General features: G+C 37.1%; 6 protein-coding genes, 3 long non-coding RNA genes and 4 pseudogenes across 18 annotated transcripts; 5 read left to right on the top strand and 8 right to left on the bottom strand.

The window, feature by feature from the left end:
- Window positions 1-37,069: 37,069 nt before the first annotated feature.
- LOC147480942 (uncharacterized) lies at window positions 37,070-38,130 on the bottom strand. Its single transcript, XM_086578790.1, has 2 exons — window positions 37,198-38,130; window positions 37,070-37,141 (listed from the first exon to the last, which is right to left on the bottom strand). Exons 1-2 carry the CDS (start codon window positions 38,128-38,130, stop codon window positions 37,070-37,072), a joined length of 1,005 nt encoding a protein of 334 aa, XP_086434916.1.
- An 8,395-nt stretch (window positions 38,131-46,525) lies between these two features.
- Window positions 46,526-46,951, bottom strand: LOC147480941 (uncharacterized). The gene has a single exon (XM_086578789.1). The coding sequence runs from the start codon at window positions 46,949-46,951 to the stop codon at window positions 46,526-46,528; it is 426 nt and encodes a 141-aa protein (XP_086434915.1).
- Window positions 46,952-49,879: 2,928 nt separating this feature from the next.
- On the bottom strand, window positions 49,880-50,672 carry LOC147480940 (uncharacterized). The gene is made up of 2 exons (XR_015204103.1): window positions 50,453-50,672; window positions 49,880-50,103 (listed from the first exon to the last, which is right to left on the bottom strand). It is a non-coding gene; the product is annotated as an uncharacterized LOC147480940 (long non-coding RNA).
- Window positions 50,673-55,067: 4,395 nt separating this feature from the next.
- Window positions 55,068-70,989, bottom strand: LOC147480938 (uncharacterized). 4 transcript variants are annotated; one of them, XR_015204101.1, is made up of 5 exons: window positions 70,771-70,989; window positions 70,599-70,670; window positions 70,423-70,496; window positions 69,947-70,021; window positions 55,068-55,095 (listed from the first exon to the last, which is right to left on the bottom strand). It is a non-coding gene; the product is annotated as an uncharacterized LOC147480938 (long non-coding RNA). The 4 variants fall into 4 exon arrangements; XR_015204102.1 differs by lacking the exon at window positions 55,068-55,095 and adding an exon at window positions 55,850-55,868; XR_015204099.1 differs by lacking the exon at window positions 55,068-55,095 and adding an exon at window positions 64,299-65,702.
- Window positions 60,466-69,415, top strand: LOC147480939 (C2 and GRAM domain-containing protein At1g03370-like; annotated as a pseudogene). The gene is made up of 9 exons (XR_015204098.1): window positions 60,466-61,148; window positions 64,349-65,605; window positions 66,101-66,286; window positions 66,474-66,757; window positions 66,845-66,962; window positions 67,181-67,442; window positions 67,975-68,143; window positions 68,283-68,555; window positions 68,655-69,415. The product of XR_015204098.1 is annotated as a C2 and GRAM domain-containing protein At1g03370-like (transcript).
- A 13,359-nt stretch (window positions 70,990-84,348) lies between the features above and the next one.
- On the bottom strand, window positions 84,349-85,233 carry LOC147480937 (uncharacterized). The gene has a single exon (XM_086578788.1). The coding sequence runs from the start codon at window positions 85,231-85,233 to the stop codon at window positions 84,349-84,351; it is 885 nt and encodes a 294-aa protein (XP_086434914.1).
- Window positions 85,234-88,126: 2,893 nt separating this feature from the next.
- Window positions 88,127-88,705, bottom strand: LOC147480936 (uncharacterized). Its single transcript, XM_086578787.1, has one exon. The coding sequence runs from the start codon at window positions 88,703-88,705 to the stop codon at window positions 88,127-88,129; it is 579 nt and encodes a 192-aa protein (XP_086434913.1).
- Window positions 88,706-89,940: 1,235 nt separating this feature from the next.
- LOC147480935 (snRNA-activating protein complex subunit-like) lies at window positions 89,941-91,827 on the top strand. 3 transcript variants are annotated; one of them, XM_086581040.1, is made up of 3 exons: window positions 89,941-90,131; window positions 90,269-91,021; window positions 91,187-91,827. In XM_086581040.1, the coding sequence occupies exons 2-3, from the start codon at window positions 90,530-90,532 to the stop codon at window positions 91,772-91,774; spliced, it is 1,080 nt and encodes a 359-aa protein (XP_086437166.1). In that variant the 5' UTR covers window positions 89,941-90,131; window positions 90,269-90,529; the 3' UTR covers window positions 91,775-91,827. The 3 variants fall into 3 exon arrangements, with proteins under 3 accessions (XP_086437166.1, XP_086437164.1, XP_086437165.1); XM_086581038.1 differs by having other exon boundaries at window positions 90,269-91,827; XM_086581039.1 differs by having other exon boundaries at window positions 90,263-91,827.
- Window positions 91,828-91,839: 12 nt separating this feature from the next.
- LOC147480934 (uncharacterized) lies at window positions 91,840-105,411 on the top strand (annotated as a pseudogene). The gene is made up of 17 exons (XR_015205451.1): window positions 91,840-92,149; window positions 92,246-92,442; window positions 94,267-94,457; window positions 94,501-94,705; window positions 96,254-96,391; window positions 96,472-96,661; window positions 97,978-98,123; window positions 98,425-98,601; window positions 98,891-99,101; window positions 99,133-99,156; window positions 99,319-99,482; window positions 99,562-99,648; window positions 100,209-100,537; window positions 102,484-102,565; window positions 102,718-102,857; window positions 103,398-103,662; window positions 104,598-105,411. The product of XR_015205451.1 is annotated as an uncharacterized LOC147480934 (transcript).
- Window positions 105,412-107,676: 2,265 nt separating this feature from the next.
- On the top strand, window positions 107,677-109,150 carry LOC147480933 (uncharacterized; annotated as a pseudogene). Its single transcript, XR_015205032.1, has 2 exons — window positions 107,677-108,868; window positions 108,951-109,150. The product of XR_015205032.1 is annotated as an uncharacterized LOC147480933 (transcript).
- LOC147480932 (uncharacterized) lies at window positions 108,581-109,756 on the bottom strand. The gene is made up of 3 exons (XR_015205033.1): window positions 109,673-109,756; window positions 108,752-108,849; window positions 108,581-108,661 (listed from the first exon to the last, which is right to left on the bottom strand). It is a non-coding gene; the product is annotated as an uncharacterized LOC147480932 (long non-coding RNA).
- Window positions 109,757-109,821: 65 nt separating this feature from the next.
- LOC147480931 (urease accessory protein D-like) lies at window positions 109,822-112,988 on the bottom strand (the record flags this gene model as incomplete). The annotated part of the gene is made up of 8 exons (XM_086578786.1): window positions 112,840-112,988; window positions 112,698-112,763; window positions 112,529-112,603; window positions 112,371-112,432; window positions 111,845-112,007; window positions 110,801-110,883; window positions 110,455-110,611; window positions 109,822-109,851 (listed from the first exon to the last, which is right to left on the bottom strand). Coding segments are annotated over exons 1-8 (735 nt in total), but the record flags the coding sequence as incomplete, so codon positions are not given.
- A 2,847-nt stretch (window positions 112,989-115,835) lies between these two features.
- On the top strand, window positions 115,836-127,031 carry LOC147480930 (C2 and GRAM domain-containing protein At1g03370-like; annotated as a pseudogene). The gene is made up of 9 exons (XR_015204382.1): window positions 115,836-118,657; window positions 121,965-123,220; window positions 123,718-123,903; window positions 124,091-124,374; window positions 124,462-124,579; window positions 124,798-125,060; window positions 125,593-125,761; window positions 125,898-126,171; window positions 126,271-127,031. The product of XR_015204382.1 is annotated as a C2 and GRAM domain-containing protein At1g03370-like (transcript).
- The last annotated feature ends 5,424 nt before the right edge of the window (window positions 127,032-132,455 follow it).

Here is a 132,455-nt window from a genome sequence, read left to right as displayed (position 1 = left end):
AATGAAAATGCAAATAACTTTATCTCAACTGAAAATCTATATCACCTCAAAGGAAAACAAAGCCTATCTTGAAATGCGACGCTAACGCAAACCACAAGCAGCAACCAACCTTCTTCAACATGAAACCTGTCAAGACTTATCAACAATGTTCATTTAATGAACACACCCGATAAGCAAACATGCAAATCGGGTCAGCATTATAAAAATGCTGGTGTGAGTAGCTCTAAAATATAACATATAATTATACATATATATACACCATCCATACGGCAGTTAGTTCCTCTACCGAGGCGCCTTAACTTTCAACGACTAATACAACATCCTTAAGTATAATAATTAAGGCAGGTAGTTCCTCCACTGAGGCGCCTTAACTTTCCACTAACCACACAACAAACTATACACATAATAAATAAGACATGTAGTTCCTCCATCGAGGCGCCTTAGGTTCTAACTAAACAAATAACCAACATATTACCATAATTATATTATTTAAGGCTTTCTTTGCGTGTCCCTAAAATCACGTCGTATCTATGTCTTACCTAGTTTCTCTGGCTACCACAATCGCTTCCCAACGCCGAACATGTACATCCACATGCCTCCCCTTACATAATGAACCACTCCGGTGCGAATTAACTACCCCGAAAGGGATGCCGCGACACCGTAACCCTCACACGAAAGTCATTATGCAAGTACTGCCACTATTCGGCATAAAATATCGCGCGTCTCGTTCTATTTTGCGAACGGAATAATTAAGCCACTATTCGGCTACGCTAGAAGGGCCATTCAGCTTTACTGAAACACCCAGAAGGGCCAATCATATTACTTACGCCCGAAGGCCATTCATATTCACTGAAACGCCAGAAGGGCCAATCACATTACTTACGCCCGAAGGCCATTCAGATTCACTGAAATGCTAGAAGGGCCAATCACATTACTTACGCCTGAAGGCCATTCAGATTCACTGAAACGCCAGAAGGGCCAATCATATCACATACGCCCACACAGGGCAAATCACATGAGTTGTGGTAGTCAGGTTCTAGGATTTTCGTTACGTAATTTATTCAGGTGTCATACATTAATGACTCATAATAATTCCACTATATCACGTGCAGGTCAAATACCTTATTGCACTAAGCCACAATATTTAGAAATATCTCAATTATATCACATAACCACTTTCATTCTTTCACGTGCCAATATATTATTGCACTAAGACATAATCCCGTGGGAAAATATCCACACATACTATACTACCTCATAGATAAAATAATAGAGTGTCTATACATTTATTTCTCCAAAACTATTGCCTTTAATATATATATCCCAACATATTATATAATGTCATAATATCAACGTCAAATCTTAATTAGATAATGACAACCAAATTCATACAAGCTTCCACAGCATTTTAGCATTTGATTTGTCTATACAATTTACAACATAAAATGTAGCACAATTAAACAGTCCACAGTCCACAATCAAAACTCATATATATATATATATATATATATATATGTTTTATACACTACTCACGTCAAATCTTAATTAGATAATGACAAACAACGTTATATAATGTTCGACAACATTTTATTACTACATTTGTCCATATTCTTAAATATGATAAAAACTAGAAAAAGTCAACATTCCACAGTCAACGGTCAAAGGTCAAAGTCAACTGTCAAAGTCAAAGTCAAAGTCAAAATCAACACATCATGGTCGAAGTCAACGGTCAAGTCAAAGTCAACTGTCAAAGTCACAATCAAAGTCAATACATCATGGTCGAAGTCAAACTGTCGTTTCTATGTTCAACAGGTGCGTGGTCATAGCCATGGTTCATGGCTAAAGGCAAAGGTGCATGGCTCATGGGCTCATGACTAAGGTAATGGTTCGGACCCAATTGGCAGAGCCTATGACTCAACCAAAGATTTAAATAAAGTTAGCCTGATCCAACGTCAAAGCCAAACCAGAGACCGACCCAACAATAGATTTAGCCCAATTAGAAATGTCTAAAGGGAACAGATCCACTTAAAACCAAAATGACCCAGCCCACAAAATAAAAGAAAACCGGCCCATGTATACCAAAAACTAGAACTGGCCCCATCCAAAAAATAGAACCGGCCCAACTTAAAAGATTTGGATTGGCCCAAACTCAAAAGATTTAAAATCGGCCCAAAACAGAAAATAGAAATGAATATGGCCCAACAATCACCTAAGGCCCAAGCCCAAATCGGCTACTGTTCATCTTCTCCAGGCTTCTCTTCCTCCACCACCAGCCACCAAATCGCGCCGGCCACCCACTCTTCACTTCATCAAACCGATTTTACTCCTTATCAAAAACCAAACACCTTTAATTAAAGCAAAAACCGAAAATCATAACATCAAAACTCTTCCTAAATCTAGATTTGAAATACTTCCCGCCGCCATTAATGGAGCTTCGACAGCTCCCATCTACCGCCCTCACCCACTCAAACCCCACTAACCAACATCACAACACATCACCACAAAACACAACAACCAATTTAAACAAAAAAAACAGCCCAACCACCGGCGCCATTAACGCCTCCAAGCTTTGGTAGCACCGTAAACCAACCACTCGATCCCCCTTTCCTAACCACAATTCAATCAATAACAACCCAACAAAAACAACACAACAACAAAGGTAAGTTGAAGAAAATAGTATGAGCTCGCGCCTCCATTAACCCCTGTTCCGAGCTTCAACAGTCCAACCCCAATTTTCAATCCCCACGCCCAACCAACACACCACATACAAAACAAAATAAAAGTTCAAACAGCATGCCGAGACAACTTCTTTGTCTCGCGCCGCCATTGGCGACTTCTTCAGAGTTCCAACAGTTCGGACAGTTCAAATAAAATTTCCAGAGTTTCAAATCTAAATAACACACAGATTTCAACCGAAAAGAAACCGACAGTAACGAGACTTTAATAAAAAATTCTATAAAATATCTACTCACCATAATGAACAGCTCGACGAAATTCCTCCGAGTCCGAGTCGTCGCGCTCCACGCTCTAGCAAACAGGTTTCTAGCTCTGCCTCCATTTTTATTATTTTTTATTCTCCAAGAACCCTATTCTCTATAACAATGTGATTATATACTTGGGTCTGAAACCCAAGTCCAATATAGACTCGGGCCCAGAAACCAGGCCCACATATCCAAATCCAATCCAGCGAATTTTTAAATAAATAATTTAATTAATAAATAAATAAATATGTATTTTAAATACGGGACGTTACATATTGCAAAGGGTTGATGGGAAACGAGTTCCGCTGAAGTGGGACAAGATCAAGGTAAACAAATCCAACACATTATTGTCTTTTTCTTTAAAAAGTATATGTTTACATATGTTGTGAGTCTATATGTTAGGGCCCATATCAACCAGGTGGCACAGAGTGTGGGTATTATACAATGAAGTTTATGAGGGAAATAGTAGAAGCTTGTTCAACTCGATCATTTGAAAATAAGGTATTCGAAAGTTTTGACAAACACTTTATTTGGCTCAATGACTTCGCCTTATTGTTATATAGTAACTCCACATGTTGTGCTTTGACTTATCCAGATAACAAATTTAGAACTAAAGGAGACATACACGCAAGATGAACTTGACGGTGTTCGACTCGATATTATTCAGTTCATCCAGGAAAATGGGGTGTTTCAAATGGGTTTAATGAGGATGAGTTTTAGCTATGTTCGGACCCCTCCAGTTTAATTTATGAGTCTTACCTTTTTAATTTATGAAAAGGAATTTGAAGTTTGTTTTCTTAGTGCACTCAAAAAATTAATGGAAGTTTTTTTATTTATTATTATTATCTTTTTTTGCAATGTTTGATAGTTTATTGTAGATTTTGGAATTTGTTAGGAAGATGGAAATGTTGTATGTAGGCAGGCTGTGTAAATTTTGTTATGCAGGTTCGATTTTTAAGTGGAAGACTGTTACTAGCATTATTATTAATATATATATATATACCATGGTTTGGCATAAACCGTAGTGTTTAGTATATACCACGGTATTATAACATGTACACTAATATAAACCACGGTTTCAATAGCTTATATGCCACGGTTATATTGACAACCGTGGTATATAATGGGCATTACAAACCACGGTTCTTTGAAAAACCGTGGTATCCGTTAAACATATATACCACAGTTTTGCTATTATTATATACCATACCACCTATTGTCACGGTTGTATAACAGTGGTAAATATATTTATACCACACTTAAAAACAGTGGTATAAGTGTCATTCTGTAGTAGTGTTTTTCATAATTCTTTATGATGAATTTGCGAGTTGTCTTCCGATTTGTCAATCCTTTATCCTTCGGGGCAGAAGGTGATGGGAATGAGAAGGTTCAAATTATTATAAAAAGTCTGTGGAATGCAACCGGAAAGAAAGTTGTTCTCATCCCTTGCAACCCAGGGTAAGGATATTGATTGGTTGTACACGACTTCAAATGTTTTTAAATTGTTAATTTCTTTTTGCTTGCTAAGTAAAAAGTTATATTAAGTAAATTTAATGACGAGAGTAGTTTCTTTTTGCTTGCTAATTTAAAAAGTATATCAAGGACAAGCCAAGTAATGACTTATAGGCTTGGATCTGGGTGAAGCAAGAAGAACTGAAAGTCATACCCCAAACATTAAGAATGTACTAGTCTTAAACAATAACCATGTTTAGTGAGGATTGTTGATCAAAATTTTGTCACTAGCAGCACCATGACACCATCCCTTATCATCTACTACGCTTAAACAATAACTATGTACTATGGTTGTTGTATAGTGTTAAGTTTTTATTTCTTCTTTGCTTGATTTTCATTAACTTAACATGTTATCTTGATCTTTTACTCACTTAGATGACAAATGTAGCCCTTAAAGATACATATACACAAGATGAGCTTTATGTTGTTCGACTTCATATTATCAAGTTCATCCACCCACCCAATTTAGGTTCGAGCCGGCTGAGGATGACGTTATGTCTTAGTGGATGTTTGGAAACCCACCGTCCCACCCACCCACCCAATTTAGGTTTGGACTATGTTCTTTTTCCCCCTAAACCTTAACTTATGCATTTAACCTAACTAGCTAGGAACACATGTATATATATAAAATCTTACCATTTGTTTATTGTTGCAGGTGAATGCTCAAGAGATGACAATTCTTGCACAAACTGAATAACTAGTTATTAGCGTAATCAATATTAGGTTATTATTTTGATTTGTACGAGGTGGAACGAGTAGATTTGAAATGTCCTTTTCTTATTGTACTCAGAATAATTTGAAATATTGAAATATTAGTTTACAATGGAATTTCATGTTTGGTAGACGTCTAAATTAGTATCTTTTTTATTACTTGCGCCATGTTTTTCTTTTAAGTTGGATGTGGAATGTTATATCACAAGTATGCAATGAACAAGATGGAAATTGGGTTCAAAATCTGTTTTGCAGGTTTATTAGTCAGGTAGGGATTTGATTATTAAATTAAATGTGGTTTCATTTTATTTTATTTTTTTCAAAAAAAACATATATATATATATATATATATATATATATATATACATTGCAACTTATACCCTTCAGGAAGTTATTATACCACGTTTTCTTTAAAAACCGTGGTAAATATGGATAACTTATACCACGGTTCTACTAGGATTATTAGTCACGGTGGCTATAACCACGGTTTGAAAACCATGGTTAAAACCCTTTTACCACTGTTAAAAACAGTGGTATATCAGCTTTTCTGTAGTAGTGGGGACTGAACAACACCAATCCCTTATTAAAAGAAAAACTAACTAATTGGTTAAAAATGTAAAATGGACCCTACTGACGTCACTACTAATGAGAACATCAACTAGCTTCATCTGTTCAATTTGAACCGTTACGATGGAATTAATCAAGGGCCTAAAAAATGAGTTAAACTTGAGTCTAAAAAAGACATGAGTCCCCAAAACTGGACCCTTATTGGGTTTGAAAACAAGGTGCTTGAGAAAATAAATCACATAGAGACCACTGGGGCAAGAATATTATTTGCATATATATATATATATATATATATATATATATATATATACCATATATATCTACTTTAGTTCATTTTAGAATAAGTACGTAAGTAAAACTTCAACTACAAAATGAATTTAAACCTATTTTTTTGTGGATATGATATACTTAATATTAAGATCATCTCTACAAAATTTCAGCTCATTTGGAAACCCCTAACATTGGCAAAAAAACAATTACAAAAATTCAACATTTTATGGTATAAACGTATGAAACGTCGGTTTAATATTATATATATATATATATATATATATATATATATATATATATATATATATATATATATATATATAATATATATATATATATATATATATATATATTGATTTATAAAAGTATGAAAAACTGGGCAACTCTTGATTATAGTCTGCTGGTCTAAAAATCAAAACAAAACTGGCAACTCTAATTATAGTCGATCTGTTCGTCTAAAGATCAAAACAACTAGTTTTTTTTACTTTTATAAACTAAAAAAATCTAAAATAGGGTAATGGGTAACCCATTCGAGTAAGAAAAGATAAAATTAAAGCTTTGCTACTACACTCATTTTCTTACATAAACTCTGTAGATAAAATAGTCACCACCTACATTGTTCTCTCCAATCCTCTAAAGATTTGCGACATTGAAGGTAATTCATTTAACGTTTGGACCTTTTTGTTTGCATTTTCTTCAAAGTTTCAATTTTGAAATTCACAACCAAAACTTCTTAACTGTTTATTTTATTCTCCGAATGTTGTTGAAAAAGCACGAGATCTGCACATTTGCTTCACTGATCGATTTATATGCTTTATGCTCGCTATGTATTAATTAACATCATTTGTAGACATTAGCTTCTTTCAACCGTACCAGTTTAATGGATTTCATTTTATATTTTGTATATTTTGTTCTTGTAAACATAGCAATATCAAAAAGTTAAAGCAAGACAAACTTGGGGTTCCTAAAATGAGGAAATTCAAGGAAAGTATAGTTGAGTAACTTTGGTTGGAAAAGAATTAACCTGGGTATTAAGCTAAAGTTCTTTGAGAATTGAAACTGGTGTATGCATGTTTTTCTTGGGTTAATTAGACTTTTTTCTTCATATATGTTTTATTAGTTTGTGTTCAATGCGAGATGTGATGTTGTTATCTTCTTCATGAAATTGGTTAGGTTTTAGGTTGTGTTTGAAGGTATTTGGAAACACCATTCTAACTAATTTATCCCCACTATTACGACCTAAATTTCTTCAAGTCTTTACTGTGTTTCCTCCCCTTCTCCTCCAACCTCTCTCCCTTTTAGGGTTTTCCCTACTTTATTGATAGTGGTGACAACACAATATCCGTTCATCCTCTTATTTGGAATGTAGCGAAAGTACTCTTTAGAATATCTTGAAATTATGTCAGTATGTTATATTTAAGAAATTATATTGGAATTAATGAAAGTGGATTATGTCACTATTTTTGCATTTAGGATTCCTACTTTGTTTGGTTGATTAATGAAATATTAGTTGCATTGAGGAAGAAAACTCATAATGAGATGATAAATGGGGTAAAGTTTAGTTGGTCACGGTCAAAAATTTGAAAAAAAAAAAAAAACCGTTAGACAAATTAGACAAATTAGACGGTAGAAAACCCCAAATAACAAAAGGTACTCAATTGATACAAATCGAAAGTTCGGAGTACTAATAAGCCAAAAAAAAATGCAAGTACCATTTAGTAAGGTTTTGGAAAGTATAGGGGTATTAAAATGTCATTAACTCGAAATAAATATATGGTAAAGGCTCCATCTATCCTTTCTCCCCTTTTTCCTATTTGTTATATTTGCGTCTTTTTTCCTATTTGTTATATTCGCGTGCCCCCTAGTTTTGTTGTGGCTGCACTGTAGAGTAGGCCAAGGTAAAACTATTTTACACTTTATTTGACTATTCCATGTAATGATTACTGCAATCATAAATTTCTAAATGTTATTGCATTGTCGTTCCACTGTGGTTGGCTGTCATGCTTCATTGTATAGCATACAATTCTAATCTTCATTCTTAAAGCAAACTACTAATCTATTGTACTGGGTCTGAGGATGACCATCAATCGGAGCCCACGTAATATGCCAAGCCTATGGACAACTAATGTCTGCCCTAGTTTTGTTTCAGACCGGCGTACATACCATACCTAATCCAGGGACAACCAATATTTGCCCCTATTCTGATTCCGTTCCATGCTCAGTTTGGGGACATGTGTAATCTTAACAAATACGTTCACCAATAAATGAATCTACACTATTTGGTTGCCCTTATGTGATAATTACACTGCAATTGGTTGCCCCTGGCCATGTAATTTTGAATGTAATAATGTCATGTCCTTTCCTGTGACCTTTAAATATTTTGTGGCCTTTTCATTTTTTAGGCGGGCTCAAACACCGTGCCCAAGACTTGCGCCCTTTGCATTTTTTGAAGTGGCCTAAATGGTGCATCCAAGACTTGCAACCTTTTCATTTTTGATCTGGCGATTATGCTATGCGCGTCGGGGACTTCGCCCAAGTCTTTGATTTGGACCGGCGTATCATGCCAAGTCGAGGGACAACTATTATCGGCCCCCGAGTATTTGATTTATACTGGCATACCATGCCACGTCCAGGGACCTCCGCCCCCAAGTTTTTTATTAGGACCGGCATACCATGCCAAGTCCAGGGACAACTATTATCTGCCCGAAGTTTTGATTCAGACTAGCGTAGCATGCCGCATCCGAGAACCTCCGCCCCCAATTATTGTGCCCACTCTCCATGGTAGACATAAACTTGTATTAAGCTAAAACTCATTTATCATAGTGTGATAAGAGGTAATGGTAATGCAATTCAAGATAGAGGAAGAAGCAAGCACTAAATTTTTGAAGGTTGTTAAAGATAAGTCATTAATTAGATGCAAATTAAAAGGTTCCCAAAGCGTCTAAACTTAACCATTTTGTTTGTCCATATAGCAGATAAATGATCTCAGATAGGGATGTTTTTACTTGATGAGAAACATATAGTTGCAACATATTTTAGTGTTACTAGAAACATCTATTCTAAGCAACTGAAGAGATAACATAAGTTAATTAAGCTAGCCTTAGTTCGGTCAATTTAAATCCGCAATGGAACACATAATTGCATAATATAATAGGTCAAAAACATATTTCTCACCTTGTTTACCAAACTCATGTCTAACAAATTCATGTTTGATTACTCATCATTATATTAATAGCTACCACTACATTTTGCAGATTACCAAGTACGTGTTCAATGAAATGTATGTGAGTAAAATTTATACAAATTAGAACTTGAGTATTGAAATAAAATAGTACAAACACAAACTTGGATTTCTACCGCATGTATTGAAAATTCTCGATTTCTTTTTAGCAGTACAATCTATTTAGGATGTTAATTTTCTACATACACAGTCTCAAATACGATTTGTTCAACCAATTTTGGTGTCCCTATTTCCAAATAAGAAAGTAATGAAACAATCTATATTCCATCTGGTTTGATACGTTCAACTAAAAATCTATATGAAAATTATTTCACTATATGATATTAAATGCCAGAAAACTAAAATATAGTAGGATCTAAAAAAGTAACCCATTAGATATTGTAAAGTCACTTACCATCACAGTAGCAACTATAAAATAGCTATACTAAACATTGGCAAATGTAGATTATATGGGCTATGGATATTCAGGCAACCAACCATATATGAACATAAGGATAGCCCAATATGTATGTCTTGCCAAACATGGACAATTAAGAATTTTGTTTTTCAACATATCCCACTTGATTTCAAGACTCATTTTAAAGAAACTGTTTAATTAGTCCAACACAAAAGATTTATATCTTTGTTGATATTGTGTAACAATTTTAAAAGATAAGAGCTAATTACCTGATATTTCTTGAATATGGAACCAAGTGATGAAATGATCATCTATATTCTAAGTTATAATTCATGACAAATCCGATATATTTGCATTATTATTAGTGCAATAAAATGAAGAAAACACGATGAAAATGATACTCAAGGGAATGAAGAACAAGATTTATGAATTGTGAAATAGAGAAGGAATATGGACTAACCTTGTGTGCATGAGTATGTTGTGCTTCGTTTGAGTACCTGATGAACAAATTTTCAAACAATCCAACTGCAATGATAGTGAAAAGAACTACAGGAAACCATCTTTTTGCATCCATAACAAAGTATCTCTCTCCTGCATCTCTAGTTTAGTGAGCAATCCATCCTTCACAAACAACCAAATGACCAGTCGCTCTATCAAATCAAGTTGAAAAAGGCGAGAAACAACCAAAACCACTGTTTCAACAAGAGAAACAAAAGGTTTGGAGGATTTTCTAAGTCATATACAAAGCAATAATTTTACATATGAATAATTGGTGAACTTTAAAAAGAAACTTATCTTGTTAATTCGAGCCATCCTCCAATGGTAGTCTTCATCCCAACAGATCTATATACCACCACGTGGTCGTGGGTTCGATCCCGGCAAGACGACACCAATTGTTACGACCTAAATTTCTCTCAATCTTTACCGTGTTTCCTCCCCTTCTCCTCCAACCTCTCTCACTTTTAGGGTTTTCCCTCCTTTATTGATAGTGGTGACAATGCAGTATCCGTTCATCCCTTGATTCCAATCCTCATCCATCCGCTCTACTCTACCCACATGTCACCTCGCCCACCCAACTAATCCATTGCTTTTCCCTTTTTTCCTGTACACCCGCATGACTTGCTTATTATCTTACATTGCACCATTGGGCTCAATGGACCTAAATGATGTTATAACACCCACCACCACTTGTTTATATCTTGAATTGGGGCTTGAAGATGCTAAATATTATTTTTTATTAACAACTTACAAAGTGGGTGGTTTGATTTTTAATTTTTGTTATGTTTGTAACCATCAACAATAAATAACTGAATAGTTAAGTTAGTAGCTAGTTTTTATGATCATTTGTAGTGTTTCATATACTTTACCCAAAATTGCGTTCATTTTTTTTTAATAATATATAAATGCTTTAAACTTTTGTTAGTTATAATTGAGGCGTGTTTATAGTTTCTTCCTTACTAAATAATAATCGAGAAAATAAAAAATAAGTTATTTCCTCTTTATCTCAGGAAAAATGTAAGGAAAAGGTGTGCAAAAAATGTCCAGAATAGCGTCGGGAAATATTGGGAGCTACGCTGAATCTATTTAGTGCAAACAACATTGCAGTGTTATAGTTTCAATTTAAAAATATTAAATGCCACTAAGTTACCAATTTCTTTAACCTATTATAAATACGGTTTTGTAGGGTAGGTGAAGGGTTCCCTACTGTATTTTGAATTTGAAGAAGTCACTAGCTTTTAGATTGTCATTTATGTTCTTATCAAAATCAATGTTTTTGTAGGTTATTACTAGGCTTATGAAAAAAGACGGAGCTTCTGAAAGATATGAAGGATATGATGTGGATTCTATTATTGATCACTACAAATATGCCTAATGATTTACTTCTTTTACCGATTAAATATGATGAGTATATTCATATAAAAATACATAACTAACAATCAAACAACTAAGAGGTCGAAAAAATTGGATCCATCTTCACATATATATACTTTGCTGTCATAATAACTCGTATAAGTCAAATAACATACTTCACACGTAATTTGTTGAATAACATACTTCACATCATCACGTATTTTTTTAAAGTATGTACAATTTAAGTTGTTCTTTCTTTAATTTGTTTCTATAGGTTTTCGATTAAATTTTCGAATCACTACTATAGAAAAAATGGTTTTAAATTATAAATAGTTCATATGATGTTAAGTTGGTCATGATGTGTTTCAACTTTTATTGAACTTCAATTTATTTGTTTAGTTAAAAGTTATTATTTGATCGAAGGTTGTGTTTTTGAAAATTTAAGCATACAATAAAACAAATGGACTACTTGTGAATTAAGATCATAATAAGCGCGCCCAGAAAAAAAAAGTTCTTAATTCGATCATATGAGACTTTAAACATGGAGATCATATGAGATTTATTTAGGAATACTTTTCCATATCATCATATATGTATTAAACAATCTTTTCTTTTTCTCCTTGTTTTTCCCACGTGCAATTAGATATTTACTTATTTAGATATCCAGCCTAGACATTTTTACATCAAAAGCATCGGACAAAATCACATAATTAAATCTTTTGTCAGAGTATGGCTAGGATTGACTCTCACGCCTCCAGAGATTGATTGATCAATCTTCAAAACGATAGGCAAAATTAATAACTAAGTTATTTTGTTGGAAATAAATAATTTGTTTGTATTTGTGATTTAATAATTCTTTGCCAACTTTTAAGGAATCATACTTATTGTGATTTATTTGACAAATAATTTTAAAGAGTCTTTGTGATTTATTGCATTACTAGGTATTACTCGTGCCTTCAGCACGGAGAGTTTTGCATTTGAATGCCAATGTTTTTTGCTAATCTCATGTTCGATCAACCTTAAATATTCCTATTTCAAATCTAAATAGTTTTGTTACTTTTTTTTGTTAGTTATAATATATAACCTTAAATATTCCTATTTCACATCTAAATAGTTTTGCTACCTTTGTTTTTGTTAGTTATAATATATTCTTACACAATTGGGTTCAAGTTCTTCAGATGGATGACATGCATGTCAAGTTTCTCCAACCGCTTTTTCATATATTATGAGCCATAGTGGTTCCCCTTCCCTTCGTTTATTTAGGCAACTCCATTCCATTTTTTTATCCAACAATGAATATATCGGCCCCTTTCCTAAGTCCTTACAACAATAACTTTGAAAACAATATTTTCAAGTTAATGCTTCTAATGTAATCTCATTCCTCACTTGACAGACTCTCTGAACACCAGAAAAGAAAACAATTATCACTCTAAAATACAACAACTAAGTAGTTTGTTCAAAGACAAAAAAAAAATCAACTTTACATACTAAACCGACTATTTAAAATTAACAAATAATATTTAGAATTCATACACCCTTGTAGATACATTTATACATTTATATAGTTGTGCCAATTGTACGCCAATAAAATCCAAGACTTACAAACAAAACAATTGAAGAAATGAGAAAGTGAACAAACTTTACAATAATAAGGGAAAAAAAAAGAGAACGCAAGCGAGACTAAACTGATATAATCTTTTGCGTATAAGGGATGATCTTCAAAGGAAATCAGAGAGTTCCCCTCCCTCCCAACCGCTAAATAAGGAAAATCGTAGTCCCTTTCTTTATTAGCAAGATAAGAACACGTAGACAAAACTCAATATCAAAAGGAGAGTAAAAAGTGAATACTTTTGGTTGTGCGTATTTATCTGCATTTAAAAATTGTAAATGTACCAAGTGAACATCTCTTTACATATATTTCAGAAACATCTCTCTACTTCAAATTACATACCAAATGTTGACTATACGAAACAAATAACAAAAGCTACAACATGAAACACTTAAGGTAGAATGTAATGATGATAACATATAATTGACCTTAACCACTTCGTGCTTCTTTCCCCATTGTACACCTAAGATAGTCAAATAAGATTAGGGGTTTTCTGCAGATAACCATAGTAACAACATGCATAGCTTAGAGTGGACATTTTGTATGATGGGGAAATTCCATAACTGCAGTGGACATCACTCCCTTTAGGCTCTATTGGATGGCATTCTGTCGGCGAAACGATGGAGTTTATCTCCTCTACTTGCACAACCCACCCAACAAGCTTCAAAAGACGATTTAAGTTACTCATCCCACTTGGAAAGCTTCACTCACTAAGATGTTAGATAGGCAAGTACGCAAAAGAGTCATGGACAATGGGAGCCCTATTCAAGTCTCCAAAGCTCAATGAACAAATCACTGATCACATCAATTATTACTTGCAAGAGTTAGTGAGCAAGAAAAAAGATGATCAGTTTATTTACATCAAGAAAATAATAACTTGTTATGAAGGTGCTTATTATGTTGTTTGTGGCATTAATCTTGGCATTAAAAAAAACATGAGTTAAAGTGACCCATTACCATAAAACTCTATTCATACTGATTTCAGTAGAAATTGTACAAATTGTATAGAAGGATATTTTGTTGTTTGATACACTCACCCGAAGGTAGAACATCACGCAACTAACAAATTCTATATGGATATTCAAAATAAGATGACCAAAAAATAAAAACAATTTCGCACTTTGTTATTCAAAAAACTACTATTAAGTTAAATATCAATTAGCAAAAAACTACTATTAAGTGCACGACTGAAACTTCCCATTAGATTGATTGATACAGAAACAACATTATATGTGTACTGTTAATATCAAACATACCAACAATCAGAGTAATATAACTTAGTGAAGTCTAGTAAGTAGTATACTTTTGTTTGTATGGATAAATTATCAAAGTTTATATAAGCCTATTTAAATGTCATCAACAAATGATTCAACTTTAAATGCAATTCAACTTAAAGAAGAATAACAAAATAATTTAACTACATGGCGTGTGGTGACAGAATCATCAAACATATGCAACAAAATATTCTTCATGGGGATAGATGTTAATTTGTCAAACACTGTTCACCATAAAGGTTTGTTACAAAAATAAACCCTATAAAAATAGTAACTAATTATTTCCCTAATCAACATAACCAACAAAGTTATGTATTCAGAAATATAACATATAAGACCACAATCAAATTGAATAAAATGGTAGCATGACTTACCAATTCGATTTAAGAGCATCGACATAGAGTGAGATTGGGATATGTTTTTCTGCTCAACATAAAGTTTGCACTGCTAAGAGCATTCCTATTAAATTAAGAGCACTTTGGTCTTGAGATGTATGGTCTAACACACGCCTTCTTTGAGCATTCCATCTATTTTAAAAATTAAAGCTTGGTTAAGCACTATAATATGGATAATATGGATGTAGAAAAACAACTTCTTACACTTGGACATGTCATGGACATGAAAACATTCAGCTACCTCCCTTTTCTATTAAACACATGCATGCACGTTATAGCATTAAAATGACAGTACAAATCAGAAAAATCATAAGCCGGAGCAAAATCACCTTTATTTCCTTAGTTCTTTGAGTGCCCCATATTACGATTACCCTATCAGTTAGCAACATCCAGCCGGCCACCATTGGTGTAGCAATGGAGTAAGTCCCGGTCTTTATAGTATTGTAGGTGTAGCTAATTAAAAAAACCCATAGGGGGGTAGCCTAGAGTCACCATCTTTCTATTCCATAGTGTCGTCAACTGCTATAGTGTTGAGTGTTGTTTGAGGTAGCTCTTTAGCTGCAGATACCTACTAACATAAGTGAGCCTTAGGATGATGGATTATTGGCACCATTGAGGTGCTCACAGATGAATCGAGCTGCCTGGGCTAATACGATGGATTAGCCTCTTCAATATATATATATATATATATATATATATATATATTGAAGATGGTGTTTGAGGTAGCTCTTTAGTCAGGCTAAACATAAGTGATGGATGATGGATTATTGCCCATTCTTCAATATATATATATATATATGGATTATATATATATATATATATATATATATATATATATATATATATATATATAGGGGGTTGTGGCAAAAGATTGAATTCCACACTCCAAAACGGCAGAGTGAGGTTGGGGATCATCCAATGCTTTTACTTAATAGACTCATGACAAAAAAATGTTGGTCATGAGTTTCATCATTTAATAAACCCGTCTAAACCACTGAACAACTACCGAAATTAAATATCATGACAAAAAAAAAAGAGTAAACAAAGAAAAAGAATATCAGCCTCTTTTATATGCATGCAAAATAGCACTACCATACAAAATTACATCTATTACATGTGAAGTATCTTTGCTTTTTTGTTTGTGGCCTCCAAAAGCATATAGTTTTTAAAATTTGAGCTTACCTCCATCACCATCTTAAATACAATTGTGATATCAAGATACTCCATTTCATAGTAAGTCATTGAATGGGTCACGTAAAAGTTTGTAATCCAACATACCATTATTTGTAGCACAAACCATTTAACTCCTAGAAGTTTAAACAATTTTTTTGGTTCCATGAGAGTTGAATCTCCCATTGAAAATAATTAGGCCATGGACTTATCTAACCTTTGATAAACAACAAGTAATATCTCTCAGGTACACACAATGAATACAACACAATTATAGTCAGCACAACAAGCATGCAGTCATCCTTACCGAGTATTTGATGCACAAAATGACATAGTCATCAAAATCTTCCAATCCCCTTCCATTGGAAACCTGCAATTCTAAAAAATATATCAAAGCTAGACCTATTGCCAACGAATACAATTGAAGCTTTGAATCACATAAATTGACACACATGGCAGTAACAAAGTAGTTAACAAAGATTCTAAAATCTTACACACCTCTCTAGCTAAGAAATGTGAGAGTATAGAAAGAACAAATTAGTTACCCTTTTAGTTTTCCCCACCGAAAACAAATCCGTCCCCTTACTTTCTATCAGTTTGTTCCTCTACATAGGCGCTATCAAGGACTTGGTGAGGTTGCATCGTGTCGTACCTGTTAGAAAACGAAATGTCCACGTACATGAACTACCAACAAAAAATATTTGTCTGCAAAGTCATATTAGCAAAAGAAGTTACAGGAAATGAAACAAATAAAGAGCAAAATGTAAAGAATAATGTGGCATGGATTTAGCAAACATTAAGATGGAGCAAGAGGGAGGCAGGAAGAATTAGTACAGATGAAATCATATCTCCTTTTTGGGAATGGATACAGATGAACTCCTTTCGGCATTAATGGTGACGGATGGTGAACTCCATTTGTAATTTGGCAATGCACATATAAAAGTACAGTAGTCAGTACTTGATTTCTTAGCTTCTCATTATGCGAAAAAAAAACACAGTTGATTTCTTAGCTTCTCATTATGCGGTAAAGTTTATGTATTGGTTCTCTCGGATTATGAATGACCTATTACAACTCCTCTGATTTCAACGTACAACAACAATATGTGGCAAATATATAGTAAGAACAAATAGTTGTTTAATTGCTCGAGTGCTCCCAAACTCCTACTCAATGTTACAAACTATCTCAAAAGGGATTAAACTTCCAAGCTTTTGTTTAGTCTGCAATTTGCTCCCATACTTCATTATTTTATTAAAAACTAACCAACAAAGCGTATACACTATATGCCCAAAAAAAAGATGCATCCATTACTGGAAACTAATAAGCTATAATTACTTGGAACTAAAAAGGTTTTGCACCCTTCAACATACTTCATAAAAAAATGGAGAATTGTCCCACTGCAGTTAACATATAATACACCTTCCTGATTACCCACAAACTTCAATTCACGTATACCTCCCTTAGCCAAACCCATTGAGTAGCCATGTCTACACCTAATTCAATCAATTCATATATATATATATATACCCAAACTTCAAATTGTTTTGTAAGAACCAAATTTGGCACAATGAAATTGGATCTGGCGGGCACCTGGACATTGTACTTTCAACAAATCAAGTGTTTTGGTATAGATTACCAGAAATATCCAGGCCAGAGGTCAAAAGTAAACAAAAATGTAGAAAATTTGGAAAAATATAAGTATCAAAAGTAAACAAAAGGCCTAACACATTGGAACAATAAATTTTTCTTTATGTCAAAGAAGGCAATAAGGCAATAAGTAAGAATAAAATGGTTGCCATAGCTTCTCATATACCTCTGAAGTGAGGGAAAAGAGCTATCAAATTGAGGTCGCTCAATCTTATTAGTCTACAAAAAAAAAAAAAAATCAGCGTTAAACCAAATTTATGGTGCGATTCAAAATAAGAACCTGCTTGACTTGATTGATTGGAATTATAAAATGGAACTTTTAGTACAAAAAATGAAGCTTAATATGGTATTAGTAAGGTCATTGGTAGCACTGAATGGACATAAAAAAAACATGAACAAAATGGCGTTGCTAGATTACCCGAGACGTTGCTAGATTTGAGAGGGAGAATAGATGCATGATTGCCGTCACCGACGATTGAAGAGCATTTTCTCAAAACCTTTGAACAAACACCAATAACAGACGTCAGTAAAGCACGCAAACTAAATTTGCTATCGAGGCAATTAAGAAAATACACAAAAATTTGCACCTACGACTAAAAACAATAGACAGAGGATTATAATAAATACCTTGAAGGGAACCCCAAACAAAATGAAGTAGAAACAATGAGAAAGATATAGCAAATAAAAGTAGATTGATCAGGGACAACGTTAAAAACCAGATTGATGTGATGACACAACCTTCCTTTCATTTGAGGAGTAGAACAAACAAAAAAACAGTAACAATTTATAGAGGTGGATAAAATACAAAAACAGGGAGGAGGTGAAGAGGCCCACTACTTTCAATGTGTTTTTTTAATGGAGGAGTTACACAAAAATTAAGTAAAGGAGATGAATGTAGGATAGCCATTTATTCTAAAGACGTGGAGACGTTTTTTTTTAGGAGGGGGAGAATGGTTGGTTTGGTTTATAAGGATTAGATTTTTTTAATTACAACCTTAAAAGCTCATTAAGGTCTTAAACCAAAGAGAATTAATTAGAGGGTGGAAGTGTATTTGAAAAATAACTATAGGTATTCCAAACATAATAATTCAATTAATTTACAAACCATTTAATTCATGATAACTCTTAATTCATTTTTAATTCATTTATAGAGCATTTACTTCATTAAATACATCTTTTAAGTTTCAATGAGAATTAGCTTCAAAAAGGTTTCAAAACGATCTAAACCATTCATCTGCCTCTATCAAACTCAAATCCCCACCCGATCCCGACCACGTACTCTTTGTCTACCCATTTTGTTTTATTATAATAGACATTGGTAAGAATAGAGATGCTTCCACATCAATGGTTGAACATGAAACTACCGTGTGCAATTAAGAAAGATTTCCATAAATTTCTCAACCTAATATGAAACAAGCACCGTCACTCACATGCCTAATTAGGCAGAAAAAACAACAGTGCTAATCACTTTTTAACACAACTAATTATACGCTAATGATTCAAATAAGAAAACATGTCACATACATAATATTTGTAAGCAGGGTATATGAAGGACTCACTTTCCTTGTTGTTGGGCTTGTGATGGATGGTTATGTCTCAAATCACTGTATAACTTGTCTCGAGCCTCTAATCAAGTTTTTTTTTTTACGCTTCTCCAGTTTTGAAATTCTTGATTGATGAAAGCTAAGTAACATCCCAAAAATAAATACGTACACAAATAATATAATGTTAAAGTAAATAGATTATTGCGTTGCCACTGAAAAATATGGAATCACTCTATTATTACATGGATAATGACTAATAAACTCCATAATTCACTGAAAGACATCAATAGAAAATGAGCATTAGAACTATAACTGGAACCTAATATAAAGGTCTAGAAATAAGACATAAAACAATTACGAAAGATCAAAGATAGAGAATACAAAGGAGATGATACTGTTGTTTCCGTGTTAGCAACAGAGCTTTTGTTGATTTTTCAGTAATATAAGAATCTATGTACTGGTAAGTGATGCTTCTTCACATTTTCAGTTGGACGGATCATTCTTCACATTTTCAGTTGGACGGATCATTTGACTACACGGAAGAGAGATTTTGCAGAGACAGAGAAAATAGTGATACTGAGAGAGAGACCGGGAGGTGTAATAAACCTTTTATATACCTTTGAGAACATGAAAGTCATTATATTTCGGGCGCAAATTGAGGAGATTAACATTATTTCAGACCGTCTATGGAGTGTTATTTTTCTCAGGTCATTTGAGGTTTGAGAGTTACTACAAATAACAGCCCATCCACCCAAAGCCCCTCTCTTTTTTTTTTTATTTTTTTAGGAATTAAATGAATATGGTCAATTGGTCATCACTAAGTCCTCCATACGTTTCTATTTTAATGGGGCAAATACACCCTCTCTTTTTATATTTAAGGAATGTACTCTATATTTAATTAATTAGTCCGGACCATTTTTATTACAAAACATTTAATTCATTAAGTAACCTTTTAAATGTCGTTTGAGGTTTCAAAATGTTCTAAGCCATACACGTGTTTATGCAAATCCCCACGCACATCTAACTCAGATCCCTATGCGATTCCGACCACCCTTTGTCTATCCATTATGTTTTATTATAATAGATTGGAGATTATCAAATGAAAGAGTATGCATGGCCCAAGACTTTTAAGAGCAAATACAAATGGTCTGGGTTAGAGGTGGTAAAGAAGAAAAGAAGTAATCATTGTTCTTATTTCTGAAGAGGGGTCAAAAGGAATATGGATGTATAAAAGAAGGATTCATATGGAAATTAGGGGATTATTCACCAATAACAACATTTATATTTAATACTGTTAGTTATTCTTCATGAACAAACTTGTATGTCCCAACAAGGTAGTATTACCTCCTATAACAAATCATGGGCATATTGTTGTTAGTTAGCTTAGGGCATCTCCAATGGAGAGTGTTATATACACCTCCGCATAAGTTCCACATAGGTGCCACTAGGATTTTATAACACCTCTTACACACTAATAGTTTCCACACCCAAAATGGTATGCAAAGCAACAAAGCTTATGAGTTTGTAAAAAAAAAAAAAAAAAAAAGAAAAAAAAAAAAAACGATGGTCAAAGTCCGTTGCAAATTGGTTTAACTAAAAAAGAAATAAAATGCACGTCACTTGGAGTTACGTCCGTGGTTAACTAAAACTTACACAGCTAATAAATGACGGTCTTTGCCCGTCGCAGATGCTACAAATAAAACCAACGTGAGTTTATGTGACGTCCAATTTTTTTTTTAGTTGGGACGTTAGTACAAGTGGCACCCGAGATGTTTATTAACTAATACCGGATGGGAAATTCCCCACTCCCTTTATTAACTATTAGCTTATCACCTGGGATTTACACCCCCATTAGAAACATGTTTTTGACATTTGGAATGTAAACTTTACGTACACTTTAAACAATTTACACCCCCAATTGGACATGCCTTTATAGACCCACAAAAAACATAACTGGAATCAAAATAGGCTTAAAAAGTTGTTTCCTTCGCTTGTTGTCAGTAGTATTAGTGCTAATAGTGCTAAAAAAATAATTTGTGGTCATGTAATACTAAAAACATTATTAGTGTGAAATCTGTTTAGAAAGTTTTAGTGGGTGATGATCAAACTGTCGAAAAGATTTGAAAGTGGAACAGTGGCAGATAGTATTCACTTGCTTGTATAGAAAGTACTAGATTTTGGACCCGGGCATACGCCCGACCACTTTTAGTTATTTTGCATGATAGGATGATTTTTTTTTTAATCTAATTTCATTTCAAAATTTTAGACTTTGTAGTCTCTAAGCAATTTATTATTGTATACATTATATATTACGGATGTTAGAGAAGACCCACATGGCCGGACTACTATTTTAGATATCACAAAAATTGAATTTTTTTCCCATCAAAGAAAAAGGTGAAACTATCATCAAGTCAAGCATATACATATCCATCCAATGAAGAACACCTTTAGCAATGACAAATTTTAAACCGATTCATAAAAACTCATTGTAAAACAGTTAACATAGGTATAGTCCTCCTCATAATTGCCTTTTTCAAAAAAAGTTTTTACACTCTCTAATAGCTAAAGTACCAAAGCCATACAATGTGAAAAACTTTCTTATAATGGACTATAGCGATAAGAAAATTTAACTTATAAAATTTATCACTGATACTTGCAAGAAAAACGGGATAGGGAGTATTCATAAGAAATAATGCATGATAATGAGCTTATTGTTGAGTAACCAGGACGGCTCAACCATATAGCGAAATATGCAGTTGCTTAGGGTCCCGAATATATTTCAACCACTATTGCCCTAGCTTTTCCTTTATTTTTTTTTAACCGTTAGCTAACAATAATACTCCCTCGTCTTCTCCACATTTCCCTCACCCTTCTCCAACAAAAAAAAAAACTCCTCGCCTATCCATAACTAATAAAAGTTTTTCACCTAATCCTCTCCTAACAAATATAATCTTACCTCTATCATCTCTCCTTGCCTCATTTAGTTTTTCTCTATAATCCCTTATTCTTTCTACTTTTTTGGTGTATAATTCTTCTTCTCTTTATATAATTCTATTCTCTGTTTAATAAATCTATTGAAGTTTGTTAGTTTAAGAATACTATTCAAGCAAGAAAAAGGAAAATGTTGTGATCAATTTTTTACTCTAATTGGTATCTTATAATTTGATATTTCGAACTTTAGTATTAATAATAGAGAGCCTCTTATTTGAACTTTCCTTAGGGCCCCCAATTGTTTTGAGTTGCCCCTGAGAGTAACTAAGTTAACAACTTTGCAGCTTTAAGATAGCATCAGTGGTCTTAGTTTTAAAAGTGTTAGTAATTTCATAAGCATTTTCTCCAAGCCATATACAATATCTTCCCCTGCATTTGATCTGATGAGTGACTCCCCTACATATGCTGCCACACCATTATGTATATTATATTACACTGACATAAATCATTTTCAAAATTAAGTTGCTACTTCAATTCTAATTAAGAGACATATAACCATATTTGATGTTCAAAGTCTCTCATAACCCATAACCTGCCCTGTGCCAATCCACCAAAGTTCTTTTCAATTTTTTTTTTCTTTTTGTCACACTAAAGATTCCTTAGATATCAATACACCATAAGTAGTCTTTTGTTTCAAACTTGTGAATAGGGTTTTTAGTACATATCTTCTCTTTCTGAATTTGAAACATGACATTGAAAGCCTTGAGCTCTACTTTAGACATTGAATTTGTGTAGTTTTACACGCTTGCTATGTGTCTTTTGATAGGTGGTAGATGCGAACAGATTTTTGAATGTGTGCCCCAGTGAAGACGCAGTCAATAAAGATGGACAATTTCCAGTAGAGAAAAAAAAGGAAGATAACCATTTTAGAAGAGATACGAATGGTGATTTCTTTATCATTTTATCATATTTTGCATTAAATATTGGATTGAATTTGTTTGTACGTGGAAGTTAACGGTAACTCAACCAACATGATCTTCAGCAATATTAAGTTTGATGGTAGTGAAAAGCTTAACAACAACCCCTCATCGAAATCTCATCTTATTGTAGAAGCTTCCAAATCTTCCCTTAAGTTTCTAGCTGGATATGTCCACCGGAAGCATTGTCACCAAATTCAGCATTTTTTTGAAAAAAACACATTTAAAACCCGAGATATTGGCAAGGCGTCTTGTTCCAGTTTAAAACCCGAGTTTTTTAAAAAAAACACGTTTAAAACGCTTTTTAAACTTAAAAACCGTTTAAAACCCGAGATTTTGAAAATCTCCCGTTTAAAACTTTTTTTTTTAAATGTTTAATTTAAAAGAAAACACGCGAGAAGAAAAACGGGTTTTGGAGTTTACCTTTTTGAAGAGTAGGCTAACGATTGACTTATTGAGACATTTTTATTTTGCTTTGAACTATTAATAATTGAAAATTTTAAAGTTATTAACTTATTTGTAGTACTTGATTATGCCATTATGGTTGGTAATTAGTAGTATCTTATTTAGAGTCGTGTTTTGGTACTAAATCTAAAACTTCTAGCATTTGGATGAGTAATTATAATTTGATACTTTCATGTATTTGATTGAGTTTTCTTTCATTTGTATTATTTTTATTTTTATTTTATGTGCCTATTTTTTTTTCCACTCTTATAAAAAATCAAACTCCTTATCTATTATATTATTTATCATCGGTTTTTACCGTTTCTTTTACGTATTATACGTTTTAAATCCGGTTTACCGTTTTAAACCCATTTTTATGCCCTACATTTTTTTATGTTTTTTTTTTCCATTTTTTTTCCGATACATTCCGTTTAAAACACTAACTAAGTTTTTTTTTAAGTACACCGTTTTAAACTCGTACCGTACTTGGTGACAATGACCGGAAGTTGCACTGACTATAACGGGTTCTTGGGTTTCAAGTTTCAACCCTTTAAATAATAGTTCAATGCTAAAGATAGTTCCGATATACATATGCATATTGCTATTATTATGTTTTCTTGATTATGCTTTTTTTGTCCCCTTGTAAGTCCTTTTACTTTTGTGTGCTGGGACTAAACTTTTGCAGATTCTTTTGATATAGACATAAAAATAAAATACAAAAGGTTATTAAAACTTTTCCATAAGAAGTTATGATGAACAATTTTCAATGATGTAGGATCTTGATGATCAGACCTGCTGGAGCAATTTAGTTGAAGGACAATGGCCTTGCACCTTGGACGAGTGTAGGAGCTGGATGTATGTAAGTTTTTTCATGCTAGCACAAACAATATCTCAGTTACTAAGGGGGTGTTTGAATCTTATTTATTTATTGTTAAAAAGTGTTTATTAGTGAAAAAAATATTTTTTGAAAAAATAAATGCGTTTGGTCTCTATTTAAAAAAAATAGTTTTTCATCCAAAAAATACTTTTTGGTCCCAAAAACTAGTTTTATTATAATTAGGTAAAACTTGTTTTTCAAGTTAAAATACTATTTTTCTTTAAGGGAAACACTTTGGGCTTTGGGCGCTCAAGGTAAATGAATTGCCCGATGTTTAGACTTTAGTACTTTATGCCGGATATGCCAAAATATATCGAGAAATATATTGTGAAATTTGATTTGATAAAATAGCTTTTAAAAAAAATCACAACCAAACATGTTTATTCAAAAACTGTTTTTAGAATAAATATTTTTTCATAAAAATGTTTTTTAAGAAAAAATGATTTTTTGAAAAAATGAGACCCAAACACCCACTAAAGCTCTATGATGATGACTCATCCACCATTTTTACTTTAAGTTTAGAGCCTATTACCCTTCTACTGCTATTGGGACAACTATTTTGGGGTTAATGGATAAGTAGGCTTTTGCAATGGGGAGGCCTACCTATTTGCAAATAGAATTCTGCTACCTATTAGTTTTGTTCCCCTGCTTTTGAAACTTTTTCTACTATACTTGATGAACTCAAAACCTCAAGCCTGTCTTTAACTATCACATTTTTCTCATAGTACGTGTTTCATGTATCTCGGTCTTTCTTCCATTTCCTTTTTCGTTGACTGCAATATTTAACTTTGTTTTTTGGATCCACACTACGTCAAAATGGGAAATATAGGACACGGGCTACACTTGAGGAAGGACGGTTAGTAACAGTTGTATTACTATTGACGGCCCAAGAAGTGAAAGGGATGGCCCACCACAGTCTTAATAATCATGGACGGCTTCAATCAGTCGATCATTTTCGCTCCAAAATTTTTATCCCCAAAACACTTGTTTTCCTCTCTCCCCGCCTCTATTTCATTTTAGGGGGAACTTAAAATTTCACTCCTCTTATCTTAATTCTTTTGTTCAACAAAAGGAATTAATCATTTTGCTTTGGTGTTGGATAAAACTTTTAGCTGGGATATTGATCTTTCTCTTTTTATTAAAATTTTTCAAACTTAAATATTTATGATTATTTTGGCTTTCCTCTTCATCTTCCTCAACTGAATCGTTTTTTTTTTAGACAAAGACAGAAATGTGGAGTTACAACATTTGAAGCTTGTAACTAGTTGTTTGTGACTCTCCACATAGTTAAAACTCGTAAGTATCAAGCTATTTGGTAATTTTATTTGTGTTACTTATTTCACTCTATACGGTAGGAAATGATGAAGTTTGTATCTTTAAATGTTGAAGCTTGTTTTTTTTTTTTGGAGTTACAACAGGTCAAAGTGCTTGCAAATCATTCAACAAATTTCTTAAACCATTTTCACTCAACTATAGAAGGTAAAATCATATAGTGGGTTTCCTAATTTTTGTCTTTACTTTTTATTGTCAAGTGAAATATTCATGGGTCATATGTTTTTGTCCATGTCTGTGTTTGTGCTTTATGATTATTGTAGCTGGTTTAGAGAATTGAATAGTATTGCTTTGTTCAGGCTTTCGCTTTAACGGACATGTTTGAAGGCAGCTTATATATAGTGTCTTGAACAACCTGTTCTTGGACAGCTTATTTACGACAATGTATAAGCTTATATACGACAATATATAAGTTGCGCATGACATTGTACGTATAAGTCCATCCACAACTGAAGTACACACTTGCAGAGAGAATTATATGTTTTTAATATATCAACACACCATCCTTGAATTAGAAATTATTCATAGTGATAGAAAAGTAATTAAATTTGGTTGTTTGCACATGTGGCAACTTGGGGCAACTTGGGCAGCTAGTATGGAGTGGCACTTGATAAAACAAATCAAGCTCTATATTTGACCCCCAAAATGGAGTGTAGTGAGTTGTCAACTTGATATAGAGTATGGGTTGGTGTGGAAAATTTGATCTGCCCACTCTACACGTGGGACAATAGAGTAGCATTGAAGATGCTCTGAGGTATCATTGAATGCCTAGTTAAAACTTAGGATTCAATCTCATTTGTTCTCTTTGTGAGATTGCCAGAAAAGGATTTGACCACCCTGACTTGTTTGAATCGTCTAATGGTTCAGTGAACATGTGAGGCGACTACATCTGTGAACTAAACACACAATTAAATTTGTAGGGCGTGGTTTAGATTATAGACAAACTATAGAAGTACAAAGTATAGATTGACTATATATAAAGTTCCAACCCCTTGCAAAATTTTATTCCATACTAATCATAGTTTATGTTAATTTGTTAATCGGGTATGGTACTTGGTAGTTAAATGTGTATGTGTCATTCTTGCTTTAGAAAACTGATTTTGAGCTAACGGAACTTGACTGTAAAACTTGTTTTTATCTGGTGTATGTCTTTTATATTTGTTCTAATCAAAGTATTGTACTTGAATGTGTGAATTCTTCTATTTATGTGTTGTCCTAGCTTCGTTTTAGATGTTTGTGTGTTTCACCTTGTTCATTGACCTGTTTACTGCTCATGTTTGAGACTATTTTATTTATTTTTTCTTGTTGTTTATCTGCATTTTGGATGTGATTAATGTGAAATCTAGTATTTGTATAAGTTATCTAATTATCTAGGACTAATTGTGAAGTAATAAGAGAATTGAACGTTTGTTGTTTTAGCATGTTAATATTTGCTTGTGAATATTTATAAGATGCTTTTAGACTTAGTCCAAGATATATACATCGTGGTTTCATTCATTCCCTTTGGAAAACGCTACTAGGGTAGTAGGGTAGTCATCTTAAGGAACCAAAATAATATTCAACCTTGATTGGTAGAAGAAACCTTCAGGGTGTAAGGAAAACTCAACATTACAACTCCAGTCAACCTATTATGGTTGTGAACTACAAAGAGATAGCTCAAAGAGAGAAAAAAGCTCGTGAGACAACTGATGCAAACTATGTGACCGTCATAGAACGACTTGATGAAGAGTCTAGTGCTCGAAAGAAACTTGAGGAAGAAGTAGAAATAATGCGGCAAGAATCTTCTACTAGGGGCAGTTCATCTCAAGCAAATTATATATTATTTGTACTGCTAGCTTAATTTTGTCATAATTGCTTAACAAAAGTGGACATTGGATATAGCTATCTTATAAAATAGCTTGTATTGTATGTGTATAGTCTTGGATATAGATATTATGTGATATGAGGCTACTAGGATTGGGAATGAATACAAAGGCATGTGACTACTTTAGTAGGTCATTTGAAACAAGGCATAGTTCTCTGGTATGTGTAGATGGGTTAGGCAACAGATATGGAGTTAGTTTCTAACCAAATGTTTAGCCAGTTCTTAGCTTGTGACTATGCCCAGACCTTGAGTGTAGATTCCTTTAAGATAATTCATCTCTGAAAATTAAGCCGAGTCCAGCACTGCCTAGTTTTCTCGAAAGGAGAACCATCGCAGTATACCTTGATTGTGTCATTGTCAGTGGGATCCAAGTGACTTGTTTGATGGTAGTGGCTGGTTTGGGTCTACATTCAATACCAAGATGATGAAGAATGACAAGATCATGAACTAAATTGTTCTTGGTACCTTGACTTTGATCTGCATATAGCCAAGAACTAAATGTGCTCGATCTCTGTCACCTCCATTATCTAACAATAACTTACATAAGCAATTTTATTGCATAACTAGTCATAAATTTGATATTAAAAAATGGGGACCAGTCAATCCGAGTAGCAATTTTAGTAAATAGGTTAGAAGGTAGATTTATAGAACTACTAAGTAAGGTTGGTAAAAACTAAGGCATTGGAAGAAAATTAAATATTTTTTGCTCTTGTGTATACTCCTCTTGCTCTTGTGTATATGTGCATCTCCGCTGCTGCTTCTAGCTAGCTGCACTCTCTTTTTTCTTTTTCTTTGGACTTCAAGGCTTTATTTTGTGGGCTAAAAAATAGAAAAAGGGGGAAGTAGGGTTATTTTGTGGGCTTTATTAGTTTGGTACTCAAGTGATCTGGCACTTGTCAATCCTTCGTTTATGGGTGTATTTGAAATATGTAGGGTTAGATGGTTTTGTTGAGGTTGTTCTGGTAATGTGGAGATGTATGTATGTTAGTTGCATTGTATAAGTCATGTATTAAGGTTTCTGGGATGTTTGTATATTTTATAGTTTTCTTCTTATTCAAGGATTAGTTACTTAACTTAACTAGCATTGGTCGAGATGGTTAAGTAGCCGGTTCTATGAATCAATATATCTTTTAGTAGTTGAATTTATGACTGAGGTATGAGGTTTTATATTTGGTTTGGATGTATTCTTATTAAATTTTCAGGTTATGACAGGTTTTATATTTATGAAATGTTGAAAATACTGAGGGGACTCTGTCGAATTTTTTCTAGGAAAGTCACGTATATTAGGTATATAGTTGCTTGAGATTTGGGGCGTTACAGAGGTGGTGTCATGACTCATGACATGATTATGTTGTTCTATGGGACATGTTGTAAGATTGTTATCTGTCTTAGTTGTTCTTTCTTTCTTTCTTTCTTTATGTTTTTTATTGTGTGGGGATGTGACCATGTGCCGTTTGGATTAAGTTAGGAATTAATAATAATATATCTTGCACGTTTTTACGCATAAAATACTTTGCGGCGTGTGTATCATTGTATTGAATATTGATTGTATATTTGTCCTTAGAGAGTTATTGTGTTATCTTAATGTATGTAGCAGCCAATGCGATGTCCACCAGTTCGTGAAGAGTCACATGTAGACCTTCCTCCATCCGCTAGTTGTCTAGTGAGAAGTTTCGTAACAAAAAGGGTGGTAGAACTTGGACAAGTCTATACCGATATGGCATCATCTGCAGCTTCCTATAACATCCACAATGATAAGATACTTGACTACGATAGTCCGCTTTATGATAGAGATGGAACGCTAGGAGATGTCGAGCCTGGTGATATCATCAATTGGTCAAGGTTGTATGTACTTATTTCTTGATTAAGCCCCTTGAAGCTCCTGCCATAGAAATGAGTTTATTTGGTGCTTTTTTGTTACTTTTGAGACGTCAAATACATAGGATAATGTTACACCTCACTCTACTCACACTCTCTTTCTCTAGGTCTAGCCTCTCTTTTCACAATGAATCCTCCCCTTTTCTCTCTCTCTTTTTCTTTCTCTTTATACTCCTCTCTTCTTTCCCCCTAGCCATCCATCTGTCCCTTGATCTCGCGGCACGCCTTCTTCCACGTGTAGGGTTGCCGTACAGTAATTTCAATTCCACAGACCGATCATGTGCACCACCCCTCCGCAATATATATTACTTCGGGTTCATCTCACCGTTGATATATCACATCCTAGATCCTACCACTACAGATGCCCCCTCTCGAGGCCGCAATACTCAGGTGATCGGGGGTTGAGAGTCCCCTCACTCTCATTCTTCGATGGTCACGGTCCACGTCACCCCCTCTATACCACTGGGCCACGCATGTTCAGCACGCGCAAGGGGTCAGTGCCCCTTCGATTTCTGTGTATCCATGTGTCACTTTTTGGCTGGTCCTTTTGGTGTCTCCTCGATTTTAGCACCTCCAAATTACGGTTTTACCCCTCCCCTTATAAAAGTCCGCTCAAACTTCCTTCTCTCTCATTCAAACTCTTCTTCTCACGTTCTGCTTCCTATCTGCTCCTCCCCTTACCTTCGTTTCTCCGATTGGTGGTTGTTGCTCTTTGTGCTTGTTCCACTGCTTTTGCTCCAGCACTGGACTAATTTTTTAGCATTTACAGGTTGGTTTTCTTCTCAAGCTCTCTCTCTCTTACACTATTTTCTTTTGTTACACTGTTTCTATTTCTCTTCCCCCTTTTAAAACTATCCATCTTCTTTTTCGGCCTCTCTTTCTGATGTCAGACTCCGATTCCGGCCACTCTTACACCTCTCCTTCTAATACGGTGGCCTCACTCCCTCCCCTTGATCCATCCGAGGCCCCTTCCACCTTAGGGCAGCAATTTGCTCTTCCTCCCCCACCTCCTCGTAGTCATAGACCTAATTTAGAGGTGGTCAAGGCCACTTATGGCATCCTCGCTAATGTCATCCTGGAACACGAGCCTGACCTCACCTACTTTCCACACTTAGTCCCTTACAAAATGGGGTGTCTTGTAGCCACGGTCGGGCAGATCGTCGCTGGCCTTCGCTCCTGCCTTGTCAAAGTATCGGTAATTTTTGGCGAGTCATGTACGCCGCGAACCACTACAATAGCTCCGGTGTGCCCAAAATAACATGTCGCGATATGGTCACTCATTACTATATAAAAAGAAGCACCAAAGATGTAAGTGTAGGTTATCATTCCTTTTGTGTCCGTCCTAAGAAAATGTCGTTTATCCTTCGCGTCACCTCTTCGGACAAGACGTGGCACCACTATCTGCTGTACATATCTGGAAACTTTCTGTCCGCGGATCTTCCGGCCCCCTGACTTGACTCTTAATCATCTCACCTTTCTGCCCAGTGGTGAGTCTCCCTTACATCTTTCCCCTTGTATGAGCAATTCGTTATATGAACCCTAATGTTATGTTTTCCTTTCTCTTTTAGGTTGGAGACCGGATTCAAAATTGCGCATTTATGTTGACGTGAACTCTACCATCTTCCAGAAGCTCCACGATTTAGGACCTTCTCAAGCTGCGGTACTTGGAGTTGACCCCAACACTTGCACTCCGTTGCTATAGGACCCTCAACTGCAAACCATCGGTGCTTATAGTGCCCCCTTTTACCGTCCACCCCCTCCTAAAGAACGCAAACCTCGGGCTTCTCCTCCAACACAATGGCCCCACACCAGAAAACACCACCCACTCCCCGCTAATACTCGCAGACCTGCACATCCCACTCCTCCTTCCCCATCTGCCCGCCCGCTTCTTGATCCTATCAGTCTCTGGTTACTTGGGAGGACCAATACCTTTCCCCGCACTCTCCTACCACGGACTCCCCCTGCTCAGATATGAACGTCTCCAAGAGGAAGTTGTTTGACAGCGACTCAGATAATGATGCGGTGACTGAAGTCATTCCTACCGCACCCTCGATCCACTTCTCTATCTGGACCACTTCTCAAGCGTCCGTGGACCTCTGCGTCTGATGAACCAGTCTCAACTGTCAATGCTCCCCTTCCCACCACTCCTGCTCCTCCTGCTCGCCATACGTAGTGGCCTGGAAAAGAGACCGCGGAATCCCCCACTGCTTTCCGCCCCATGTTCAAGGTCCGCAGCCGTACCGTCAATGTTAATGACTCGGCCTTGGAGAATCCGGTAGTGGCCTCCGCTCTGTTCTATAGGTCCCACCTTCCCAAGGACATGGCATATGCATAAGAGGGCACATTTGATCAACACCGGACCTCCTTCTACACTGGCTAGGAGAAGGTGCTCTTCACTCTCGTCTTTCTCTTTGTTTTTATTTTCACCCTAAGTTGTGTTTAACCCCTCTCTTCTTCTTAGGTGAGCCTGGATATCTCTTACATGATCCGCGACCTGTTCGGCGCTAGATCCAAGGTGGAATCACTTGAGGCGGAAGTCGCTCACCTAGAGACACCGGCGAAGACCTCGCCACCGAGGACACGGAGGCGCCCCGGATAAGGTCAAGGCTCAGGATGAGCTCAAGTCTACTGAGGCTTCCCACCAGGCATACATGGACAAGGTCAATGATCACCTAAGCCATCAATGAGAGACACTCTTTTCAGCAGATACCGGGCCATGGCCACCCTCTCAAAAAAGACAAGGACGCGCATCGCGGCTCCAAAGAGCATGAGAGTCGGACATGGATAAACTTCAAGAGTTCTTTAAATCCCTGGCAGACAAACGGGTGGCTAAAAAGATCAAGGAAGAACATGACCGCCTTATCAAAGAGGGTCATCTGCTTCCTGAACAGCCTGCCCACGTTGATGGATCCGCGGTTGCACTAATCCCCGAGGATCCCGGCCCACCCTCACGAGGCCTCGACCCAAAACTCTTCTCGACAATGTGGTCGAGGCTATTGAAACAAATTGGATGTGGTTATCGAAGAAGCCGCGGATGCCGTGATTTCTGAAAGTGTTTAAATGTTGCACCTCTTGTATTTTTGATCCATTTTGCTACTATGTATTCCCTGGTAACCTTGTCGTATTTCGCTACTATGTGTTTAAGAAGTGTCAAGTTTTTTACCTTCCCTTATGCCGCTGTCTTTCCTTTGTGCTTAACTCTTTTGATGAAAAAATTAAATTCACTTGCGATACTTTTGGATATGTTGTTTTATGGGCTCGAGCTAAGGCCATTGTATATTGTTCTCTTTGCTTTGGGGGGGCCTTTATGCTCCACTCGAACCCTCATGTCAGCGAAAGGGGCAACTCACCTTGTCCCTAGTTCGCTTCAGACCTCACGTCCGAGGAGGGACAACTCGTCTTGCCCCATTTGGTGATTGGACCTCTTGTCCGCGAATGAGGCAACTCATCTTGCCCCGATTCGATCTGGACCTCACGTCCGTGAAGGGCTCATCCCCCTCACAGTCTCTATTCTGATGCTAAATCAAAACTCAGAGCAACATTGCTCTCTCAAAAGTGTCATGGTATTATATATTTATAAATAGCTCAAGTCTCTGGTGACAGACTCGTATTACATTCAATTATGAAACTTTTTCAACAGTCTCACATTCCAAGGCCTCTCTATTAACTTTCCTTCCATGGTTTGTAATTTGTAGGTGCCTGTCCCTCCAACGTCCACCACATCATAGGATCCCTCCCAATTCGGACCCAATTTCCCATCGTTTGCTTTCTTGGTATTGGGGGTCACTCTGCGAAGCACTAAATCCCCAACTTGGAATCGTCATGGCTTAACCCTCTTGTTGTACTGCCTTTGGAGGCGCCGGTGATACTCTTCCAAAATTTTTATCGCTGCGGGAATCCCTTCTTTCTTCAGCCAAATTCAAGTCCCTGGACAATATGCCCTAATTCAACCCTTCTCCGACAGCCCTTGTTCGGGTCGTAGCCACCACCATTTCTGATGGTATCACTGCCTCTACGCCATATGCTAACGAGAATGGAGTCTTCCTGGTGGTTGTCCGTGGTGTAGTTCGGTAAGCCCATAACATATTGTTCAACTCATCGGCCCATGCCCCCTTCTTATCTTCCAGCTTCTTCTTGAGATTGTTTAGTATGATTTTGTTGGAAGATTCAGCCTGTCAATTACCCTCGGGGTTGTAGGGGCTCGAGAATCCCTGTTTCACATGATAGGCTTGTAAAAATCCTTCACCTTGGACCCTGTGAATTGGGTTCCGTTATCCGTGATGATAACATACGGCAACCCAAACCGGCATATGATGTTCTCCCACAGGAACTTGACCACTTGCTCCTCCTTCACCTACTGCAATGGTACGGCCTTAATCCACTTTGTGAAATAGTCGGTGGCCGCCAACATGAGCCTCCTCTTGCCGCTAGCCATGGGCAGTGGACCTACTATATCTAGGGCCCACATCACGAACGACCATGGGCTAGACACATTATGCAGCGGCTCGGCCGGAGCGAATATCAATTGGGCGAACCTCTGACATTTCTCACATTTCTTAGCAAATTCTATAGCATCTCTCTTCATGTGAGGCCAAAAGTAACCCTGTGTTAATAGCCGATGTGCTGTGGTCCTTCCCGCTGAGTGACTACTGCAATTAATCTCCCCCATGCAACTCCGCTAGCACCTCTTGTGCCAGCCTCGGCCCTAGACATTTCAGTAAAACCCTACCTTTTCTGAAGTTTGTTCTAACCTTCCAAAGAGTTTCATTCTTCTCAATCACATTTCTTGTCCAATCACATCTTGTCCAGACAAAAAGTGTTTGATAGGCTCCATCCATCCCCAGTCCTCTTCTGCGGTATGCAACACCTCTATAGGTTCCTCAGTACTTGGTCTGACCAACCTCCCTACTTTGATCGTTCTCTCCTCTGATCCCGGCATGGCTGCGGCTACATAAGCCAGGGCATCTGCATGCCAATTCTCCCTGCGATTCAAATGTACAAATCTGACCTTTGTGAACTTCGCAGCCCACATATGCAAGACTTCCAAATACTTTGCCATTGAGGACACCTAGCTGCAAATCTGCCGTTCGCCTGGCACACCACCAGATTTGAGTCTGAATATATCGTAAGTTCCTTCACACCCAAACCCTCAGCCATCCTCAAACCCGCTATTACCACCTCATACTCCGACTCATTATTAGATGCTGCGAATCCCAGCTTCATGGTTTGTTCTATTATGTTATTTTCCGACGTAACTAGCACCACCCCAATTCTGCTGTCTGCATCTATCGCAGATCCATACGTGAACACTCTCCATCCGTTCCTCTCATCCCATGGATTTAAGAGATCCTGTTCCACTTCTTGTTCGGGTTCCAGGACCATCTCTTCCCCCCACATGGGATCCTCGGCTGAGAACTCCGCCAAGAACTCCGCTACTGCCTGAGCTTTCTCCGCTGTCCTGATCTGATATTGGATTTCATATGAACTTAACATCACGACCCATTTCACCATTCTTCTGGACTTTTCGGCCTTCAGGGATTGTTTGAGGGGCAAATTTGTCACCACCACCACCACATGAGCTTCGAAATATGGTTTCAACTTCAAGGCTGAGAATATTAACGCCAAAGCATACTTCTCCACTCGATTGTACCTCGTCTCAGCATCTAACAAAGTTTTGCTCTGGAAATACACTGGTTTTTCCATCTTATCCACAACACGAACGAGGACCGAGCTGATCACGTACTCCGTAACCTCCAAATACAAATACAGTTTCTCTCCTATTTCGGGCTGCGACAACAATGGGGCCTCACCAAGATACCTCTTTAATTCCTGAAATGTCTTCTCACATTCCGATGTCCATGCCAAATCCGTGGTGTTTCTTAACAACCGATACAGCGGCCTACACTTATCGGACGATTTTGAAATGAATCTATTTAGTGCCGCGACCTTTCCTGCCAGTTGTTGTACTTCCTTAATAGTATGAGGTGAGGGCATTTCCACCATGGACCTTATCTGTTCAGGATTAGCCTCTATCCCCCACTGAGTAACAATATAACTTAGAAATTTCCCCGTGGTCACTCCAAACGTGCACTTCTCCGGATTGAGTTTCAAATTGTGTGCTCACAGTATACCGAATGTCTCCCTTAGACCTTCCAAGTGCTCTTCCTCTGACATACTCTTTTCCACCATATCATCTATGTATATCTCGATTCCCTTTCAAATTTTGTTCTCGAACATTTTCTCCCCCAACCGTTGGAAGGTTGCCCCTGCGTTTTTTTAACTCAAATGGCATTCTCGTATAGCAGTAGGTACCCACCTTCCACCACGAAGGACGTCTTTTCCTGGTCTGGTCCATACATCGCCACCTGATCGTATCCCATAGAGGCATCCATAAACGAAAACATTTTGTATCCCGCGGTTCTATCCACTAGCTCATCTACTCACGGCATAGGATAACTATCTTTAGGACATTCCAAGTTGACATCTGTAAAATCAACACATATTCAAACCTTGCCATTTTTCTTCGGTACCACGACAACATTAGACAACCAGTCCGTGAACTCCACTTCTCTGATGATTCCCGCTCCTTTCAACCTGGCAACCTCCTCACGAATCCCCTCCGCGTACTTCGGCCTCACACTTCTCATCTTCTGTCTTACTGGTTTTGCACCTTCCCTCATATGCATACGGTGGCACGCAAAACTGGGATCCGACCCTGTGATATCCTCTATTCCCCACGCAAAAACATCCCTGTTCTCTAACAAACACTGTATCAACTTGCTCTTCCACTCCTCAGGCAAATTGGACCCTACCGACGTAAATTTCTTTTCTTCTCCCACCCCCAGATTCACTACCTATACCTCGTCCAGGGTCTTTGGTCCCATTATTACCTCCGTCTCTCCTTCCACGGCAGCGCACTGTGATTGCTATGCTTGCCTCTTCCTAGGATTACACGATTCTCCTCCAGATCCGTGGACCATCCTCTTAACTGTATTCTGATGGCTATTCTTAGAAGCCACTTGATCACCGCGGACTTCATACATTCCCGTTGAAGTGGGGAATCAAATTACCTGATAATAGGTTGATGGCACCGCTTTCATCTCATGGATCCACCTCCTTCCCAGAATCGCATTGTATTGGGAGTTAGAATCTACCACCATAAATCGAGAGAAAACCGTCACCGACCCTGTCGTCATGGGTAGCAAAAGCTCTCCCATAGGCTCGGACACTCCCATTAAACCCATACAAGTTGGACCGCGAAGCTTTAAGCTTCCCCGTCAATTCTCATTTCATCTAAAGCTCTCCTAAACGAGCAAGTCCACTGCACTGCCACTATCAATCAACACCATTTTGACCATCTAATTGCCCATCGCCACAGTAATGACCAACGCATCCTCATAGGGAGTATCAACAGCTCGAAGGTCCGCGCTGGAAAATACAATCCTATCTCCTCCGTCCGTTGACCCTGAATTGGATTGCGGACCTCTTGACTCATTGATCTGTTGTATATTTACAATTCTTCTCACCTTTATCTCTATGAGCGTTATGACTCAGAACTTCTCTGCTGAAAATAACATTAATAGTTCCCAATATCCTCCCTCAAGCTGGCCCCAGCTCCTCATTTGGGGCCCCGGCTACAAATTCTCTCATCATTCCCTTCTCTACCAACCTCTAAATTGAACCAACCATTTCAATGCATAACAATCATTAGTCTCATGATTGTGTACCTGGTGGTACGCACAGTACGGCTTGTTCGGCATCTCGATCGACGTATTTCGCGGTTCCTCATATTCCTGGACGTTCTTGATCAGCGGCAATATCTCACTCAATGGCCTGTTCAAAGGCGTATGTTCGAGCTCGCGGTATGGCTTTCTTTCCCTTTGTTCCCTCCGCTCTCCCTCTCTACTCCTTTTCGGGCGCGATGAATATCCGCGATACCCTCCATTGCCTCTATCCAACGACTCCGTCTTTCTGCGATCCCCTTCCTTTTCCACAGATGACACTGCCTTCGCTGACCTTTTAGAATCCTTCTGCATTGTGTCTTCATATCTAATGTACTTTTCTACCCGCAGATACAACTCGTGCAAGGTCGCAATCTCATTCTTTGCAACGGATTGATTGACCCCCGTTCCAGGCCACAGACCTCTTTCGAATGCTATCACTGTCGTTCTTTCATCCAAGTTCTCCACCTTCAATGTCTCGGCCTTGAAGCGACATAGATAATCCCTTACCGATTCCGTAGACCTTTGCCTGACATTGAACAAGGTCGCGATGTCCACAACCCACCTCTTTTGATGTATAAAGTGGTCTATAAACGCCTGCTCCAACTCTTGGAAATTAGTTATACTCCTCGAAGGCAACCTATAATACCATTCCGATGCTCCCCCTTTAAAGCTAGATGGGAACATCATGCACCACAACCCATCATACCGCGCTTCTTGCCAGAGAGGCATTTGTTGCCTAAAATGATGAATGTGATCTGCTGGGTCTCCCTTATCGTCGTACCTTTCAAACCTTGGCTGGTTAAACCATTTCGGCACCTCCGAAGCCCATATCGCATCCGCCAGCGGATTGCGATTCAGACCAGCCACCACCTGACTAGCCGCGCCCATTTGGGTTTTTGCCTTTTGCAGATTCGCCTCCCGATTGTTGTTTATCATTTCCTGAACTTGCTCTATTGTAAGACATGCTACTGGATTCTCGACGAGGTCCGACCCCTCCTCTTCGTTGTCGGACTCCTCACTCGCTTATGCTCTCCCTTCCTCCTTTGCCATTTCTCTTTCTTTTTTTAGTGCATCATTCTCCTCTCTCAATCTCGCGATCTCTTCCTGCATTAGTCGTGTCTCCTCCGAGGCCGACCCCGCGGATGTCTCCTCTCTTTGATCTCCCTCTTCATTACTTACAACTTCCACCTCCAACTCCTGCGCCACTGCCTTTCGCGGTCGGCCTACTCCTCTCTTTCCTATTGTAGCCATTTCCACGTTGTTTTGCTCTCTCCCCACAGACGGCGCCAAATGTTACACCTCACTCTACTCACACTCTCTTTCTCTAGGTCTAGCTTCTCTTTTCACAATGAATCCTCCCCTTTTCTCTCTCTCTTTCTTTCTGCTTTATACTCCTCTCTTCTTTCCCCCTAGCCATCCATCTGTCCCTTGATCTCGCAGCACGCCTTCCTCCACGTGTAGGATTGTCGTACAGTAACTTCGATTCCACAGACCGATCCTATGCACCACCCCTCCGTAGTATATATTACTTTGGGTTCATCTCACCGTTGATATATCACATCCCAGATCATACCACTATAGATAACTATGGTCTTGTAAAGGAAGGAAGTATAGATGTGGTGCTATGGAACTTATGTACGTAAGGCTGTCACTTTAGAGATTAAACACCTACTAGCTAGATCTCTATTTTTTTGCTATCAAGCTTTTGTAAATTTCAACTTATGTATCTATGGAAGTTTTTGGGAAAATGAATATGTTGTGAAGTTGTTTTATATGTGATTTTTTGCCGCAGGTATACTTATCAGGTTTGTTTAGAAATATTTTGAAAAACAAATTTTTAATTTTAAAAAAAAAACAAAATTATAGAAAAGGACAGCCACTAACAGTTGTTTCCCAAGTTTTAAATATCTTTTCCTGCAAATAAAAAATACAGTCAACAGGAGTTTAGCATTATGTATATTTTCATCAATAAGTATTCAGGGTGGTATGTATCGATACACATGACACATACATGAAAGAAGAAGAAAGAGAAGAACACTAAATTGAAGGGTTAGTTAGTGTGTTACCACCACTAGATCTAGATGAGCCAATTAGGGATCCCCCCTAGATGGGCAATTAGGGTCCCCCAAAATACACAAAAAAAAATACGGTGACAAATAAAAATACAAATCAACAGAGTTTAGCATTATGTATATTTTCATCAATAAGTATTCAGGGTGGTATGTATCGATACACATGAGACATACATGAAAGAAGAAGAAAGAAAATAACACTAAATTGAAGGGTTAGTTAGTGTGTTACCCCCACTAGATCTAGATGAGCCAATTAGGATTCCCCCCTAGAATGGGCAAATTAGGGTCCCCCAAAATTACACACAAAAAACACGGTGACAAATAAAAATATAGTCAACGGGAGTTTAGCATTATGTATATTTTCATCAATAAGTATTCAAGGTGGTATGTATCGATACACATGACACATACATGAAAAAGAAGAAAAAGAAAAGAACACTAAATTGAAGGGTTAGTTAGTGTGTTATCCCCACTAGATCTAGATGAGCCAATTATGATTGTGTAAAATGGGAAATTAGAGTCCCCCAAAATACACACAAAAAAAAAAATTGTGACAAATAAAAATACAAATTCCGAAGTTTAGCATTATGTATATTTTCATCAATAAGTATTCAAGGTGGTATGTATCGATACACATGACACATACATGAAAAAGAAGAAATAGAACAACACTAAATTGAAGGGTTAGTTAGTGTGTTACTTTCCCTTCTAGATGAGGCAAATAGGATTCACACCTCACACACACACACCACTAGATGGGCAATTAGGGTCCTCCCAAAATACACAAAAAAAAATACGTGACAAATAAAAAATCCAGTCAACAGAGTTTAGCATTATGTATATTTTCATCAATAAGTTTCTTTTATACACATGACACATACATGAAAGAAGAAGAAAGAGAAGAACACTAAATTGAAGGGTTAGTTAGTGTTACCCCTACTAGATCTAGATGAGCCAATAAAAAATACATCCGTTCCAGAGTTTAGCATTATGTATATTTTCATCAATAAGTTTCATTCAGGTGGTATGTATTGATACACATGACACATACATGAAAGAAGAAGAAATTCCAAGAACACTAAATTGAAGGGTTAGTTAGTGTGTTTACCCCCCACTAGATCTAGATGAGCCAATTAGGATTCCCAACCCCACTAAATGGGCAATTAGGGTCCCCCGAAAATACACACCTAAAATACCATTGACAAATAAAAAATACAAAGCAATTAAGTTTAGCATTATGTATATTTTCATCAATAATATTCAAGGTGGTATGTATCGATACACATGACACATACATGAAAAAGAAGAAAGAGAACAACACTAAATTGAAGGGGTTAGTTAGTGTGTTACCCCAAATCTAGATGAAATTAGGATTCTCCCCACTAGATGGGGCAATTAGGGTCCTCCCAAAATACACACAAAAAAAAAACACAACCAAATAAAAAATACAGTCAACAGGAGTTTAGCATTATGTATATTTTCATCAATAAGTATTGATTGGTGGTATACACATGACACATACATGAAAGAAGAAGAAAGAGAATAACACTAAATTGAAGTTTAGTTAGTGTGTTTCCCACACACAACACAATTAGGGTTGTTTAAAATTCACACAAAAAAACACGGTGACAAATAAAAATACTTTCAACAGGAGTTTAGCATTATGTATATTTTCATCAATAAGTATTCAGGGTGGTATGTATCGATACACATGACACATACATGAAAGAAGAAGAAAGAGAAGAACACTAAATTGAAGGGGTTCATTCCTCCCAACTAAATGGGCAATTAGGGTCCCCCTCTTACACAAAAAAAAATACTGACAAATAAAAATCCACCCCAGCATTATGTATATTTTCATCAATAAGTATTCAAGGTGGTATGTATCCTTACATGACACATACATGAAAAAAAAAAAAGAAAGAGAACAACACTAAATTGAAGGGTTAGTTAGTGTGTTACCCCCAACTAGATCTAGATGAGCCAATTAGGATTCTCCCCTCTAGATTTCTCTTAGGGTCCTCCCAAAATACACACAAAAAAAAAAAACGTGACAAATAAAAAATACTTTAATAGAGTTTAGCATTATGTATATTTTCATCAATAAGTATTCTGGTGGTATACACATGACACATACATGAAAGAAGAAGAAAGAGAATAACACTAAATTGAAGTGTTAGTTAGTGTGTTTCCTCCCCAAATTAGGGTCCCCCCAAAATACACACAAAACACACAAAAATAGGGTCCCCCAAAATATATACACAAAAAAAATGGTATATATTACACATCAACGAAGGTTCAACATTATATATATTTTCATATATCAGTATCCCGTGGTGGTATGTACCACTATAGATAACATGGTCATGTAAAAGAAGAAAGAGAAGAACACTAAATTGAATATGGAACTTAGTGTGTTACCCCCCCCCACTAGATCTAGATGAGCCAATTAAACACCCCTAGCTAGATGGGCAATTTTTGTCCTAAAATACACACAAAAAAAATGTAAAATTCAAAATGTATCTATGGAAGTTTTTGGGAAAATGAATATTTTGTCAATAAGTTGTTTTATATGTGATTTTTTTGCATGACACATACATGAAAGAAGAAGAAATATTTTGAAAAATTGAATTTTTTATTTTAAAAAAACTAAGAAATTATAGAAAAGGATTTACCACTAAATGGGCAATTAAAAATACCAAATTTAGCAAAATTCCCAAAAATTTAAATAAAAAAACACACATGACAAATAAAAAAAACAACACTAAATTGGAGTTTAGCATTATGTATATTTTCATCAATAAGTATTCAGGGTGGTATGTATCGATACACATGACACATACATGAAAGAAGAAGAAAGAGAAGAACACTAAATTGAAGGGTTAGTTAGTGTGTTACCACCACTAGATCTAGATGACCCAATTAGGATCCCCCCCCCCCCCCTAGATGGGCAATTAAGGTCCCCCAAAAATACACACAAAAAAAACACGGTGACAAATAAAAAATACAGTCAACAGGAGTTTAGAATTATGTATATTTTCATCAATAAGTATTCAGGGTGGTATGTATCGATACACATGACACATACATGAAAGAAGAAGAAAGAGAAGAACACTAAATTGAAGGGTTAGTTAGTGTGTTACCCCCACTAGATCTAGATGAGCCAATTAGGATTCCCCCCTAAATGGGCAATTAGGGTCCCCCCCCCAAAATACACACAAAAAAAAATACAGTGACAAATAAAAAATACAGTCAACAGGAGTTTAGCATTATGTGTATTTTCATCAATAAGTATTCAGGGTGGTATGTATCGATACACATGACACATACATGAAAAAAGAAGAAAGAGAACAACAGAACAACACTAAATTTAGAAGGGTTATTAGTTTTACCCCCACTAGATCTAGATGAGCCAATTAGGATTCCCACTAGATGGGCAATTAGGCTCCTCCCAAAATACACACAAAAAAAACACGGTGATAAATAAAAAATACAGTCAACAGGAGTTTAGCATTATGTATATTTTCATCAATAAGTATTCAGGGTGGTATACACATGACACATACATGAAAGAAGAAGAAAGAGAAGAACACTAAATTGAAGGGTTAGTTAGTGTGTTACCCCACTAGATCTAGATGAGTTTAGCATTAGGATATTTTCATCCCACTAGATGGGCAATTAGGGTCCCCAAAATACACACAAAAAAACCCACAGTGACAAATAAAAAAAAAGTCAATAGGAGTTTAGCATTATGTATATTTTCATATTTTTCATCAAGGTCAATAAGTATTCAAGGGTGGTATGTATCGATACACATGACACATACAAGAAACATGACACATACATGAAAGAAGAAGAAAGAGAAGAACACTAAATTGAAGGGTTAGTTAGTGTGTTACCCCTACTAGATCTAGATGAGCCAATTAGGATTCCCCCCACTAGATCAAAATGAGCCAATTAAGATTCCCCCCCCCCCCCCCTAGATGGGCAATTTAGGGTCCCCCAAAATACACACAAAAAAAGAGTTATTAAGACCCTAATTTCCCATCTAGTAGGGGGGTAATAACAAAATGAAAAGATTGCCAAGGATTGCCATACTGGATATATTGCTTCGTACCCGGAATGGCCGGTGAATTGGAGCTTCCATCATCATAGTGCGGGAAAGGAATCACAAAGCCAACTCTGATCCTCTGTTCAGCTACTTGGAATAGTATCCAAAAAAAAAAAAGCTGCTTTGAAAGTTTGAATATGACATGCGGGAATAGAGCTAGAATCATATGCAATCATGTCAGCAAACGTCCGTTAAAACAAAATTGTATAAATCTTGGATAGATGAGTACGAATTACTACTATTGAAGGTCGTGCAGACAGCTACTTCATCCTAGGTAGATTGTGGTTGTCCGCTACATTCAGATTTTTATAAAAACGGAGGAAGCTGATGATGATGTCACATCCCATCAATACAACCTGTGCAAGTTTAGATACGAGTCTATTCTTCGAGTGGCAGAATGCTTTCTCTTATCAATAAAAAGAAACAACTCATGCGCTGAGGCTTGTGCTACAGATTTACAAAGCTCGTACGGAATTGTAACTAGAGTAATTCCCGTTATATGTACCATTGAAAGAGGAGATACTTAAATATACCTGTTGATTTAAGATGATTGGTTTGATTGGTTTTATCTTGGAGTACCTTGGTTTGATTGGTTTCCAAGTATTGAAAGGAATTAACACGTCTTGAAAGGAGTTGCTACAGGTCATCAAGAAAGTCAATTCACTTGGTCTCTTGGGACACGCTCAGAGATTGGCAGAGATTTGAGTCGAAAGTTTTAGCACCAAAAAAGGATGCTCAGCTCATCCCTGTTGTTCCTGACATTTTTTTTCAAGAATCTTAGCTAGATATATATAAAATTTTCAAATCTTTGGGGTGTGTCGCCAGTTCCATACTACCATCCTTGGGTTGATTGATATGTCAGTAGAGAATGACAAAATTATTTCCGCATGTTACTTTTCATTAATGAACTGAGGAATGAAACGATTTCTACCATCCACGAACGCCATTTACTTCCTTCTTCCAATTTTGCCTTCATTAGAACATATTGAGCATATGTTTCGTCATATTGAAAATAAGAGATCCACTACATTGGTGACATCCATATTTCGGGATTTTAATAGATGATGTTACAAATCATTTTAGTTTACTTGACAACAAAGTTAAGCCTTGAACTTTTTAAAATCGACTAACTAACCACACTCAGCTCGATCACAAGATAACAAAACCAAGTGACTACATCAAACCGAGCTTACTCTCCCTAACTCAAAATATAACAAAACCCAAGCCTTAAATAAAAGAAAGTGTAGTGACTAGAAGATGGGAGAATTCATGGATGTACTAGTTTGCAATTAGCTTTGCACATGTATTTGCAGTCATAAGAGCAAGATCCACCACAATGAAATGGACACTCCAATTTCATGCCCCTACAACGTCCTTTGCTTAAACAGTGAGCATATTCCTCTAGTTTAAACACACCTTTGTTGTTGCTATGACCTTCTCTTTTCCTGTGCTTGTTATGATGATGATGATGATGATGATGATGCGTTCTCTTTCTTCTACCTCCTCCACCACAACCCCAACCCCAAACAACTCCACCCCCACCCCCACCACCACTTCCACCTCCACTGCCACCTATACCCCATCCCCACCCCCAACCATAACCACCTCCTCCTCCACCTCCACCTCCACCTCCACCGCCACCACCACCACCACCTCCTTGTCTCCCTCTTTTATGTTCATTATGTCTTCTTTCCATTTCATTTACACCATTAGATCCTCCTTCAGTACTATCTTTGTTCAATAGAACCACACTATGCGAAGATTCATCACCATCTTTCTCGCTTAAACTATGAACCCACCATGGATATAATAAACATGCAGAAACAAAGAGCAAAAACCTTAAAGGTCTTACTAATGTAAGTCATATCTAAATTTCCGAAGTGAAAGCACTCGTAGGGGAGAGACTCACCTAGCTCTTCTTATATAGTTATATCTATGTTTTAAATTTACTTAGAAGTGAATGTTTAGTACTTAGAAGCATGGCCATTTGGGGACTTTAATTGTTTAACTAAAAAGGAGACAGTTTAAGCTTTTAGCCAACCCGATTCTGAACACTTGAAAGCTGCAAAAAGAGATGGAATGAGAGGTGCCTTGCTTGGGGCTTATTTTGTCCCTACATATGCACTTGCAGCCCACCAAATCAAGCACGTTGTGCACTCAATAACAATAACCGACTCTCAGCCCACTTATCCTCACGCTTGTACATTTCTTGATTTCAGCATTGGGGATTCGTGATTTCAAATGGAATTTCGGAATTCCGTAGAATACTTCAGTTTTTGAAGATATCGAAATAACTATATTAAAGTCGAAAAATGTAAATCTCAAATTTTGGTCGGAATTCTTGATGGAATTTTGGTTTTCGGAACTTTCGGAATTGCGACAACTCCGAAATCCTGAACTCTCCGCCACAAGCCTATATCATGATTGCACCAGCAATCCAACCCAAAAATAGGTTGCCTTGAGGTGGAATCCAGGGACGATCAATGTGGAGACCCAAAATTTAGCCCAATGGCATTTTGTATTATCGTCTTCGTTTTTACGCAAGCAGCCATGGGCCTACTACAACACTTGGTTGGGCCTACTATGGGCCTGACATGCCCCCAATCAAGTGAAACTTACGGAGGTTAGAAATATGTAACATGTACGCGCACCAACCAAATGGTAGTGTCTGTTTCTTCAAACAATAGATAAATCAGGGAGTGACTCTCAAGGACAAAACTGCCGAAAAAGTAATTCTCAAGGATATTTTTTTTTTCATAACTCACAAGGACCGGGTAGATAAAAGGTCAAGTATATCCTTGACGCGAAATAAAAAACGGATCGGGTAGATGAAATGTCTAGTATACTCCTGACGCGAAATAATTAACGGCCCGGCCCAGACGAAACGACCCGGTGTATTTAGTATGAACATTGAATGTTCATAGTCCTTTAGGTATAAACATTCGATGTTCATAGTCATTGGGTATGAACATTGATTGGGTATGAACATTTAATGTTCATAGTCCTTTTTTTTTGCTAAAGGTAATTGTATTAATAAAATAAAGATTACAAAGTACAAAAAATCGGATAGGATTGATAGTAACCACTATCTCACAGCTGTTAAGCTCAGTTTACAAATCTATAGTATGTGGCGTTCAGATCCTCAATTCTATGCAAAGAATGGCGGCTTGCCATCCCACCACTTCTTCTCTCCCTTAACCAGGTTAGTTGCTTCTTTGGAACAAATGTCCACGCCAAAATTAACCTCCCACCAGGTGTTAGTCACTATTATCCAGTCCGCTAGCCCTTTCACTTTGTCCCAAGTTGCCCGAACACACCAATGGACCTGATCCTTCTGAAAAGATTTTACTGCCGCAGTAGAGTTGGATTCCACCCAGATTAGTTTCCATCCCAATTCCACCACTTTTGCGATGCCCTCCACTATCGCAAAACTCTCAGCTATAAAATTTGTTGCAATACCCAGACCTCTGATATATGCGCCAATAACATTACCATTGCTATCTCTAAGGAGCGTGCCCCAACCTGAGTTTCTGGAATTACCTCTAGAGCAACCGTCAGCATTCACTTTTATCATGTTTGTTGGCAGAGCCACCCAATAACATTCAAAAGTGCGTGGAGCCTTCCTTAACTTGGCGGTAGCTGTCAAGCCTTCAAGACTGCCAAGTCTCTAGTAGTGTTGTTTTTGGGATTCTTCGATCGATCATAAGCTCTCTTAACTGCTCCATGGACTTGGTACATGACGAAACTGATGCTCGACTTCTTGCTGCCATACATGACTCCATTTCTATTCCTCCAAATCGCGACCAAGCAAGAAATAGAAACTGCTTTCCACAAATCCTATAAGAGAAGGCTGTCATTTCTGCACTTTATGAACATCTCTTCCCGATTAGCAATCCTCCTATGATGATGCATCTTGTGCGCTATGAGTTCCCAGCATCTCTGCGCAAAGCTACACTCAAATAAAATGTGATCTTGTGTTTCCTCTGCCACCGTACATATACAATAGCGAGAGGCCATCTTGAAGTTCTTCCCCCTTAATTTCTCGTCAGTATGCATGGCACCGTGGAGAATTTTCCATCCTGTCCCAAGAGTCCTTGGCAGCACCTCTGCTGACCAAAGAAACTTTGCCCACGGCAGCACATTCGCCCTTTTTCTAATCGCGTCATAAGCCGATCCCACTATGAACAAGCCATCAGTGGATTGACGCCACACTCTGCTGTCCTCTCTCTACTGGTCTGGGGTCTCCAATTTGCTGATATCCACCCTAGGTTACATAAAATCTATTTCATAGTTTCAGAGAAAGTCCACTGATTCCCCTGAATGCAAGCGCTGAGTGGAGCTTTGAGTTTATGTAGGAGCCTTTTATCCTGGATAGAGTTACCAATGATAACGTCACCTATCCAGTTATCCCTCCATAAACTGATACTCTCTCCCTTACCAATGATCCACCCTTGATGAGTATCCATCTCTCTTAGAGCCCATTGTATCCCGGTCCACACTGTATAACTCTTTTGGCTAGCCCAGCCACCTGCTTTGTTTCTGTATTTTCCGTTCATAAACTCTGACCATTCGATAGTCCTTTGGGTATGAACATTCGATGTTCATAGTCCTTGGGTATGAACATTGATTGGGTATGAACATTGAATAATCATAGTCCTTTTGGTATGAACATTCAATGTTCATACATCAATATATTGTATAAACATTCACCTATTTGAATATGAACAATCATTGCCTTTTGAGATTTAGATTGGTTGCCCCATTTTTAACAGTGTTTTCTTCTTTTCCAATGATAGTATCCTTTATCAATGTCAACAAAATCTACTTCAATGTTCACTAAACAATTTTCTATATGTCTGTGGAATATTGTGATGGAATATTGAGGTTTGGTTGCCAAAAAAAACGGTGTGTTGAATTTGATTCTTGATATTGATTTTGTAGTGACCGTGAGCAGAGCAAAAAAAAGTTTATAATTTCAATGAGAAAGATGAGGTTATGTTTCTAAAGGTCTGTGTGGTGTGGAGGAGAAGTAGTGAAGTTTAAAGTTGGTTTTTGGGATATTTTCAGATTGTGTGAGAAAACTCAGAAAAAAGGTTAACAAGTCATTTTGGCTCTCTATCCCTTTAAAAGTAGTGTTAAAGTTAATAAAGTAGAGCTAAAGTCAACAAAATAGAACTAAAGTCAACATATTTTACTCTCTATCATTATTTTTCTATGTATATATACAAATGATTTTACTCTCTATCTCTATTTTACTCTCTATATAAAGAGGAAATTAATGATATAGAGTAAAATCTGTTGACTTTAGCTCTACTTTTAGAAAGGAAAGATGGTCCTACCCTCAAAAATGGGCAGGACGCTAGCAATCCTCTTTCTTATTTACTGGAATAATATGTTGCCCAATTGCATCTTTCAAAATGTGAAATTTTTTAAAAAGCAAAATGGTGCTCAAATGCTCACTGGATGATCCATTCAAACAGATCTAAATGGCTAAATTAAAACGAAGAGCTACATAAGAACGTCATGAAACAAGAGTACACATATTTTTCCCCGCATATGATGGATTGCAAGTGGTAGTTTTCATTTGTTTAGGAGGATGTAACTTAAATTTGATGAACTTCGATCATTTTCTTAGCTCAAAGATGACCGGTTAGCATGAATGATCTCTTTTATATTGAAGAGATAATTAACTACTGAGCACCTAAAGTTACTGAAGCATCATGGAACCTTATTTTTTTTTAGTGAAGCATCATGGAACTGAATTTGAAACATCGTCACTATTGAGCGTAAAAGTTTCTTATGGATAAAAGATGTGAACAACAACTTTATATCATTCACTCGAGAATACACCCAAGATGATAATAGTTTTTCATGGGGAAAGAGTCACTTAGAAAGTTAGAAGGCCTTCTTTGAGTAGAAAGCAAGTAAACAAAAAGTCCCCTTTTTGTTGTTCTTCACCCCAAGCAAGAATATATATACAAATACCAAACCAACATAAATGAAAATAAAATGCAGTCCTCCAAAAGCTCCCTAGTACACACTTTAACACACTAACATTGTTAATGAACCCTTTTAAGTGCCCAATGTGAGCTTAATGGAACTACTTTATTCGTCTTCTTTATCCTCATTTTTTTTTTTTTTTTTTGCTTAAATCTATATATCGAAGCAAGGCTTCGGATATAACAAGAGGACTCTTGTTCAAACCGTTGTTTAAGTTGGGGCGGGTAGAAGAACCCTTTATTTGGTCATTATGGTTTTACTGTGGAAAGCCGGTGTTAGTTCCATGGAGCATAGAAGAAACCGCATGAAGCTATTATTTGCTTTTTTTTTCTTTCCATTACAAATACAACCTTCACTCAATGTGGTAAGCTTCTCGAATCATCCACCAAGTTCTAAATTTACTTTGAGATGACTGGACTACTACATATGCTCCTAGTTTTCAGAGTTTAGAGCATCTTTATTCTGTAGAAGTATCTAACTAATCTAAGCAATGACCTCTACATCCCATAACCATCCTATTTTGTTGTCAGGAACAAATGTCAAAACTCATTATTCCAAGATTATTAATCAGTATCTAGAGTATGTACTACACCGCTTCCCTCACATTCGAGCACTCTCAACACCAAACCATCACTCCACATGGCACCTATTTATACCGGTTGATAAGACCACACTCTCAATGGTAGAGGCATTCGTCATCAGAGAGTGTTGGTGAAGTTCGAGTACCTGAAAAAACACTCAGACACAATGACATATTCTCTAGAGAAGAAGAGATGACCAAAAACTCCAAGTTCTCTTAACATACTAAAACCAAAGCACAAAAGTATTTAGTTATTAGATTAGCAATATGTGTTCGGATGTCGAAGAAGCATTACTCCATGAATTGAGAACTTCACCTACTTCCATATATAATTTTTAGCCAAGTCAAGAATTTAAACTTGTCCTTGCTAACTTGTTTTTAAACATGCTAAATATATTCTGAGCAGAGGCAAGAGTATCAAAGCCACTTAAGTCCCTTGCCCATCCCAAGTATATATCTAGCTCAAGAAGCTCAATCACTAAAAGCACATATTACCTTAAAAAGGGGAGACACTTGGAAATGGATCCAACCACAGATTTTACCAACACACAACCATATGTAAGTTCACCTTTCACTCTACCTCCTTTCGATTCACTAGCCCCACTTCCTTTGCCCCAAAATACTCCATATTGCGAGAACCCACCCTCTATACCACAGCCACCTACACAGATACCAACTCCTATGATCTACACAACCCCACCACCCCCACCAACAACCTCCTATTATACGCACCCATCGCCCCCCCCAAAACCCACCTCCAAGCCCAACTTTTGATGTACCCAAAATTTCACCGAGTGCTCACTCACCACCACCAAATCCACCAGAGTACGGACCTAGCCCACCTTCCTTCTCTCCAGAGACTCCAGGTACCCCTGAGTATGTCCCCACTCCTCCGGATTACTATGTTCCAGGTCCACCAGAGACTGTACCAAGCACACTGGACATGAGCCCAAATTTCACCAATTTATATCCCAAGCCCGTCTAGTTTCACACCAAGTCCACCAGAAACTGGTACCCCAGGATATGTACCCAGCCCCCCAATATACATTCCAAGTCCATCTGGATACACACCAAGTCCAGTGTTTCAACCACCAGTCATTTATCCTCCTCCTTCTGTGCCACCCCCTCCATATAAAGGACCTCATTATGCCCTTTGGTGTGTTGTTAAGCCTTCTGTGCCTGATCCAATCATCCAAGAAGCCATGAATTATGCTTGTGGGTCTGGAGCAAATTGTGAGTCGATTCAGCCAAGTGGTTCATGCTACCAACCTGATACATTGTATGCCCACGCTTCCTATGCTTTCAATAGCTATTGGCGGAGGGGGCGAAGGTGGCGGGAGGGGCGATGTGATTTTGGAAGTACAGCATCTTTGGTTCTGATGGACCCAAGTAAGTTACTCACAACTAATCACAAACCGTGAATTAAACAAATAAAATCTGAATACTAACTCTTTGACCTCTCTTGTGCTAGGTTTTACGACGGGTGCAATTTTATCTACTACCTTGTAAATAATATCAAGTTGTTTCCATACAATCACATTCCGTGAGGAGAAGACTCTAGTTTTTCCATTTATACATTCTATTCAGATTTTTTTTAGCTTAAACATAAGTTTTGCAAGCAATGGTCCAAAATTATTTCAATTAGTGGAACCACTTTCGAGTTTAGAACTTACCGATTTGTCCATTTGTCTCACCTGATGCAAATGCTTTTAAGAATTTACAACCAACCGGTAGTTCTCTACCCATTATAGAAACTACTAAAACTAGTATGCTTTAAAAAAAAAGAGGGACTATGAATATCTCTTCATTCCATTGTCATGGGAACACATAAAACATCGATAGCGGTCTAACATCCGATAGCGTGTCTATGGGAAAAGATGTTGTCTCAGAGTTCTCAAATAACATACAGAGCATAAGAGATGGCAGGGACTGTTAGAGACTTAGAGGTGTTATTAGAGTGTGACAGGGCAATATTGTCTTTACACACTCTAATAACACCTAAAACAGAAACATGTAAAGACAATATTGTCCTGGCACAGTCTAATAACACCTCTAACAGGGACAATTTATCCTAAAAGTGATCAATATCAATGTAAATACTAAAACTTTTTCTATTTGTTGTTGTACATAGGGGGGAAAAAAGAAATTAGGAAAAAAATTATGGGATATGTTAAAATCCATTATGATGAGATCACTTACAATCTGTGGGTTACACCATTCTTCCATTCACTTGTATACATAAAACCTTATTCTGGAATTACGTCAGTGATATGGTGATGCCCCTGCGGGGGGCTCCATGTTTGGTCAACCAAAGGTGCGAGAAACCTATACACTGACTCAGTTGTAATTGCTGATATTCGAACGACAACACCTATTCCCTAAGAACCATAACAATGTACAAATTGAATTTAGAATTGTAAAAATCACATGAAAGAAGATACTAATGTTTCAGTGTCAAATGCAAAAGCTAAATTTGGAGTTACATCTTGACTATCAAAGGAAGTAAATAATAGGTACACCCCCTACAAAAGAGGCGTAATCTGACCACACATTTTGATAAGATCCGAATCGATCAAAACAATAAGGAAGAATGGGCATCCCTTCAAATGTGACCTACATTAGGCAGCCACTTCAAGTTATCAGCTTGCTGTTCTACATGATGCGCCAGAGGTATATATATATATATTTTTATCGGTAAAGTATAGTGTATATATATACTGAAAAGAAAAAGATGAGATATAACACGGACACGCCGATACGTATCCGACACGGATTATTTTAGAAATATGGCGTGTCCATGTAACATAGGACCTATAGTACAAGCTACAAAATACTAAAAAGAAAAAACATAGAAAAAAAATCCTATCAACAAACTCATAATGGACTCCCATCTCCCATCTACTTGATAACTTGACAAGTAACTAATATAGTACATGTTTATTGAATCCATCAAAGAAGAGATCTAGCGAAAAGTACCTTAGGACCAAATGCACTACAAGATGCAATCATGTCGGGTTTGGTCTGTCCAAAACTCTTTCTTTTTTTGCATCCCAATGTAGGAGTGTACAACTGCTCATACATCATTCTCTTCACATGTTCTTTAACTTGGATTTGAACTTCCTTCAGCTTTGGCCTAAATAGAAACAAACATGAAAAGTTGATACTTCATCTTAAACTTAGTAAAAGACGCGAGCATTTTCATTTCAAAAAAAAAACAAACAAACAAACAAAAAAATGGAGAGATTAGCTATTCCCTATGGTAAATATATAAAACACTTAGATATGATTGTTATATTTTGTATAGAAGATGTAATGAGGAAAGCCTACCCTAGCGATTTGACCATTGCAATGACTTGATAACCCCGCAGATACGGCTTTCGAAATACCGGTGATGCTCCCATCCTCTAGTAGCACCTCGCTTATCAAATAATGCAATTTCTTCATTAACTCCACTAGTTCTCAAAAATAAGAACGAGTCTTGAATTTTTACAAAGAACCAAATCATGGTAGATTTTCACAAATAGTGGGATACTATCAAAAGCATATCTACCTTATTCATTAGCCGAGCAAACACCGAGTATCTCAGACAGGTTAGACGCGTTTTAAGTTCGAAAAGAAAGAAAGTTAAGAACAAAGTTAAGGTCTCCATCGGTTGAATTGGACGATTAGCCCATAAGTGGTCGAAGTTTGGGGTCCATGGGTCGCATGTACAAGGTCACTCTTTAATTCTTTATCTAATAGCTTAACCATTTTCAGTTTTAAGGAGCAAATTGAAGAAGCATGTCCTCAGCTAGATAGTCATGATACACAATATAGAATTTCCAAAATGCCTATACTCTATTAACTTTGTTTGTGTAAAACCAAACTTATGGATTGCATCCGCAAGTACTTAAATTTTTTGAAATGCAAAGCAAGGTGATGAACTCGCAAAGCTTACAATAGGCTTCGATCTTTTAGATTTTAATGCCTCGCTTAATGGTCTACTAAATCATGCATGTCGTCCATGGTTACAGGACCTCGAAGGCTCTAAATAAACCAAACGAGATAAAGATGTCTAAATGTTGATCATGGTAGGAAAGAAACTTTAATCAAACACACAAAATATCCATACACATAACATATTGGCTGACACATCCAGTGGATCTCTATAGTACATACGCCCTATGGTCTCAATCAGACATTTTTTGTTTCTACCATACACAGACTTTGACTGCATCTGAACCACAATATGATAGAATAGGATAAAAAGAAGGTGCAGAAAATCTAGCAGTTTTGCTTTACTCAAGAAACACTATATATAAGTACGTAACACCAGTTATAAGCATATTGAATGTTTTGTTGCTAACGGTCCACAGAGGTAAGGGAAATAGAAGTGTTACCGAATCAAGAAATAAAGGCTGGTCCTCTAGGAAGATGTGGTTGGTGCTCTTATAAAGTTTGAAATCCCAACTTTCTCCAATTTCATGACGCCCACTAGTAATCCAATCCACAATGACCACGCTTGAATTGGAAGCCAATCCAACACTTGTTTTTGAGAATACCGGCAGTTGAGAAACACGCCACCGGTCCGAACAACGACTAAAAGAGCATTGCTTCCAATTACGCCCTCTTGCATGGCGTGAAAGTCGCCACTATTATTACCCACTATCATGTAAATGTAATACTACTCAAAAATTCAAGATGACCTTTTTGCTATGAACCAATTATACAACACAAATTGTATTCTCGTTTGATTTATTTATAATGTTAGTCATTTCTACTAATTAACAATGACAAATATATACCAAAGATTTCATATAAGAATATCAAAAGGTTATCATGGCAATCCATTACTTTCGATATGAAATTACAACTCAACACCATTTTCATTCCTTCATTTAACATAAGCAAGAAAGAATCACCAAGTCATTTGATTCACCTCCAAGTTTTGTTCGAAAGCACTTGAATCCCACGACTTGTAAACCTCAGAAAATAGATAAAACCGAGATAAGTTGATTGAAAAAACGATAAAAGCGGATATGGGCACAAAATGAAATGAGATAAAGATAAGATATTGATGAACCTTAGTTGAAGATCGAGTTGTAAAACTGTGAGTGCAATCATCTCCAACCTGTTAAACCACAAGAAATAATATCTCCCTACATAAAAAAAAAACATCATTTAATCCTTAATAATAAAAAAAGAATCCTTTTTTAACTAAATTAAGAGGAGGGGTGTAGAGTAGGGGGCATACAGAAACAATGCCACCACCATAAGTAAGACTGTATATCCAAACTGCATCAGTTTTATTAGAGCCCACCTAAAAACCCATCCAGCAAAAGTACATTAATTAGAATGAATGTGCCATGTTAAAGAGAAGATGACTGGTGGCAAACCTTGTTGGGTATGATTAGTTTCAGAGGATACTTGGAAAAGCTTTGTGTTACACTTGACTTTCCTCTTACTTTTTCTACCACCACAAAACCTGTCTCCATCTTTTTTCCAACTCATTACTTCAACAAATCAAACAATAGGCGGTTGTGCCAAGTCTTTCAGAAACCGTCACGAAGTCCATTGTTGATTTCCGATAAGTACGATGGTAAATTAGTCAGACCCAACTTGACTCAAGAGTCTATTGGCACCCATTTAGTAAATAAATGTAATTTTAAAGAGTTAAAGCTAATTAATACCTGTTTCTCAATTTTCAACAGTTCATCCAAAAGACGTTGCAACAAATATTCGGCCTCATCATCAAACGTTGTTATCAACTTTTTGCATGTTGAATCTTCTATTTCAAATTGGACTTTGTACCGCGATAGAATGTAATTACTTTAGTCTCTATGATAATATTTGTAATTTATTTAATAATATTTGTTTCAATACCTTTTTGTTGGTTCTTTCATTGAAATAGAACAATAGTCACACCACCATTCTGGATATTTTGCGAAACAAATCTTTATTGGAAACTGTATTCTCTTCAAACTAAAAGGCCAGTTCGTGCACTTATAAACTGTATTCTCTTCAAACTAAGAGTCATGGGATTCGTCATGAGCAGACTGTTCCCAAGACTCTGTAACACAATGGTATAGCCGAGAGGAAGAATCTTACCATTGTAGAGAGGATGAGATGCATGTTGTCTCACTCTAAGTTACCTAGAAGTTACTAGGTAGAAGCAATGCGCACAGCTGTACATGTGATTAACCTATCGCGCCCAAGCCTCCTCGAATAGTGATTATCCGCAGAGATATGGTCGACGAGATGTTGATTATGGATACTTGAGGGTATTTGGGTGCAGGGCATTTGTTCATATTTCCACGGATGAGAGATCCAAGCTTGATGACAAAGCTAAGCAGTGCATTTTTTTGGGTTATGGGGATGAGAAGTTTGGCTACAAACTTTATGATCCGATTAATAAGAAAGTAATCCAAAGTCGAGATGTTGTGTTCTTGGAAAACCAAACCATAGCAAACTTTGATGATGGTGAGAAGCTAGAAGTTTTCACTAATAATCTTGTTGATTTAGAACCAGAAGTTCCTACTGTGGAACGTGCAGAAGGCATTGAGAATGCAGAGAACCATGAGTTTGAAGCTCAGGATGATGATCTTTTTGCTCATGATGGGATATAACCTATTGATATAGAAGATGCAGATGAAGTGCATGAACCACTACCTGAGCAAGCAGAAGTGCATCCTCCTAAGCCACAAGAAGATGGGGTAAAAAGGTCTGACAGAGAGAGATTAGCTTCAACCAGATATCCACCACATACGTATGTTTTACTATCTGATGGTGGAGAACCTATGTGCTATCAAGATGCTCTTGAAGGTATAGACAAAGAGAACTGGTTGAAGGCCATGCATGATGAGATTGATTTTTTGCATAAGAATCACACTTATGACTTAGTTGAGAAACCAAAAAGAAGAAAAATTCTTAAGAATAAGTGGATCTACAAAATCAAGTATGAGCCACCCAAGGCACAACGCTCACCTAGTTGTGAAGGGATTCGGTCAAAAGAAGGGTATTGACTTTGATGAAATTTTCTCTCCTGTAGTTAAGATGACTTCTATCAAGGTGGTATTGGGTCTGACCGCAAGTATGAACCTAGAGATTGAAAGCAACTAGATGTCAAGACAACCTTTCTTCATGGAGACCTTGAAAAAATGCCTACATGGACCAGCAAGAGGGGTTTGAGGTCAAAAGCAAGGAACACCTAATATGCAAGCTGATAAAGAGTTTGTATAGGTTGAAGTAGGTACCGAGACAGTGGTACATAAAGTTTGATTCTTTTATGGTGAAGCATGGCTACATGAAGTCTGCTTCCGATCATTGTGTGTTTGTTCAGAAATTTCCAGATGGGGATTTTATAGTGCTCTTGTTGTATGTGGATGATATGTTGATAGTTGGCCAAAATATCAACAAGATATCCATGCTGAAGAAAGACTTGAGTAAGTCTTTTGAGATGAAGGATTTTGGTCAAACAAAACAGATAATTGGTATGCGGATTACTCGTGATAGAAAGAGTGGGAAGTTGTGGCTTTCTCAAGAAAGCTACATTAAGAAGGTCTTGAAGAGATTCAATATGGATCAAAGCGAAGCCGGTCGGTTAATCCGCTTGTCCGCTTGGCCAATTCCGTATGACCAAAGATATATGTCCAAAGGGTGAGCATGAAAGCGAGTCAAATGGAAAAAATTCTTTATGCATCCACAAATGGGCGCTTTTAATGTATGCAATGGTGCGCGCATAAGACCGGATATTGCTTTCGCCATTGGTGTTGTGTCGATTTCTGCCAAATCCGGGTAAAGAGCATTAGGAAGGTGTTAAGTGAATATTGAGATATCTCAAGGGCACTTCCAAAGCATGTTTGTGTTTTGGTGGAAGTAAGACCTTGCTTGAAGGTGACACTGATGCAGACATAGCAGGTGATGTTGACTCTATGAAGTCCACCTCTGGTTATCTGCTTACTTTTGCGGGGGAGCGCTTTTTGCAATCTAAGTTGCAAAAAGTGTGTTGCCTCTCCACTATAGAAGCCAAGTATATTGCGGCAACCGAAAGGTTGCAAATAGATGTTATGGATGAAAAGGTTCTTTGATGAATTAGGGCTAAAGCAGAAACAATTTGTAGTTCTATGTGACAGTCAGAGCGCCATCCATTTGAGCAAGGATCCGAGTTTTCATTCTAGATCCAAACACATACACGTGCGTTTTCATGCATTGGATTTGAGAAGTTCTCGAAGACAAGCGTTTGTATTTTGAGAAGATCCATACCGACAAGAACAGGTCGGATATGATGACCAAAGTCTTACCGAAAGGTAAGCTAGTTTGATGTTTGTTATGCTACCGCCGGAATGGTAGCAAACTCCTCCTGTTGATTTAGGAATGCATGGAGGTGCCCCACTCACTGTTCGGGAGGGGAAGATTGTTGGAGTTATCTTTCACATGAGATGAGAAAGAAGCTGGAGGTGCCCCACTCACTGTTATCTTTCATATGAATGCAAACCATCAGTTTATTTTACAAATAATTTAGAAGATAACAATTATTATAAAAATTGATTCCTAACCTTTTTTTCTTTTTTTCTTGAATAGTCTTATCACAAACTTGAAATTTCAATAATTTAAACAAAGAATTGCACAAGAGACAGAAAGAGAAGAAGCAGAATTCTACACCAAATAAAACAATATAAAAAAAACCAAATAAGGCAAAAGAATGATAGAGATAAGATTGAAGTGTTGGTTTCAATGCTTCATATTTGATTATTTGTTATAAGGTGATGAAGAACTTTAATTAGTTATGGAGGTGTGTGCTTTTTTGTTGGAGAAAACGAAAACATGAGGGAAACAAAGGGGTTTAACGTGATTTTCTAGTTTCCAATGTAAAATTGTTTATCTAATGGACTAAAATAAATTAAAAACAATAATGAGATTTTTTTTTTTTGCTAATAAAACAATAGTTGGTTGTGGGCAAGAATATATTGGTTGCCTTTTTGAGGGCGTGGGACCCAAGCGATTATCAAGTATTTTGCTATATGGTAGAGTCGGTCCTAGGGAGTCTAACTTTCCAGTTTCCATAAAGAAGCTTCCACCGAGAATCTGTAGAACTAAGTGAACAGAATATTTTCATATGTTTACCAAAGAAAAAACAGGGAATGACTCTCCAAGACGGTCGTAAGAAAAAGAGTAACTCTCATAACCATTTTTTGTTTAATCACTCACAAGGACGGGTAGATGAAATGTTAAGTATATCTTTGACCAAATTAAAACGGCTCGAGTAGATGAAAAGTCAAGTATACCCTTGGCGCGAAATAATAAACGGCCCAGCCCAATCGAAGCGGCTCGATGTATATAGTATAAACAGTGATTATTCATACCTATTTGGGATATGAACAATCAATGTTCGTACATCAACATAAGCTATGAATAATCATTGTTCATACCACAAACATAGTGTACGATCAGTAATAACACCTATTAGAGTATGAACAATCATTTCATACTTATTTGGATTGTTTATACATTAATATGAGTTATGAACACTCATTGTTCATACGTATTTGGGCAATCACGGTTCATACCTCAACATAACGTATGATCAGTAAGAATACCTATTGGATTATTAACAATCATTGTTCATACCTATTTAATCTGGGGTATAAACAATCAATATTTATACCTTAACATAATGTATGATCAGTAAAAACACCTATTGGAGTATGATTGTTCATACCTCAACATGAGATATAAACAATTATTGTTCATACCTGGAGTATGAACAATCATTGTTCAATTCATACATTAATATATTGTATAAAGTACGTTAACTTATTTTGGTAATTGTTCATACATCAACATAATGTAACTTATTTTGGTAATTGTTCATACATCAACATAATGTATGAACACCGCATAGCAAAAAATAGAAAAGATAAAATCGAAAAATATTTATTTCAAATCCGGGCTATTTGTCCTTACGAAGTTATTTAAATTGTCTTTAAGAGTAGGGGTGTGCATAAATTAGCCCGAATCGATAGAAACGACCGATCGAATCGGGTCGGTTTTGGATCGCTTTACGTTTATTAGTCGGTTTGGTTCGGTTAAATACATGTGAAAACCGATAGAGTTGGTTTGGTGGTCGGTTTAGTTCCAAACCCGACCCGAACCAACCCGCCATATATAATATATATTAAAATATATATAGTTAATTGATTTAATTTAAAAATATGTGAAAACCGATCGGTTTTGTCAGGTTAATATTGGTTAAACCGTAACTCAATTGGTTCAGTTTGGCTGGAAATTAGTTCGGTTCAGTTACAAAAATATAAAATCGATAGAGTCGGTTCGGTTTAATTCCAAACCCGACCCGAATCGTACACACCCTACTTGAGAGTGATAAAAAAATACGTTTGATTTTCACTCGAAAATGGCCTCGGGAGTCGGGACCAATTTCCGCTATAAAAAAATACGTTTGATTTTCACTCGAAAATGGCCTCGGGACCAATTTTTCGATCGATGGAGAGTTGACAAAGTGGCTCTACCAGTTTGTAGGAAATTCTATGCACGTCATTGCCATTGTTGACTAACACGCTGCAGCCTTTGTCACAATGAAAACGATTATCTCATTTCATTTCACTTTAACACCAAATTAATTTAACCCATTAAACTAGTCTTAAGTCTTAACCCCAAAAAAGAAAAAGCAAAATAAGTCAAACCCAAAGAAAAGAACAAACACATTTGATTTTTAGTTGAAGCTACAAAAACTCCATTTCCTATTTTCCCACAAATTTTTTTTCCAAAATCTAAAAACATTCCCTTTTTAAGCTATCCTATATTCACAGAATCTACTTTCCTAAAAAGCAACTTGACTTTCCAATCCAAAAAAAGAAAAATGAAGTTATTGTTAAGAGTAATACAAGGAAGAAACTTAAGAGCAATGGATTTAAACGGGTCAAGTGATCCGTACGTTAAAGTACAACTTGGAAAACAAAAGTAGTTAAAAAGGAGTTAAACCCAACATGGTCTGAGGATTTCAGTTTAAAAGTTGAAGATTTAATTGAAGATCTTCTTGTAACTGTTTTAGATGAAGATAAGTATTTTAATGATGATTTTATAGGCCAACTTAAAGTTCCTGTTTCGAAAGTCTTTGATGTTGACAATAATAGTCTTGGTATGACTTGGTTTACTTTGCTTCCTAAGAATAACAAGTCCAAGACTAAAGATTGTGGTTAGTACATTTTCTTGATTTTTGTTTTTTTCATTTGTAGTTGAATGTATTGAAATTTTAGGATTTGTAATGTTCTGATAAATTTAGTATGTGGTAAAAAGAAGAGATGGAAGCTTTGTAGTTTAGTTATGCATGTCTTTAATGTGCAATGCTTATTGGATTTGATGCAATGTGTGACAATGTGTATTTCATTTTACGAAATTTTAGTTGATTTTAGTGGGAAATTTTCCCGTGATAATCTTGTAGTAGCCATATTCGGGGATGTATCATCATAAGTCTTGGGCCAAGAGATAAGGCCCGCACCATAGTGTGTATATAGGCCCCAAAATATGGGCCCAGGGACCAAACTATTGCCCCATGAGTAACCCTAAGAGATAAAAAGGAGAGGAGAGAGAGGGAAGAGAAAGGGGGGGGAGAAAAGAAAGAGGAGAGAGTGGAACTGAACTACGGCGCTTGATCCCGAAATGGGTGCGTGTAGGCAACCTAATTGGTGCAGCCGATTTCAAATATAGCTCTCATACTAGTGGGATGATGGTTCATGGTATTGTGTTGTAACAAATGGCGCCAACCAGGGAACGGGTTTCATGATCAACTTAGTGGTAAAGAGAGAATGATATGTTGGTGCGTGGATGGGGCTAAGATGCTAGGCATTACCGCTAATACCCAGCGTTCCGCAAGAATACAAGAAAAAAGGTGTCACCTTTGGTTAGTTGACAAGAGGAAAATGTATATTTTGGCTACCCGTTAGGGCGATCTTTGGAGAGTGGATAGTGCTCCAAAGAGAGGAAAAGAAAAATCATTTGTGCATCCGGAGACTTCGAAGCTCGTTCCCCAACTCATGAACTATTGCATCTGCGCGCACCCAGATAGAGATTCAAGCTTCGAACACCCAAAGCCAAACAAAGAAAAATCAATTTGTTACTTGATCGATAACGTGTTCTTGATAGTAGGCAAGATGGAAGTATTAGCAGATCTCACGCCATTCAACAACGTTGTATCAAAGCTGTTTCGGACAAGATGGCACACCATCAATGTTATCTTCATGGGCCGAAATCTTACAACTCCACGACCTTCAGTGGTAACAACAGAGAATGCGGGGAAGCCAAGCTTTGAACGATTTACACTTTCAGGTTATGCTTTGTCCACATGTCTTAATGGATGAGTTAACCCAATCTGTACACAATAATACAGATTGGTACCCACAAAACATGAAATGAGATTTTTCTGTTTGGGGAGTGAATTGAAATATTTAGAAAGACGGGATTCTGTTTAACTTTTGGTGGAAATGGTTACTTACGGCCGGTTTATGTCGGGAGGAGTTAAGTGGGGATAGTGAAAATGTGTTGGAGTGTGATTACTTCGATGACTCTAATGGGGAGATGCCCACAAAGAGGCGGTGTGAAAGTGTTAATGAGGATTCTGTTTTGTATAGAAGAAATGGATAAGCTCAACTGATGTTGGTGATTAAATAATAAGAAGTGAACTAAAAGCTTATCTCGATTCAAACCGATGACAGCAGTGGGTGTTGGCAGCCATAGGGAGATTCCGAATTTTTCGATATTGATGTCTTACAGATTTTGTCTTTAGAGAACAATCCATTGAACATGACCGAGGGATGGTTGCTACCTATCGCATTACGTAATTCAATTCAGCGCATCGAATTTGACGTTGTCGGGTTGTGGTCCGGTTGGAGCAATACCAGATTTCTTGGGGACCATGTCTTCTCTGTCAGTTTTGCAATTGGCTGATAACAGGCTCTCTCGGAATTCCAGCAAGTTTTAAGCAGTCTCAGTTGCAGATTTTATGGTTAAATGATCAGATTGGGAACGGTTTATTCGGTCCAATAGACGTAATTACCTCGATGACCTCTGTGTCACTATTATGGCTACATGGAAACCAGTTCACAGGTACCATTCCGGTAGGTATTGAGCACTGCCTTTTCTAACGGTGCTCAATCTTAACAAGAACAGACTTGTGGGTCAAATTCCGAAAGCTTAAATAAGATGACACTTCTAAAGAAGTCGGATTTGAGCAATAACAACCTCATGGGTGCAGTACCAAATTTATTTGGTAATTTCCTTTGCGAGCAATCGACTATGTCAATCTACTCACGGGGTTCCATACATGTGCCCCGCAAGTTACTACATATATAAATTTTTCTTGGAACTGAACTACCCCCGGAGATATGTTTCTTCCCCGGAAGGTAATGATTTGTGTGTAGGTTCCCGGTTGGGATAGCCCGCAATTCAGTTCAAAAGTTTTGATTCTCAGATCTGCCGATAATAAGCTTAATGGTACTAGTAATGGGATTGTTTGTTTAGATAGAAGGAATATTGTTTTATTATTGAATCCGACTACTCGAGAGTTTAAGGTGGTGCGATTTGGAGAGGAGTTTGACTTTGATTGTCATCAGAATAGTGGATTTGGGTATGATGGTGCTAATGATGATTACGTGTTGGTGAAGTTTATCAATGGTAATGGATGTGAATCTAGTATTAATGTTTACTCGGTGAACAACACTTCTTGCTCCGCGATTTCGAATGTTCCTTATAGGATTACTGATGATGTCCTGAGGAGAAGAAGACTACGTACAGTCACAGGACAATGTGGATATCTAGAGTTCAAAGAAAGAGACAAGGAAGTTTGAGGACTTCCGGTCCGCCGTCGTCATCATCGCCCGAACCCGGTAAGGGGGGCAATTAGTAGTAGCCATATTGGGGATGTATCACATAAGTTTGAAGTCTTGGGGGCCAAAGAGATAAGGCCCGGACCATAGTGTGTATAGGGCCCAAAATATGGGCCCAGGACCAAACTATTGCCCCATGAGTAACCCTAAGAGATAAAAAGGAGAGGAGAGAGAGGGAAGAGAAAGGGGGGGGGGGGGAATGGAGGCAAGAGGGAGAGAGAAAGTGAACTACGGCGGCTTGATCCCGAAATGGGTACGTAGGCAACCTAATTGGTGCAGCCGATTTCAAATATAGCTCTCATACTAGTGGGATGATGGTTCGCGGTATTGTGTTGTAACAGATACTCTAGCACTTCCCCCTACAAATGAAAAGTTCTTGGAAAATCAAACACATCAATAATCTATTCTAATTCAAGTTATGCTTTTCATATTTTGAATTTCTCTGTCTTTGTTGCTTGGTTTGCTTTTCATACACAAATTGACAATTGGACTTTCGTTTCCCTCCTTTTCTTAGGTGAGGTTCTTCTTGATGTATCATTGTCCAAAAACAATTCTTTTCTAGGGGATACATTGTTCTCTAATGATGACCATGCATCACATATGGAGAGTAATGAAGACCTTACAAGTGAATCATCATCTGTACAGTCTTTAAATAGCCCCTCAAGATTGTCTTTCAGCGCCACTTCAAAATCATCTTCTGCAATGGAAATGGAAGAAAAACCATCTCCGAATATTTTTCCTCGTCTCATTCAGATATTTCTTAAAAATGGAGAAACAGCTTGCAGTACCAGTAAAAGTGTTACGGCCTCAGAGACAAAAATATCCGATTCTGAAGTTCATGAGAATAGTTTCGAGGATCAGCCCTCCAATCAGTCCTCATATGGAAGTTTTGGTGAATTTATAAGAACCTTGGAAATGAGAGACCAAGGAGGGGAAATTCCAAGCAATTTACCAGGAGTACTTCTAGATAGATCTTATGTGGTTGCCCCATCTGATCTCAACTCTCTTCTCTTTTCACCTGATTCAAGTTTCACAAAATCTTTGGCTGAACTGCAAGGAACTACAGAACTGCAAGAGGGACCTTGGACATTTGAGAATGGAGGGGACAGGTTGAAAAGAGTGGTAACTTTCGTGAAGGCTGCTACCAAAATAGTCAAGGCAGTGAGAGCCACTGAGGAGCAAACATATTTGAAAGCTGACGGGAATGTATTTGCAGTTTTAGTAAGTGTCAGTACACCAGATATTATCTATGGGAACACCTTCAAGGTAGAATTGCTCTATTGTATAGCACCAGGACCTGAAGTGCCAACAGGAGAGCAATCATCACGGTTGGTTATCTCATGGCGGATGAATTTTCTTCAGACCACAATGATGAAAGGTATGATAGAAGGTGGAGTTAGGCAAGGTCTCAAAGGAAATTTCGAGCAGTTTGAAGATCTGTTGTCTGACAATGTTAAACCAGTCGATATGAAAGAATTTGGATCCAACAAAGAGCAGGTCTTGGCTTCTTTGCAGCTGGAGCCACAGTCAGACTGGAAGCTGGCTACTCAGTATTTATTGAACTTTACTGTGGTTTCCACTATTCTCGTGGGTCTGTATGTTCTTATCCACATCTTATTAGCCATGCCTAGCATGATCCAAGGTCTTGAGTTTGATGGACTAGACTTGCCAGATTCAATTGGTGAAGTGGTTGTGTGTGGGATTCTGGTTCTACAAGGTGAACGGGATTTGGGGATGATAATACGTTTCATGCAGGCCAGAAACCAGAAAGGTACCTCCTATTTAAGAACTTCTTAACTCTTGTCGTACTTGGTGTTGTGTCATTGTTTGTCTTACACTAACTCGAGCGTGGTTATGTCATCTTCTAACTGGTAGGAAATATCATGGTTTTCAATCAGTACATCAGAACATGTTACAAGCTTACAGTATATAAGTAAAAGCGTCTCACTTAACAGTATTACGCAGCATTATAGCTCAACTCTAAGATAGTAATTTTATTTCTTTAGACGAGGGTATATTCACTATATTGTTACCAATCACAAAAAAGAAAAAAAGATGATATTTGATTTTAATTCCACCTATGGACCTTGAAATCTTTATCCGATTCATTTGGTGATCACTCGAGTCCCATGCTTAGGATTCAGCAGATCTATGACTTGCAGCAATCTCTGCCAAAACATAATCTGTACAAATTTTCTCTTTAATTTATTATTTTGTGAGAATATGTATAGGCTGACTCATCCATGTTATAAAATTACTACTTTAGGCACTACGGATCATGGAGTGAAAGCGCAAGGGGATGGATGGTTGTTAACTGTTGCTCTGATTGAGGGAAGTAGCTTAGCAGCCGTTGATGCAACTGGTTTCTCAGATCCTTATGTGGTCTTTACTTGCAATGGGAAAACAAGAACGAGCTCTATCAAATTCCAGAAAGCTGGCCCTCAATGGAATGGTAAACTCACTTTTCTTGAATATTCACTTTCTACTTTCTAGTATCAGTGTCCTCTCAAGGCCTACCAGTGAGCTTAAAATTGGACCTAACTTCATGCAGTAGTGAAACAACTTGTTTACTGGGTCCAAATTCTTTTTACAAATGCTTCATGCACTGATGCTGCAACAGAACACTTTTCAACCTGCAGAAATTTTTGAATTTGATGCAATGGATGATCCTCCATCTGTTTTGGAAATAGAGGTATTTGATTTTGATGGACCTTTTGATGAGGCTATAACTCTGGGACATGCCGAAGTCAACTTTCTAAAGTCTAATTTGTCTGATCTGGCGGATATATGGATCCCTCTTCAAGGAAAATTAGCTCAGGCATGTCGCTCTAAGTTGCACTTGAGAATTTTCTTGAACAATACAAGAGGTAATAATGTTGTTAAAGAGTACTTGGCGAAAATGGAGAAGGAGGTTGGTAAGAAGGTGAGTTGCTTTCCTGGTTAGGAGTTGTATCTGTTGCTCTAGTTGTCTTTTCCTGTGCTTACTACTAATTCCCGAAATTATATGTAGATAAATATAAGATCACCGCAAACTAATTCAGCATTCCAGAAAGTGTTTGGGCTTCCCCCGGAAGAATTTCTCATCAATGACTTTACTTGTCACCTGAAGCGCAAGTTGCCATTGCAGGTATTGTACAATAAACTATCTAGTTTGTTGACTTCCTAAACTCTCAAAAGAGGGGAGTTTCCATGCTTCAACATATTCATTTACCCTGCACTTGGTTCATCCTTGCTTGTCCTGCAGGTGGGTCATCCTCTGTGCAATTAGTTATGGACCTTATGGTCCATTTTGTTATGGCAGGCTATGTCCTGTTGCCTTATCCATTTACCGTTGATTCTTTGCAAGGTCGCCTCTTTTTGTCCGCAAGAATCATGGGGTTTCATACGAACATGTTTGGAAATATAACAAAAATTTTCTTTTTATGGGAGGACATTGAAGACATTCAAGTGCTTCCACCTACTCTGGCATCTATGGGTAGTCCATCCATCATCATTATTCTCCGTCCTGGAAGAGGTATGGATGCAAGGCATGGTGCCAAAACACATGATCAAGAAGGCAGGCTGAAGTTCCACTTCCAATCTTTCGTGTCTTTCAATGTGGCTAATAGGTACTTAATAACCTGACTCTGCTTACTTTGACTTTTGATCATATAAATTCTATGAAAAAGTACAAAAATGAGTAGATATGCATGGAAAGTTGCATCTTTTAAACAAACTTTTGGGGAAATAATCCATTCACCCAGATGCTCCCGAAGGGCTGGAAATATAGCAAAGACAGAAGACTGGCGATGGTGTTGGAGCATCGTCAGATTAAGGTGGACGGTCCAGATTTTTTTAATAGACAAATCTATTAAACTCCCTTCCTTCCGGGTGAATTTCTGGAGCATCTCTGAGGTGCACGGTCCAGATTTTCTTTAATAGACAAATTCACCCGGGGTGTGGTTGGTGAATTTCTTTTTCAAGTGTGTAAAAACGAAAAACTAAAGATGGTCAGTCTTGCTCTTGTATTAGGGGTCAGCCAAACCCCCCTCTTGTAATGTACTAAATGTATATTCGGGAGTGTTTATGGGGGAAAAAAAAAGTCTTGCTCTTGTACAATGTGGTTTTGAGTGAAGAAGATAAATATGCTACTTCACGCAGGACAATTTTGGCACTATGGAAGGCAATATCGTTAACTCCCGAGCAAAAGGTTCAAATAGTTGAAGAAGAATCTGAAGAAAAAAGAGTCCAAACTGAAGAGAGCGGAGCTTTTCTGGGACTGGAAGATGCCACCATGTCAGAGGTTTATTCGTCTCATCTCTCCATTCCTGTAACCTCTCTCTCTCATTTGCAATGTGCATGTCCAGTGTAGGGGGCTTTATTAGAGCATCCAGTTACTCTCTTCGACACAGACCTTTTACCCCTGTAAGTATTGACCTTGGTATTGTAATATTTTACTGCATTCTCAGGTGAAATTCTTCATGGAATTGTTTAGTGGAGGCTATATAGAGCGGAAGGTCATGGAGCGAGTGGGCTGCCTTGAGTATTCGCATACCTCATGGGAATTGGTAAAATCTGATATGTACCAGAGACAAATTTGTTACAAGTTTGCCAGGCAGATTTCGAGCTATGGAGGAGAAGTAACGAGTACTCAGCAAAAATACCCTTCCTCTAATAACAATGGATGGGTGGTTGAAGAGGTCATGACCCTCAACGGTGTCCCTTTAGCAGATCATTTCACTGTATGACAACTCCTGTTACTATTGATTCGTACCTTCCTATTGTGCTTTTATCGTTTCTTCCTTTTGTAATTCAATTATTTGTTTTGAAACTCCTTGCAGCTTCAGATAAGGTATCAAGTTGAACATCTCCCTTCAAGACCAAAATCATGTAATGTCCAGGCTTATTTTGGAATTACTTGGCTCAAAAGCACCCGGCATCAGAAAAGGGTCACAAAGAATATTCAATCCAATCTGACTGTTCGCTTGAAGTCAATTTACGGTCTACTTGAGAAGGAATATGTACCAGGAAAGTAAATAGTATGTTCATTCTGAATAGAATTTTGAGAATCACCTTCTAGATAGATGTTCGGATGATTGCATTCCTTCCGTGCATAACACAGACTTACTGAGATCAAAGAAGGTTTTTGTGATTCCACAATGATGATAGAAAATTAGTAACCCAACATTCCTCTTGAATACGACGGACATGACTGTTGCATGGCTGATGCCCGAAGACTGAGAGCTGTCTAAAGATGGTGTTAGTTGATTGATTAGCTGATTTATGGGAGCTCAAGTTTCAATCTTTCTATTGACACATGCATACAGTGCTTGTTGGTTCAATTTGATTCAGACAATCTGACGCTTCTGAACCTCTAACAAGAAGGGAGTTACTAGTAGTCAATGCTCATGGGATCAAGAAGTCGTAATTTGGTCATTCCTAGCCTCCTAGGTGAGCTGTGTTGTATGATGTAGATCAAATGATCAATTTGTACTTTATTTTGTTATTTATTAATTTTTAAATTTAGATGTCTGTATATAGAACATTTTGTATTATTCAAGTAATTTGCAAATAAGAAAATGTCTGAATGTAGTTTTATATATTTGGTGGGCGTGTTTCCTCTTAAACCAGAGTATCAACTGATAAACAACAGAGAAGAAACATCATGGAAATACTGACTAGTTGTTCTTTTTCTCTTTAGGAAAGTCTGAATTCCATTGAAACAGGTTGGTACGGTATATGCAAAATGTATAGGACCGTCTCTTCTGGCCTACTGTGCCTGATTACAGCCCTTGTGATTACAAGTCCTTGGTGTGAATCTAAAGGAACTCGAGTACTCAACAATGCATTGTACTCAACAATACGGTGTCCCTTTAGCAGATCATTTCACTGTATGACAACTCCTGTTACTCTTTTAACCAAGAAACCAAATCTCCGCTACCCCGATTTTACCAAAAAAACTCATTTCACACGAAAGCTATCTATATATACAGTTTATATCGAAGAAATACAATGCAAAACATGAATATCATATATACATGCATGGTTGATACGCAACTATCTATTTCCTATTTAAACAATTCAAATCATGTATGAAAATAAGCAGACCATATATTGGTATGTAGGTTCCTACCTTAGCAAGCTCCGTTCTCCTCAAGCCCACTTAACCGGATCAAGCCCACTTAATCAAATTCACTCGAGATCACTCCTATAACATCAGATGTATACGTCGGTCGTTAGAGTTTATCAAACAACGAGGAATTATTATCTAGCGTAAGCCGAGAAGAAATTCTCGACGTTAAGAATTGGGTTTCGGATAATTTTTCATCTAACTACCGTTATGAGCTCTGAGGCCATTTAAATTTGTTACTCGGTCGGTCTCTCGACTATTTCGGCCATTGCAGGCCCTCATATCGACGCCAATCCTATCACATCCCAATTCCAAGTCCAAATTTCAACTACAACCCATTCTACACCTCTCAATTAACATTAATTCTATTAATAAAATCGGTGGGTGTTCTTATCCCTCGATCACTACTCAATCAACTCTTATACAGTTATAAATCGACATAAATTCATTGAAATTGTAATGAATAACCAAATTCTTACCAAGTCAGCAATAAAAATCGTTCCTAGCTCGCTGCTCCACCAAAATCGCAGCTCTCCTTCTCCAAACCGAGCTACTGCCGACATTAAACCCACCCCATTTCAGTTATACTTCCTCAATACAACCAACTACATAAAAATCGAGTTCAAATTATTTACTTTAAGCGAAATTCACTAACCTTTCACTGAAACACGACGCACTCCAAGGATTTTCGGCTGATTTCGTTAAGCCATTCCTCTCCAAATAGCTACTGTCGAATTATACAACCCCCATTCAATATCTCTCATCAAATACAACCTCAAGCTATTGAATTCGAATCTAAACATTAATTTGAAACGAATTTAACTTACCTTTCGCGAAAATACGACGCCAATTCCAATATTTTTTTGAATCCCCACGCTTGATTAAGGGTTGTTAGTGATTGGGTGTTTAAATTTTTGGGTGGAATCGGTTGAATTTGGGCGATTTGAGATTTCTCTCTCCTAGGGTTTGAGAGGTGCGAATTGGGGAAGAAGAAGTGCGATTTTCTGTTTTCGCGATTTTGGTTTTGGGCCTATTTTTTGTTTAGTGCGATACGGTCAAGGCCCAAGCCCAGTGTATCCTAATTAGACTTAACGTCCTACTTAGACTCCTAGCCACCAACTCGTTTGACGTCGCGTCGTAATCATTTTTCCGGCCCATCCCGCTAAATTTAATCTTCTATATTCTATCTCACCGCAGGCTATAACAATAACCCACTCGTCGTCGGTTGTTAACTTCGTTTCGCGACGCGAAACCGCTAACCGGTATTTTGTCAAATTTTCGCATATGATTTGCTTATCTAACGGGGCTTAGGAGTCGGAGTTAAGTTTCATTAAGTTACGTACGTTTGAAATATAAACCCGACGACCAATTTATATAAATGACCCTAGATTTGATATGAAATTTACACAAATACCCTTAATAATAATTCAGGACTTTACACTTACCACAAAAGTTCAGAACGTCCAAAGTCAGACGTGAGAACGGCAACCTCAACTTCGCCTTCAGTTGGTTATATATAATTACAACCCCACCATCTCGAGGCGCATAATCCGAGCCAAATACATTCTTCTCACCACTTTCGGTCAGATATATATCATCGGTCGGGGCTATCAATCCCAAACTCTCTTATGAAGTCCCCAAAGTTATCAAACACCCGACTAGTCACCACCTCCTCGATCCATCGTCTCCAATGAAGAAGACGAGGGGCGCCTTCACCTCCACCTCCACTTGCCCTAACACCACTATCATCATCACTCAAAGTTCTCTCTCTCCACTGATCTAACTTTCAACTTCCCACTCAAACTATCACTAGTGATCAACATTACAAAAACAAAAAGCGAAACAAAAGATCAAAATTTTGAGATGAAAAGTGGCGACTTGAAGAAGGCGAAAACTTCGAAAAGTTTTTGCTTTATTTTTCTCTGCTTTTTCTTCGTTGAGATGATAGAGTGAAGAAATGAAAGACCGCCCGGACCTTAAACCGCTTCAAATGCTCAAAACCTCAAAAGACAAAATGATTGGATTTCCCACACAACCTGATCATTCCTTCAGCCCACAAAAACCCATTTGATTTTTGGGCCTATGGGTCGATCCAACGGTTCCGCACATTTTCCAAACCAAACAAAGCCAGCCACGCAACACGTGTTAAACGCTTTATTTTATCTTTTATTTTCACATCACAGCTGTCCAAAGAATAAATAAAATAAAAGGGGATGTGTAAGTACTCTCCGTTCTACACTACAGCATATGTGTCCATACACTAGGTCGTACTTCATCAGCTCGTACTAAGCTATCAAAACGTACCGATGACCCAAACCCAGGTCATCCCAAACATCAGTTACAACCATATATAGAAGCAAATGATATAGTGCGATCTTGGAGCTCGGTCACGACCAATCAATAAGACATTTACTTTGTAACATCAAGAGTAATGTTGAATCATCAAGATAGCACAAAATATGGATCTATCCTGACAACGAACCGGAGCAAATAAGGAAGGTCACCAAATATCTATAAGTAGAGAGAGATGAACTTCACGTAATGTTTGATTCAAGTTTACCCAAAAACTTGATAAATGTAAGCAACTCTTATCCCAAGAAAGAGTGCGGTCATTCCTATCAAACACCACATCGGTCATAGACCAAAATATCAAATATATGCATTTGTTGTAAGTATTAAATGTCGAATCTCTATGCTTGAAAAATATTTTTATTTTAATATTACTAGTCAATGGCATGTGCTACGCACGTGTCTCTATTTCTCTCTCTGCTTTACGGTCTCTCTTTCTCTCTCTCACGTCTCTCTTTCCTCTACGCATCTATTGTTGACTTTGGAAACAAAAAGACAAAAGGACGAAGTGATTACCCCTGTGGTTGACGATATCAACGATTTTGCCATACCAAAAGACAAAAAGACGAAGTGATTGCCCCTGTAGTCGACGATATTAACGATTTTTGCCATACAAAAAGACGATGAGTTTTAGAGATACATTAAAAAAATATTAAATCACTATTGGTCGCGAGAATTAAAGTATTTTAGATTTAGATTATAAGTTTGAATCAACCTTGAAACACAAATATGAGCTGATATATCAAACCTCTCTTATCAGTCGATATATACCAATATTTCAATCGGATAAGCAATATCTATAGTTCTATACACGTGACGATGTCATGTCATATATAATGGTACTAGTATGCGAACCGAGCTTCGCACCGGTTTTTCAAAAGTAGCCGGTGCACACGTGGTATTTTAAAAAAAATCTGCTTAAGGATCATTATATGAGCAATTATTATGTACACTACCCTGTCCCATGGTATATGTTTGGGCTGGAGGATTGAGATTCGATTCGGACTAAAGTTTCTTTTCCGTGACACAACAATTGATTTTATTGATAGATTTCTAAATGGATTCATAGATAATTATCTAAAATAACTATGTTTTACAATCATTTTTAGATAAGATATCGCTCTTTAATACCAAAAATGAATGATATACAATGTAGGAGGCCTCGACAAGTGAAGGCGAATGGGTCTTGGCTCCGTTAGTGGAAGCGATAATGAAATTACTCATTGACCGCCTCTCAAGCTCATTATAGTTGCAATTTGCATTGGACTTTCAAATTAGTCCTACTACTCAATTTGAAATTCACGGTACAACCGATAGCCCGATACATTGCCAGCGATATATATAGCACGATGTTACCTACATGGGTACCTACATAAGTACAAATAGCACACACACTTAACATACACGATACACTTAACACACTTACCATATATTCCACAAAATTGCTATAGGTAACATTCCCTTGCGATGAAAATTGAAAAATGGTAAACTTAAATAGATATGTCTTTGGCATGTGGCATATAATTGGGTACTTTTGTTTGCCCGATTGGACTCCACATGGGCATGATACGTATTCAAAACCTGCGAGGAAAGTCGAGATACTACCGTGGAATGTAGTAGAGTACTCATAAACAAATTGTATATCGGTTTCACCATCATGAAAGTATCGGGAGGATGTTCTGAAGGCACTACAAGAAAACAGGTTTTTAGCCACGGCCCAAAACCGTGGCAAAAGAGTTTTTCCCACGGTCAAAATCCGTCACACGACCGTGGGCTTTTTGTGCGTCGGTAATGGTGTACCCACAGCCATGACCGTAGCAAAAAGCCACCCAATAGCCCGCGGTCATTGCGTTGGTCTAAGTCCGTGGAAGTAGCGGCGGTCTAAGTCCGTGTGAAATCTTGGTTTATGCCTCACGGTCACACAATACTAGCCATTGCTTTGGATGTGGGAAAAGGATTTTTTTATTAAAAAAAATATTAGGGCCAATGTCACATTTCAACTTTTTTAACATTTTTCTAGTTGCACACCCACCAATCATCCACAAAACTTTGTACAGATTCTTCATTACACAATTATCAAAATATACTTAATAAGGAGAAATACAAGTTGTTCAATTGAAAAAGGAAATTATAAGTTACGTTTTACTCTAAAATAAGAACATGGACTTGAACACTCCCATCTTGACATCCGGCCTTCACAATACCGTTAAGGCAAGTCTAACCCTTTATATACTTCAGGCCACTTCATGTTTCCCATCATCAACAGTTCAATATGGGAAACTAACCTTCCTGAAAGTTCAAGAAGTGTTGGCATTGCATAAGACCCCGATTGAGTCATTTGTAGAGCAAAGTGTTTCTACTTGCAGAGGCCTCCTGACCACGTGGTAAAATTCAGGATCAATTGGTTATGTAACTAGCTAAGACCCAAACTATAATTTAAATAACATTTTGAGGAAAAACATTCACATTTAAACCATGGACAAATGACAATCAGTAAACTACTCATACTAGGGTCCTTCTTTCCTACACTATATAGGGCCCGAGTAGACTCGGCCCATATGAATCAAGAATATAACTAGCTTAACCATGCCATTTGTGGTGAATTGCATACATACCACCGCACTAGAGGAAACAAAATTTATGTGTCTCATTTAACTATTTAAGGTACGGTGAAACTTATGCAACACATCTCTGTCTTGATTTAACAAGCAATACTTCATTAACGCGTAACGAAAGTTATATGGGAGAGAGGGGGGCAAGAAAACTCACCCAATCATGGCAAGAGAGCATGAAGTGATCAGCACCTTGTGTCCTATTCCAGAAGGGGTACTTCGTAGAAATAACTCTAACATAATCAGAAACGAATCCAATCATGTATGAACCTTCCTTCTGATGTGTAGATATCCTTGCATGGTCCACCGTGAACAATGGGCATGTTCCCTTCTTCGTACACATACACTTTAAATCGCTTCTCCATCTCCAAATAACTCCTGCAAGGAGAGATTCAACATTATAGTTTATCCAATTTAAGCATTGGGTTAAACACCGGACCACAATTACACTCTGACCGAACGAGTTTTTACTAACAATGTTTAATTGACCACAAAATAACTTATTTAACTCAACAACCTTTTATCTGTTCCAAGTTAGCACCAATTACAGATGGTCCCTAATTAATTGACCACTCCAGAAATGTTAATTGACCGTTCTCAGATAAATACCGCAATTTAATCGGAAATCTACAATATGACAAGTCAAGGCAAATATAGATTATGATGAAAATCAGTATTTACGTACATTTTCTTGTAGTGACACTAAAAGGACCGAATCAATGTTCCAATTACATACATCAAGAGAAACCTAACATGGAAGAGGAAAAGGAGATTGAAGGCGAAAAAACTAACCTGGTTTGATTGCTATTCTTGGTCGTTGTTTTGCAGACTTAATCTGGAGACAGAGAGAGAGGGCTGGAGGTTGATACCCTAACTGTACGAGTGTAGAAGTGGGAGAGCTAGTGAGTGGAAATTAAAGTTTTAGACTTTTTTTAGAGTCGTGAAGGGGCACAAGTTACCAGTAAATGGTCAACACTGTTTTACAGAGACAATTAACATAACCTATAATGACCGGCCTATTTGAGCGGTCACACATAACATTGACTAAGTACTTAGACTGCCTTAGTTATGGTTTCGAATACACGGGATGATAAAAATGCTAACAAGATAGTCACATAGAGAGGCTAGCTATCTGAAAATAACCCCCATTGTGTAACTTTGATAACAGTTTTAGGAAGCCTCTAATCTAGAATATATAATATAGAGTAGTAAGCTCCGCAGTTCAAAACTTGAAGGTTAGGCCGATGCAATCAACTAAATTTCCAATCCATTTGCAACCACATAAGAAATGTAACCTGCAAGAACAAAATTTAACCTCATGTACAAGTGTCGTTCTCTCGGGTAACTTATGGACCTCTATTTCATAAGAAGTTTAAATGCGGCTTTCATACTTTTTGCTTCGGTGTCTAGTCATCATCAAGATTTGCATGGGCATGTTTGGTCATCGGTAGCACCTCTGCCAAGGGCTCTTCACTCTTTTAATGGATATTCCAAATCTTATGCGACATAATAGTACAAAATATCAAAAACCAATGATACTTGTTGATATTTCTTATTATATCGAGATATATCATCGATTTCATATATCTCTTTCTAGTTTACACGTTCTATTTCCCTCCAATATCACTCCCAAATTTCCCATACCCGCCGTCCGCACATCCCTTTTTTAATCGCGCTTCAATTTTATTATTCAATAGGTACAAAATTTGTGATTGTGCTCGGTATGCTAGTATTACGAACCGTTTATTCACCAGCCACATGTACAGAAATGACTACATTTCGTACATTGGCGTCAAGATTGAGACCAGCCACAAGACGTATGTTAACAACAACTACTACATGTTCTACAAACAAGGAAAAGGTTATTGTGATATCAGGTCCTACTGGTGCTGGCAAAAGTAGATTTGCATTGGAATTAGCAAAGAAACTTAACGGGGAAATTATTAGTGCTGACTCGGTCCAATAAATTGAATTATTGAGTGTTAGAAAGGTTTTTCAATTCTACAAGTCTATTGAGACTTATAAGTTCTTAGATTTATGGCGAAGGTTTCAACCTTTCTCCAAATAATTTCAGCATGCCCATATATATAACCAATATACAAAATGCAAAAGAACGGCACATTGTCAGAGAACTAAATAATAAGGTTATATCGTAAATAAATAGTACAAAGAAAAGTTCAAAGAACCAAACGAAGAAATGACCATACCTAGCATGAATCTCAACTTAAAGTCTTTACACTATTCCCAAGATCTCCAAGAGCTTTCTCAAGCATCTGCAAGAAAAAATAAGAATGCTTACAACTTTATATTAGCACCAGCTTGTTGTGATTTTTCGAAACTGGTTTCAAGTTAGTGCTTAATCTGATGAAGTCAAGCATACGACTTAAAAGACCTATATAACATTAGAGCTAGGTACCCTATCCTAAAAACCAATGACATAACCTGGAAACTAGTCCTCAAGAGACTAAACAAACACCGACGAGATTTTTGGTGCGACCAAGGAAGTTGCACTAGCAACAAAAGTAATATATTTACACTAAGATATAAAGAAAATCGAACTAATCGTATAAATATATTTATACTAAGTATTAAAGAAAAGTATCAATAATTTGAAATCCGCTACATATTGGGTGCTCAGAAAAAGGTATACAATACCAATTGAATGACAATATATGTTGTTACCCCTAAGACATATCAAACACACCAATTAACCAAATTGAGCACCTACAAGAACATACATACAATAAAAACAATGATCCATATCACAAAGCTGGAACCATTTTAATTAATTTCATCTCCAATCTAGTAGGATGCAATTGTAGTATATTGTAACGTAAAACAACGAGCCAAGCCGAAGTGCTTGCGACGAAAGTACCAATTTTTTGTTATTTTCTTCTTTGATACTTGAGTCACTAATTCAATTCTCAAGTAAGGGGTTCTAAGTCCAATCAAGCTTTGACATGCTTAATGGTTTGGATTAATTATAACATTGAGGAACTCATGAATAAAACTGAGCGGCATATGATTAAATTCTAACAAAGGCAGAGTTGAAAAATAATGCCCTCCTGTTTGTTTCTAATACTAAAAGAAGGACCATATGTCCATACATTACTCCATCTTTTGAGTAAATCTATAAATCAAATTTCTAATATAAATTAGAAATTTCGAAAGTAAACCTTCTTTTTCTTCCGTGAGCTTACCTGTAAGTGTTACTTTTCATTTGTTCAACGGATACAATATTCATGTCTAGAAACTAGATATCTTTAAAATATAAATAACTAAAGCACCAAGTATGTGTCATCCAAAGCAAGAGAGAACAACAAAATAAAAAAGTTCTAAAAGCATAGAAGCCTTCAAGATGTTTCGAAACAATTCATATTTCATATCAATGCCGTGTGAGATAATAGAAACGCTGAACCAATGTAATTACCTGGTGAAGTTCAAAATTGAGCCGTTTTAGCATAAGATCATGAGCACTATCCTTCGACATTGAAGTTTCTTTAATATCTTTAGGCACACTACTGAAAAATTCTGCCTCGGGTACAAGTTCAATATCAGGATACTTTGACTTGAAATCTATGCAAGCCTTGATGGCTTTCAAATAGTGTTTTTCTCATACAACAAAGTTGTGAAATGTAGTAAAGTCAACTGGAGCCTTTGCACGTTCAGTTTCAGCTTTAACTCGATCTTCTTCTAGGAAGATGGAACGATTTGCCTACATCAAAACCATAAAATATGTTTAAAGACCTCATCGTGAAGTATATATACATTTTATGAAAAAGCGTCTTCATTTCAACCAATAGTTCAATAGGAGTCAGTAAAGATTTCACTTGAATGGAACAACAACAACCACCAAATATAGACATAGAAAAAACACGAACTGTGGAGATTGGCGAGATGAATAGACATAAGAGTAACAAGTTCTTTTAATTCAGATTTCGATCTTCCTTCTTTTTTAATAAACAGAAAATTGCCAAGCCAACACAACTCTCTCAGTTTATTTGCCTTGCCCTAATTGTGAACTAATTGCCAAGACAACACAATGCTACCAAAAACAGAAAAAAAAAGGGAATTAAACTCAAGTAAATCTCGCCACTACCTTTGTTCAAAAGTCATCTCTTATCTCTCATATTATATGAGCTCAACAATTGTAGTTTTAGTTTCTATTTGAAATCCAAAAATGTTTTCAAATCAGATTTCGCTTTCCAAACCCTAAATACTCAAGAAATTAGGCTTATAAGAACTAGGGTTCTCGAAAAACCAAAGCTTCAACATTAATTCAGTTAAACATGACAAGTGAAACCCCAATTAGCTTAAATATAAAAAAGATGGTATTTGTAGAATTACCTTACTAAGAACACAAAAGAGATAATTTTTACCTTTGAATATCGAAATAAAAGAGGCGATCCGTCCTCCACCCATAAATCCCAACGATTAAATAATAACTCCGATTCATCCAGTCACAAAGTGGGAGTGGCAGATCTTCTCGTTGGTTTCAAGTGTTGAATACGAGCAGCTTCGAGCTGTCTTTCTAAAGTTTTCTTGTGTTTTAGATAATATGTGATAAGGTGGACCTTTGCCTACGGCTTTTGACAACATAACAAGATCTAAAGCCGTTCACACATGTATCCCACGGTTGAAACCGTACCGTAGCAACAGCCACGGCTAAAAGTGTCGCTTAATAGTGGCTACGAGTTCCAAAATAGTGCTACGGACTTTTGAGCAGTAGCGACGGCCAACATCTGTTGGATATTTAGCTAGGGTGATTAGCCGTGGGTAAAAATACCGGGCTTCCGTGGCAAAAAGCCCATTTTCTTGTAGTGAGGACATACCTATTGATTGCAGGGTTTCAGTCTAATGGTACCCTATTGAAAGTATACCTATTGCAGGATGTTCTGCAGCTGCATACCTATTGACTGCGGAGGATGTAAAGTAGAGATACCTATTGAAGCATCAAAGAAAGCGGTTTCCATTCAGGTCTAATGTTCTATTGCCAAAGATTTAGGTCGAGTAAAAAGAAAGCTAAAGTTTCTAAGAGCTGAATTACTGGCTTTTATACTCATAACAACAACATAAGGACCCCTCAGCCTCATTTTCCTCACTCATAGGTGGCAATCTAGATATATAAGTCAACATAGGAAGTACAAAAGCGGCAGCTTTACTTGACCCGGTTCCACAATCCCAATCACATCTCTCTGCAACCCAAGTGGTATCGCCGCCATCCTAATAGGAGAAGGTGTCTTATACCCGGCTTTATCCACCACTTTCAACACCCATATCATCCATTTCACTGCCCACCATCCCAGCAACCATTCCAACAACCATCCCTTCACTTCCAACTCTACCAACTATAATCCCCTCAATTCCATTAATCTCCCCTCCCCCTTCAACCACCAGCCCGTAATGTGGTTGAAAAAAAAAACCATTTCCAAACATGTAAAATTGGACATTGCATCACATTGTTAGAATTTATAAAGATCTATGACGGTCAGATTGTGTTTCTAAAACACCACGGGATATCTGGCTGAAACATGCTCCTGCGTATATATTTTTCTAGTTCAGGTGGAATTCCATAGACTCGCCAAACATTAGTGAAATCTCCCTATCACAAAAGTACGATAGTACCTACTCCTGCGTCTTGACATGGATAAACTAAAGACTGTAAGCACACTATCCCCTTTAAACTAATCAAATGGATATTTCTAAGCCTGACATATACATTTTGAAAGATGTTTAAATAAGCAAACCTACAGCAGTACCACTATTAGATAGTAAAGAACTTTCAATTAAGTGGAAAACAATGAGCAAATAATGAGTTTAATGTATGTATAATATCCCTTTAAATAAGAAAAATATATAAATAAAGCAACTTCAACATATAACTTGAGTGTATTTTCGTATGTCGTCTTGCACTTCTTCGTTTACGTCATGATTCTATTGATGAGAAGCCTTATGAATTCAATCAATCCTGTAGTAAGAATAATTTTAAATCTCATAATTAGTTATTATTTCAATATTTTATTTCCAAGTATTAGGGAATGAGTATGTTACCTGAATTTCTACACATTGCTTTTTGGCATTTGGTTCTTCATCATCTTGTTTGATGATTTTGATGCCCTATTTTTAAGATAGGTTAGTAGTAGAGCGAAACATTAGCTATGAATATTACCGGGGTATGAAAGGAAGCTAAAGTTCCACAATGCATATAACCAACAGTAAAATTTGTACTTACCTTTTCAATTTTGTCTATTTTTTAGACGGTTAATGAGCTATCTTTTCCATTTTCACAGTTATACTTTGTTATTCTGACTTGAAATTCATATTCCTTGCCAATTGGTTCTTCTAATATTTCAGAAACCAAGTCGAAGCCATTTTCCTGCATAGAATATTTTAATGTCATCGTGCGAGATTTTTTGTAAATAAATGTAATTTTAAAGAGTTAAAGCTAATTAATACCTGTTTCTCAATTTCCAACAGTTCATCCAAAGGACGTTGCAACAAATATTCGGCCTCATCATCAAACGTTGTTATCAACTTTTTGCATGTTGAATCTTCTATTTCAAATTGGACTTTGTACCTGCATAGAATGTAATTACTTTAGTCTCTATGATAATATTTGTAATTTATTTAATAATATTTGTTTCAATACCTTTTTGTTGGTTCTTTCATTGAAATGGAACAATAGTCACACCACCATTCTGGATATTTTAGTTCTACTTTTCTTCTCAAGACTGGTCTTTCACAACAATTGTAATGCCAGTTGTATTTGTTGTCAATATCTGATATTTTTGCTTTAAATTTGTACCTTTTTCCCCTATACATTGATAATTTTAAATTTTGTTAAACAGTCAAACAATAATTGAAAAGAATAATTACACATGAACTTGGATAAAGGCAGGAAGTTACCACTGATGAAGTACTCAGTAGTAGGGGTGTAATACGGGGCGGGCCGGGTCAACCACGGATCAAATAGTGATGGGATAGGGTGGGGCGGGTCTAGGGGATACAATTCTAGTGGTCCCCAACGGGGCGGGGCGGGGCGGGTTGAAGTGTCATGTCTTAGTACCATCACCCGGTCTGTTGGGTCAGCTTACAAGGCGGGTTTTGGGCAGGTCATCCGGGTCGGATGGAAATTATCATTTTAACCCAATTTCACAAAAAAAAAACTTTTTAATTATGCAAGTAATATATTTCCAATTCACAACATAGAGAAAAAAATGGAATCAATTAATAAAAAATAAACTAAAATAAAAAAACTTGAACTTGAACCCAAAATCATATCTGTAAATTTAAAACTTTTTTCTCGTGATTTACCATTTGTAAATTGATTATTTTCCATAGCATGATAAAATGAAGATGGGAGCGAGGATCTATGGTACAAAAAAATAAAATATAAACTAAAAGAATTCGAAATTAATAAAAACATGAATGATTCATCTTTTCCAAAATTCGAACGTTGAATTTGAACTTTTGATATTTGTCAAATGTTCAAACTTGATTATTTGAAATTGATGTTGAACTCATAAGTTTGTGTTCATATCTCCCAAATTCATACAAAAGTTAAAAGAAAATATAAACAAAATACAAAAATATTAGAGTTAGAGTCTTGAAATTGTGCGGGTTAACGGGGTTGGGTCAACGACTTTTGACACGGGGCAGGTCGGGCGGCTTGATGGGTCAGGTTTCAGTATAGAACCTACACCCATAGCCCGACCGCGTAAAAACGGTGGCGGGGTGGGGCGGGTCTATTTTTGGGTCGGTGCGGGTTTGGGTGGCGGGTGAAGACCGGGTACCCTACCAGATGATGGGTCAACGGTTTTTTTTTACACTCCTACTCAGTAGCAATGTGTCAATTTCTTCTAAATTTTTCACTTGAATTGCCTCTGTTGCATAGGTAGATGGTCTTTTTCTGGAAATTGGCAACTCTGCCCGTGGATTGTTTGAACTGCATTTTACATGAGAGATATGTCATAAACTTTAAAGTATGTACATGATTTTTTCCTGTGAAATAAGTAATTGTTACCTATTTTTTAAAGTATGAGCATCATCTGTTTCTAGGTTTATATACACCTTTGTTGCCGGTGTTGCTTGGAGTACATATTTACCTAAAGCCCAATAACTTTGTACATTAGCACATATCACTCAAATTTATTGAATGTACATATTTAGATAGATGTACTTGAGAACAATCTGACTGTTGTTGAAGTCACAGTTATAATATCTCTTGGGCCATTTTTTGTTAGGATTTGTGGTATTTGTTTAATCCGATCTCCCCAGAAAGTAATTTCCAATCATTCCATTCTAACAACAAATAAGGAAATAGAGTTAAAAATATACCATTGGTGATTAGTTGGTTTATTAAATAGTAAAGTATCATTAATAAGAAAAAGCATACCTCTCATTATCAATGTAGATTGATTTTTTATCTGATTGTCCCATTCTTGTGTGAATATTTTTTTGCAATTCACCGATGTTGTTGTAGAAACCAATGACATCTGAATAAGATAAACTTTATTAGTAAGCCTATTAAAATTTTACCAATAAACGAACTAATGTACTTTGAAAAAAAAATGTTAGAATTACCAGTAAGAAATTCGTCTTGCTTATCACGTAGGGCTAATTTCTTGAAATCGACAAAACTGAATAGTTGTCGTGGAATTGATGTTTCATCCGAAATATTCCTCATGGTTGTATACTTCTCAAATGTTATCTTGTTTTTTATTGTTCACTTGGACAAGAAGACCTAACGCTTTTAACAAAGTGAATTTTTCCAAATGTACCAATCGAACCATCTTGAACTTTTTCCTTAAACTGTGGATAGATCTCCATAGGTATAGACGCATTGATTTGGTCACCCTGTATGAATGAAAAAAATAATGGATATAAATATTAAAGTGATAAAAGAGACATTGAATAAGTGTGGTACTTTACTTTTTAGGTCGATGAGGATCATATCCTTACTTAACAATGTCTCATTTCCAACCGTGATAGTGGTCCCAAAATTCTATCAATTCTTACTCGAGCTTCAAATTCCTAACTGACTTGGTGACTTGCTTTATCAAAATATAATGACTTGTCATGTCTAAATGCTGCAAGTAGATCGACCGAGAACGGATAAGTAGGAGATTATCTTTTCAAATTTAATATAATTAACTAAAAAATAAATATAAAATGAAAACAAAGGTATGTCCAATGAAGTAGTAAAATGTAGTGATTTCAAACACTTGGCATATATATATATATATATAGAAAATGGGTTCGTATATTCCAATAAAGAACAAAAGAGAATTAAAAAAAAAAAAGGCAAATGTGAATAATGTCTCCATAGTAGCTGCTGGTCCTCTACACCGCAATAGAATAAAAAATTAATTAGTTAATAAGTAATTAAACTTTATAATGGTTAAAAAATGAAAATTTGAGATTGAACTAATATTTTTTTTTACCTCATTGTAAATTGTTGAATGCTTCTTTGTAGACAATGTTTTGAGTGTATCCTTCTGGTTCTTCACTATTTTTCTTGATTAGGAATTTCAGTCTTGATCGTGTAGTTGTTCGTGATACTGCAACATATAGTTGTCGATGACTGAAAACTGGCTTAGGCAAGTATACCCCCACATGCTTCAATGTTTGTCCTTGACTTTTATTTATTGTCATTGTGAAACAAATCTTTATTGGAAACTGTATTCTCTTCAAACTAAAAGGCCAATTCGTGCACTTATAAGTTGTCTCTATCCTTGGTATATCAGTTTCCCCGCCAATGTTGCTCCCTGTTATAATTTTTGCTCTGATGACCTTTGGAGCTAGTTTGATAACAATAAGTCTCGTTCCATTACAAAGACCAAGGCTTTGGTTTATGTTTCTAATGAGCATGATTGGCGTGCCAAGTTTCAACTCCAGCTTGTGGTTTAGAAGACCAGATCCTTTAATTGTGTTAAGAAATTCAACTGGGTATACTACATACTGTTCTTCAATATTTTTAGATATGGAGCTTATTGAATCGGCGCTGAAGTACTCACGCATTTGTCCTTCGAAAGAAGACAGGATGTGGGAGTTGATATCATCTACAGACTCGTTTGTAGGTGATAGAATGCATCTATCTCTGAAGTAGTTGTCATCCATGTATTTTGATGGTAAATCTTTGTAAATACTTGACACGATATCACTTATGATGTCATAGCCAGGGGGAATAAGAAGATCATTAGGAATTTGGATCCAATTTTTTTCTTTACCTTTGAATATGGAAATGGCAGGTAAGTTTCCTTCTCCGAGGTCTAATACCCACTTGCTGAAATCTGACGCCAATGAAGAATCCACACTCTCTAAGCGCATGTTTCTAGTTAGCTTGAAGACTTTGCAATGGTGCCAAATATGTGATCTGTTTATCGATGAAGAAATTATTAATTCCCTTGTACCTCTTGGAATGACAGGTAAAATCTGCCTGAAATCTCCCCCTAGCAGAATAATTTTACCTCCAAAGATCTTGTTTTCATTTTCTTTGCCCATTAGATCTTTTAGCGTCCCCGCTTCTCATCGCCTCAAAATCATGCCGTGGGTCATAGGAGCTTCATCCCATACTATAAGATCACTCGTTGAATAAGTCCGCCAACATGGTGTTTTGACTTATATTGCGGGTTGAGTACTCATCAATTTCTATTGGGATTTTAAATCTTGAATCTTGTTGTCTTTCCACCCGAAAAAGTAGAGTCGCTATTCTGAAAGAAGCAAATCGCAATGTCTATTTTCCCTTGTGGCCGCAGTTGGTTCAAGATGGTATTGTAGAGGAATGTCTTGCCGTTCCTCCTCCTCCATAGACAAAATAAGAGTTTGTATTGACTGCATTTATAATTTCATCATATATAGTCCTCGGTCATGATCTGAGCGGTTTTGCATTTCATGAAATTGTTGGTGCATTTCAAAGCAGACTATATTGTTGTTCTTCCGTGATGAGTCTATCCGGGTCTCTAGGTTCTGACCTCATATCTTTGAACGGTATCTTAAAATCCTTCAGTTGACGGTTTACTTGTTTAAGTAATCTGTCAATCTCAGTCAGCGCATGGTTTCTAAGCTCTCCAGGTGTTAAAATCAGATCATCGTCATTTGCTCGAGTTCTTTCTTTGTCCAGTATGTCGTCTGTAAACAACTCCCAATGTTTGTTCCATAGAACCAAAGGTTCACTCACCTCACAGAAAACTAATAGTGTTGCAAATAACTGCCTTAAGGAAGCACTACCAGCCCATTGACTTGCTTCAACGATTGCATCGTTCCATTCGTCGTCATTTTGCAACAGTCCAAGTGCAACACATGTTGATTTGAAATCCTCATACACTTTGCCGTTGATAGTTCTGAGATCTTTATATGAGGTTGCACCTTTTTGAACATTTAATACCATTCGCAAATAAAACCGTTCGCCTGACGTCGGATGTGCATAAAAGATCCTTCCGATTTTTACTCCTTTCTGTCTTAATTGCCAACATTTAAAAGAATCAACCCAAACAAATTTTAATGGGAAATCAACATACCTCAGGTGTCTACCATCTTCATGTAATTGGTTATAGCGCATCCACTCTGTAAATTTGGTTTTCTTTGCACTTTCACGGGTGATGATTTCATTTGTGTTGCCATCGTCATAATAAAACACCGTATGGATATCGTATCCAAATAATCTCCAGCAAGCTTCATGTGCAGATACATACCAACTTGTATTATTGTTTATTCGGTTTCTGTGTTTTCGATAGTGGTATCAGTCTCAACAACAACAGTGGATCTATCTTGACCTTTGCTCAAGTATTTGAAGAGATACTTGACCATTTGACTTCTATTACAAAACTCCACGTTGATGTGTGCTCCATATTTCTTTGAAAGAGCTGGATTATAAGGAACAACCCATCTGTTATCAACGGTGAAAGTCTTCTTCTTCCGTTTTTTTGTAGCTGTTCTGCCTGGTCTTCTCATGTACTTTGCAAATCCCTTGTCATCGAATGTAGTTTCTTCGCAGAATTCTTTTGGATAAAGTCTAGTACATTTTTGTTCGTTCATGCAAGGTGAATTCTTGTCTAGCTCTCCACATGGACCATGAATCATGTTGTCTAAGACAATTTCATATAACAACGGGTCATCATTTTTGTCTGGAAGTTCAGCTGATATAATCTTATCAATGTCAGTTGGTGTAGAAGGTTTGTCATCAGGGTGCAACCAAAGTAGTATGTGAGCGTGTGGTAGATCTCGGGTTTTTGGAATTCAATAACATAGATTGCTGCAAAATTCAAATTTAAAAGTAAATAAATATGAATGCTTGATACCACTATATCACATGAAAATTTACAAATTTGTTTTTATAAAGCCGCTATGTCTAAGAAAGGAGTATAATATATAAAGTTCTGCATAACCCTGAGCAACCATTGGCTTTGTTTGCCTTTTGTCCCTCAAGTCCTTTTTCAGTTGGAATATCATTCCTTTTTTGGCTTATTTATTAGTTATTACACATGGCTTGAAGGTTCTAAGTGAGACATTAGACATTATATTGTAAACCGACTAATTCTTCCTATATAAAAGTAAAACCAGCAGAAAATAAAATAAAATAAAAATGAATAATTTATGGGGGGGGGGGGGGAAAGAAGGAATAAGATGTTTTCAAGCCAAGAGTCACATAGTTTAGGCATCACACAAATAAAATTAAGATGTAAAATATTTAAAATTACCTGCCATAACTTTGCCAAAGTGTTATTCTTCTTTGAGGCCCTTCATAATATGATCCACTTTTATCTTAAATGCTCTAACAACAACTTCATGACAGTATTCGGATTTTAGACCTTCAACTCTTTTCATTGCAAGTTTAATTTCATTCCACTTTATATTGCAAGTGAATGTGATGAATAGATCTGGAGGTCCCTCCCATCTGCATATAGCAATGGCATCCTGATAATTCTGCACCATGTACCGTGGCCCACTAGTAAATGAAGAAGGCAAAACTAAACGCTTTCCGACTAATCTTGCATCTGTGTCTCCAAAAGTGCGAGTCAACTATATTTTTATATAGTTCTGCTTTAATTGTGGACTGGTTGTTTCGGAACCAATCAAGTCTTTCTTCTTCTACACATGTGTATATATCGACCAAAAATTGCAATTTTACTTTACCACCTCTGACTAAAGTCTGGCCCTCATTTTCTCTATGTTGAAGTCTGAAGGCATAATATTCTCGCATGCTAACTGTGTTGCGGTGATTTTATGATATTTCTTCTTCTCCTCGATACAAAATATCGAATGTGTAGCCGTCCTCACCGTATGGAAATAAAATAGGATATTGCATTGCCATAAAGCTAGGATAATGTTCAGTAATTCGTTCGAGGCCTTCTTCTTGGTGTTCAACAACTATATCTCGATGATGAAATTCAACTCCATTTCCAAGCATCAGTGATGCTACTTCAGTAGATGTAGGCAGGTTGTACTGTCTTGCATCTTTTGAGCATGTGCCAATAAGTCTAATGCGTACAGGTATGTAGTCCTCTTCATTGAACCTATCTCGTGCCATTCGGAAGGCCTTTGCAATTTCATTTTCCGCATTCAGCATTGTTATCAATCCTTCAACTATACTACCATCCAATGCTTGTTCGAGTGCTTGATTGGGCAGAGCACTTAACCTATTGGACACCTCGTTCTCTGTGTCATATATATAAAGCTGCGCAAACTTTGCTTTATCTCCTGTTGGAAGTAACGATCCGATTTTATGGTAATTTTGTTCATGAATTCTGAAGACATATGGACCACCACCATTGTTAATTGCATAGTCTATTTTTCCACCCATTGATGTGAAAGCAAAGATCGAATTATATGATCTTATGTTTTCAATAGTGGAAGTTGTATCTTTCCCACTTGACAACAAATGGAGAATGTAGGAAGTTGTCCCTTTTGTTTCTTGTTGTTCCTTTCTTCATTCCAGAGTATAGCTCCACAGAAAGAACAAATTTTGTTGGGTTCACCAAAGTCCCATAGTTCTATATAAAGAAAAAAAAGATAAGAAAAAGGATATAAGTTATTAATCGAAATATTCAACGTGTTTAATTTAATACTTACCAATATCGTGAGTACTTTTGCGAAGTGGAATGCTGTCAATGAAATCAAAATCTGACAAATTAAAATTTGTTGAATTGTTGTTGATATTCTGAAAATCAACATCAGTAGTGATGTTTCTTTGCCTATTCACGGTTTCTTCTCTGTGCATAGACTGAACTTTTCGAATATTTGAAATTCTGGTAGCACGTGAATCATTTATAACCAACTCTCTTTGTGGAAGAAGATTGTATCTTAGCTTTGATTTACGAACCTGTTTATTCTTCTCCTTGGCCATAGGGATTTCTTATAATAAAGATAAAAAAAGGCATAATTATAATTGAAAGGGACACTTAATATAGAGTAGTTAGATTGAACACATACAAAAGAAGTACTCAGATATATAGAGTAGTTAGATTGAACACACAAAAAAAAAAAATAATCATGCACTCACAAAAAAATCTAATATAAAGAAAAGAAGTATTCATATATATAATTACATGCACACACAAAAAAATTATGAATTAATTCATGTAATTTAAAATTTTAACATTACTTGTAAAGAAACGACGACAGAAGTGAATCCAGTAGGCAAACTGTAAAGACTCAAATTCTCGCTAAGGGTATTTTCATAAATTTCATATTTAACCTTTCACACATTTTATATTTCAAACGTACGTAACTTAATGAAACTTAACTTCGACTCATAAGCCACGTTAGGTAAGTAACTCACATCTGAAAATTTGACCAAAAATGTCGGTTAGCGGTTTTCAAGGTCGTCGGGTGACGAAGTTAACCGCTTATACATGCATAAGTGGAGTATCGTTATAGCCGTGAGAGATAGAATGTAGGATATTAAAGATTAGCGGGATGGGTCGGAAAAATAATTACGACGCGACGTAAAATGAGTTAGTGGTTAGGAGTGAATTAGGACTTTAAGCCTAATTTTGACATTTTGGGCTTGGGCCTTAATTAGTTAAACATGTGAAGACAAAAACCAAACAAATCGCACCAATCCCTCCAATTTCTCCCAATCTCTTAAACCCTAGGAGAGAGAAACCCAAATTCACCCAAAATTCGGTGATTAAAACCTCAATTCCTCACACCCAATCCTTGACAACACTAAACGCGAGAGTGGGGATTCTAAAATTGATGGGAATTGCGTCGTATTTCCGCGAAAGGTGAGTAATTTCGTTTCAAACAAATAGTTTAAACTCAATTTCGGTGAATTGGGGGTGTATTGATATAATTAATTGAATTGGAGATATATTGATTGTAATTTATTGAATTGGGGGTTGTTGGATTTCGGCAGTAACAGTTTGGAGAAGCTAGAGTGAGCGAAATTTGGTGGAGAAGCAAGCTAAGGAGCTATTCTTGCTGACTGGGTAAGGATTTTGGTATATTCAATCAATTTTAGAGCATTGATGTTAGTTCACACTTGTTTAAGAGCATGTTGAGTATTGAGTGAGTGTGAGAAATGGGACCGGCATATTTCTGATGTCATGTCATATATAATGGTATAGACCGGCATATTTCAGCCGTTGTAAATTCTGTGTGTTTCTCCCACAAAAATAAAGAGATGGAGGATGGTGCGGTTCAATATCAAGTACCACGGGGAGGACCAATTTACCATCCTGACCTTGTGAGTCCACTAACTCGTACATCCGAATTCGAAACCTCAGTCGTCATAGAATTACAAAATTTATTTTCACAACTCCAAACAAAGGACGAGGATATTTCAGTCAATGAACTCAAGATTCTCTCGGAAGAAGATCTAGTCGAAATAGCTTCAAAAGACGCATTATTATTACAAATTGATACAACAACAGTTGAGGAGAAAAGAAAGAACAAGGGTACAAAAAGGGGGAGACAATTCGATAGGGACACACGTGCTGCGGAGCTAGAGAATCCTAGTTTTGTTGGAAAGATTGAGGAAGTAGCTAAGATAAAGGAGAAACAAGATGAAGATAGAGTGGCAGTGAAGTTACATTCGAATGAGGTGTCAGTTCCTTTAGTAGAGAACGTTGGGAAGATGACATCGTCTTCTACGAAGATTAGAAAGCTGTCCAATGTAAGTGAACATATTCCTATTCCTTATCCTCAGGTCATTCTTTGTGTTCAAGTGTATAAGATGTCGAAAATATGGGTAAAGACTCAGGAGTTTTTGGTACTTGGTAGTCAAATGTTAAGTGAGTTGAGAGATCAGATATATTGTTTGACTGATCATTTGATGCAGAAAGCGGGGGAGCATGACCCTTCCGGTTATTTTCTTATAGAAGATGTTTTTTGTAATGATAAGAGAGATCCTTCTGCTATAGATTATAGTGATCCGATATTTGAGTGGCTTAGGAAATCTAAGGACGAGGCGTGTGAGAAATGGGAGTGCATACTATCGGGTGAATTGCAGCAGAAGCAAAGGGCATTGTTAGGTCACGCGACCACTCCCCACTTACCTCAGTTCAAAGCTGTTGACATGCATAAGATTCGATTTTGTGACTTGTGGTTTCGAGTTGGCGCTGGGTATTTGTATTGCCATCAGGGAGATTGCAAGCATATTCTTGTGATTAGAGACATGAGATTGATTCACCCTGAGGATGTGCAGAACCGGGCAGCCTATCCGGTACTTACGTTTCAACATAAAAACCGTTTCCGAAAATGCTCTGTTTGTAAGGTCTATCGAGCTTCCAAGGTAACAGTTGATGATAAGTGGGCTCAGGAAAATCCCTGTTACTTTTGTGACAATTGCTATTACCTGTTGCACTACACAGAAGATGGATCCCTCTTATATCACGAGTTCACAGTCTACGATTATCACCATGAATAATTGTCATTGCTGCTAATCTGTCCAATCCAATCTCATTCCATATTTCTTTTCCATCTACAAATTTTTGTAATTCTACTAAAATGCAAGGATTCCGAGCTAAGTGTAGAGTAGCTATACTTATTACTTTAACTCTGTATTGGTCTCACTGGATTGTACGGTTTATTAAAACCTGTTGCCAATGAATGTGTAATGACATATATGTACCCAACCTATATACCAATTTCAACTCCAGCTAATTTTTCTTCTCCTCCTAAATATAATCTGTACAAGTACCATGAAGGATGGAGAAAGATTGATTTTAATGAACATATTAAGAAGCTTAGTGGTGCCCCTCTTCTTTTTATTCCGGGTAATGGTGGTGGTAGCTACAAACAGGCAAGCCTCCTTTTCATATCAATTTACATTTTTTTTATTTTTTTTTCAAATTTATATCGTATTGTGTTTGTACATTTGTTTCATATATTTCTCTAGGTACGTTCCATAGCAGCATAATCTGATAGGGCATATCAAGGTGGTCCTCTGGAGCTTATTACGGAGCGGGGGTTATACCCAATCAGTACTCACACAGACAGGATTGGTTTGCTGTTGACTTTGAAGAGGAACATTCTGCCATGGACGGTCAGATAGTTGAAGAACATACTGAATATGTTGTATATGCTATCCATCGGGTATTACTTTGCATTGCTTATTCGTATTGGGAAATGTTGCTTTATCTCATTGTTGTTCGTGAAGTGCTTTCCACTAGTCTCTAGGGAAATCTAAAATTATGTTACTTCTTGTTTAGAAGAGATAATATCACATCCCCCTCCCACACTTTTTTAGAGTATAAAATATTAATCATGCTATATTAACTGTGAATAGAATCTAATTACCCTTAAGAATGTTTAGATTCCTTCAGACTTTTGTATTGATTTTAGGTTTTTTACTTTTCGTTCTGGTTAATGGATCACTTAGTGATAAAAAAAAATGCAAATAAGGAGGAATGTGAGATAATCATATAGAATAAAAAGATCTCGCTAGGCCTAACCTCGTCCCTCAGGCATGATGCTTTTTTCATTTAAAGATACTGAGGTCACTGAATGAGAAACATTTATGTTAGTGACTAGTTTTCTGTAAACCTCCAGGACCTGTTGACTTTTTATTATTTCATTATTATCTTTTTCCTGTTTCAATCCTTAGTTGTGGTATCGGGGTCGCCTTCTAAAGATTATTTCATTATTATCTTTTTTTTTTGTTTCAATCCTTAGTTGTGGTATTGCCTTCTAAAGATTATTCCTTTAGAAAGAGAATAATGGGGGATGGTCTGGATTCCACAGCTTGTGTAGCTCTAGGAACCCGTGTTTAGCCAGATTTATAAAAGGTGAAATGACAAAATCCAAAGTTTTTTGATATAGTGAGTAATAGGCTTCAGTTATTTGCTATACAAGAATTCTGCAGTCAACAAAAAAGTTTTACCTTCTCTTAAAGTTGTAAATATTGTGAGTACTGTTGAGATAGCCAAACTATGTTTTTTTTTTCAGTTACATTTGTAGCTTGTACTATAGGATGTTTCATCCTATTTCCTTTCAATATATATATATATATAATCTATACTCTACCGATAAAAAAAAAAACAGAAAAGATAGTCAAACTAGTTAAAAAAGGGGGCATTCTCATGAAAGTTTGCATGTGATAGACGTAGATGGGCTTAAGTAGGTCAATTCCGAAGAAGCTTTACTCGTCTTGGAATAGGAAAGAAGACTTATGAGAAGTGTGACATTCCAAACGTCACTACTTAGGAGAACGGGCACAAATCTTCAACCTGCAAATGGATGTTGCTGAATTGTAACCCTCTCCAATTTAAAATCCTAAAACATCTGTCATTTACGACATAAATAAAGATAGAGGGAAAGAGAGGGTCGCACTTTAAGGCAAGAGGACAGAATCCTGAAAACACTAGGCGTCAGACCATTTGGCCAAAATTGGGTGAAGGATTTGAGGAAATAAATTTCTGGATGCACAAGTTTTAACTGTGTATTGTTCGTTCCTGCAGTTATACAATTTTGACTAAAGTTGGTTTCAGGTGTAATATGCACAAATTCCTGCAAAAAGATTCATCTATATTTTAAAATGGTGGGATATTTTTACTGTAATCAGTTTTGCCAGGGTTGAATTCTGATTTCAAAAATCTACTTTTGGGATTCGAGTGCTATTTTACTGTAGTACGAGAAGTTTTGCATACAACTTGTGTTATAAATTTGTGGTGTTTTTTAATTTTGAATTGGTTGGAAAGATTAGTTTATGAAGGATTAGAGACGTTTGCTCATGGTTTACCTATTGTGTGTGATCAAAATTTGATGTTTGACCCATACATAAATTGTTATCCCATTGAATATGTTCTCTATTTAATTTTAGAAACTTTCTGTTCTGTCCTTATACATGATATTACTTATATTATTATCTTGGGTTTCAGAAAAAGAAAAAAAAAACTTATATTATTATCATACTCACAGATTTTGGATCTATACAAAGAGTCACGTGATATGCGGTCAAAGGAAGGTGCCGAACCTTTTGGAAGCTTACCGAGAAGCGTAGTCTTGGTTGGTCATTCTATGGGTGGTTTTGTAGCCAGAGCTGCAATTGTCCACCCACATTTAAGGAAGGGAGTGGTTGAAACTGTCCTCACTCTTTCAAGCCCGCACCAGTAATCTCTCTCATGTTTGCATCAACTTTACTGTGGTTTTAAGATCTTATACATTATCTTATTGTGAATTATTGGGTGGGATTGAGTTGATTCTTCCAGGTCCCTTGGGTCATTATTATCATCTTGTAAATCAGAAGTGGAGAAAAGGATATGAGGTCGAACTCACTCATACAGGCTGTCAAGTGTCTGAGCCCACATTATCTCATGTTATTGTTGTCTCCATTTCGGGCAACATTCTTGATTATCAGGTATTTTGTTAGCTCTTAACCTACAGGGCTCTAATGATAATATTTTCCGACATGCAAGCAGTAACATCCAGTCAGTTCCATATTTATAGCATAAAGAATAAGGAAGCATGTTGTGTATGCCTGCCACTGGTATTTGTCAAAATGAGTTGTTTCTTTTGTCACAAGGTATCAGAGAGTCTGATTATAAAGCATAATCTGGGAGAGGGAGTTTAATGGGCTAAGATTTGGACAAGTTCTACTGATTATTGAAAAAGAAGAAGAATTGTTGCTTCAAATTCTTCAACAGAAATCTGACAAATAATGCATGTGTTCACATGGACTTGAAATACTTTTTGATAAAAAGTATCTCACTTATCAGATTGAATGTCTTCCATATTTTTAACGTGTTATATATTCTTTACCAATCCAATAAAAAAGAGAGAAAAAACAAGAAAAGAAAGAAAAAAGATAAAAAAGAATCTTTACCTTTCCATTTTGAGCCATCTAATTATGATTGAATGGAGCATTTTAATTACTAAATTTGTTACTTCGTTTCCTTCTTTTGTGTGTAAATGTGCGTTTGTGATCATTTCTGTGACCATTTCTCCCAAATATCTTCCTAGCCGTCACTCACATGATGCACTCGGAGTGCTTTGTTTAACTGTTTAATGCTCATCGCTACTTTGTATTGTCATCCACTTAAAAATTGACGTATTCATGAATTCACCGTTTCTGTCTTGGTTACAGCCACAAAAGTTCTCTTCTGAACTTTGGATATATATCATCCTTCTTTGGCTCATTTTAGTTGTTGTTCCATCTATGACATCTGGAGTCCTTTCCAAAACTAATCCTGATAGTTGTTGGGCATTCAATGCTTTATACCTTATCGTGGGTATTGTTCTCATGCATAGGTACAACTATACAAGCCTATGTTCCATTTCAAGTTGTTCCATTTTTCTTAAAGTGAAAATCTTGACATGATGCATGAGCCCATTAGGCATTTTCTATATGTAGCTTATGTTAAAGTTTATTCGAAGGTTTTTATTTTTCTTTTGTTGTTGCAAACTTCCTATTATATATATATGGGGAGGGATAGAGTCACTCTCATTAGAACCACTCCCGAGCCACACCCAAAACGTACAAGGCCATATCTCATCCTACCAGTTGAATTAAGGGATGATATTTTGTAGATATGATCTCCCCACCATGAATAACGTGCTCACCAAATTTCGGCTCATTCAAATATGTCTAACCTAATCAAATGTTATTATGAAATCGGAAAATTCTGGACCGTTACATAAATGTTCAAATTGAACACTAGTTTTTGCAAGGTTAGACATATCCAAATAGGATAAAATTTTGTGGGCATGCTATCCATTGTGAGAAGATCATATCCACAAAAAATCGGGTCTTAATTCAATTTGTAAGTCGATGGAGTGGCTCTATCCCTCCCCATATATATATATTAAAGGACTTGTAGGTGATTGTCTGTATTTCTGTTATTTGATGCTGCTATATGAATCACATTTTCAATGGTAAATGTCAACTCTTGGGAATTCTTGCACCTAGGTTCAGTCAAAGTTGGAAACTCTTGATGGAATTGTGCCATCCTCCCATCGATTCATGATAGGCACCACTGGCATGAGGAGTGCATGGTTGTCAACAGAACACCAGACTATACTATGGTGTAATCAAGTAGTTGTACAAGTAAGCTTTCTTATTAAAGCTGTTGTTCTATTATTATCTATCCTGTAGCCACTTGTGAATTACTCTGTTCTTCTATGCAGATTTCACACACTCTTTTGAGCTTAATAGACCCAAAAATTGGTCAACCGTTTCCCAGCACACAAAAAAGGCTTACTGTATTCACTAAAATGCTTCACAGTGAAATGCCACCAAGCTTTAATTGGATGAGGGAGGTGAAATCATCAATTGGTTCCATCCAAATTCCACTTGAGGATGGAAAAAGTGCTACTGGTACTGTCTGTAGTCACCTGTTGTCGTCCTTCTCTTGTCATTTTCATCACTTCCTGTTTTTCTTTGAGAAACCATTTTCTTTTAAATTAAAGTTAATATTAAAGTCAAATTATACTTTAGATGTTAAATAAGAGAAGAAGAGAGAAAAGAATATACGACCTTAATTAGTTTCAGTCTTCTCTCAAACATCTATGTATAAGAATAAATTGGATTTATATAATAAAAAAGTCTAAAAAATTCTGTGCCCTCGGTAATAATATTTTTAGATGTTCACGTGGGGAGACAGCGGCAACTCTCAGTAATAAAAGGTTTTTCGTCTCGCAACTGAGGTGCTGAGACAAAGGATCCACGTGTTAGGATATGGTGCATTACCCTGGCGAGCTCATGGAGTCATCTAATGTCGTAAGCATCTAGATAACACAGGCTAGAAACGGCAGTGATGATTACAGGGAAAGATCAGGGATTTAACATCTCAGGCCGCCTTTTGCTAGACTTTAATTGTGGAAAAAAAGAATAAAGCTCTTCCGGGGAATGATAATTACACTTTCAATCACTCAACAGGCATAGCACATTCTGATCGCTTGAAAGTATTATTGCATTTATATTCTTGAGTCACTTTTTCCAATAATGTCCAGGATACTGGCTGTAGTATTCATGAAAAGCAGGTGACATACTGACATCCATGAGGCAATACTTGTCTTTTTGTTACTTCTTTATACTGTATGTATTGTTGACTTGTTGAGATTATTCCACCCCAATTTCTAGGTGTGTCCCACCTATGTTCTCTCCCCCCAGCTCCTCTCATATTCATAGAATTTGCCCCTCTACATCAGTTCAAGCTTATGGAGAAATTGACAACTTGACATGTAGTCCCTGGGCTGGTGATTTGATTTTCCTTTCGTTTAGGTGTTGGAGTTTCATAGTTGTGACTTGCGAGTTAAAACTCGTTTGTTAGATTTCAAAGGCACTTATATTCTTAAAAACTAGCTTCTCTTGAATGACTGTGGCATTCCGAACTATGCATCCAGTAACACTGCTCATATAGATAATAGTTATGTTTGGTTAGTGATGGTACCAGTGGCATATGGATAATTCCGAGTTCAACCTCAAAAATTTATTTTATCTAGGTTTTCCTTCGTGGGGAAGTGTGTGCTGTATGTAATTCTATAGAAGATATAACTTTCAATCGTTATCTAATTCAAATGAATATTTTATTTCTTACCTTTTCGTTTTTCTTTTAATTGTATGGCTGGCATAATAATTACTTTTATGAATTGAAAATGTTCATATAAATAAATGCATTGTCATGTTTGCAGGAACTTGCACACATGATTTTTCCCCATGCCCACAATCTGTTCATTGGAATGACGATGGTCTTGAGAGGGATCTCTATATACAGGGACCCACTGTCACTGTTCTAGCAATGGACGGGAGACGGCGGTGGTTAGACATCCTAAAACTGGTTAGCTCCACTAATACCTTTTTAACTTTTTTAGTTTCTTAGGATTTTCTTTTGGTTCATTTTTCTTTCTACGTTGATTTTATTGTTAATCTTAGATGCATTTGGTATTAGGAATTGCGTGTTCATGCCCATGCTTCATATATTGTCCATTCATCCAAAGTTCAAATTACATGTTGACGCAAATATTATTTGAATCTTACTCATTAACTGAATGTCTGGTCCTATAGGCTCTAAATTGTTTCTGTTCCATTGTGTTCTTTCTCAACTATTATGTTGTTCACAATATGAATTCTGTGCCTAGGGATCAGATGGAAAAAACTACTTTGCATTTGTTACAAACCTTGCTCCATGTTCTGGGGTCAGGCTTCATCTTTGGCCTGAAAAGAGCAAAATGGCCTCAGACACAAGTCCAAGTAAAGGAGTAGTGGAGGTGACATCAAAGATGGTTGAGATTCCTGCAGGACCAGCTCCAATACAGGTATTGAACTTTGGAATCTTCAAGTATATTCTTACTATCTTGCAAGGAACAGATGCTCTTTGGATATAAATATTTGTGACGACAATTTCTGCAATTGTTTCTTCACTTGAGGAGTCTTCTTTTACTGTTTCATTGGTATAGTAGTGATGAAAGAAAGTGCTACCATTCCTAGAAACAATAGCTGGTTCCATTAAAATCTGTAGTTCTCTAACCCCGATAATTATACGAAAATTCAAAATTGTATCGGGATGTTATGCCGATTTATGTATTTGTGCTGTTTATTTATCAGATTGAGCCAGGGAGCCAAACAGAACAACCACCTCCTTCTGCAGTACTTCAGTTAGGCCCTGAGGATATGCGCGGTTTCCGTTTTTTAACTATCTCAGTTGCACCTAGTCCGGTATTTTTCTCTTTATCCATTGGACAAGGAGTACTGATATTAGTTGTGATAATTTTGCATGATACTCAAAAACCTAGTTGGTTGGAATGCAAATTAAGCATTTAAAGTGTATTCTACATTATTTTGAGCAGGCAAATTAGGTGACAATCTTCAAGGTAAATAGTCGACAATCTTCAAGGTTATGTGATAAATTGAGTTGTTGGTCTTTCATAGTATTGCAAAGTTGTGTCATGTTTCTGATAGATTCCTTTGAACTTTTTTGTTTTGTTTTCAAGTAACTATCTTCTATTGGTGACCGGTCTTTCTTAATATTGCAGGGCTGTGCAGATTGCGCTGTTTTCCTCCAGTAGCTATTGCTTGGGATTCTACTTCAGGTCTGCATGTAATTCCTAATCTCTATTCTGAGACTATTTCAGTGGATTCATCACCAGCTTTTTGGGATTCAACTCAAGAGTCTGACATGACTACAGTTTTGTTACTGGTAAGAAGTGAAGTCCTTTTTTTCCCCCAGATCTGTTGGAGTCACTTTTATTTTATTATTGTTTTTCATCCTTATGCAGTTAGATCCACATTGCTCATTCACGATTGGTGCTGGCGTTTCTGTCACTACTGCTGCTGGCAGATTTTTGCTTTTATACTGTTCAGAGGTAATTTAAAATCTTGATTCGGTATTACTTGATACATGTATTGACACTAGTTAATCCCCTACTTGTACATTTCTGCTGCACCAAACTTGTGAATATTATACACCATTTTTCATATGTGAATCTAATGTGGTATCAAATGATTTGAAAATTTTCCTTACCTGTGAAATATGTTTGAAAAATTGGCCACATTGAGGCATAGTGCACGAGAAGCAATCCCCCTTTCTAGCTCACAACCCACAAATTAAGATTCCCACCAACTCCATCAAAATTGCACACATGCTTGACGATACACATTGGCCATAATCTCACATAAGGCATTGTTACATATTTTGCGTGGAGATAATAACTTCTTATACGTCCAAATGTAAATGTATACATAAAAAGAGTGCATGTGCTCAGATATTCGCGTACTAGTAATTACTACTACTTTTCATGGTGATAGAATACTAGTTATTTCGATCATGTGCATACTTAGTTACTTACAGTTCATGTACTCGTACTGGAAGTTAGTACTCTCAGTTTTTGTTAAGTTGCTTTGTTTCATTTGTTGATATGTGCAGATAGTTGGTTTCTCCATAGCCATTATCTTTTTCGCTCTGATGCGACAAGCACGCGCATGGGAACTTGATCTGCCTCTGCCATCTCTTTTGGCTGCTGTGGAGTTAAATCTGAGAATGCCACTGGCTTTCTTGCTCCTAGCTATATTGCCCATTGTGGTTTCATTGGTATCCTCCCTGCTAATATCAGAATCGTTTCCTCCACTAAGCAGCTTCTTTATTGTCTCCATAATTTGCTATGCATTTGCAAATGGGTCTTTGACCATTCTGATCTTGACCTCCCAATTGATCATCTACTTCACTGCGAATGTGCACGCTTTTATCAAAATACGGTTAGTGTTTCTCACTTTAGTTATATAAGCTGAGTGACTGAAGAAGTTTCTGTTGTCAAAAGCCAAATAATTATAGTAGAACTTCTTAAATACATTGAATAAGCAAAGTTATTTCTTACATAGGGGCCGCCGGGCCGACTCTCATAATATAAGGAGAGTAGACATACTCAGGGGCAGCTGAGCATGTGCGGTGTGTGACCGCAGGGCCCCAAATCTTGAGGGCCCCAAACTCACCTATTAAGTGTTGACACGTATGTGAAAATCCAAAACTAATCTAACAAATCTAATTAATCTGAAAATTTCACATAGATTATTCTCTTAATTCTTATATTCTCTCCATTAAAATTGGAATTAAATATTTACCTTCTAACTAATTAAGTTATGTTTCCAAAATAAAACTTTAATTCTCCAATCAATTAATGTAGACAACGGCTACAACATGGCAACTAAAAAAAATAAAATAAAATAAAAAAATCCGTCTCCTTCTCTATTTTTTTTTTTCTTTCCAACAATTTCATACAACGGTTTTGGAATCGGATGGAGTTTTGGAGGTGTGTCCTTGAGTTTCTTGGGTCTTGGCATAGGTGGAGGTTGTGGTGTAGGACTTGGCTTTGGTACTGCCTTTGGCAATCAATATCGGACATCCAAGATTATGTTTGAGGGCATTGATTTAAATAAGGACCAGAGAGATGAGAAAATGCTATCAGATTTTTCAAAGAAAAGAGAGGGTGTTCAAGCTTGAGGATAGCTACTGTTTTTGAATTTTCCATTCTTTATCTGACTTCTTTCCTATTTTTTTTTTTTTTTGACAAACAATAGTCTTTCTTATTTTGCAGCAACACTTTAACAAAAAAGTATATGTCTCGGTTTATGATTTCTTTTGTATTACATTAACAAATTTTTTTTTTTTTTTTTTTGGCTTGTGTGGTTACTTTGACAATTTTTTTTTTGTTTTTTTGCTTTTTATGGTTGAGGCCCTGTTTCGACGTTACGTATAGCGCCGCCCCTGGACATACTACTAGTGCTACCGACAACACATATTCTAGTATACTACTTCTCCAACACTCCCCCTCAAGCTGAAATATACAAATTGAAACTACAATGAGTAAAACAACAAAATACAGACATCATCTCCCCTCCCCTTACGCCTAATCACAAATACTAAGATAATATTAAATCCAAGCTCCAGCCGCAAGCATCATCTTCAAACAAGCACCCGCAACAACATCAACAAACAAAATGAAAGGCTCTGGGCTTGAAGGTGTTGGTAGCCCCAAAAGGCTCCAGGCACATACGCCACGACAGCTCCAAGAACAAATGCTCCTCATCTAGAGGTAGCTTGAGAATTGGGTGCAACAAACAATGGAAGAGCTTGATCAACAAGAACACATACTGAGTTGGGTACAAGAATCAATAATTAACACCAATCATAGCGTCAGGGGTAATGTATCCGAGCAAAATCATGAACACCTTGGGGAGATGCAACACCAAAATAGCTAGGCAGCAGCAGCAAAACTTCCTACACTCCTCATCGTAATATAATGATTCTCTAAACATTATAGGTTTTCTGATGATTTAATCTAGATGTTAATGTGAACTATCAATGGGGTAATCTTCAACAAAGAAATCTGCTCAAGGATTTAATTAAACGAGTGAATTTGAACCAGGGTATTTACCAAAACCATAGACTTTGCTTGCACAAGACAATCTAGCAAAACCTTCGGCAAACACTTTGAAGCTTACAGCTTACTACAAGCTCTTTACTTATAGGATAGTTTTCTTGATAACCACAGCTTAGTAAATGGCAAAAATGGAAATCAACCAAGTTCTATTGGGATGTTGGATCTTCGACTGAAGTCCTTAATTATCTAAAATCAATATTACAGATAGAAAATTTCGAATATCTCATTCTTTTTATCAACTGAAAAATGTCTGGTATTTTGCAGGTGGCAAGTTTGGGAAGAAAATGTCCGACCTACTTTTTTCAGTCAGTTTGTCAATCTTTTCTCCAATTTCTTTTCACTCAAGGTAATTCTCATCCAACATGCATAAAGTTGCACATATTGTACATCTTAAGTTGAAAATTTGGGGTTCACCACAGCAAACAAGAGAAGTTTGGGTTGTTCAGTCAACTGATGCCAATCATTTGTTCTTGAAGCTGTGATCCGTATGTGAAACAGGTACTGAGGATAATTAGAGGCAATCTGACTGTTACTATAGCATTGGTTTCAGTTATCTTGTTCTGCTTTGTTCATCCGGCGCTGGGTCTGCTAATTCTGCTCCTGTCTCATGCGTTACATTCTCACACTGCTCTCTGCAGGTTGTTTTCTTATTTTATTTGTACGTAATAATTTTCAAATTTCAATTTTCTTTTTAACACCTTGCTTCATCCGATTGATCAATGTGATGGTTGTCCAAGCACTAGTTATATATGTTTCCTTTTAGCTAAATGTGACTCCTGGATGCATCATCCACTTACTATCACATCAATGAGCCACTTATATTTGATGTTACGTTCCTCTCATATAATTGACTGAATAATTTAACCATTCAGTCAAATAAATATATTTCTGTATGTCGACATAGCCAGCCCGATATATATATATATATATATATATATATATATATATTTTCTATCACTGAAGACAAAACTAGAACTCTAGTAAACTTATTCTGATCAAAGTTTGTATGTTCTGAGGATCACTATATCCGTCTACCTTTTCTTAGATGTCTAACTGATGCCATTAACTTCCATTGCATAACTCTGAATTTGTTAAATGTACCAAGTTATAAAAAATTTGTTAAAAGTAATCCTGTTGGATGTTGAGCCTAAGAGTTGCTTCTGGTTATTCTGTAACAGTTTCTTGGCGGCTTCGTTTCGCAGTCATGCACGAAAAAGGGAGTTTGATTCCAAAACTAAGGTTGCTCTTGGGAAGTCGAATTTCAAACCTAACAGTGGTTTTGATCCACTTCTTCCTCTAGAGGAGAAGTCTCCCAATAACCCAAACTCGACAAGAAGCTATGGTGACACCCAAATCAAAACCTTCAATCACAGGCATGGTCTGCTTATGTTGCACCTTCTTGCGGTTCTCATGTTTGTTCCATCTTTTGTGGCTTGGTTTCAGGTAGGTTTTCATTATACCTAGCCATCTTAAGTTGTTGTGTTACTCTTGGAAAATTGAATGGAAAAGAGGTTACCTTTAAGTTTGGACAAAGTCAAAAGACCATTTTTAGTTTGGGCGAAGGACTACTACATCCAAAGTAAATTTGGGAAATGGAATTAGAGCACCATTAGTATCTTTATGACAGAACTCTTTTAAAGGACATTGAACCTTTCCAAGAGATGTCGAAGTATGTAACCTTTGTAAATGGAAATCGTGTGTTCACTTCATCACGGTGGACAAGGTACCTAGTCATTACACCGTAATTATGTTATCTTGCCGTCACTGCAAACCGTCACCCACCAATGTGAATGACATTTTCTAACAACCTAAAGGCAAATTCTTCCCCTGGTGCTGATGATTCTAACATTTCTTGCCTAGGATGCAACAGTCTTCAACGTAAATTGACCAACATTAAAATGTTCAAGTTTCGGTGAGCCTCAACTATGTATACACTCTTACATAGAAAATATCTCCGTATATATGAAGTTAATTTACTGACCCCACACAACTAAGCTTAAGCATTTTGAACACTTCGGACGTACAGTGAAGGTGGTCTGTATGGACCTTGCCTTGATCATTCCTCCACCATGTCCAAAGGGAAAAGGTCATGTGTGTTTAGCATGCCAATTGATGTACATACATTATGTTAGGTTTTACGTTGTATGCTTTTTAGCTCTTTTTTTTTTTTTTTTTTTTTAAATACGGAGTCTAGTAAAAGTTCAGACTTGTTTTTCCGGTGATACAAATGTCCAATCAGAGGATTTCAGACACTTGATTATTTAATCAAATTTGTTTGAGAGAGTAGGGATAAATTTTCCAAATGAAGTGATTTTGACTTGATCTGAACATCTTTATATGTTGCAAGCCTGTATAATACCTGGATTTTGTTTTTATAGAGAATCGGAGTGGGTCAGAGTTTTCCATGGTTCTTGGACTCAGCTCTTTGCGTAGGTGTCGTTCTCCATGGTCTTTGTGGTTCAAAACCCGAATATAATTTTATATCATTCCCCTTTCTACACATTCAAGGCCAGCAAGTTGGACTGAGCATTGTCTACATGCTTGATGGGTTCTATCGTTATTTATCTGGCTTAGCATTGGCTCCTTATAGAGCATTTTATGCCATGGCTGCCGTTGGGGTAATATGTGCTGAGGATTCTTGAAAAGAGTTATAGGGATAAAGGAGAGGCTTATTTTAGTGGGGGAGAAAGCATTTCCACAGACATTAAGGGCATCTTTTCTTCTAAAAGGTCCAGAGATTGGATTTTGGCACAGGAAATTCCTTTTTCAGGTTTTTTGGTGATACAGTGATTTTGGGTGGAAATGTGGACATCACCCCCGCAGGTGGGTTACAACTCAGACTTGTTCCCACGTACAAAATTTTTGACTCAGTTGTATCATATTACTCCTACCGAGAGTATTGTGTATCAGAGATACAGTGGTATGTAAGCTGAGATTAGTGAGTCCAGTTGTGTTGGTTCTCTCTGCTCTATTCATATCCAAGCAGAGAAGTAATCTCAATTATCAGGTTTGAGTCTGGCTAGTTATGGCTTGTGTATATGTAAAAAGGCTTTAAGCCTACTGTTTGAACGTTGAACTTGAAATTTCTTGTTGAGAAATGCTAGCGTCCTGCCCATTTTGGGGGTAGGACCATCCTACCCAGCTAAATACCAAAAAGAAAAAACTGAACACCGGAATGAATTTAGACCAAAATGTTGGTTTTTTAAGTAACTAAAAACTACTGCCAAGGGTAAATTTGATAAAGACAAAGGGAATAAAACGAACTTTCACTAGTCTTCTTCTCCAACCTTCTCTTTATCCACTTTCCAGTTTCCACCCCTATATCACCTAATGAGAAAACTTGGAAATTGAGAGGTTTAATTTGTCCAACCATCTTTAATTACTTTGCACTATTTGTTTATTTATGAACATAAAGGCTATTGCCTTTTGAGATTTAGATTGGTTGCCCCATTTTTAACAGTGTTTTCTTCTTTTCCAATGATAGTATCCTTTATCAATGTCAACAAAATCTACTTCAATGTTCACTAAACAATTTTCTATATGTCTGTGGAATATTGTGATGGAATATTGAGGTTTGGTTGCCAAAAAAAACGGTGTGTTGAATTTGATTCTTGATATTGATTTTGTAGTGACTGGTGAGCAGGAGCAAAATAAAGTTTATAATTTCAATGAGAAAGATGAGGTTATGTTTCTAAAGGTCTGTGTGGTGTGGAGGAGAAGTAGTGAAGTTTAAAGTTGGTTTTTGGGATATTTTCAGATTGTGTGAGAAAACTCAGAAAAAAGGTTAACAAGTCATTTTGGCTCTCTATCCCTTTAAAAGTAGTGTTAAAGTTAATAAAGTAGAGCTAAAGTCAACAAAATAGAACTAAAGTCAACATATTTTACTCTCTATCATTATTTTTCTATGTATATATATACAAATGATTTTACTTCTCTATCTCATTTTACTTCTACTATATAAAGAGGAAATTAATGATATAGAGTAAAATCTGCTTGACTTTAAATTCTACTTTTAGAAAGGAAAGATGGTCCTACCCTCAAAAATGGGCAGGACGCTAGCAATCCTCTTTCTTATTTACTGGAATAATATGTTGCCCAATTGCATCTTTCAAAATGTGAAATTTTTTAAAAAGCAAAATGGTGCTCAAATGCTCACTGGATGATCCATTCAAACAGATCTAAATGGCTAAATTAAAACGAAGAGCTACATAAGAACGTCATGAAACAGTAGCACACATATTTTCCCCGTGCATATGATGGATTGCAAGTGGTAGTTTTCATTTGTTTAGGAGGATGTAACTTAAATTTGATGAACTCGATCATTTTCTTAGCTCCGAAGATGACCAGTTGGCACGAATGATCTCTTTTATATTGAAGAGATAATTAACTACGAGCACCTAAAGTTACAGAAGCATCATGGAACCTTATTTTTTTCGGTGAAGCATCATGGAACTGAATTTCAGAACATCGTCACTATTGAGCAGAAAGTTTCTTATGGATAAAAGATGTGAACAACAACTTTATATCATTCACTCGAGAATACACCCAAGATGATAATAGTTTTTCATGGGGAAAGAGTCACTTAGAAAGTTAGAAGGCCTTCTTTGAGTAGAAAGCAAGTAAACAAAAAAGTCCCCCTTTTTGTTGTTCTTCAGCCCAAGCAAGAATATATACCAAATACCAAACCAACATAAATGAAAATAAAATGCAGTCCTCCAAAAGCTCCCCTAGTACACACTTTAACACACTAACATTGTTAATAAACCCTTTTAAGTGCCCAATGTGAGCTTAATGGAACTACTTTATTGCGTCTTCTTTATCCTCATTTTTTTTTCTTTTTGAGCTTCTGGCTCTATATATCGAAGCGGGCTTGAGATATAACAAGAGGACTCTTGTTCAAACTGTTGTTTAAGTTGGGGCGGGTAGAAGAACCCTTTATTTGGTCATTATGGTTTTACGTGAAAGCCGGTGTTCGCTCCATGGAGCATAGAAGAAACCGCATGAAGCTATTATTTGCTTTTTTTCTTTCCATTACAAATGACAACCTTCACTCAATGTGGTAAGCTTCTCGAATCATCCACCAAGTTCTAAATTTACTTTGAGATGACTGGACTACTACATATGCTCCTAGTTTTCAGAGTTTAGAGCATCTTTATTCTGTAGAAGTATCTAACTAATCTAAGCAATGACCTCTACATCCCATAACCATCCTATTTTGTTGTCAGGAACAAATGTCAAAACTCATTATTCCAAGATTATTAATCAGTATCTAGAGTATGTACTACACCGCTTCCCTCACATTCGAGCACTCTCAACACCAAACCATCACTCCACATGGCACCTATTTATACCGGTTGATAAGACCACACTCTCAATGGTAGAGGCATTCGTCATCAGAGAGTGTTGGTGAAGTTCGAAAGTACTGAAAAACACTTTCGGACCTAATGACATATTCTCTAGAGAAGAAGAGATGACCAAAAACTCCAAGTTCTCTTAACATACTAAAACCAAAGCGCAAAAGTATTTAGTTATTAGATTAGCAATATGTGTTCAGATGTCAGGAAGCATTACTCCATGAATTGAGAACTTCACCTACTTCCATATATAATTTTTAGCCAAGTCAGTAAATTTAAACTTGTCCTTGCTAACAGTTTTAAACATGCTAAATATATTCTGAGCAGAGGCAAGAGTATCAAAGCCACTTAAGTCCCTTGCCCATCCCAAGTATATATCTAGCTCAAGAAGCTCAATCACTAAAAGCACATATTACCTTAAAAAGGGGAGACACTTGGAAATGGATCCAACCACAGATTTTACCAACACACAACCATATGTAAGTTCACCTTTCACTCTACCTCCTTTCGATTCACTAGCCCCACTTCCTTTGCCCCAAAATACTCCATATTGCGAGAACCCACCCTCTATACCACAGCCACCTACACAGATACCAACTCCTATGATCTACACAACCCCACCACCCCCACCAACAACCTCCTATTCTGCACCCATCGTCCCTGCCCAAAACCCACCTCCAAGCCCAACTTTTGATGTACCCAGCCCACCGGAGTGCTCACCACCACCAAATCCACCAGAGTACGGACCTAGCCCACCTTCCTTCTCTCCAGAGACTCCAGGTACCCCTGAGTATGTCCCCACTCCTCCGGATTACTATGTTCCAGGTCCACCAGAGACTGTACCAAGCACACCTGGACATGAGCCCAAAATTTCACCAATTTATATCCCAAGCCCGCCTAGTTTCACACCAAGTCCACTGGCCGGTACCCGGGATATATGTACCCCCCAATATACATTCCAAGTCCATCCGGATACACACCAAGTCCAAGTGTTTCAACCACCGTCATTTATCCTCCTCCTTCTGTGCCACCCCTTCCATATAAAGGACCTCATTATGCCCTTTGGTGTGTTGTTAAGCCTTCTGTGCCTGATCCAATCATCCAAGAAGCCATGAATTATGCTTGTGGGTCTGGAGCAAATTGTGAGTCGATTCAGCCAAGTGGTTCATGCTACCAACCTGATACATTGTATGCCCACGCTTCCTATGCTTTCAATAGCTATTGGCAGAGGACGAAGGTGGCAGGAGGGACGTGTGATTTTGGAAGTACAGGCATGCTGGTTACAGTGGACCCAAGTAAGTTACTCACAACTAATCACAAACTGTGAATTAAACAAATAAAATCTGAATACTAACTCTTTGACCTCTCTTGTGCTAGGTTTCGACGGGTGCAATTTTATCTACTACTGACAGAAATAATATCAAGTTGTTTCCATACAATCACATTCCAGAGGAGAAGACTCTAGTTTTTCCATTTATACATTCTATTCGTATTTTTTTTTAGGCTTAAACATAAGTTTTGCAAACAATGGTCCAAAATTATTTCAATTAGTGGAACCACTCAGAGTTTAGAACTTACTGATTTGTCTGTTGTCTCACGGATGCAGCGTGCTTTAAGAATTTACAACCAACTGGTAGTTCTCTACCCATTATAGAAACTACTAAAACTAGTATGCTTTAAAAAAGAGGGACTATGAATATCTCTTCATTCCATTGTCATGGGAACACATAAAACATCTGATAGCAGGTCTAACATCTGATAGCAGGTCTATGGGAAAGATGTTGTCTGTAGTTCTCAAATAACATACAGAGCATAAGAGATGGCAGGGACTGTTAGAGACTTAGAGGTGTTATTAGAGTGTGACAGGGCAATATTGTCTTTACACACTCTAATAACACCTAAAACAGAAACATGTAAAGACAATATTGTCCTGGCACACTCTAATAACACCTCTAACAGGGACAATTTATCCTAAAAGTGATCAATATCAATGTAAATACTAAAACTTTTTCTATTTGTTGTTGTACATAGGGGGGAAAAAAGAAATTAGGAAAAAAATTATGGGATATGTTAAAATCCATTATGATGAGATCACTTACAATCTGTGGGTTACACCATTCTTCCATTCACTTGTATACATAAAACCTTATTCTGGAATTACGTCAGTGATATGGTGATGCCCCTGGGGGGCTCCATCTTTGGTCAACCTAAGGTCGCGAAAACCTATACACCGACTTCGGTTGTAATTCTTTGATATTCGAACGACAACACCTATTCCCTGAGAACCATAACAGTGTACAAATTGAATTTAGAATTGTAAAAATCACATGAAAGAAGATACTAATGTTTCAGTGTCAAATGCAAAAGCTAAATTTGGAGTTACATCTTGACTATCAAAGGAAGTAAATAATAGGTACACCCCTACAGGCAGTGAGGCAGAATACAGCCACACATTTTGATAAGATCTGAATCGATCAAAACAATAAGGAAGAATGGGCATCCCTTCAAATGTGACCTACATTAGGCAGCCACTTCAAGTTATCAGCTTGCTGTTCTACATGATGCGCCAGAGGTATATATATATATATATATTTTTATCGGTAAAGTATAGTGTATATATATACTGAAAAGAAAAAGATGAGATATAACACGGACACGCCGATACGTATCCGACACGGATTATTTTAGAAATATGGCGTGTCCATGTAACATAGGACCTATAGTACAAGCTACAAAATACTAAAAAGAAAAAAACATAGAAAAATCCTATCAACAGCTCATAATGGACTCCCATCTCCCATCTACTTGATAACTTGACAAGTAACTAATATAGTACATGTTTATTGAATCCATCAAAGAAGAGAGATCTAGCAGAAAGTACCTTAGGACCAAATGCACTACAAGATGCAATCATGTCGGGTTTGGTCTGTCCAAAACTCTTTCTTTTTTTGCATCCCAATGTAGGAGTGTACAACTGCTCATACATCATTCTCTTCACATGTTCTTTAACTTGGATTTGAACTTCCTTCAGCTTTGGCCTAAATAGAAACAAACATGAAAAGTTGATACTTCATCTTAAACTTAGTAAAAGACGCAGCATTTTCATTTCAAAAAAAACAAACAAACAAAAAAAAATGGAGAGATTAGCTATTCCCTATGGTAAATATATAAAACACTTAGATATGATTGTTATATTTTGTATAGAAGATGTAATGAGGAAAGCCTACCCTAGCAGTATGACCATTGCAATGACTTGATAACCCTGCATACGCTCGGAAATATTGGTGATGCTCCCATCCTCTAGTAGCACCTGCTTATCAAATAATGCAATTTCTTCATTAACTCCACTAGTTCTCAAAAATAAGAACGAGTCTTGAATTTTACAAAGAACCAAATCATGGTAGATTTTCACAAATAGTGGGATACTATCAAAAGCATATCTACCTTATTCATTAGCTGAGCAAACACCAGAGTATCTGTACAGTTAGACGTTTTAAGTTCGAGAAAGAAAGAAAGTTAAGAACAAAGTTAAGGTCTCCATCGGTTGAATTGGACGATTAGCCCATAAGGGCTGAGTCTTGGGTCCATGGGCTGTGCATGTACAAGGTCACTCTTTAATTCTTTATCTAATAGCTTAACCATTTTCAGTTTTAAGGAGCAAATTGAAGAAGCATGTCCTCAGCTAGATAGTCATGATACACAATATAGAATTTCCAAAATGCCTATACTCTATTAACCTGTTTGTGTAAAACCAAACTTATGGATTGCATCTGCAAGTACTTAAATTTTTTGAAATGCAAAGCAAGGTGATGAACTGCAAAGCTTACAATAGGCTTCTGATCTTTTAGATTTTTAATGCCTCAGTTAATGGTCTACTAAATCATGCATGTCGTCATGGTTACAGGACCTCGAAGGCTCTAAATAAACCAAACAGAGATAAAGATGTCTAAATGTTGATCATGGTAGGAAAGAAACTTTAATCAGCACACATAAATATCCATACACATAACATATTGGCTGACACATCCAGTGGATCTCTATAGTACATACGCCCTATGGTCTCAATCAGACATTTTTTGTTTCTACCATACACAGACTTTGACTGCATCTGAACCACAATATGATAGAATAGGATAAAAAGAAGGTGCAGAAAATCTAGCAGTTTTGCTTTACTCAAGAAACACTATATATAAGTACGTAACACCAGTTATAAGCATATTGAATGTTTTGTTGCTAACGGTCCACAGAGGTAAGGGAAATAGAAGTGTTACCGAATCAAGAAATAAAGGCTGGTCCTCTAGGAAGATGTGGTTGGTGCTCTTATAAAGTTTGAAATCCCAACTTTCTCCAATTTCATGACGCCCACTAGTAATCCAATCCACAATGACCACGCTTGAATTGGAAGCCAATCTGAACACTTGTTTTTGAGAATACCTGGCAGTTGAGAAACACGTCACTGGGTCTGGAACAACGACTAAAAGAGCATTGCTTCCAATTAAAGCTACTCTTGCATGGCGAGAAAGTCGCCACTATTATTACCCACTATCATGTAAATGTAATACTACTCAAAAAAATTCAGTATGACCTTTTGCTATGAACCAATTATACAACACAAATTGTATTCTCGTTTGATTTATTTATACGTTAGTCATTTCTACTAATTAACAATGACAAATATATACCAAAGATTTCATATAAGAATATCAAAAGGTTATCATGGCAATCCATTACTCGATATGAAATTACAACTCAACACCATTTTCATTCCTTCATTTAACATAAGCAAGAAAGAATCACCAAGTCATTTGATTCACCTCCAAGTTTTGTTCTGAGCACTTGAATCCCACAGACTTGTAAACCTGTAAAATAGATAAAACTGAGATAAGTTGATTGAAAACAGATAAAAGCAGATATGGGCACAGCTGAAATGAGATAAAGATAAGATATTGATGAACCTTAGTTGAAGACTGAGTTGTAAAAACTGTAGTGCAATCATCTCCAACTGTTAAACCACAAGAAATAATATCTCCCTACATAAAAAAAAACATCATTTAATCCTTAATAATAAAAAAAGAATCCTTTTTTAACTAAATTAAGAGGAGGGGTGTAGAGTAGGGGGCATACAGAAACAATGCCACCACCATAAGTAAGACTGTATATCCAAACTGCATCAGTTTTATTAGAGCCCACCTAAAAACCCATCCAGCAAAAGTACATTAATTAGAATGAATGTGCCATGTTAAAGAGAAGATGACTGGTGGCAAACCTTGTTGGGTATGATTAGTTTCAGAGGATACTTGGAAAAGCTTTGTGTTACACTTGACTTTCCTCTTACTTTTTCTACCACCACAAAACCTGTCTCCATCTTTTTTTCCAACTCTGTTACTTCAACAGTCAAACAATAGGCCGGTTGTGCCAAGTCGATTCAGAAACCGGTCACGAGTCCGTGCCGTTGTTGATCACCGATAAGTAATATGGTAAATTAGTCAGACCCAACTTGACTCAAGAGTCTATTGGCACCCATTTAGTAAATAAATGTAATTTTAAAGAGTTAAAGCTAATTAATACCTGTTTCTCAATTTTCAACAGTTCATCCAAAAGACGTTGCAACAAATATTCGGCCTCATCATCAAACGTTGTTATCAACTTTTTGCATGTTGAATCTTCTATTTCAAATTGGACTTTGTACCTGCATAGAATGTAATTACTTTAGTCTCTATGATAATATTTGTAATTTATTTAATAATATTTGTTTCAATACCTTTTTGTTGGTTCTTTCATTGAAATAGAACAATAGTCACACCACCATTCTGGATATTTTGCGAAACAAATCTTTATTGGAAACTGTATTCTCTTCAAACTAAAAGGCCAGTTCGTGCACTTATAAACTGTATTCTCTTCAAACTAAGAGTCATGGGATTCGTCATGAGCAGACTGTTCCCAAGACTCTGTAACACAATGGTATAGCCGAGAGGAAGAATCTTACCATTGTAGAGAGGATGAGATGCATGTTGTCTCACTCTAAGTTACCTAGAAGTTACTAGGTAGAAGCAATGCGCACAGCTGTACATGTGATTAACCTATCGCCTTCGAAGCCTCTGAATAGTGATTATCCAGAGAGAGTATGGTCAGACAGAGATGTTGATTATGGATACTTGAGGGTATTTGGGTGCAGGGCATTTGTTCATATTTCCACGGATGAGAGATCCAAGCTTGATGACAAAGCTAAGCAGTGCATTTTTTTGGGTTATGGGGATGAGAAGTTTGGCTACAAACTTTATGATCCGATTAATAAGAAAGTAATCCAAAGTCGAGATGTTGTGTTCTTGGAAAACCAAACCATAGCAAACTTTGATGATGGTGAGAAGCTAGAAGTTTTCACTAATAATCTTGTTGATTTAGAACCAGAAGTTCCTACTGTGGAACGTGCAGAAGGCATTGAGAATGCAGAGAACCATGAGTTTGAAGCTCAGGATGATGATCTTTTTGCTCATGATGGGATATAACCTATTGATATAGAAGATGCAGATGAAGTGCATGAACCACTACCTGAGCAAGCAGAAGTGCATCCTCCTAAGCCACAAGAAGATGGGGTAAAAAGGTCTGACAGAGAGAGATTAGCTTCAACCAGATATCCACCACATACGTATGTTTTACTATCTGATGGTGGAGAACCTATGTGCTATCAAGATGCTCTTGAAGGTATAGACAAAGAGAACTGGTTGAAGGCCATGCATGATGAGATTGATTTTTTGCATAAGAATCACACTTATGACTTAGTTGAGAAACCAAAAAGAAGAAAAATTCTTAAGAATAAGTGGATCTACAAAATCAAGTATGAGCCACCCAAGGCACAACGCTCACCTAGTTGTGAAGGGATTCGGTCAAAAGAAGGGTATTGACTTTGATGAAATTTTCTCTCCTGTAGTTAAGATGACTTCTATCAAGGTGGTATTGGGTCTGACCGCAAGTATGAACCTAGAGATTGAGCAACTAGATGTCAAGACAACCTTTCTTCATGGAGACCTTGAAAAAAATGCCTACATGGACCAGCAAGAGGGGTTTGAGGTCAAAAGCAAGGAACACCTAATATGCAAGCTGATAAAGAGTTTGTATAGGTTGAAGTAGGTACCGAGACAGTGGTACATAAAGTTTGATTCTTTTATGGTGAAGCATGGCTACATGAAGTCTGCTTCCGATCATTGTGTGTTTGTTCAGAAATTTCCAGATGGGGATTTTATAGTGCTCTTGTTGTATGTGGATGATATGTTGATAGTTGGCCAAAATATCAACAAGATATCCATGCTGAAGAAAGACTTGAGTAAGTCTTTTGAGATGAAGGATTTGGGTCAAACAAAACAGATAATTGGTATGCGGATTACTCGTGATAGAAAGAGTGGGAAGTTGTGGCTTTCTCAAGAAAGCTACATTAAGAAGGTCTTGAAGAGATTCAATATGGATCAAGCGAAGCCAGTCAGTTGTCCGCTTGGTGGCCAATTCCGTATGACCAAAGATATGTGTCCAAAGGGTGAGCATGAGCAGAGTCAAATGGAAAAAATTCTTTATGCATCCACAGTGGGCAGCTTAATGTATGCAATGGTGCGTACAAGACCGGATATTGCTTTCGCCATTGGTGTTGTAAGCCGATTTCTGTCAAATCCGGGTAAAGAGCATTAGGAAGGTGTTAAGTGAATATTGAGATATCTCAAGGGCACTTCCAAAGCATGTTTGTGTTTTGGTGGAAGTAAGACCTTGCTTGAAGGTGACACTGATGCAGACATAGCAGGTGATGTTGACTCTATGAAGTCCACCTCTGGTTATCTGTTTACTTTTGCAGGGGGAGCAGTTTTTTGGCAATCTAAGTTGCAAAAGTGTGTTGCCCTCTCCACTATAGAAGCCAAGTATATTGCAGCAACTGAGTGTTGCAAATAGATGTTATGGATGAAAAGGTTCTTTGATGAATTAGGGCTAAAGCAGAAACAATTTGTAGTTCTATGTGACAGTCAGAGCGACATCCATTTGAGCAAGGATCCGAGTTTTCATTCTAGATCCAAACACATACACGTGCGTTTTCATGCATTGGATTTGAGAAGTTCTCGAAGACAAGCGTTTGTATTTTGAGAAGATCCATACCGACAAGAACAGGTCGGATATGATGACCAAAGTCTTACCGAAAGGTAAGCTAGTTTGATGTTTGTTATGCTACCGAATGGTAGTAAAAACCTCCCCGTTGATTTAGGAATGCATGGAGGTGCCCCACTCACTGTTCGGGAGGGGAAGATTGTTGGAGTTATCTTTCACATGAGATGAGAAAGAAGCTGGAGGTGCCCCACTCACTGTTATCTTTCATATGAATGCAAACCATCAGTTTATTTTACAAATAATTTAGAAGATAACAATTATTATAAAAATTGATTCCTAACCTTTTTTTCTTTTTTTCTTGAATAGTCTTATCACAAACTTGAAATTTCAATAATTTAAACAAAGAATTGCACAAGAGACAGAAAGAGAAGAAGCAGAATTCTACACCAAATAAAACAATATAAAAAAAACCAAATAAGGCAAAAGAATGATAGAGATAAGATTGAAGTGTTGGTTTCAATGCTTCATATTTGATTATTTGTTATAAGGTGATGAAGAACTTTAATTAGTTATGGAGGTGTGTCTGTTTTTTTTGTTGGAGAAAACGAAAACATGAGGGAAACAAAGGGGTTTAACGTGATTTTCTAGTTTCCAATGTAAAATTGTTTATCTAATGGACTAAAATAAATTAAAAACAATAATGAGATTTTTTTTTTTTGCTAATAAAACAATAGTTGGTTGTGGGCAAGAATATATTGGTTGCCTTTTGGGCTGTGGGACCCAAGCGATTGCGTATTTTGCTATATGGTAGAGTCGGTCCTAGGGAGTCTAACTTTCCAGTTTCCATAAAGAAGCTTCCACCGAGAATCTGTAGAACTAAGTGAACAGAATATTTTCATATGTTTACCAAAGAAAAAACAGGGAATGACTCTCCAAGACAGATCAGAAGAAAGAGTAACTCTCATAACCATTTTTTTGTTTAATCACTCACAAGGACGGGGTAGATGAAATGTTAAGTATATCTTTGACCCGAAATTAAAAACGGCTCGAGTAGATGAAAAGTCAAGTATACCCTTGGCGCGAAATAATAAACGGCCCAGCCCAATCGAAGCGGCTCGATGTATATAGTATAAACAGTGATTATTCATACCTATTTGGGATATGAACAATCAATGTTCGTACATCAACATAAGCTATGAATAATCATTGTTCATACCACAAACATAGTGTACGATCAGTAATAACACCTATTAGAGTATGAACAATCATTTCATACTTATTTGGATTGTTTATACATTAATATGAGTTATGAACACTCATTGTTCATACGTATTTGGGCAATCACGGTTCATACCTCAACATAACGTATGATCAGTAAGAATACCTATTGGATTATTAACAATCATTGTTCATACCTATTTAATCTGGGGTATAAACAATCAATATTTATACCTTAACATAATGTATGATCAGTAAAAACACCTATTGGAGTATGATTGTTCATACCTCAACATGAGATATAAACAATTATTGTTCATACCTGGAGTATGAACAATCATTGTTCAATTCATACATTAATATATTGTATAAAGTACGTTAACTTATTTTGGTAATTGTTCATACATCAACATAATGTAACTTATTTTGGTAATTGTTCATACATCAACATAATGTATGAACACTGGCATAGCAAAACAATAGAAAAGATAAAATCGAAAAATATTTATTTCAAATCCGGGCTATTTGTCCTTACGAGTTATTTAAATTGTCTTTAAGAGTAGGGGTGTGCATAAATTAGCCCGAACTGATAAGAACGACCGACCGAATCGGTCGGTTTTGGATCAGTTACGTTTATTAGTCGGTTTGGTTCGGTTAAATACATGTGAAAACCGATAGAGTTGGTTTGGTGGTCGGTTTAGTTCCAAACCCGACCCGAACCAACCCGCCATATATAATATATATTAAAATATATATAGTTAATTGATTTAATTTAAAAATATGTGAAAACTGATCGGTTTGGGTCAGTTAATATTGGTTAAACCGTAACTCAATTGGTTCAGTTTGGCTGGAAATTAGTTCGGTTCAGTTACAAAAAAATATAAACCGATAGAGTCGGTTCGGTTTAATTCCAAACCCGACCCGAATCGTACACACCCTACTTGAGAGTGATAAAAAAATACGTTTGATTTTCACTCGAAAATGGCCTCGGGAGTCGGGACCAATTTCCGCTATAAAAAAATACGTTTGATTTTCACTCGAAAATGGCCTCGGGACCAATTTTTCGATCGATGGAGAGTTGACAAAGTGGCTCTACCAGTTTGTAGGAAATTCTATGCACGTCATTGCCATTGTTGACTAACACGCTGCAGCCTTTGTCACAATGAAAACGATTATCTCATTTCATTTCACTTTAACACCAAATTAATTTAACCCATTAAACTAGTCTTAAGTCTTAACCCCAAAAAAGAAAAAGCAAAATAAGTCAAACCCAAAGAAAAGAACAAACACATTTGATTTTTAGTTGAAGCTACAAAAACTCCATTTCCTATTTTCCCACAAATTTTTTTTTTTTCCAATCTAAAAACATTCCCTTTTTAAGCTATCCTATATTCACAGAATCTACTTTCCTAAAAAGCAACTTGACTTTCCAATCCAAAAAAAGAAAAATGAAGTTATTGTTAAGAGTAATACAAGGAAGAAACTTAAGAGCAATGGATTTAAACGGGTCAAGTGATCCGTACGTTAAAGTACAACTTGGAAAACAAAAGTAGTTAAAAAGGAGTTAAACCCAACATGGTCTGAGGATTTCAGTTTAAAAGTTGAAGATTTAATTGAAGATCTTCTTGTAACTGTTTTAGATGAAGATAAGTATTTTAATGATGATTTTATAGGCCAACTTAAAGTTCCCGTTTCGAAAGTCTTTGATGTTGACAATAATAGTCTTGGTATGACTTGGTTTACTTTGCTTCCTAAGAATAACAAGTCCAAGACTAAAGATTGTGGTTAGTACATTTTCTTGATTTTTGTTTTTTCATTTGTAGTTGAATGTATTGAAATTTTAGGATTTGTAATGTTCTGATAAATTTAGTATGTGGTAAAAAGAAGAGATGGAAGCTTTGTAGTTTAGTTATGCATGTCTTTAATGTGCAATGCTTATTGGATTTGATGCAATGTGTGACAATGTGTATTTCATTTTACAGAAATTTTAGTTGATTTTAGTGGGAAATTTTCCCAGATACTGTAGTAGCCATATTCAGGGATGTATCACATAAGTACTGGGCCAAGAGATAAGGCCCAGACCATAGTGTGTATAGGGCCCAAAATATGGGCCCAGGACCAAACTATTGCCCCATGAGTAACCCTAAGAGATAAAAAGGAGAGGAGAGAGAGGGAAGAGAAAGGGGGCGGGGGAGAATGGAGGCAGAAAGAGGGAGAGAGTGGAAGTGAACTACGGCGGCTTGATCCCGAAATGGGTACGTAGGCAACCTAATTGGTGCAGCCGATTTCAAATATAGCTCTCATACTAGTGGGATGATGGTTCGCGGTATTGTGTTGTAACAAATGGCGCGGTCTGTGGGAACGGGTTTGCGATCAACTTAGTGGTAAAGAGAGAATGATATGTTGGTGCAGTGGATGGGGCGAAGATGCTAGGCAGTTACCGCTAATACCCAGGCGTTCCGCAAGAATACAAGAAAAAAAGGTGTCACCTTTGGTTAGTTGACAAGAGGAAAATGTATATTTTGGCTACCCGTTAGGACGATGCTGGAGAGTGGATAGTGCTCCAGTAGAGGAAAAGAAAAATCATTTGTGCATCCAGAGACTCGAAGCTCGTTCCCCCAACTCATGAACTATTGCATCTGCCGCGGCACCCAGCAATAGAGATTCGAAGCTCGGAACACCCAGCAGCACAACAAAGAAAAATCAATTTGTTACTTGATCAGATAACGTGTTCTTGATAGTAGGCAAGATGGAAGTATTAGCAGATCTCACGCCATTCAACAACGTTGTATCAAAGCTGTTTCTGGACAAGATGGCACACCATCAATGTTATCTTCATGGGCCAGAAATCTTACAACTCCACGACCTTCAGTGGTAACAACAGAGAATGCAGGGAAGCCAAGCTTTGAACGATTTACACTTTCAGGTTGCGCTTGTCCACATGTCTTAATGGATGAGTTAACCCAATCTGTACACACAATACAGATTGGTACCCACAAAACATGAAATGAGATTTTTCTGTTTGGGGAGTGAATTGAAATATTTAGAAAGACGGGATTCTGTTTAACTTTTGGTGGAAATGGTTACTTACGGCCGACAGTTATGTTGCGGAGGAGTTAAGTGGGGATAGTGAAAATGTGTTGGAGTGTGATTACTTCTGATGACTCTAATGGGGAGATGCCCACAAAGAGGCGGTGTGAAAGTGTTAATGAGGATTCTGTTTTGTATAGAAGAAATGGATAAGCTCAACTGATGTTGGTGATTAAATAATAAGAAGTGAACTAAAAGCTTATCTCGATTCAAACTGATGACAGCAGTGGGTGTTGGCAGCCATAGGGAGATTCCGAGAATTTTTCGATATTGATGTCTTACAGATTTTGTCTTTAGAGAACAATCCATTGAACATGACTGAGGGATGGTTGCTACCTACCGCATTACAGAATTCAGCGCAGTTACTGAATTTGACGTTGTCGGGTTGTGGTCTGGTTGGAGCAATACCAGATTTCTTGGGGACCATGTCTTCTCTGTCAGTTTTGCAATTGGCTGATAACAGGCTCTCTGGCGGAATTCCAGCAAGTTTTAAGCAGTCTCAGTTGCAGATTTTATGGTTAAATGATCAGATTGGGAACGGTTTATTCGGTCCAATAGACGTAATTACCTCGATGACCTCTGTGTCACTATTATGGCTACATGGAAACCAGTTCACAGGTACCATTCCGGTAGGTATTGGAGCACTGCCTTTTCTAACGGTGCTCAATCTTAACAGTAACAGACTTGTGGGTCAAATTCCCGAAAGCTTAAATAAGATGACACTTCTAAAGAAGCTGGATTTGAGCAATAACAACCTCATGGGTGCAGTACCAAATTTATTTGGTAATTTCCTTTTTGCGAGCAATCGACTATGTCAATCTACTCCTGGGGTTCCATACATGTGCCCCGCAAGTTACTACACATATAAATTTTCTTGGTGCTGTGAACTACCCCTGGAGATATGTTTCTTCCTGGAAAGGTAATGATTTGTGTGTAGGTTCCTGGTTGGGGATAGCCTGCAATTCAGTTCAAAAAGTTTTGATTCTGTATCTGCCAGATAATAAGCTTAATGGTACTAGTAATGGGATTGTTTGTTTAGATAGAAGGAATATTGTTTTATTATTGAATCCGACTACTCGAGAGTTTAAGGTGGTGCGATTTGGAGAGGAGTTTGACTTTGATTGTCATCAGAATAGTGGATTTGGGTATGATGGTGCTAATGATGATTACGTGTTGGTGAAGTTTATCAATGGTAATGGATGTGAATCTAGTATTAATGTTTACTCGGTGAACAACACTTCTTGCTCCATTGATTTGAATGTTCCTTATAGGATTATGTAACGATGATGTCCCTCGAGAGGAGAAGAAGATACATGGGGCGTCTGATCCGCGACAGACAATGTGGATATCTAGAGTTCAAAGAAAGAGACAAGGAAGTTTGATGGGACTTCTCCCCAACCGTCCGCCCGTCGTCATCGCCCGAAGAGGGGGCAATTGTAGTAGCCATATTCAGGGATGTATCACATAAGTATTGGGCCAAGAGATAAGGCCCGCACCATAGTGTGTATAGGGCCCAAAATATGGGCCCCATAACGGACCAAACTATTGCCCCATAGTAACCCTAAGAGATAAAAAGGAGAGGAGAGAGAGGAAGAGAAAGGGGAGGGGAATGGAGGCAGAATGAGTTTGAGGGAGAGAGAGCTGAAAGTGAACTACACTTCACGGCGGTCTTGATCCCGAAATGGGTACGCATGCGTCAGGCAACCTAATTGGTGCAGCCGATTTCAAATATAGCTCTCATACTAGTGGGATGATGGTTAACCCTAAGAGATAAAAAGGAGAGGAGAGGGAAGAGAAGGGGGAATTGTGTTCCCGTAACAACCTAATTGATACTCTAGCACTTCCCCTACAAATGAAAAGTTCTTGGAAAATCAAACACATCAATAATCTATTCTAATTCAAGTTATGCTTTTCATATTTTGAATTTCTCTGTCTTTGTTGCTTGGTTTGCTTTTCATACACAAATTGACAATTGGACTTTCGTTTCCCTCCTTTTCTTAGGTGAGGTTCTTCTTGATGTATCATTGTCCAAAAACAATTCTTTTCTAGGGGATACATTGTTCTCTAATGATGACCATGCATCACATATGGAGAGTAATGAAGACCTTACAAGTGAATCATCATCTGTACAGTCTTTAAATAGCCCCTCAAGATTGTCTTTCAGCGCCACTTCAAAATCATCTTCTGCAATGGAAATGGAAGAAAAACCATCTCCGAATATTTTTCCTCGTCTCATTCAGATATTTCTTAAAAATGGAGAAACAGCTTGCAGTACCAGTAAAAGTGTTACGGCCTCAGAGACAAAAATATCCGATTCTGAAGTTCATGAGAATAGTTTCGAGGATCAGCCCTCCAATCAGTCCTCATATGGAAGTTTTGGTGAATTTATAAGAACCTTGGAAATGAGAGACCAAGGAGGGGAAATTCCAAGCAATTTACCAGGAGTACTTCTAGATAGATCTTATGTGGTTGCCCCATCTGATCTCAACTCTCTTCTCTTTTCACCTGATTCAAGTTTCACAAAATCTTTGGCTGAACTGCAAGGAACTACAGAACTGCAAGAGGGACCTTGGACATTTGAGAATGGAGGGACAGGTTGAAAAGAGTGGTAACTTTCGTGAAGGCTGCTACCAAAATAGTCAAGGCAGTGAGAGCCACTGAGGAGCAAACATATTTGAAAGCTGACGGGAATGTATTTGCAGTTTTAGTAAGTGTCAGTACACCAGATATTATCTATGGGAACACCTTCAAGGTAGAATTGCTCTATTGTATAGCACCAGGACCTGAAGTGCCAACAGGAGAGCAATCATCACGGTTGGTTATCTCATGGCGGATGAATTTTCTTCAGACCACAATGATGAAAGGTATGATAGAAGGTGGAGTTAGGCAAGGTCTCAAAGGAAATTTCGAGCAGTTTGAAGATCTGTTGTCTGACAATGTTAAACCAGTCGATATGAAAGAATTTGGATCCAACAAAGAGCAGGTCTTGGCTTCTTTGCAGCTGGAGCCACAGTCAGACTGGAAGCTGGCTACTCAGTATTTATTGAACTTTACTGTGGTTTCCACTATTCTCGTGGGTCTGTATGTTCTTATCCACATCTTATTAGCCATGCCTAGCATGATCCAAGGTCTTGAGTTTGATGGACTAGACTTGCCAGATTCAATTGGTGAAGTGGTTGTGTGTGGGATTCTGGTTCTACAAGGTGAACGGGATTTGGGGATGATAATACGTTTCATGCAGGCCAGAAACCAGAAAGGTACCTCCTATTTAAGAACTTCTTAACTCTTGTCGTACTTGGTGTTGTGTCATTGTTTGTCTTACACTAACTCGAGCGTGGTTATGTCATCTTCTAACTGGTAGGAAATATCATGGTTTTCAATCAGTACATCAGAACATGTTACAAGCTTACAGTATATAAGTAAAAGCGTCTCACTTAACAGTATTACGCAGCATTATAGCTCAACTCTAAGATAGTAATTTTATTTCTTTAGACGAGGGTATATTCACTATATTGTTACCAATCACAAAAAAGAAAAAAAGATGATATTTGATTTTAATTCCACCTATGGACCTTGAAATCTTTATCCGATTCATTTGGTGATCACTTTCGAGTCCCATGCTTAGGATTCAGCAGATCTATGACTTGCAGCAATCTCTGCCAAAACATAATCTGTACAAATTTTCTCTTTAATTTATTATTTTGTGAGAATATGTATAGGCTGACTCATCCATGTTATAAAATTACTACTTTAGGCACTACGGATCATGGAGTGAAAGCGCAAAGGGATGGATGGTTGTTAACTGTTGCTCTGATTGAGGGAAGTAGCTTAGCAGCCGTTGATGCAACTGGTTTCTCAGATCCTTATGTGGTCTTTACTTGCAATGGGAAAACAAGAACGAGCTCTATCAAATTCCAGAAAGCTGGCCCTCAATGGAATGGTAAACTCACTTTTCTTGAATATTCACTTTCTACTTTCTAGTATCAGTGTCCTCTCAAGGCCTACCAGTGAGCTTAAAATTGGACCTAACTTCATGCAGTAGTGAAACAACTTGTTTACTGGGTCCAAATTCTTTTTACAAATGCTTCATGCACTGATGCTGCAACAGAACACTTTTCAACCTGCAGAAATTTTTGAATTTGATGCAATGGATGATCCTCCATCTGTTTTGGAAATAGAGGTATTTGATTTTGATGGACCTTTTGATGAGGCTATAACTCTGGGACATGCCGAAGTCAACTTTCTAAAGTCTAATTTGTCTGATCTGGCGGATATATGGATCCCTCTTCAAGGAAAATTAGCTCAGGCATGTCGCTCTAAGTTGCACTTGAGAATTTTCTTGAACAATACAAGAGGTAATAATGTTGTTAAAGAGTACTTGGCGAAAATGGAGAAGGAGGTTGGTAAGAAGGTGAGTTGCTTTCCTGGTTAGGAGTTGTATCTGTTGCTCTAGTTGTCTTTTCCTGTGCTTACTACTAATTCCCGAAATTATATGTAGATAAATATAAGATCACCGCAAACTAATTCAGCATTCCAGAAAGTGTTTGGGCTTCCCCCGGAAGAATTTCTCATCAATGACTTTACTTGTCACCTGAAGCGCAAGTTGCCATTGCAGGTATTGTACAATAAACTATCTAGTTTGTTGACTTCCTAAACTCTCAAAAGAGGGGAGTTTCCATGCTTCAACATATTCATTTACCCTGCACTTGGTTCATCCTTGCTTGTCCTGCAGGTGGGTCATCCTCTGTGCAATTAGTTACGGACCTTATGGTCCATTTTGTTATGGCAGGCTATGTCCTGTTGCCTTATCCATTTACCGTTGATTCTTTGCAAGGTCGCCTCTTTTTGTCCGCAAGAATCATGGGGTTTCATACGAACATGTTTGGAAATATAACAAAAATTTTCTTTTTATGGGAGGACATTGAAGACATTCAAGTGCTTCCACCTACTCTGGCATCTATGGGTAGTCCATCCATCATCATTATTCTCCGTCCTGGAAGAGGTATGGATGCAAGGCATGGTGCCAAAACACATGATCAAGAAGGCAGGCTGAAGTTCCACTTCCAATCTTTTCGTGTCTTTCAATGTGGCTAATAGGTACTTAATAACCTGACTCTGCTTACTTTGACTTTTGATCATATAAATTCTATGAAAAAGTACAAAAATGAGTAGATATGCATGGAAAGTTGCATCTTTTAAACAAACTTTTGGGGAAATAATCCATTCACCCAGATGCTCCCGAAGGGCTGGAAATATAGCAAAGACAGAAGACTGGCGATGGTGTTGGAGCATCGTCAGATTAAGGTGGACGGTCCAGATTTTTTTAATAGACAAATCTATTAAACTCCCTTCCTTCCGGGTGAATTTCTGGAGCATCTCTGAGGTGCACGGTCCAGATTTTCTTTAATAGACAAATTCACCCGGGGTGTGGTTGGTGAATTTCTTTTTCAAGTGTGTAAAAACGAAAAACTAAAGATGGTCAGTCTTGCTCTTGTATTAGGGGTCAGCCAAACCCCCCTCTTGTAATGTACTAAATGTATATTCGGGAGTGTTTATGGGGGAAAAAAAAAGTCTTGCTCTTGTACAATGTGGTTTTGAGTGAAGAAGATAAATATGCTACTTCACGCAGGACAATTTTGGCACTATGGAAGGCAATATCGTTAACTCCCGAGCAAAAGGTTCAAATAGTTGAAGAAGAATCTGAAGAAAAAAGAGTCCAAACTGAAGAGAGCGGAGCTTTTCTGGGACTGGAAGATGCCACCATGTCAGAGGTTTATTCGTCTCATCTCTCCATTCCTGTAACCTCTCTCTCATTTGCAATGTGCATGTCCAGTGTAGGGGGCTTTATTAGAGCATCCAGTTACTCTCTTGACACAGACCTTTTACCCCTGTAAGTATTGACCTTGGTATTGTAATATTTTACTGCATTCTCAGGTGAAATTCTTCATGGAATTGTTTAGTGGAGGCTATATAGAGCGGAAGGTCATGGAGCGAGTGGGCTGCCTTGAGTATTCGTGATACCTCATGGGAATTGGTAAAATCTGATATGTACCAGAGACAAATTTGTTACAAGTTTGCCAGGCAGATTTCGAGCTATGGAGGAGAAGTAACGAGTACTCAGCAAAAATACCCTTCCTCTAATAACAATGGATGGGTGGTTGAAGAGGTCATGACCCTCAACGGTGTCCCTTTAGCAGATCATTTCACTGTATGACAACTCCTGTTACTATTGATTCGTACCTTCCTATTGTGCTTTTATCGTTTCTTCCTTTTGTAATTCAATTATTTGTTTTGAAACTCCTTGCAGCTTCAGATAAGGTATCAAGTTGAACATCTCCCTTCAAGACCAAAATCATGTAATGTCCAGGCTTATTTTGGAATTACTTGGCTCAAAAGCACCCGGCATCAGAAAAGGGTCACAAAGAATATTCAATCCAATCTGACTGTTCGCTTGAAGTCAATTTCACGGTCTACTTGAGAAGGAATATGTACCAGGAAAGTAAATAGTATGTTCATTCTGAATAGAATTTTGAGAATCACCTTCTAGATAGATGTTCGGATGATTGCATTCCTTCCGTGCATAACACAGACTTACTGAGATCAAAGAAGGTTTTTGTGATTCCACAATGATGATAGAAAATTAGTAACCCAACATTCCTCTTGAATACGACGGACATGACTGTTGCATGGCTGATGCCCGAAGACTGAGAGCTGTCTAAAGATGGTGTTAGTTGATTGATTAGCTGATTTATGGGAGCTCAAGTTTCAATCTTTATATTGACACATGCATACAGTGCTTGTTGGTTCAATTTGATTCAGACAATCTGACGCTACGAACCTCTAACAAGAAGGGAGTTACTAGTAGTCAATGCTCATGGGATCAAGAAGTCGTAATTTGGTCATTCCTAGCCTCCTAGGTGAGCTGTGTTGTATGATGTAGATCAAATGATCAATTTGTACTTTATTTTGTTATTTATTAATTTTTAAATTTAGATGTCTGTATATAGAACATTTTGTATTATTCAAGTAATTTGCAAATAAGAAAATGTCTGAATGTAGTTTTATATATTTGGTGGGCGTGTTTCCTCTTAAACCAGAGTATCAACTGATAAACAACAGAGAAGAAACATCATGGAAATACTGACTAGTTGTTCTTTTTCTCTTTAGGAAAGTCTGAATTCCATTGAAACAGGTTGGTACGGTATATGCAAAATGTATAGGACCGTCTCTTCTGGCCTACTGTGCCTGATTACAGCCCTTGCGATTACAAGTCCTTGGTGTGAATCTAAAGGAACTCGAGTACTCAACAATGCATTGTACTAGTGTTCCTATGACGTCTTAAACTTTCCACAATGTGCTTTTCTTTTTTCATTTCCCTAGATGGCTAGATTGCACTCATCGCAGTATGTAGGCAGTTTCCGAAGTTTCCAACACATGGCCAATAAGAATTTAAGCTTTCGAAGTACTTTGGTGGAGTCGTGGAGATCTACCTCTAGTTTCGCAGTGAATTATTACTGGCAAACTCGAAATAGTTGTGAAGTTTTTTATTCGGTCTTGACCGATATACATGTTTACCATTTTTGGCATTGGTGATACAGAGAAAAATATGCTGCTGTATATCTAGCAGAATTTGTTCGTCCTAACGATTTGAAATGAGAGATTGACCCTTGACGTAATAATCACCTCTACAACTTAACCCCATTCATCGTCTCTCTCTCTTCCTCCAAATCAACAATGAAAAATTGCAATGGTGGTCACAATGTCATTCTTTAAACGGCATAGAGGTCTTGATGTAGAATATATGTAATTGATCCTCGATGTAGGATATATGTAAACCTCACCCCCATTCCCTTAAGAAGATCTCATAGAAATCAAAATGAACCTATTAAAAGTCAACATCTAAAATTTATAACACAGTGTGTTGTAAAACCCGAGCACCATCACCTGCAAAAGTTACGAACATAGAAAGTGTGTTTGCTAGATAATAATGTTACTTTGTAGGTGAAGAAATTAAGCCCAATCTCATTGTTTGGCTGGTTAGATAGGAATACCACCATTATTAGTTGCAATTATGGCTACCTCCATTTTCAAAAATATTAGTGATACCCCCCTTTCCAAAGTATTAGTGATAACATTAATACTACGTTGGATCTTACAAATTTGGGTGGGGGATTATGAAAATGGGGGGTAACACTAATTGCAACTAATAAGAGGGGGTTGGGGGTTGGGTGGGTGGGTCCCTAACTAATCTTTGTTTGGCACGCACACATTCTTTTACCACACAAGCCATAATCTCTACACGGGGTTATTAGGAACCACACTTCTTAACTGAATAGGCTATTTCTAATTTCTCATGTTTTACAATTTAGAAACACCTCCCTCAATTATTCTAATCAGTTCCCTCCATTTTAAGTAATTTACAAAAAGCTCCCTCACCTCACTGAAATTAGAATTAGTTTTCATATTATTTAAAATAATTTAGAAAACCTCATTCACGTCATTGAAATTATAATCAACCCCTCTTAATGTTTTTATATTGTTTTTTAAAGATGTTAGAGTGATGGTTTAAAGATTTGAAAAAACCGATCGTAGACGGTTTGCATACTTGTATAATAGTTACTGTAGCGGTATGCGTTTCTACCTTCGAAATGAGATTGTGAATATGGAGAATTGGCTGTGCTCTTTCTTTGGAAAAGAGTTGCCTACGTATCAGGTTTCTTAACCTAACTTGAATCAAGCCTTACGTAGTTCATCTCTCTCTATTTATAGAGGTTGATCTGACTTTCCTTATTTGCTTCAGGCCATTACCAAGTGGAGATCCTCATTTTGTGCTCTCTTGATGATTTGTCATTACTCTTGTTGTTACAAAGTAAATGTGTCCTTTAATGTTGTTGATATCTATCACTTTTCGGTATAAAGATACGAAATCTTTATTTCGTTCAGAGTAGACTCAAGTCCTTACTCACGTCTTCTTGCGTTTAGTTGAGTAGGGATTCGAACCAACCTAAATTCTAGGACCACTTACATCTTTCTTATACTCTAAGTAGGGAAACTAGTGAGTAAGATTTATTTGGATTACTAGCTAAGTTTAGTTTTGTTATTTAAATCCTAACGGACGCTTAAACATGCGAAATACAACAAATGACGATAAAAACCTAAGATTTTCCTAAGATATTCAAAGAGAAAGAAAAGGTGGAAGATCATTCCACTCATGCGAGGTCTTATAAACTTCTCTTAAAGTCGGATTACTACCTTCTCTAAACTGTTTAGGGTTCATTATCAAACCCGAACCGGCTTAATTGTCAATCCCTAGTGAAATGGAATCATCTCTAAATTCATTTCCCTAGCATATATAAGAAGTTGAACTGGGGTTTCATCTATGAAATCCCATCTCAACTCCTGGACTTATACAACATAATCCTGTTAACTATGAAAATAAGAGATTATAGATAACTCGCGCGCGTGGCTAACCCAGGCATAAAAAGGGAGGCACACGTGAGTCCTTCTAAATTTCCAGGTCTCAAGTTTGGCTGGACACTACCATTTTGGGGTAGTGTGCTATATGTGCCCTTAAGTCCAGATAGTGAATCCTATTTCTAAGAAATTTTAACGAATCCTCTCATGAGCTTCATTAATCCTCCACCTTGGAGGATTTCAGCTCATGATCCTTGGATTGATTTCAAGTTACAAGATAGAAAGTAACAAGAGATAGAAAGAAAGAAAAAAATGTAAAACAAACTGATTACCTAAGTAAAAAAAAGGAAATTTTATTAGAAACTAGAAAATGTTTCCACCATTAACAATGTTTCAAGCTTTTTCTAAAAAAAACTAAAAGCTCCCCTCCAAAAGATAAAGACTTGGAATTTAAATGGAACAAGAGTCAAGGCAATCAATGTAGTGCATCCCCCCTTGTTTTGTTTTCTTCTCCATTTGAGAGAAATCTCATTTCCTCCCACGTGAAACACCAAACCACATTTACTTCCTTCTTACCCATACAATCCACAACAAAATGACACCTATCTTTTTTCCACTATTAATACCTAATCTCATCTAACTTTATTAACTACATGCAAAGTGTCACTTTTGCACCAATTATTTGCACCTTTGTCTTGACTTGTATGATGACTCATCAAATCTTGTGGGCCCACATAGTGGGTCCACGTGCAGTCCAATGGCGGTTCGGTCTTTTGACAATTTCACAACTTCCCGCCTATGCGTAGAGTTCATCGCACTAATCGTCGACCCAATTTCACTTGTCGATTCGAGTCCCGGTTCAAGAGGTAGGAGCTTGGAAGTTTGATGCTTCTGTGCGGATTTGTTAGGTTTCAGATGGGCTTAATTGGAAAGCTTATGTTCACTCCCTATTCCGTGTTTAAATGCTAGCTTTATCATTATTTGTACGTTAGTTGCTCAAACTTGCAAAAACATGAAAATGCGATTATTTCATGATTATTAAACACAAAATTAACCGAAATATTATGTCTCTATGGGGTTTATAGTACAGTTTTGGGTGCTTATCGGTTGCATTGACTGATCTTCAGGAGCAAGTGTCCGTTGTAGATCATTTGTTTCCATGTATGGGTCCATTTGATATTTGGATGATCTAGACTTGGGTCATACATGCGACCTTACGGTGTTATTTGATTTGGTGATATACGATCTGAGAAGATACGACTTGGTATATGGACACGTGTGATGTAGTGATAGGTTTGAGAACGGAGGGTACTAATAGTTACAATGGAAACAACTCCAGCGGTCCAGTGAACAACTAAATAATCACGTACCACATTACAAACATAGATTAGTCATCCTTAGGCTGCATCCACATTCTAAATTAAGCATCCTTCCCTCTTTAAAGAAATTGGTTCAGTACTGCTGGCAAAATGTATCAACTAGAATGGACATAGGAATGTGATACTTGTGCACGCCCAATCAAGTTGCTACAAAATCATACTAAAGAAACTTGTTATAGAATCCCTTTTAACACTGCTAGCTAGGACTTGGAATTGACTTGGCATGTTAACATGACAACCCCTCAGAGAAACATAAAACTGAAGTGTTATTAAGCATCCACATCCAATTTCAAAGCTCTCTAGCAAGGATGTTTCATGAAATACAAACACTTGATTTGCAACTGTTGATTTCTAAAACAAGAGAAAAAAGAAGTTTGCAACAAGCTTAAAAGCATTAAAGCAAAAAATAAAAACAAAATAATAAGCATAAAGATCCTACGACCATAGTTCATACATGCGTCTAGCAAAGGCAACACGTACAAACAATAAGTTGGCTCTAAAACTTCCCCAAGCTCCTCAGCCCCAAGCTAGATCAGCTCTGACATATGAATGACAAACAAGTAATTAGTAGGTTATCAAAATAACATGGGGGGACTGTTGGGGAAAATGATACCAATCGATCCCCACTAAGATAGCTTGCACTTGGACAATCTACTACTCCAATCTAAAATCTAATCTTTCACTACAACTAATAACCAAACCCAACCTTCCTAAGCAATCAACAACTATATATCACAAACAAGTAATAATAAAGCAAAAAAAGTAAAGCATACCACAACACAAGATGTAACATGGTTCGGCCAATTATGCCTACTTCCACAAGAGCAAATCCTTTTATAAGTGTGGGAATGAAGATTACAATCACTCATCTCAAGTCTCTCCAAACTTACTAGATCACTATTCTCTCTTTACAAGCTTTTTCTCTTTGCAAGGGTTCTCTCAATTTTGGTGCTCACAAAATTGGGTTTCTATTAAAAACTTGGTTTTCCAAAACCTGAAACTCTTCTATTTATATTGGGGGTGAAATATCAGTGTAAAAACACGATCTCAATATTCTAGCAGAATATCAAAACCCGATATGTATAGGCATGAGCGCGGGCGTGCTCTGGGCAAGGCCAACTCAAGCACGTGCACGCCCTCTTCTATTTCCAGTTTTCCCAACTTCCAGTAGACATGTTTCGTGAGAGGCTAAAAAAAAAACTATCTTCTTTTTCCAAGCAAGGGCGCAGCGCCAAAAACCAATCTGAGCGCCAAGACGCCTCGACTTCTTCACACGAACAATACCTGTTTATGTCACATGGTAAGGGACTCACACCCAACAATCTCTCCCTCTCGAGCCATGAAGGGGGGTACTCCAAACATTCCCGAATCAACAGGAGGAGTGTGGTACCATTCCGGCGGTAGCACAACAAACATCAAACTTATCTTTCGGTAAAACTTTGGTCATCATATATCCGACCCGTTCTTGTCAGTATAGATCTTCTCAATGCACAATTGTTTCACTTTGAGAACTTCTCTAATCCAATGATAACGCACATGTATGTGTTTGGATCTAGAATAAAAACTCGGATTCTTGCTCAAATGGATAGCGCTCTGACTATCACACAAAACTACAAACTAGTTTTGTCTTAGCCCTAGTTCATTGAAGAACCTCTTCATCTATAGCATCTCTTTGCAACACTCAGTGGCTACAATATAC

This window comes from Coptis chinensis, chromosome 8, assembly GCF_015680905.1.
Source record: "Coptis chinensis isolate HL-2020 chromosome 8, ASM1568090v1, whole genome shotgun sequence".
NCBI classification, from domain to species: Eukaryota; Viridiplantae; Streptophyta; class Magnoliopsida; order Ranunculales; family Ranunculaceae; genus Coptis; species Coptis chinensis.
The sequence above is the reverse complement of the archived record's forward strand: the minus strand, read 5'-3'. Positions and strand labels throughout refer to the sequence as shown.

What these genes read in the sequence shown, in the direction of transcription:
- LOC147480936 (XM_086578787.1), bottom strand. Translation starts at nt 88,705, where the DNA reads ATGGGTGGAAAAATAGACTATGCAATTAACAATGGTGGTGGTCCATAT.
- LOC147480941 (XM_086578789.1), bottom strand. Translation starts at nt 46,951, where the DNA reads ATGATAAAAGTGAATGCTGACGGTTGCTCTAGAGGTAATTCCAGAAAC.
- LOC147480935 (XM_086581038.1), top strand. Translation starts at nt 90,530, where the DNA reads ATGGAGGATGGTGCGGTTCAATATCAAGTACCACGGGGAGGACCAATT.
- LOC147480942 (XM_086578790.1), bottom strand. Translation starts at nt 38,130, where the DNA reads ATGATAAACAACAATCGGGAGGCGAATCTGCAAAAGGCAAAAACCCAA. An exon ending in CGTACTGTGCGTACCACCAG is followed by an intron (nt 37,142 to 37,197) that starts GTACACAATCAT and finishes GGTTCAATTTAG; the next exon opens with AGGTTGGTAGAGAAGGGAAT.
- LOC147480937 (XM_086578788.1), bottom strand. Translation starts at nt 85,233, where the DNA reads ATGCGCTTAGAGAGTGTGGATTCTTCATTGGCGTCAGATTTCAGCAAG.